Here is a 144,179-nt window from a genome sequence, read left to right on the forward strand (position 1 = left end):
GTTGTTTGGCTCAAGCCAAGAATCTGGGAATGGGGATTTTCTTGCCTTAGTCCTGAAAGGCAACATTCTTTCTGGGAGGCCCATGCAATTACCAGTGAGTGCAGTTCAATTAGCCAAACACACTGATCAAAGTTAATTAGGAAAACAGTAATAAGCAGCAACAGGCTTCAGAGCATACTAAGCCCTGTGTGTTAGAGGCATGGTCCCAGGCAGGCCTGGCACACATGGGTGCCTCTTTCTGAGAAGGAGGAAAGGGGCACCTGGTGGCTCTTGTGAACACATATACACACTAGAGACATGGCAAAAATTCCCCTCCAATAATTCGTATTATCTATAACCCATAGAAGTCTATAACCCATTGTGTGTGTGTGTGTGTGTGTGTGTGTGTGTGTGTGTGTGTGTGTGTGTGTGTGTGTGTGTGTGTGTGTGTGTGTGTGTGTGTGTTGGGAGAGGTGAATGTGCAGGATACACATATACACACATATTTAACAAAGAGAACGAGAGAATTACCCCAGTCCGCAGGATGGATATGTAAACATAACACTGAAAAGTCAAGGAAAAATCTAAACAATTTAGTTTTATTCATTAGTCATGGCTCTTCCTTTACAAGTCTATTAGACAAAGCAACTAACTAGCAGTCACATCTCCCCGACTGTGAGTAAAGAGAAGTGAAATATCCAGCCGTAATGGGGAAAAAGAAATGTAGCACAGGTGAACAGATCCCATCAACCCATCCTCTGCTTTTCTGAGCACCCCGTCCCTCAGGGCGCCACCTCCCTGGTTCTTACTGTATATGGTTTACTTCTCCAGACAGACACCAGGGTCCTTGAAGGCAGGTTAAGCCTTCTTCTCTTGGGCACGCTTGAGCTACTGGCATGGGGCTGGGCACCTGGTAGTGGCTTACTGGTTGATTGATGTCATGGGGCAGGAGGGATGGGCCTGAAGGGAGGGCGACTGATTCCAGCTGAGGAACGAGGGAGGCAGGCGCAGGCCGAGGGCAGTGAATGCCGGGAAGGTGGGGGCAGGAGGGTCAGTAGCTCCAAAGGAGTCTGCCCCCCCCCACCCCCGCCCTAGTGGCTCTGACCTAGGAGCTTGGGCTAAAAAGAACAGTTTACAGAAGTAATCCCTTAGAGGGATAAACTCTTAGAGGAAAACATAGGAAGAACACTCTTTGACATAAATCACAGCAAGATCTTTTTTGGCCCACCTCCTAGAGTAATGGAAATAAAAACAAAAATAAAAAAATGGGACCTAACGAAACTTAAAAGCTTTTGCAAAGCAAAGGAAACCATAAACAAGACGAAAAGACAATGCTCAGAATGGGAGAAAATATTTGCAAACGAAGCAACTGACAAAGGATTAACCTCCAAAATATATAAACAGCTCATGCAGCTCAATATTAAAAAAACAAACAACCCAATCCAAAAATGGGCAGAAGACCTAAATAGGCATTTCTCCAAAGAAGACATACAGATGGCCAAGAAGCACATGAAAAGCAGCTCAACATCACTAATTATTAGAGAAATGCAAATCAAAACTACAATGAGGTATCACCTCACACCAGTTAGAATGGGCATCATCAGAAAATATACAAACAACAAATGCTGGAGAAGGTGTGGAGAAAAGGGAACCCCCTTGCACTGTTGGTGGGAATGTAAACTGATACAGCCACTATGGAGAACAGTATGGAGGTTCCTTAAAAAACGAAATATAGAACTACCATATGACCCAGCGATCCCACTACTGGGCATATACCCAGAGAAAACCATAATTCAAAAAGACACATGCACCCCAATGTTCACTGCAGCACTATTTACAATAGCCAGGTCATGGAAGCAACCTAAATGCCCAACGACAGACGAATGGATAAAGAAGATGTGGTACATATATACAATGGAATATTACTCAGCCATAAAAAGGAACGAAATTGGGTCATTTGTTGAGACGTGGATGGATCTAGAGACTGTCATACAGAGTAAGACAGAAAGAGAAAAACAAATATCGTATATTAACGTATATATGTGGAACCTAGAAAAATGGTACAGATGAACCGGTTTGCAGGGTAGAAATAGAGACACAGATGTAGAGAACAAACGTATGGACACCAAGGGGGGAAAGTGGCAGGGGGTGGTGGTGGTGGTGTGATGAATTGGGCGATTGGGATTGACATGTATACACTGATGTGTATAAAATGGATGACTAACAAGAACCTGCTGTATAAAAAAATAAAATAAAATTCAAAAATTCAAAAAAAAATAGTTTACAGAAGTAATTGCTCTGAGAGTGATTAAATAAATTACCATAACTCCTGAGACGAAATATGACATCCATTAAGATGAAAAATTAGAAGATAAAGAAGATTAGTAGATAAAGATGAAAATTATGGGGATAGGGCTTCCCTGGTGGCGCAGTGGTCGAGAGTTCGCCTGCCGATGCAGGGGACACGGGTTCGTGCCCTGGTCCGGGAAGATCCCACATGCTGCGGAGCGGCTGGGCCCGTGAGCCATGGCCGCTGAGCCTGCGCGTCCGGAGCCTGTGCTCCGCAGCAGGAGAGGCCACAACAGTGAGAGGCCTGCGTACCGCAAAAAACAAACAAACAAAAAACGAAAATTATGGGGATAATTGTTCAGTTTCAGAGCCCAATTTTCCCTTCCACAGAAGGTGCTAATCATTTTGATTGCCACCCTACCATTTCATTTTACCCATGTCTTTGTGGTCTTGTAAACACATGCTTGGAAGGAAACAAATTTCAACCAATTTTATTATTTAGTGCTTTCTTTCAACTGTAATGAACTAGAACCTGCAATAGAATAAAACAGGTCTTGTGCCTGATTTGAAATCCAATATAATGGCAACGATCTTTTCCCCTTGATATTAAACTTAAATCTAGAATTGAGACTTTTCGGCCCAGAAATTTTCTAGCCTTAATATGTAATTATAAATGCGGTGGGCTGTCAGCAGCGCAATTATCTATTAAAATTTGTGGAAGTTTCTATATTGGAAAGAAGACAAGTATTGAGTCACGGAATTCATAACAAATGAATGGCTAAGCAAGGATATAATTTCTAATACACCTTATTTATTCTGAATGTTGATGCTTTACAGGAGGTGCTTGAAATAATTGTGCCAGAAGATCAATAAGATTTCAGCCCTTTTAATTGGGAAGGGTGCCAGGATAAACAAAATTACACTAATGGACAGTGAGTGGTGGACTTAGATACATATAATTAGGAGGACGATACACCTTATATTTTTACTATGAAATATTTCAAGCATACAGAAAAGTAGAGAATATAGTAAATACATCCGTACCCCACCACTCAGTCAAATCTTAAGATTTTGCTATATTTGCTTTAGCTTTTAACTTTTTAAGAAACACAACTTTTCAGGTTCCAGTGAAGTCTCTTGCCCTGATTCCATGCTCTGCCTTCCAGAAGTAATCACCATCCTAAACTTGGCATCTATCATCCCTATGCAAGTTTCATACTTCTAGTTCAACTGTATGTGTCCATACACATGATACGTTGTATTGTTGTGCAGGTTAAAATTTTTATGTAAAGTTTATGAACATTCAAGATCTATGAAAATACCACCTTAAAGTTTGGGGAAAAAATAAATGATTTTCTACTATTCTTTGTAACCTCTTATCTTCTAATTTTTCTAAGAGCAGTATTACTCTGATTTCCAAACAAACAATTTGATCAAAAGAATTAAATGGACAGGAATGCTCATTTTACAAAGCGCTCCCTCGGCTGTTGAGAAACCAGTGATGTAGAGTGTGAACTTGTAAACATTCACTGCCATTTGAATTAGATTTACAATTATTTGAAGAGGTGGATGACAAACAGACCTATTGTTTCCTCCTATAAACAGTAGTAAAGAAAAAGATGTGGTGGTAAATTAATGAAAGGTTGAAGGTTTAAAATAAGTTTGAGGAGAAAGAAGATGATAAACAGATGAGGCTAAACTTTCAAGAAAATTAGGAAACAGCATAGTTTCGTAACTAGAAGTCAAGTTACTGGTAATTATAGTGATATGATTTGCTTAATACGTTCAGAAGACTGCCTCCTCATTTACCAAGTCTTTGGGGAAAACGAGTTAGCTGCGTCCTTTTTATCACTATATTCTATTGGACAGACCATGAAAACGCCTGGGAAACTGAATGGGAGCCCAGATCTTCTACTTCATCATAATCTTTTATGTATCAGTGACTAAAGCATTTTTCTTATTTCCAGTATTAGATACTTAAAAAATAGTTAATGAAAGTGAAATAAAAAGGAGATAAATTTATTAACCTCCATTTTTCAAGGAGCAAATAAAATTTATTTCCTTCAGAGGGCTCATTTCAGGGCCTACAAGTTCACATGCCATCGGGGACTGGTCATGTATATTTATTTTACGTAAATGCAAATTAAAGTTACATTTTTATTGAAATATAATTCATATACCATAAATGCACTCCTTTAAAGTGTATAATTCAGTTTTTAGTATAGTCACAAAGTTGTGCAATCATCACCCCAAAAGAAACCCTGTCCATTAGCAATCACGTCCCCTTTCCCCTCCCCCCAGACCCTGGCAGCCACTAAGCCACTTTCTGTCTCTATGGATTTGTCTATTCTGGACATTTCATACAACTGGAATCATACAATATGTGGCTTTTTGTACATGACTTTTTTCACTTTGTGCAGTTTTCAAGGTTCATTTATGTTGTAGCATGTATCTGGTACTTTATTCATTTTTATACCTGAATAATATTCCATTGTGTGGATATACCAACTTTCACTTATCCATTCATCAGCTGATAGACATGTGGGTTATTTCCTTTTTGGCTGTTATGAATAATGCTGTCATGAACATTCATGTACAATGGCCTCTGAATTTAAGTTCAAAAATTTAAAATTAGTTTTGCAAACAGTTAATATATTAACATGGTTCAATATTACACATACTAGCAATTAACACGGTTCAAATATATAACTTTTATGTTTTTCCCTACTCCTGTGTCCCACATGCCTGATCACTGCATTCTGTTCCAGTACTATTTAACAGCTTCTTTTTTTTCCCCCCACATCTTTATTGGAGTATAAATGCTTTACAATGGTGTGTTAGTTGCTGCTGCATAGCAAAGTGAATCAGCTGTACGTATACATATATCCCCATATCCCCTCCCTCTTGCCTCTCCCTTCCACCCTCCCTATCCCACCCCTCTAGGTGGTCACAAAGCACCGAGCTGATCTACCTGTGCTATGCAGCAGCTTCCCAATTTCCTTATGTGTCCTTCTGGCACAGGCAAACATCCTAGATTTTTCTTTTTCTTTTTTTTTTTAAATGGAAAGGTAGCACACTTACGCACTCCTCTGCACCTTGCTTTTTCACTTATCTTGGATGTCTCCATGTTTCTAGACAGCATCCTCATGCTTTTCTAAAGCTACATGTTCTATATTGTGTGGCTGTAGCACAGTTAATTTAACCAGTCTCCTTTTGATGAATGTTTTGGAGATGATTTAAGTGATCTGATATTTATGAAATCCACTTGTAAACTAGTCATATCATAATAAGCAATCAATGAGATAAATAATATCAGGTTTAATAATGGGGAATAAAAGAAGCTACTTAATTTTAATACTACACAGAAAAACTGAAAAATATTGTTATCCTCAACTATTATGTTGTCAGGTAGAACTAGTTACCTGAAATAGGATGAAAACTGGTAAATAGAGATATTGGTCTAGTTGAGCAACTTGTTTTTAAACTATCTTCTGCTTCTCAGAATATTTATCTTTATAGTCCCCAAATTTAATTTAATAGGTCATTTTCACTAAATCTGATGACAGGGAAATGTTTGGAAATACTTGCGAGAGTTTTTTGTCTATGATACTTAACACAATTTATACTTTATCATAAGACCAGAACTAAGATATATACCTATAAAGTATAGACCAAGTAGCAACCAAGTTGGTTTTAAAAAAGCCACTCAGTTTTCCAATAATTGCCTGTTATGTGACCTTACAAATTGTTAGGTTGCTAGAACGGATCAAGTAAACTTCATTACTTAAATATTATTAGCTAAAACAAGTTATTACAAAGTTCTAGTTAAAAAATAATTTTTGGAACACTTGTAACATTGTTGGTGGGAATGTAAAATGGTACAGCCACTGTGGAAAACAGTATGAGGATTCCTCAAAAAAATTAAAAATAGAACTACCATATAATCCCGCAATCCCACTTTTGAGTATATATCCAAAAGCACTGAAATCAGGATCTTGAAGAGATATCTACACTCCCATGTTCACTGCAGCATTATTCACAATAGCCAAGATATAGAAACGACCCAAATGTCCATTGACAGATGAATGGTTAAAGAAAATGTGGTATATGCATGCAGTGGAATCTTGATCAGCCTTAAAACAAGAAGGAAATTCTACTATTTGTGACAACATCGATGGACCTGGAAGATATTATGCTAAGTGAAATAAACCAGACACAGAAAGAAATACTGCATGATCTTACTTCATGTGTGGAATCTTAAAAAGTCAAACTCATAGAAACAGAAAAGAGATTGGTGCCTAGCAGGGTCTGGGGTGAGGGGGAAATGGGGAGTTGTTCAGTGGATATGAAGTTAATTACACAAGATGAATAAGTTCTAGATATCTGTTGTACAACATAGTGCCTACAGTTAACAATATGGTATTGTGCACTTAAAAATTTAAGAGGGTAGGGCTTCCCTGGTGGCACAGTAGTTAAGAATCCGCCTGCCAATGCAGGAGACATGGCTTCGAGCCCTGGCCCAGGAAGATCCCACATGCTGCGGAGCAACTAAGCCCGTGCGCCACAACTACTGAGTCTGAGCTCTAGAGCCCAAGAGACACAACTACTGAGCCTGTGTGCCGCAACTACTGAAGCCTGCGCGCCTAGAGCCCGTGCTCCACAACAAGAGAAGCCACCGCAATAAGAAGCCCGCGCACTGCAACGAAGAGTAGCCCCCACTCACCACAACTAGAGAAAGCCCACACGCAGCAACAAAGACCCAATGCAGCCAAAAATAAATAAATAAATAATTTAAAATGTAAGAGGGTAGATCTCATGTTAAGCATTCTTAACACACAAACACAACAAGCAAAGGGACATAAGAAAAATTTTGGAGGTGACAGATATGTTTATAACCTTGATTGTGGTAATGGGATAATGGGTGTATGCATATGTCTGAACTCATCAAAGTATATACATTAAATATGTACAGTTTTCTGTATATCAATTATAACTCATTAAAGCTATAAAAATAATAATTTTTGAACTTCTATTTGCGATTAGGTAGACACTGTGAGGTAAATACTACCGACTAGAATGCCCATACTGTTACAGTTTCTGTGCTATGACATATTTTGATTGGTGGTCCCTCCTAAATAGCTATCATTCTTCATTCCCACATGATACAAAATACCCATAAGCCAAAGAGCTGACCTTTAGGCATTTCAAAAGAAACACACTAAAAAATTCTAAGATATTATTACAGAAGCAAAAATGCATTACTTATGTTATTGATTACCTGGAGAAAAAAAAGGTTGAGGTGTTGACTATTGTGTTCAGAGAACAGTGGTGTACTTCACTCCACCAAATCACCCAGGTAGAGAGAAACTGAAGCAGAGAGTGGAACCAGTAGGTCATGGTTAGCCATGGCCACAAGACCCTATTGATAAAGGCTGCTGACCTCAGCAGGGTATTTTCTGGATGCTGAGATGGGACACTGTAGTCTTTTCTAACAGAACGAGTAAGGTGCTCATCATTCCAGAAACTACTTCTTCGGCTGTCGGTTAATTCTTCAGAGTGTGCCTGATCAAGTGCTAACAGCTGAGCTTCACATGTCCTGCAATTTCTTTCTCAATTTAACTTTGATCTAAGTTCTAGTCTGTAAATGAGAAATGCAAGTAAGAATGAAGGTTGATTTATTTTAAGTAAATTTATCATTAAATATCAATGTGTATAATTTCAAACATTTATAAATATTGCAATTTATAGAAAATTAATGTAATCTTAAAATTATTTGAACAATGATTTTCACAACTATTTACATTAACTCAACCTACCTTTGTAGAAACATAATTATGTTTAAAAGTATCCTTGCCACAAAGTAATAATTTCATAGTACCTTTCTATAATATTTACGTCACTAAAGTGGCAGCTGCGTCAATAAAACCCAGCAGATTCAATAATTTAGAAACAGCATAATCAGAACTGCAAATGAAAGCTACATTAATTCCAAACAAAACAAAACCTTTTATATTAATATATAAATATTTTCCCATTTTCATCACTGATTGAAGAAAATAATTAGAAGGCAGTATCTTCTTGTTTGTAGTAAACACAAATTAATTTTAAGATATTTTTAAATTGACATTAAGAAGCTAGATTAGGTTACGTTTTTACAACACATAACATTAAATTTTTTGAGAAATTCTTGGTTGTCGGTGGGGGGCAGAAAGAAATTCTTGGTTTTGCTAGAAGCCATTTCTATCAATAAAACCTTTTTTTTTCAGTTGTAATATGACAATAAGCAGAGATAGCTATCTGTTATCTCAAATAGAAATTTTAATCGCTTATCAGCAATTGATAACATACTTGGAGAGAAAGAGATTCTTGGCTTTTTTTTCTACTTAAGTATTTTAACATTTTTTGACATCCCCTCAAAATATACTAAATATGTGTAAAATTACGTCAAAGGAAAAATAACTTTATATGAACTAGTGCTTGTATTTGAAAACAATGTTTGCTGTAGTATTCCACAGTTTTTTCTCTTTTCTTTTTTAGCATATAAAAGTATGGTATAAGAAATTATAGTCACAATAAAGTATATTTTCTTTTATTGACATAGAACATATACTTAAATTTTAAATGTTGGCTCTTTAAGAAAAAGTTTCTCCTGGTAAATAATATGCATAACCATTGCCCAAAAATGTATACAGCTGTTTTCTCCAAAATATTTATACACATAGAGGTCCACTTAAGACCAGCCCCGTTATAACCTACAGAATACAGTGTGCTCTTAATTTATAAATGGGCTACCCTCAGTATATAAAATATAAAGGCATGTATGTTACACATACAAAGTAAGAAATATAAAAAGGAGAGACAAAAAGAAAAAAAAGAAAGTGTTCTTCCCTATAAGATCCAGACAGAAATTCAGTGTAATTAGTGAGAACACGTACTCTTTTTATAAATGGGCTACCCTCGGTATATAAAATATATAGGCATGTATGTTAGACATACAAAGTAAAAAAATATATAAAAAGGAGAGATGAAAGAAAAAAAAAGGAAAGTGTCCTTCCCTATAAGATCCAGATAGCAATTCAGTGTAATTAGTGAGACCACGTTAAATACAATATATGAAGAATTTTCAGTTTTGGCAAATACTTTTCAGCGAAATACCTAAGCAATGAGGGTACTAAATTTCCATTTTAAGAATTTAGTAGAGGCTTCCATTTAAACATTCAGTGAAGATGCTGTGGTCTCCCTAATATGCAGAAAAGAGGACTTTGGGTAGGGGGGTCTGTTAAAAAGAAGCAAACAAAAGGTCACAAATTTTTAGCCCATTAGTAACAGCCCCTTAATCAAGCATGTGTAGTTCAGGAATCAAATCCTGGCCCATCAGAGTTTGAATATATGTGATAAAAGATTCCAATGGACAGGATCTGAATTATTCCTAGATCTTAGAGGGAATGAGGCAGGAAATGATGGCAAAGGAGCGGGTCAGCCCCAAAGGTAGCTGGTCCAATCTTAACTACCGATGTTAAAAAACACACCAAATGTTTCTATAGCATTCTTTCTGCTGCATTTACTTTATTTCAAGCCACAGGTCTACTTGGAGGGTCATGCAGCTAGTGGCTTATAAATAAAATCAGAGTCTATGAGTAGTGTCATCACATTAAGAGACAGAATCACTGGATTCTCTCGGTAGGTAAAGAGCTCGCATCTTTGGAATCCATGAGTTGGTAGTATTTATGGCATACCTAAAATGGGGGACAAAAATCATATATGTCAGTAATAAAATACATGCAATTCAGGAGTTAAAACAATGAAGACAATTCAATAATTTATTGAGCTAGAAATTCCATATGATTCTTAAATATTGCTTCACAGGTAAAAATGCAACAAATATAACTGATCCAATTCCAAAATTAGCAAATAAACACTATTGCTAACTGTTTACCAAGGCAAGCCATCCCAATTCTTCTCAAATCTCAGCATATGTTACCAAGAGAGATCCTAAAGATGGCAATCATATCTATTTTGGAAGCCTAGGAATTTGGACACTTACTGTATCCTTTAGCTTAGAGATATGTTACATATCCTAATTTTCATAGACCAAGCCTTTTCATTCTGGTACTGGTATCAAAGGGGAAACAGAAGGTGAAAAAAAAAATCAATGAAAACATTCAGCTGCAATGTTATTTTCTTTCCTTTTCCAGACCATCATTATGCAGCCAAAAAAACTCACAGTAAAGAAAAAAAATAGAACTTTTCCTCAAACAGCATTTTTTTAAAAAATTAATTTAAACTACAGTTCTTCTGGGGAATATTTGGACTGTTCCACCAAACATTCCCAAGAAGCAGAAAGAAAATAAGCATCTGCTAATTCTGTATAGATTTATGTATACAGAAGCCCTTTGTAAGGTATAAAGCACTAATACCAACATAAGGTATGATTATTATGGAAGTAGAAGATTTGAACAAATTTATCGGGAACATGAAGAATACAGAAAAAGGCAATCTAATTTTAAATTCTCATGCAAGTAACCCAAGTTTTATCATTAATTAAAAGATAATTTAATGTTCTGCTAATGTAAATAATTTTCATCCCATTTCTGCTGATGTAAATAACTTTTCATTCCATATTTATATATAGCACTTCGGTGATGATGTCAAGCTGATTAACGCTTGTCAGATTTCTATAAACAGATATTCTCCCATATTAATAAAAAATTTTATATTTTACACCCAGGAAATCTTCTAATTAATTAAGAAAAATAATTTAACTCTTTCCTTAATTAGGAAGATTGTTAAAATGTTTCACTTTCTTGGCAACATATGAAATACGTCATTTCCATTTAGGCCATTAATTTGAAGAAAAACTGAGAGCTATCATCAGCAACATCTTCCAAAAATGATTATTATATTTAAATTAATACAGGTTATGCAATGTGTTTTATAAAATACTGAGCAATTTTACTCTTATAAGAATATTCAGAAGTTAATATGCAAAATAATAATTCAGTTTGAATTTTTTTTTTTCAGTTTGAATTTCAACCCCAATTTATTTCAATAATAACTTTTTAAAAAACTTCATTTCACCAAATGTATTCTCTTAACTAAAATAAAAGTGATGATAAATTTTCCCTAGCTGCAGAGTTTCACAGAAACTCTGCTAACATACTCTGGCTGAAATTCTTACCAGAATTGAAAATATTAAGACTTGTGTAGCAGATTTTCATTAAGTATGAAAAACAACTTATGTACATTTGAAAGCCAATTTAATTGATTTCAAATACTATAAATTTCATCTATCACTCTGAATGTCCTTTCATTTAAACACTGACAGTAGTACTTTCACTTGTGCTTATTGTTGCAGCTGACAGCAGAATGTAGCCCCTCAGAGAAAATCATCATCTACTAAAAAGAGAATAAAAGCAGAGTCACAGTCCTTAATTCTGACTGCCCCCAAAGATCAATTGGTCTAACTAATTAGACCTTTAATAGATTTTCCAGGTTCCTAAGAATAGGAAGAAGGAAAAACACCAAAAACTTTCTGCTGAGTCATACACAAATACATTAATGCTAACTAATACAATTGTCTAATGTAAAGAGGAACTGACCTGAGAGGTACCTTGCTCCGATTAACATTACCATGCTACTCACTATAAAAAAGCCCAAGGGTAGACTACAGAAGATACTAGGGTCACCTGTGGTCATCCAAGTAGGAGGGAATTCCAGTCAAGCAAACCAAAAGAGAGACACATAATTACAATATTTGTGTTAAGAATCACATGATAGCAAAAAAAGTTATAAAAATAGCATATTCATAAAAGCTAGCAAAGAGTTCTTACTTCAAATCAAAACCAGAATCAATATTCAAGGCTTATGACAGTCAACAAACAATACAGATAGCATGCCACAAGTAGCCAAGAACATAGAACATACAGACCAACATAAACCTTCCACTGGCAAAGCCAAAGCTGATGGAGAACTTTTTGGGAGGCTGTTGATTTTAGCTTTCTTGATTCTTCCCCAAAAGATACTAAATGAGCAATCCAATTCCCCTCAAATTCAAATTATAGATCCTTTGGCTATCAGAGAAGAGTTATATTCGTCTACTAAAAATGAATTTCAAACCCTACTGGTTTCATTTTCTTTTTTAAATAGACTTGGTGTATAAGGAAATGTACCTGAATATTCATGTTAGTATAATTAAAAAACCAAACTGTATTAATCTACATTTTAAAATATTGCCTGAGAACACGATTGTTTTGATATTTTCCAACCTGAATTCTCTTGGAAACCCTTCCTTTTAAGAATAGATAGATAGATAGATACTTTTCTTGAATATAAAAATTATATATCTAGAATATTTAACACTCTTTGAAAAAATATTTTGGTGGGTTTGGAGTACAGAGCCAAGAAGTCATCATTTATGATAAGCTCTCTCCAAAAAATATCAAACCCCCAATCACTTCTACAACATTTTAAACATATTGAATGTATGTTAAAAATCCTTTACACTTCATTCAAATATAGTTACAAACAAGAAAATAAATATTAATGCTTCAAAACTGGCAAAACGCTTTGGAAATTAAGCTAACATAATATTCTTCCCATAAATTAAACCTATTTAAAGAGGATCAGAGACCAGGTAGCAATTCCAATATCCTTTCAAGATCATCAAAATAAGAGTCTGTCTGTACTGCTATTATCAGATAGCTTATTGATAAATCATACCGTTATATAGCTTATACTGCTTAAGGAATACAATCAGCATTTCACTAACTGAATATTATTAGCCTGTTTATTATACAGTTTAGAGACTCTCAAATATTATACATGAGTGCTTTTCATAAATCTACTCAAAAAGTTTTTCAAACTTTGCCTTAAATCCACTGCAGCCTAACTGAAACAAAAACAAAGTTTGAAAAATCAAAAGCTCTCAAAAAATCAAATTACTTTATCATCAATGCTGATGGCAGAAACAATAGAATCATGTAATTTTCTTTTATCAACTTTTTCTTGGCATTTTAAATTCACTGACAGGTAAGGTAAGCAAACAGAGAGAAAACGATCAATTGGTTTTGTAAGAGCTTTGCAATTAAAATTATGTCTTCAACTGCGAGTAAGGAGAAGAATGTGTGGCATTGATGTGGAGGCAGCTGGGGCAGTGGAGTGCGGGAACATAGGTAGGATTGTGCCATCTTATTTTATTTGGCCATGCCGCGTGGCATACGGGATCTTAGTTCCCCGACCAGGGATTGAAACCGGGCCCCTTGCATTGGAAGTACGTAGTCTTAACCACTGGACCATCAGGGAATTCCCTGTGCCGTTAAAAAAAAATCTAACTTGTCAAAGAAAACATATAACTCATTTTCATTAGCCATTAATTAAGGGCAACCAGAAAATAAATCGAGTGCATGTCTGTTATATCTTTCAAAGCAACTAGCACTGTGCTACAAAAATACCTATGATTGAGAAGTTTAGCTATAAAGGGTCTCAAAACTGCAAACAGTCTTAGCAAGAAAGGCTCTGCCACTATCTTAGAAAGAAAGGTGAGTCTCAGAACAAAAGATTTAAAGAAAATGGATATTAAGCTTAAAGCTTATTTAGAAGAATAAACAAAAGCTTCAAGTAGGAACATCCAGGACTGAAAATACAGATCACAGTAATCTGTGGTACTAGATGATCCCAGAAGCTTCTCCTAAAAGCCAGATACATTAAAAGTGGTTCTATACTCGCTTTGGGGTTGGAAGGCAGGCCATATTTCATTTATATTCTCTTCTCCATTAAAATATACGTTTCAATATATTATTGGCCATTGTTTCATTCACTATGTTTGAAATCTTGCATTTAGCAAAGAATTAAAATATTATGCCATATTAAAGGCATGTTTAAGGCTGTTTCTACATTAAAGGCAGCTCAGGGCTGTTTATAATTAAATAGTTTACTTAAGGCAATACCTTCCCACCTAAGAGGTTGAAAAAAATAGTCCTCTATTTTCTGCCAAGAGCATTTGCCAATTATGACATTTCTAATTTACTATGTTTGGTACTTTTCTTCCTCTGATTCAAATGAGTTCTCATAACATACACTCACTAAGGGCTTGGAAGCAGTCTAGGAAGTAGTGAAATATATTCTGAAATTAATACAGCTTTCGGTTGGTTCAGGTCATGAAGACAGCCCCCCAGAAAGGCAAAGTCAGACACTAAGAAGAAGAAGAAAAAAAAAAGTCTAGTTGATTTTTTTTTTTCATTAAGAAGAAACTAGAAATAATTTTACTTTTAGAAAACTAAGTTATCAATTGAAGTACCAGGAATAAACTAATAAGGAAAGATATGGCAGGACAGAGTTAAGTATGTATATCAACATGATAATTTACATGTTATGTTTAGAACTTTAAAGTGTTTTCAAAACATTAGAAACTATAACTTACAATAACGCTCTTCTTCAGAGCAGCCTTGCTACGTATAAATGGCCAGATACTTAAAGAAGCGATTTAACATACTAGGGCAAAGTGGCAATAATAATAAAAACATTTTTACCACTTTCTGAAGACTGAGTTGTAACCCAACCCATTGACTTCATCACAGCTTTCTTCCACGTAGAATAACGAATTTCACTTTCTAGACATAGAAGGTAGGAAAACCACACATAAGAAAGGCAGTTTACTGAGATGTTCTAAGTACCACACTTATGTTCACTCAGCGTTCTTTTTTTTTTTGCTGCGCTGTGCAGCATGTGGGATCCGACCAGGGATCGAACCTGTGCCCCCTGCATTTGAAGCATGGAGTCTGAACCACTGGACTGCCAGGGAAGTCCCTCACTCAGCATTCTTGACAAATTGTTACACATATTAAACTGATGTTTGTTACACTGTATTAAGCTGACATGGAGTTTTACCAGGACTCAGACTCCGGAGAGTACCATTGCTAGTGACTACCAGTGACTGGGAGAGAAGCTTGCTTGGAAGTTGGAGGGAAATTCAGCCTGGTCTGCACGATGAAGGGAGATGGGGAAACAGGCTACCTGCTAAGACCAGGCCATTCACAAGCAAGTGGTGATGAATTAGAAAGGGGAATCCTACTTGACCTACTTTTTGGGAGAGTGGAGGAGCTTGGGATATCATACAAAATCCACTTTGACGTTATTTTATACATAGGTTTTTAAAAAGGTTTAAAACCAAATTCAGTATTTAAAACCTTATTTACATACACAGGTTTTTAAAAAGGTTTAAAACCAAATTCAGTATTTAAAACCTTATTTTCATACACAAATTTAATACAGGTATTGGTCAGAGCTTGTGGCTTAGCTTTGTTTATTACGACATTAAGTCAAATATTTAATGCTCATTTATTTAAATTGTTGCTGCTTTTGTCAGGCTAGCCCTGCTGTGTTTAAAAGTTATCAGAATATCGCTTACCCCACATAATCCTGTCCTAAAACTGGCCACTGGCACCAAAGATGATCCGATGCAGACATGAGGAGTCGGTGGCCGATATATCTCCCTTGTCACTGTCAGGAAAGGCTACACTAACAAGCTAGAACTGATAGTGTGGCAGTGTTATCCTCCTACATGAAAGGACTGTAAACACTAGAAGTGAATGGTAAAAAAGTGATTATAGAAGTTTGTTTTTTTTTTAATAGGGAACCATTCCTCTCATTCACATTCACTCAGTGTATCCAAATATGCTTAGTAGCCAAACCTGAAACAGTAGCATTTGCTATCTTATTTACTTTCTCAACTTATGAATAAACAGAAAAGCAAACTCTCTCTCACTTTTCACAGTATACCAATCTTCAATCTTTACAAGTACCCTCACCAAAAAGGAACTACTGTATAGCACAGGGAACTAGGCTCAATATTTTATAATAACCTGTAAGGGAAAAGAATCTGAAAAAAAAATAGATATACATGTATGTATAACTGAATCACTTTGCTGTACATCTGAAACTAACACAACATCGTAAATCAACTATACTTCAATTAAAAAAAATTTTAAAAAACAAGTACCCTCAGCGTTGATCTGAGGTTCAAACCGCTCCATTGTGACAGCTGACAAGTCCTCAGGTTCCAGACTCCAAACGCCAACCCCTTCTGCAGCCCCTGCTGCCATGGCAGCTCCCAGAGCAGTGGTTTCGGGCATCGAGGGCTTCACTGAGGGGAGAGAGCTACATCAGTATCTTTGCAGTTACATATGCCTAAAAAAGCCAGTTCTTCCGAAGAAACATTAGTCTTGGAGTTTAAAGGAATGAAGGCTTACTAACCTACTGGGATATACAGAATATCTGCTTGTAGCTGCATCAGAATTTTGTTGTTGGTCATTCCTCCGTCTACCTGCAAATGGCTGAGAGGAATTCCACAGTCGCGGTTCATGGCATCCAAAATCTTAAATAAACCAATGCAATGAACATAATTAAAGTACTCCATAGTAACATCTCTGAAAATAGCCATCTTCTACTCAAAAACACTCAAAAGCTCCCCAAAGCCTGTAGAATAAAAATTTAGATTTCTTAGGCTGGTCTTCTAGGCCCTCCTTGATCTGGCTACAACCAACCTTTTCTCTCACCTCACCTCTGCACTCACCCCTATATCCAGTCAAGCCAAACAATTCTATTTTGCACCCTGATTTCCTGCCATGGTGCCTATGTTTGTGTAACTATCCCCTTTGTCTAATATGCACCACTCAGCATCCCCTCAACTGTAAAATGCCCAGCGCCTGGCAGCTAACAGGAACTTAGAAAGTAATGACAGCTGGGAAAAGAACCAAAACTTGCAGTTATTACATTAATGTTTAGGCAGGCTTAATTTTTGATTAAATATTTAGTAAGCTTATAAATTGTAATAAATTTCTGGCATTAATATATAATTTGTTTAGGAATAATAAAGGTGGATTAAGTACAAGAAAAGGGCTCATATTTATTACCTCTCGAGTTTGGAAACAAACAGCTTCTAATGCAGCAAAAGCAATATGGCATTTATTGGTGAACTGAGTGAGCCCACAGATGATCCTAAAAATACAAAGATTTTTAAGATTAGAGTGCAATAAATGAGTCATCAACTGGAAATGTCCTAAATATGGAAAGACTGAATTTGGTAGGTAGAAATGTACGGGGGGGGGGGGAAATGGACATTAAAAAAAACAAAACTGGACATAAACATTAAGTAGCTTGGAAAGTCCTTATAGTCTACAATGCTGCATCCACATGCGAAAAAGTTCAAGATCTATCCGGATAGATGACAATAGTATAAAACCAAATCAATATTCATCTAGATGGTGTCCCTTTGAGACATAAATTGCAGGTGCCTTGAAGATAAAAGCTAATAACACTAACATGAATACGAATATGGCAGGGGCTTATTTGTCAGATGATTTATAACTTCTTGGAGGTGTTTTTTTTTTTTTTTTTTGGCCATGCCGCATGGCATGCAGGATCTTAGCTCCGCAACCAGGGATCGAACCCGTGCTCCCTGCAGTGGAAGCTTGGAGCCATAACCACCAGACCACCAGGGAAATTCCCAACTTCTTGGAGTTTAAAGGTTCTGAAATTATACTTGCCAAGTGTAAAAGGTTTCCTCAATACTTTAAAATCGTTTGAGAATAGAAAACTTTTAACTAATAAGTTATTAGCTAATATAGTAAATAAATCAAGACCGACAAAAGCATACCTTATTTTCAATTCTTACCCTCTTGCACTGGGCTCCCAATAAGGTGCATATAGTCCTGAAAATGCTGGGACGAAATAGCAGCCATAAGAAGTACCTACTTCTTTAGCAAGTTTTTCTAACGTTAAAAACAAACAAACAAACAAAAATCACTCTACTATATGCTACTTATTTTAGTCAATAAACACACGTGTTTAAAAAATTAGGACAGAGCTTTTGGTTTCCTATTAGTTAGTACAGCAAAATGTTCCTAATTACAGCAGAATGTCAGGAGCAACAAAAGCAAATTTCTCCACATTGAATACCCCCCCAGTAAAATGTAACCCAGCCCAAGAAATAAAGGAACTGGATTAGTTTTGTTAAGGTATTTTAGCTTATTTCCACTATTTTTAAGGTTGCTGCCTAGCTGATGAAGAAGTGGCCTTCAGTGGGTCCCTAATCAGAAATGTGTTCCTGATTGTCTCACCTTCAGGCGAAATTAAAGTAGATGGTTCAAAATAATTATCCATTGTCTGAAAATAGCCATATTAATACTTAAATTACTGGTACTGGAGTTTTAATTCTCACTCTAATAAGACTTAAAGCTTTTTCTCATCAGATAAATTTAACTGCAGATTCTGGCCATCTTTGGTGTTCACTTTTACACTTGGGTGATTTTTATGCCCTACCGTGCCAGTTTATTAATAACCCCCACTAATTATGTTAAATTGTTGTTTTATAAATCTTCACAAAATAATCTTTTATGTGTAAAATCAAGCTCATAATAGGGATTCATATAGTTTAATGTCACATACGGGGCAAAGCACATGTATTAACAGATTGCAAGGGTAAAATATTTAAAATTCTTATTATTTAGACTCTAGCCCTTTGTTAGAACATACTCACCAATTTCCTCAGAGGTCTTTATAATTCCAAGATTGTCCCTTAGCCAGCGAATAACAGCACCGGCTATAGCTACGGAACCCTATGGGAATAAAGGAATCCGAGAGAGAATATATGTTATCACAATAAAAAGTTTTTATTGAGCATATTCTCTGTGTATGACACTACCAGATGGATAAAATTCAAAAATTTCAACATTGGGACTTCTACAAATATCATAAACTAGGTCTTTCACTACAAACATTATTTATCTAGGGCATTACAGAAGTTTTTAATGAGACAGAGAAGAGAGTCCGCCAGTACACCCTTGGACCTGTGCCCGTAGGTGGACATCAATGTGTTGAGCAATTTGCTTCTTATACAATTGTTCTATCTGTTGCTAAACTACTGAGGTATATTATCACCCAGAGTACATTCCCATCTTATCCACAAAGTTATTGGGAAAGGCCACCCTGAGAGTTTTTTCAAGCCCATTTCCCATAGCTAACATTATATTAAATCTAGCAACCACAAAAAAAAGTTAGCAAAGAAGCTAACTACAAAGTAATGATTCTTTCCAACAAAATCACCAAGAGATGGGGCTTGGAGTCAGATGAACTGGTTTGAGTCTGAGCTCTAGTTCTTAACTGCTATGTGATCTTAGGTAAATTAGTTAGGCTTTCTGAGACTCCATTTATTCACCTATATAATGGTGGTGACTATAACAACAGTTACCTAGAGAAATTACGATGAGGCTCAATACAGGAAGTATACAGGAGTATACAGGAATGTTCTTACTGAATGCAAATAGTAGCGTCTTTAATTCTTTAAGTGTTAAAAAAGTATCAGCCAAATTCCATTGACTGATGTATGGGTAAATAAAATGTAGTATATCCCCACAGTGGAAAATTATTTGGCCATGAAAAGACATGAAATTCTGCTACAACATGGATGAATTTTTTTTTTTTTTTTTTGCTGTACGCAGGCCTCTCACTGTTGTGGCCTCTCCTGTTGCGGAGCACAGGCTCTGGACGTGCAGGCTCAGTGGCCATGGCTCACGGGCCCAGCCGCTCCACGGCATGTGGGATCTTCCCAGACCGGGGCACGAACCCGTGTCCCCTGCATCGGCAGGCGGACTCTCAACCACTGCGCCACCAGGGAAGCCCTGGATGAATCTTGAAAACATTATGCTAAGTGAAAGACCATATATTGTATGACTCCATTTATATGAAATGTCCAGAATAAGCAAATCCAGAGAGACAAAGAGTTGTTTAGTGCTTGCTTAGGGTTGAGGTGATGCAGTTATTCTTTGGGGTGATAAAAATGTGCTAAAGTTAGACTGTGGTGATGGCTGCACAACTTTGTGAATATACTAAAGAACACTGAATTACATACCTTAAAAGAGTGAATCATGTGCTATGGGAATTACATCTCAATAAAGATGTTTATAAAAAGATTCTGGGGGCAAAAGAAGTATCAGCACAAACCATTAGGAATTCCAAAAAAAAAGTTTTTTGGTTCTGATGTTTCATTCATATAATTTTTTTCTTTCTTTTTTTCTTCATATACATTATTAATGTAAATTACTTCCACAGAGTCACCCCAAACCAAAACATCAGGTATAAGTGTAGGAAGCAGAATGTTTTTTATATGTCATCTGCCTCCCTGTCCCCAATTAAATTAATTGAATTACAAATGGTTACCCTTTCTTGCCATCAGTTTTCAGGATGCAAACAAACTAGATGCTGAATATGTTGATACATCCTATCGTTCACAGCTGCTATGAGAACAGGTCACTATACGCTACTGCATAGCTGGCAAAACATCGCAGTTGCTCTTTTTATACAGTGAATTTTCAGCTATAAAAAATTATTTGAGGAACAGATTTGACATCCCTGTGCAAATATAACCAGACTTTAAAAATGGGACAAAGACAATTCAGCAAACACCTGACAAGGGACTCTAACCCAATGTTTCTCCCGCCCCAAAAAAGAAAGTTCTTAATACACTTCCTAGTTTTGATATATTATATACTTAGGTACAGAGTGGGACCATCAAGGAGAACTAAGTAAATTGTTTGCTTTTGGAGACAATAGTTCAACTCTCACACATCCTTTGGAAGCGAACAATTCAGAGATAGTAGCTGCCAGAGGCTAGAAAATATATAAGATATTCTAGAACAGTGCTGTTTAATAGAAATATAATGTGAGCCACACATGTAATTTAAATTTTCTAGTTACCATATTTTAAAAGGTTAGATTAATCATAATATATTTTGCTTAACCCAATATATTAAAAACATTATCATTGCAACATGTAATCAATATAAAACTCGAGATCTTTTATTTGTGTATATTTCACTAAGTCTTTGGTATCAGGTATATCGTTTATGCTTACGGCACATCTCAATTTGGACTAGCCACATTTCAAGTGCTCAGTAGTCACGTGTGGCTAGTGGCTACCATATCGGACAGCACAGTTCTAGATCTAAATGGAAAAACAGATGTTCTATACTCTCAAAAAGACACTGGTCCTACATGGCATCTAACCACAAAATGTGTATATTTCCAATAGTTTTAGGTGAGTAAGTAATGAATTTTAAAAAGCCACTGAGCTAGAAGTCTAGTGGAGTGGTCTTGCAGCTACCAGCTAGTGGAACTTTATATTTTGGGAAATCAAATGCCGATGTACCTCATTTCCACTGAAAAGTGCAGGATGTTTACATGCTCAATTTTTTTTGAGAGGAAGCAATGTGGTTGCAGTAAAAGGAAAAATCAAGGTTTTCATTAAAGGTAACTGGTTGAGGACCAGAGGGCATTATTTTAGATTAAAACAATAGAAAAAAAATACAAAGCCACTGTCAAGGCTCCAGAAGAAAATTATTCTAAATTTGGTCATCAGGAGTACACAGGAGTGTTTTGTTACTGAATGAAGAAGTAGGTTCAATATAAAAAACACTTATCTGAAAGAAGTATATAATTTTGGTACAGGATATAATACTTGGTATAGCTTTTTAAAAATTAATAAAAATAAGAGAAATCTCCAAATTCACAAAAGACGTAGTCTTCTGAATCCAGAGGCAGGAGATAAAGTGGAAGATGGTATAATGCTTTGAAGATGAGCAGAAAAGAGTACAGGAATGGAAACCTAAAATGATAGATAGAAGGTGACTGTCTACTTGCTATCAAATAAGTTTCTGTCAATTATATCATAAATATAAACATTCAATACTTCAGCTCATCAACTATAAATATGAATCAACCCTTATTCTAAGTCACGATGCACTGGGAAAGCTGCACACAAACCTAATAGTGGTTCTCTAAGAAAAACACAATAGAAATGAGAGGGTAAAAAGAAGAAGTTCTATGATAACCGGACAAGAGAAATAAATTACTCAAAAACTAGACACATAGCCTGGAAAGTGAAAGGCTAAGGAACAGGCTCTGCAAAGATTAGATTAAAAATAATCAAGTAGATCTGATATAATGCCATAGCAGGCAAACATACTTTCCCTCAAAAGCTCCTTGACATGAATGCCACTGCCATGAACAGTATCTGTATAAAGTAGATATTTCAGGATGCAGGATGTATCTTACAATGCAGTTATGGTTAAAATCAGTAAGTGTGGGGCTTCCCTGGTGGCGCAGTGGTTGAGAGTCTGCCTGCCGATGCAGGGGACACAGGTTCGTGCCCCGGTCCGGGAAGATCCCACGTGCCGCGGGGCGGCTGGGCCGGTGAGCCGTGGCCGCTGAGCCTGCGCGTCCGGAGCCTGTGCTCCGCAATGGGAGAGGCCACAACAGTGAGACTCCCGCGTACCGCAAAAAAAAAAAAAAAAAAAAAAAAAAAAAAATCAGTAAGTGTGAAGAAAAATTATGTAAAATTAAGATTATCCTTAAATTCCTTAAAATCAACCACTAGGCACAGTAAACTTAGTTTTGTGTATGCTACAGTAATATGTAACACTACATATATAACTTATATTGTACTTAACTTCTGTATAATTACAAATGCAAAATCTAACTCTATAGCATTTTTATTTGCAAAGAAAAGAGAACAGGAGCACAGAGTTGAATTGGGGAAGCATTTATGAAATGTAATCTGTATCATTAATACTTTGATAACCAGTTAGGGAATTAAAATTAAAAGCACCTATTGCTCAGAAAGTACACTTTCCAAGAAACTACCTTAGAAAAGTCCATAAACAATGTTTATAGGCCCCCATGATCCTCGCCTCCTGCTGTTCATGGCCTTCCATGATCCTTTCCCTTTGAGTGAGGTGGGACTATGACTTGCTTCTAACCAACAGGACATGTCAAAGGTGATGGGACGTATGTGATGATGTGCATATGATTACGTTGCATAAGATTACCACACCTGTTTTCTGGACTCTCTCCCTCCCTTGCTGGTGTTAAGTCCTCACATGGGAAGGAACTTCAGGCGGCCTCTAGGAGCTAAGGGCAGCCTCTGGCTGACTGCTAGCAAGAAACTGAAACCCCCAGTCCTACAACCACAAGGAACCAAATCTGGCCAATAATCTGAGTGAACCTGGAAGCAGATGGAGCCTCAGATGACACTGTAGCCTCAGCCTACACCTTGACTGCAGCCTGGTGAGACCTTGAGCAGAGGATCCAGCTAAGCTTTGCCTGGACTCCTGACCCGTGGAAACTATAAGATAATAAATGGGTAAGGTTTTAAGCCGCTTACATCAGTGGTAATATTGTTATGCAGCAACAGTTAACTAATATATGAGACTTATACCTGAAATGGAATATCTGGCTGAAGAGGGATGAAAAACTCCAAAAACAAAAATTTAACACTATAATCACAAGTCATACAAACGATAGGAGAAAAAGGACATTCAAAGAAAACAATGGGGGGATATAAGGAATCCTCTTTGAAGCTCATGTTTAAATAGACAAAAATGGCATAACATAGGATTTGGTATATAAACAATATTTATTAAGTGTCTGCTATGTACCAGCCTCTGGGATAGAGTGGTGAACAAGACAGATAAATATTCTGACCTCAGGGAACTTATATCCTAGTGACAGAATACAGAACGTGGAAGTCTCAAATCCAAAGTAAGCTCACGTTCATAATCAGATTAAAGGCCCCCAAAAGAATTTTGTTTCGTGAAATAACATTTAGAAAAAGAAGATGAACAAGGAAGGGAAAAGCACAGCTTGGGGAAGACAGTGCACAGATGGCAGAGGGAAGGCAGAACTACTCGTTCTATTTTGGTAATCCTTGGTCTATTTTGCTTCAGTATCTTCCACCACTAAGAAAATTTTCCAACTATTAAGAGTGGTACAGGGCTTCCCTGGTGGCACAGTGGTTAAGAATCCGCCTGCCAATGCAGGGGACACGGGTTTGAGCCCTGGTCTGGGAAGATTCCACATGCCACGGAGCAACTAAGCCTGTGTGCCACAACTACTGAGCCTGCACTCTAGAGCCCACGAGCCACAACTACTGAGCCCGCATGCCACAACTACTGAGCCCGTGTGCCACAACTACTGAAGCCCTCCCACAGGTCTAGTGCCCATGCTCCGCAACAAGAGAAGCCACCGCAATGAGAAGCCCGTGTACCGCAACGAAGAGTAGACCCCGCTTGCCGCAACTAGAGAAAGCCCGCACGCAGCAACGAAGACCCAACGTAGCCATAAATAAATAAATGTTTATTTAAAAAAAAAAAAGAGTGGGACAAATTTTAGCAGTTTAATATGAGTTTAAAGTCTCAAAACAACTGAAGCATCAGGTGTCCCAATTCCTTTTTACTAACAATGAAATAAGGACCCAGAGATGTTAATATTCTTGGTGATAAAAAAGAAGTAAACATCCCTATCAACAGAGATGGATGAGTTTGCACTTTAAAAATCACCTGTCCTGGGGCTTCCCTGGTGGCGCAGTGGTTAAAAATCCACCTGCCAATGCAGGGGACACGGGTTTGAGGCCTGGTCCGGGAAGATCCCACATGCCTGCTGTGGAGCAACTAAGCCCGTGAGCCACAACTACTGAGCCCACGAGCCACAACTACTGAAGCCTGCACGCAGCAACAAAGGCCCAACGCAGCCATAAATAAATAAATAAATAAATAAACTACATTGTTAAAAAAAAATCACCTCTGTCCCTAACAGAGGATAACAGGCAAAACATAAAAAGAGAAAACCAAAACAACACATGCTAACTCAGACAGAGAATAGCATCAATGTGGACAGAAACAGAAATGCATGGCTAAGCAGGATTTGAGGCCACAGGCATGATGGATTGTGAGTCATTTTTCTGTGTGTGTCAGGGAGCAGGAGTGGTGGCCGGAGCTGACTCCTGCAGAGGAAAGGGATTCGAAGTGCTTGGTGTAAGATCAGGAAGACTGTCAGTGTCTGAAGCCAGGGGCTAGGTAGTGCTTTCCTGCTTGTGTAGGGGTACTGGAAAACAAGCAATTGTCTACGCGCTGACTAGGGCTATTGGCTTAATGGAAAATGAGTCTGGAAGGGAAAATTCCAAAATACATGAAGAAATCTATTATTAAAACATCAGCCATGGTGTTGGGAAAATAAAAAAGCTCCATGCAAGAGAATCAAACTGGACTACTTTCTCACACCATATATAAAAATAAACTCCAAATAGATTAAAAACTTAAATGCAAGACCTGGAACCATAAAACTCTTAGAGAAAACACAGGCAGTATGCTCTCTGACCTTGGGTCTTAGCAATATTTTTTTGGATCTGTCTCCTCAGGCAAGGGAAACGAAAGTGAAAATAAACTAAAAAGCTTTTGCACAGTGAAGGAAGGTATCAACAAAACGAAAAGGTAGCCCACTGAATGGGAGAAGATATTTGCAAATGATATATCTCATAAGGGGTTAATATACAAAATATACAAAGAACTCAAATAACTCAACATCAAATACAAACAAGCAATTTGATTAAAAAATTGACAGAGGATCTGAGTAGACATTTTTCCAAAGAAGACATATAGATAGTCAATAAACACATGAAAAGGTGCTCAATATCACTAATCAACAGGGAAATGCAAATCATAACCACAATGAGCTAGATACCTGTCATAATGGCTATTATCAAAAATACTACAAACAACAAGTGTTGGCGAGGGTGTGGAGAAAAGGGAACTCTTGGACACTGTTGGTGGGAATGTTAAGTTGGTACAGCCACTGTGGAAAACAGTGTGGAGGTTCCTCAAAAAATCAAAAGTAGAGCTACCATACGATACAGCAAATCCACTTCTGGGTATTTTTCCAAAGAAAACAAAAACGCTAGTTAGAAAAGATATATGCACCCCTACGTTCATTGCATCACTATTTACAATAGCCAAGATATGAAAGCAACCTAAGCATCTATTAATAGATGGACAAAATGGATAACTTTATAATATATATAAAATGGAATATTATGACATCTTGCCATTTGCGAAAATATGGATGGACTTGAAGGGTATTGTGCTAAGTGAAATAAATCAGACAGAGAAAGAAAATATACCATGATTTCACTTACATGTGGAATCTAAAAAATAAAACAAATGAATAAACATAATAAAACAGAAATAGACTCATAGAAACAGAGAACAAAATGCTGGTTGCCAGGGGGTAAGGGGGTAGCAGAATGAGTGAAATAGATGAGGGAGATTAAGAGGTACAAACTTCCAGTTATAAAATAAACAAGTCATGGGGATGTAATACACAGCATTGGGAATATAGTCAATAATATTGTAATAATTTTGTATGGTGACAGATGCTAACTAGACTTACTGTGGTGATCATTTTGTAATGTACAAAAATACTGAGTCACCATGTTACACACCTAAAACTAATGTAATATTGTAAGTCAATTATACTTCTATTAAAAATTGATTAAATTAAAAATATATATATACTTTGTATATATACTATATAAATTAGACATTACAGCATATCATATGCTAGCTTGCAAGCATCACTTCTAATGAAAATGTATGGAAGGGGAAAAAATGACATCAGCCAACAAAACATAACATCTGGAATAGAATTCATTCCAATCCAGTGGTTAGGACTCTGCGCTTCTACCGCAGGGAGCACGGGTTCAATCCCTAGTCGGGGAACTAAGACACTGTGTGTCCGCAGCACCGCCAAAAAGAGAAAAAAACAACAACAAAACAAAACAGTAACAACAAAAAAACACAAAGAGGTAGATTAAGGTATGATTTCCATGAAAAAAAAACCCCATGAATTACAAATCAAAAGAAAAGAGAAATAAAATCAGGTGGACATGAAAAATAACCAGTTAAAGACTGTAGAAATGAAATTACTGAGTGAGATTAAAAAATGTAATAGATGAGATAAACTGTAGAATAGACAGAGAAAATAGGCAAAGTAGTGTTCCCATATACTGCTGGTGGTATTTACACATGGTAATGAAAAAGAATGGGACAATAGTTATATTTAACAACACAGATGAATTTCCCAAATAAAGTGTTGAGTGAAAGAGGCCAGATCAAAGATTGCATACTGTATTACTCAGTCTCTCTCTTATATTTTTAATATATAAAGTATTAACAACATGCAAAACTAACTTCCGTGTTTAGGGTTACACATTTAAGCGTTAGAATTGTAAAGAAAAGTAAGAAAGTGATCATAATAAAAGTCAGGGCAGGGTTAACTTAGGGGAAAGGGAAGAGGATGTGATTGGGAGGGGCACATAGAAGGTTCCTGGTAGTTTTCTGTTTCCTGACCTGGGTGAGGTTACATGGGTCTTCTTTTTATAATAATTTGTTAAGCTGTACATTGATGTTTTATGCATTTTTTTCTATACATGTGTTACATTTCACAATTAAAACATTTTTGTTTTGTTTGTCTTAAAGAGAGAATTTGGAAATGTAAGGTAGATATTGAGAAACTCACCAGGGATGCAGCACAGAGAAACAAAGAGATTAAAAATATATAAAAGGGCAGTTAAGAGACATGGAGGGTGGGTTGGAAGGTTCCAATATCCGTACAATAGCAATTCCAGAAGAGGATGGAGGTAATGGTAGAGAAGCAATATTTGAAGAGATAATTGTTGAGAATGTTCCAGAACTGAAGACAGACTTGTATCCAAGTACCTAACAGAATAAGTAAAAATAAATCCAAACTCAGGCACATCATAGTAAAACTATGGGACATCAATGATAAGGATATAACGTTTAAAACTTCCAGATTACCTGTCTACAAAGGAACCACTTTTAAATCAGAACAGCGAAGGTCTCATCAGCATCAAAAAATGGCCAGAAGGGATGCAGATAAAGCAACTGAGTTTTATATCCACTCCAGAGAGAGAGCAAAATAAAGACAAACCTAAAAAAGAATAGGCTCACCGCACCAGACTCTATGAACTGTGAAAGGCTATCCCTCAGCAAGAAAAAACTGGGGGTGGGGGACGATGTAAAAGGTATGGGACCAAGGAAACGATACTGGACACGGAAATTGACAAAATATGTCAATTGATATGATTTATGATTGACTGAAAAGAAAACAGTATGAATTATTGAGTGTTTAAGAAAAAGGGGAAATGAAAATTTTAAACTCAATAACATGATTATGGATGGAGGTGGCAAGGGTAAAGCATTCAAGGTCCTCATCATGGTTGGGTGGTTATTAAAAATACTAAACAATTATAAGCACTCTTAGAAAAATATATAGTTATTATTTTGAAGGTACTAGCAAAAAACCCCAAAACAACAACAAAAAATGAGAAATGCGTTATGTTGCTTCCAAATCAGCAGAGGGAGAATGAAAGAAGACTAAAAACTAAGAGGGGTAGTTATAGTTTCAGTTTTCAAAAAGGGTAGAAAGTTACTTTTTGAATACCTCAGATTGCCAAGGCTAACAACAATCTGTCAAATGAAAGAAATGGGTATTAAATATCTGCTTTGTAAGCACTTTAACCCAAAAAGGAAGCAGTGTGACCAGGTGGAATTTGCATGAATTCACTGAGAAAAAGTTTTACCCACCTAACTTTATTCTCTGCACTCTTTTTTGATTCTCTTAATTTTACAAGATGTTTGTTAACTGAAGAGAATTCGGAAAAGAAAAAAGATTCTATCTATTGTTGTTAATATACTAGAGTGTGTGTGTTGTGATCAAGTTGCTAGGTTAGTAGAAGGGTGTGACATATGGGAGATGCAGTGAAAAGAACACTGGACTTGGTAGACTGGAGCCCTGAATACTCAGATTTACAAGGAAGGAGATGGCACAGTGGAGCGGCCTAGGCATCTAGACTTTGATGCCCAATAACCGGGATTTGCATCGACGATTGGCTACTTACTAGCTGTCAAGCTACCTTGGCCAAATGACTCCAATTTCACTTGTCTTCTTCATGTATAAAACAAGGGAATAGCAGGGTGTAGCAAAGCCTGTTGTCATCTAATCTATTGCCCCTCTCTACTTTAAAATTCTATGAAACTAAACAAAAAAATTACATGAATCAAAACGAAATCATATGGGGCTTCCCTGGTGGCGCAGTGGTTGAGAGTCCGCCTGCCGATGCAGGGGACACGGGTTCGTGCCCCGGTCCGGGAAGATCCCACATGCAGCGGAGCGGCTGGGCCCGTGAGCCATGGCCGCTGAGCCTGCGCGTCCGGAGCCTGTGCTCCGCAATGGGAGAGGCCACAACAGTGAGAGGCCCGCATACCACACACACACAAAAAAACCCAAAAAAACAAAAAAACGATATCATAAAGCTTATGTGTTAAGTCTCCAGATGAGACAAAACTGGAAGAGGAACAGTGGGAAGAATGAAAAAGCATTCAGACAGTGTCAGAACAGGCTGAAATTACTATCCTGAAATTTAACAGGAAGAAACAAAGACCTCAATTTAGATTAACAAAAGATCGTCTGTGCAAATACAAAATGGCATCGACTTGGCTTGATAATAATTCATTTGAAAAAGAGCGAGATATTTTAATATATGCTCCTGGAGCCAGTGATATGATGGGGTTATTAGACTAAATTAATGAACACTCAGGCTAGAGTAGCAGAAACAGTGTTTATGGTCACGGAGGCACAAATCCCACAGTGGGGATACCTCATTTTATTGTGCTTCACAGGTACTGTGTTTTTTACAAATTGAAGGTTTGTGGTAACCCTGCACAGAGCAAGTCTATTGGTGCCATTTTTCTAACAGCATTTGCTTACTTTGTGTTCCTGTGGCACATTTTGGTAATTCTCCCATTTTTTCAAACTTTTATTATTATAGTTGTTTAAGGTGATCTGAGACCAGTGATTTTTGGTGTTGCTATTGTAATTGTTTTGGGTTGCCATAAACTGTGCCTATATAAGACGGCGAACTTAATGATAAATGTGTGTGTTCTGGGTTTCGATGGTGGCGCAGTGGTTGAGAGTCTGCCTGCCGATGCAGGGGACACGGGTTCGTGCCCTGGTCCGGGAAGATCCCACATGCCGCGGAGCGGCTGGGCCTGTGAGCCATGGCCGCTGAGCCTGCGCGTCCGGAGCCCGTGCTCCGCAACGGGAGAGGCCATAGCAGTGAGAGCCCCGCGTACCGCAAAAAAAAAAAAAAAAAAAAAATTCCCTGAGACAGAACAATAACGAAATTAGGCCAATTAATAACCCTGCAATGGCCTCTAAGTGTTCAAGTGAAAGGAAAAGTCACATGTCTCTCACTTTAACTCAAAAGCTAGATAGAAATAATTAAACTTAGTGAGGAAGGAACATCTAAAGCTGAGATAGGCTGAAAGCTAGGCTTCTTGCCCCAAATGCTTAGCGAAGTTGTGAATGCAAAGGAAAAGTTCCTGAAGTAAATTAAAAGTACTCCAGTGGACACACAAATGATAAAGAAGTGAAATAGCCTTGTTGCTGATATGGAGAAAGTTTGAATGGTCTGGATAGAAGATCAAACCAGCTACAACATTCCCTTAAGCCAAAGCCTAATCCAGAGCAAGGCCCTAACTCTCTTTAATTCTATGAAGGCTGAGAGACGTTAGGAAGCTTCAGAAAAAAATGTTTGGAACTAACAGAGGTTGGTTCATGAAGTTTAAGGAAAGAAACTGTCTCTGTAACATAAAAGTACAAGGTAAAGCAGCAAGTGCTGATGTAGAGGCCACAGGAAGTAATTCAGAAGATCTAGCTAAGACACCTTCATTAATGAAGGGGGCCACACTAAACAACAGATTTTCAGTGTAGATGAAACAGCCTTATACTGGAAGAAGATATATCTGAAACTTTCAGAGCTAGAGAAGATAAGTCAATGCCTGGCTTCAGAGCTTCAGAGGACAGGCTGACTCTCTTGTTAGGGGCTAACGCAACTGGTGACTTTAAGTTGAAGCCAATGCTCATTTACCATTCTGAAAATCCTAGGGTCCTTAAGAATTATGCTAAATCTACTCTGCCTGTGCTCTATAAATGGAACAAGAAAGCCTGGATGACAGCACATCTGTTCACAACATGATTTACTGAATATTTAAAACCCTCTGTGGAGACCTAATGCTCAGAAGAGGATTCCCTCCAAAATATGACCACTCACTGACAATGCACCTGGTCACACAAGAGCTCTGATGGAGACATACAATGAGACTCGTGTTGTTTTCCTGCCTGCTAATGCAACATACATTCTGTAGCCCATAGATCAAGGAGTAATTTTGAATTTCAAGTCTTATTGTTTAAGAAATACATCTTGTATGGCTACAGCTGCCATAGATAGTGATTCCTTTGATGGGTCTATTCTGGGCAAAGTACACTGAAAACCTAGTAGAAAGGATTCACCACTCTAGATGCCATTAAGAACATTTGTGATTCATGGGAAGAGGTCAAAATTACAACATTAACCGGAGTTTAGAAGAAGTTCATTCCAACCCTCATGGATGACTTTGAGCGGTTCAACACTATTTCTAGGAAGTAACTAGAAATAGCAAGAGAATTAGAATTGGAAGTGGAGCCTAAAGATGTGACTGGGGACTTCCCTGGTGGCACAGTGGCTGAGAATTTACCTGCCAGTGAGGGGGACACGGGTTTGATCTCTGGTCCGGGAAGATCCCACATGCCACAGAGCAGCTAAGCCCATGCACCACAACTACTGAGCCCATGCGCCACAACTACTAAGCCCGTGCGCCACAACTATTGAGCCTGTGTGCCACGACTACTGAAGCCCGCACGCCTAGAGCCTGTGCTCCGCAACAAGAGAAGCCACCGCAATGAGAAGCCCACGCACCAGAACAAAGAGTAGCCCCCTACTCGCTGCAACCAGAGAAAGCCTGCGTGCAGCAACGAGGACCCGAGGCAGCCAAAAATAAATAAATAAATAATAAAAATAAAGATGTGACTGAATTGTTGCAATGTCATTATAAAATTGTAACAGATGAGGAGTTGCTTCTCATTCTTACAGACAACACTGTGGTTTTCATTAGCTTTGAATGTTTGTCACATTATCTATACTGAATGAAATGTACTTACTTCTAACGCATAATACACTGGTTTGTCTCTGCCCAGTTTGTAAGCCACTGTGGTCAGAAGGCCATGTTCAGAAAATACACACTGTAGCAAAGAGAAAAAGATTTCATTAGTCAGGAAAACAAAAAGATAGCATTAGAATATTTCTAAAGCAAAAATGATCTAGTTACAACATAATTCAATAAATATAACAATTTAGAAAATAGATCTTAAAAGTCAAAATTACCAGTATTAAGAACAGTACACTTAAACAGTATAAAAAGTTTATCCCTCGTTCCAAATTAGATTTGCATTAAGAATCTGACAAAGTCCTAGTATAGATATCCCACTAACACAATTAAACACACACATGTAAAATTCAAAGAACCTAAAATGGTTCTTACAAGAACCATTCACATGTAGTGATTTTCATCATTTTTACTGAGCTCTAAATTAAACCCTGATAGAAATTAAATAAAAGCTCCTGACTCAAAAGTAACTTAATAGCAAATTATGCTCAAGTGTTATTTATATGAAGTTAAAGAAGACTTTCACTAATCTTTTAATTTGAAAAAAACCAACCTTACGGCCTGTATTACATAGTAAGAAACAGCCTGTTCCATACCTATAGTTGGGGGGAAGAATGAACAGTAGGACAATTTTATTAAAAGTAAATGATGAAACATTAATACTACAAAACTAACATTTAACTTAGAACAATAAAAGTAATTTATATTAAAGTTTTAGAAAAGTTCTAAAAGCTAACAAACATCACAAACTCTTTGGAATAATGTTTTAAAGAACAGTCTAGAAGAAAATGTACTTAGTGCAATCCTAATGGAAAAATGCAAGTATAGTATTTGGCACTTAGTCATAGCCCAGGGCCATGTTCATAAAATAGCACTGAGGTACAATAAATCCTAAATTCTGTCACACTTACATTGCTATTAATCCCCATGAAGTGAAGCATCATGACTAACAGGCATTCAGCAATGGAGCGGGCCAGCCTAGCTCCATCATTAGCACAGTCATAAACTTCTGGCATGGAGAGGGGGTAGGTCCAGGGTACAGGAAAGTGTAGGTGGACTTTGGGAAAATGAGGGGCCCAGAGGGAAAAGCTATTGCTGGTCTACTTTCCCTGTTCTCTGCGCAGGACAGGGCATTCTACTAACACTGGTGGGAGAGTCATAGCCAGCACGTAACACAGCTGCCGTGGAAGAACTGAATTTATTTTGTGACAGCCTTATCAGCAAAACCTTCGGACTCTGCAACAAATCTGGTGCTTGGACATGAGTGAGTGGTTTTGACTTGTGCCAGGCAGATAAGCAGCCCAAACTGATATCAGTAAGGGTCACATGGCGACAGTTTTCAAATCAGTTGGCTGTGACTATCACCCTTGGCTCTCCACAGCTGTCCTGCCCTGTTTGGGATTCCCTCCCCACGGGCCTTGTGGGGCAAATAGAAAGCCAGGGCAATTTTTTCTGATAAACATTTTTCCAGGCACCACTGTTGTGAATGAGAATTAGCCCAAGACCGTCTATCTCTTCTGCTTGATTGTCGGCCTGCATGGGATTCATGAATATCTAAGTTTTCAAAGACACCAGTCAAATGACACCAGGTACGGGTAATAATATATATACGAATTCAAACACATAAATCGCTACGCCTTTTTACTTCTGTGACGCTGAAAAAGCTATATATTTTAAGTCAATCTCCTTTAATAAATATTCGTAAAAATGGAAGTGAATTTTCTGTTCCACACTATTTAAAGGAGAAATCTGTACTGATTTAGTCCCCATATAAACACTCTGTATACTGAATGGTAGTGTACAAGTCTTAAAGTATGAAATTGACGCAGAGGCTCAAGGTACTTAATAAAAGTGAATTCTTAAGTTTGTATATACTTGATAAGTAATTACTGAGTATTGTCAATATATGAAGAGACCTCCTTGCTACATTTAGGCCACAGCTTTCAAAACAGTGTACAGGCAATTACTTTCCTCTTAAATTTTATTATTTTTTTCTTCCCAGTCATCAAACCTATATGGGGTTTTCAGCATTTATATGGCCTACCAGTCCTTCCTCAAACATCCCAGAAAGACGTCTGACGTTTCTGAGCTCTGGAAAGTTAAAGGTTGTTTGCTATTCTCCACGGAGAAGTGGGCCAAACAAAGATGGTACACAGTGGGAGCGTGAGTGGCCCTGGCCGAAGCTGTGAAACAGGCAGAAGGACTCCTCTATTACACTTAGGGCCTCTGGGGAGAGGAGGCACTTAAAACACAAACTTAACTTAAAAACACAAACAAAATTCCCCAAACTTGGCCATGATCCTGTTAACCTAACGAACTACGTACTTCACTTCCCGTTCCTGAATAGTTGCCTTTTTGCAAAGCACATTCTGTCTTGCTGTCTCTATTCTCTACCTACTCGCATCTCTTTTGACCACTTGCAACCTGGCTTCCATCTTGAGCATTGTACTAAAACTTCATTCTTTGAGGTCACCGCTGAAGACCTGACTTCTATGTACAACGGTCTGTTCTCATTCTCAGCCTCCATGACCTATTTGTACTATTTTGCACTGCTGACCAAGCCCCTCTCTTCAACAGTTCTACACTGGATCTCCACTTTAATGACTAACTACATTCTATTTGTCTGACTTCTACATCCCTTCACCTCTTCCTTCTTCTAAATATCTCCTCTACCTGTATACTTTTTCTTGGTAATTTTATCTATTCTTATCGCTTCAAAAATCACCTCTAAATATGGGCAATTCAAAATCCCTTACTTTTATACTGAGTTCATTCCCCATTACCGTATGTGTGTAATGTACAGTCTACCAGTACTGCCAACGTGTCCCAAACAGAAATTCTTCTACTTGGACCCATTCCCTACTTTGGCTAAATCTAACCACTGGGCCCAGGGGACTAGTCTCCATACCTGCTTCCTGTCTCTTGTCCCTCTGTAGCGCCATGGATATCCACCCACGCCTCCCTCAGCCCTCATCCTTCTTAGTTCTTGTCTTTGTTACTGAGATGCCATGGTGGCCTCCGCCACGTCCTCTTTGCTTCTAATCTCTCCCCACTTTAACACAGGACTGCCATATCATTAATGAACAGCTCCAGTCATCTCGGAACAGCAGCCCACAAACCTTCAGAAGTGTCCCACCGCCTTCAAGAAAAAAAATCCTCAGTCTGAAGTTTAGGGTTTCACACCATCACCCTAGCCTTATTTTCCCACAACCACTTTCCCACCCAAATGTTCTCCACATTCTCTAAATAAAGTCTTCCATTTCCCTGTCTGCATCTTGGTTCAGTGTTCCATGCGTTCACCAATATTGCTAAGTCTTCAAAACATCTCATTACTAACAATCTTTTGTGATTGGTCTCCCCTCCCTTTGAAACCCAACAGCAGTACTTCCAAGTTTTTTATGGCACATAAGTTCTGATTTATAATATGATGAACTGTATATTTGTGTTCTTTCCCCTCAGGAAGCGAAACATGAGCCCAAAGATCTTACAATTTGCTATTATTCCCCTCTGCCAACCTGCAATGGCTGCAGAGGTACTCAGCAAGCCCTCCCTAACTTAAATTCATCATTTCGGGATTTGGCTGATAATGCTTAAGGGGGAGGGGAGGATAAAGAGAGGGAAAATCTGGCAACTCTATTGGGTGCCTCCCATGTGCTCTGTAGTGTTAGGTACTTGACACAGAGAGAGCATCTGATTTACTAGCTAGCATTAGGGTGTCTGGCAGAGGACGAAAGAAGGGGGCGGAGGGGACAGCTTACTTTTCTACCATTTCTATCGTTTCTCTGACTCCTGACTCAGCTACCTGGGACCCAGAATTCAAAGAATATGTTTCCAGACGCACGCTGACTCAAACACTCCTTGATGGTAACCTCAGGATATCATGACCTGCAAAGAATTTTTCCACCTTCCCTCCAAAAAAAACCTCTCACACAAATAATGTCACACTTTTGCATGAGGACTTCTGGCCCTACTAGAGTACAAGAACACTTAATCTAAAACGTAAAGACATTCCATTACTGACAAAAGTAGAACGTAAACACTGAAGTTAACATTAATGAGAGAATTAGAAATTCCTCAAGAAAAAAACACTTAAACGTAGATAGTCTCCTGCCAGGTCTATGGAACTCTTTTCCACACAGAGGACAGTAAAGTACAGAGGTAAAGTACCCCGGCTAAATTGAATCAGCTGCATCTGGGTGCAAAGACTGCTGCTCTCACTTACTAGCTTAACCTCTCTGAGAATCTTTCCCAGCCTAAAGTGGGAGTAATCTTATCATTATTAAATATGGGGCTTGTTACAGACTGCACGTATGAGCAGTAAGAAGATGAGATTAGGAGAAAAATGCACCAAATCTCTGCTTCCGTCATTCCTTCTGCTTCTTGTCGAAGGAGAAACTCCACATGACGGGGAGAAAGCACAGTGCCAGGGAAATAACACTGAAAATCCCACAAAAATATGACTTTATAATTAGTGAGAAAGTCTAGGGCAGGAACACCATGTTGAAAATTGGAAGTGGAAGCTCAGAGTCTTAACCGCTGGACCGCCAGGGAAGTCCCGAGGCAAGAATACTTTAAACCAACATCTAGTTTCTGGATGGAAAAGGTACTGAATTTTACAAATTAAGGTTTTCACAAGCCTCATCAGTTTGTTTACATATGATATAGTGAATTCTATGTGAAGGAGATGAAGAAAAACAAATGGCGAAAAGTATATATATCTGTACTGGAACTCTTAAGCTATTAATTTTCAGCCTGGATGAACTTCAAAAGCATTTCCTCATTCAAAACACCAAAGGGAAAAACAAACAAAACACCATTGGTTTTCAGGTCTGTTTCTTAAAACTCACGTGTTTTTGGCTTGTCCATCCTGGAAGCACATTTGTCCCACCAATGCAGCAGATTGGTCCCCCAAACACTGAAAGTATACATGACAATAAAGAACACTGACTAAGACAATATTGTTCATTTCCTTTCTAGGACAGCCATAAGATTTATTTTCCCCTCTTTATTTATGAAGGAACGAATTGTCTTATGTTCTTTGCATCGCCTCCATTTGGCCATTTTCCCATGTGTTAACACTGCAAACAGGTACAGGAAGGGAGAGGTAGAATTAATTTATTCAGAAAAAATTCTCAATAGCCTACACTGTGTCACAGTGAAACAAGAATTAGCCAATTCTGCTGCTCTTACTTATTTTCCATAGTTAAGGAAGGAGGAAGATTGATTAAGGGAAGCCATAACATGGAAGGGGGCGGGTAGCAGGGAGATGTTTGGTGATGAAACTTACCCCAGATATTGGTACACCTTCCAAGGCCCCAGCTTTCTAATAAAATTTTAAAAAAGGATTATGAATAATCACAAATTTGGCTCTACTAACATAACTGCAACAGGAATGAACACAAATAGCAACATGCCAGAGCATGTGGGCAGACAAGACAAAGCAAGTGTTTCAACTACATGAGTGGTTCAGAGAGAGAGATACTAGAAATATTCCTAGAATGACAAGAAGAGACATGGACGTGAAACACTGGACTGAGAGTCAGGAGACGCGGGTTCTACTCCTGGTTAGTTAGTTAGTTAGTCACTGAGCAGGCCGCTGAAACCTTTCTATGCCTCAATTTATTTATCTACAAAATGGGCCTGGGCTTATATGCATGCCAAAGGCCATTAGCTCTTTGCTATTATTGTTGTTACTAAGAAAAGACTAACACATCCTTTAAAATGAACATATAAATAGCTATTAAACCAGCATGGAACATGTTTGTTTTGGGAGGCTGTATTTTACCAACTGTTCTTCCTACCCAAACTGCTCTGAAGATAAGTAAGAAACAAGAGAGGGTTCAGGTATTGGGTATTATTTGTTCATAGCCAACATCATTCTTCAAGTTTTGATAAGCAAGAGTTAATTTATGCCATGAATAGTGCTTTTGACTTTGATCAAGTATTGCCAGCATTCTAGCGGAAAAAAAATGAGATTTAAGTGACTGTCTGTGGACTTTACCAAACTTAATTGTGAAAAAAAAACAAACAACTTACACTAATACAAAGCAATTTGTACTGATATTAAGGAATTAGGGTAAAGGAATATGATCCCTGATGTACCTGTGATGTATTAGAAGAGCACCAAACTAAAGCTTTTGCCTGACCCCTCAGTCTGCCATTTGTAAGCCCGTCTCCTGGCCTCTGGGAGCTTCGGGTTCCCTATCTGTGACAGTGAGGGTAAGAACAGAAGCCACCTCACATGGCTATGATAAGGAAATAATAGCATATGTGTGGAAACCCTTTACAAAATAAAAAATGCCCTCTATCTAGTGGATGACATTTTATTTCTTTCATGCTTTTGGGTTAATCCAAGACCTATCTTTTATTTACTGTATAAATTCTTAGAAAAGCTGAACCTGGATAATAAGTGAAGGGCTGAAAGTGAATCAGGAAACCTATAGACTAGATATCTTAATGTATTTAAATACTGAAAGAAGTCTTTGCTTATACTACTGAAGTTATTATCAAACTACCAGCAGAATCTACTATGTGCAGTCAGGCACGGAAAGCGCTCTTTTTTCTTCACAGGGAGGGGGGTCTCTGGAGGATTCCTGGGAATATCCTCTGGTGAAGCATGCAGAAAAAGTGACAGTGCATTTCCAACTAACTGGTCTGAAAGGTTGGGCAAGATATCATTTAAGATAGATGTTTAGGACATCTAAAAACTACACCTGATTTCCCTATTGTGCTAAAGCCCAAAGCACATCACAACTGTACTTTGTAATAGGGACCATCAGAATTTCTCATTCCAGAAAACTACCTTAGTCTTCCTCAGCCTTATGGAAGACTTAAAAATAAATAAGGTTACATTTTAAAAACACCTAAAGCTTGACTAGAGCTTATAATAATTTGGAGGGTCATGGAAGGCTCTAGATTAATCTACTTAGTAAATGGACTTCTGCTTATCTAAAACTAAACGGAAATGCACTGTATCTTTTCCAAATGAATGGGTAGCATAATTGGTGGGCAACCTACTCACCAGACTATGAGAGATTTTCTATAGTCAGCAAGGGGAGAGAGGGGGACAGAAGCATAATATTTTAAATGCAAGAGAAAACTAGGCCAGTTAAATGTTTTTTTAACCATCCTCTGAAACTGTTTCTCAAGAATAGTTTTTTTTTCTCTGACCCAAGTCAGTTTATAGGTAGCTATGAAATTATCAAAGCACTTTTAAATTGTAGATAAGCAATGACTATGCTTCCTTTACAAAATTCCATTTTGCCTTAAAGGGCTTTATTATAAATAAAACATTTAAGAATTCTTGCTTAAGCTTTATCCAGAACACTTAGTGTTCTACTCTATTATTATTATTAAAGTCTATAAGTAGAGTTTCTAATGTTTTTCATGAAATATCAAAACATTATTTTTTGGCAATTAATCTAAGACTTTTCTTAATCTTTACCATAAATTCTAGTTTTTTGACCTTAAACACCAGTTCAAATGGTCCTAAAGGTTTTCATCCCTGATGTGTAATCAGAGATACTCAGTAATGCTAAGTGTACTTTTTGCTTAGACTACTTTTTCTGTGGGTTTCAATGAAAGCAACAGTAAAAATGTCCATGATGAAAACCAGTTTAATCAGGAATCACAAATCAGAACAGACTGTTTGCTTTCAGTTTCTTTGCTAAAGTTTTGCTCAGGCTGACAAAGAATCTACCAGGAGACATGGTTTGGCCATTAAAGGAGATTCAACAGGAAAAAGAACACCACTAAAATGTGAAGAGACCTTCCCATAAATTAAGAGCAGGCACCACAACTACCGAACAGTTATTTGGATTAAAGGCATAACCTGGCCCAAACATTCCCTTACCACCCTCTGTAGTTAGATTATCTCAATAATACTTTAAAATACTCAAAGAAAAGCCAATAAAGTTTATAATAGATAAAGTTTTTATATACAGTTTTATATAAAGTTTATATAAAATATAAACTGGTAAGTAGGACTCAAGAATTTTAAGTTATAAAACTATTTAAACAATACTAAATTCTTAGTTTACATACTGTCAACATTCACAAAATGTACAGGTCTCAAAATATAAAACGTAACACAATTGACTTTTGAATTCTGAATAGTAAAGCCTTTTTTAAGATAAAAATTATTATTATTATTTTTTACCATTAGGCCATAGATCTCAGAAGAACTCCGGACATTTGGAAGAATTTTCATTGGAATTTCAAAAAATCTAAAAAACAATCAGATTGGGTATATAAAACTATTTTAAATAAACATCTAGAAACATATATATGAATTTAAAGTCATGTAAACAACAATTAAAAATGAACTTATTTTAGTGTACAATTAAATAGTAACAAATAAATAAGCCAGCAGTATGCTTGGGTATTTAACACTCTAACTTTATACAAACAAATCAATACAAAATAAAAAGCACACAAAAACCAAAGTACTTTTATAGAGGAATCTAATTTTCCTTGAAAAATAATCAAGACAATTACTTAATTTGGCCTATTCATTATATATGCAATAAAGTGGATTAAAGACCTAAATGTAAGTCCACAAACTATCAAACTCTTAGAGGAAAACACAGGCAGAACACTCTATGACATAAATCACAGCAAAATCCTTTTTGACTCACCTCCTAGAGAAATGGAAATAAAAACAAAACTAAACAAATGGGACCTAATGAAACTTAAAAGCTTTTGTACAGCAAAGGCAACCATAAACAAGACCAAAAGACAACCCTCAGAATGGGAGAAAATATTTGCAAATGAAACAACTGACAAAGGATTAATCTCCAAAATTTACAAGCAGCTCATGCAGCTCAATAACAAAAAAACAAACAACCCAATCCAAAAATGGGCAGAAGACCTAAACAGACACTTCTCCAAAGAAGATATACAGATTGCCAACAAACACATGAAAGGATGCTCAACATCATTAATCATTAGAAAAACGCAAATCAAAACTACAATGAGATATCATCTCACACAGGTCAGAATGGCCATCATCAAAAAATCTAGAAACAATAAATGCTGGAGAGGGTGTGGAGAAAAGGAAACACTCTTGCACTGCTGGTGGGAATGTGAATTGATATAGCCACTATGGAGAACAGTATGGAGGTTCCTTAAAAAAATACAAATAGAACTACCATAGGACCCAGCAATCCCACTACTGGGCATATACCCTGAGAAAACCATAATTCAAAAAGAGTCATGTACCAAAATGTTCATTGCAGCTCTATTTACAATAGCCAGGACATGGAAGCAACCTAAGTGTCCATCATCGGATGAATGGATAAAGAAGATGTGGCACATATATACAATGGAATATTACTCAGCCATAAAAAGAAACGAAATTGAGTTATTTGTAGTGAGGTGGAGAGACCTAGAGCCTGTCATACAGAGTGAAGTAAGTCAGAAAGAGAAAGACAAATACCATATGCTAACACATATATATGGAATCTAAGAAAACAAACAAACTAAAAAAAACGGTCATGGGAACATATGTATATGCATAATTGATTCACTTTGTTATAAAGCAGAAACTAACACACCATTGTAAAGCAATTATACTCCAATAAAGACGTTACAAAAGAAATAATAGTCTGGGGCTTCCCTGGTGGCACAGTGGTTGAGAGTCTGCCTGCCGATGCAGGGGACACGGGTTCGTGCCCTGGTCCGGGAAGATCCCACATGCCACGGAGCGGCTGGGCCCGTGAGCCATGGCCGCTGAGCCTGCGTATCCGGAGCCTGTGCTCCGCAACGGGAGAGGCCACAACAGTAAGAGGCCCGCGTACCCCCCCTCCCAACAAAAAAAAGTCTGTCTTAAAAGAATATACAACACAGACTTGTATATTGTAGTTGAAATATCAACAGTTAAAGTTTGGTGCCCCACTAACATCTGAAAATAGTAAGATTTAGGTTATAAATAGGCAACACACTTGGAAATCTATTCTTAGGGCAAAATACAACTCACTCGCAGAGCTCTTTATCCCATTCCAAAGAATGGATGTTGAAAAGCATCGTCCTGCTTGCATTTGTTACATCTGTACAATGGACACCTCCACTGGCTCCTCCTGTCAAGCTCTGGACAGAGTGAAAAGGACATGTTAAATCTGTACTTATTTGCAATTTAATTTACACTTTGTCAAGACCCATAATCAGTTGCAGAGCACATAAGGCAGGAGAATGGAACATTTCAATTACTTAATTTTTTAGTTTTCAGCAGTGTCCAACAGAAATATAATGTAATTGAACCACACTGAGCCACATATGTACTTGAATATTTTCTAGTAGCTACATTTAAAAATATAAAGAAGCAGGTGAAATTAATAATACTACATATTTTATTTAATCCAATGTATCCAAAATATCCTTTCAATATAAAAAATTATTACGGAGACATTTTACCTTCTATTCTGTGTACTAACTCTTTGAAATACAGTGTATATTTTACACTCATGCACATCTCAATTCACACCCGCCACATTTCAAGTGCTCAATAGTCATACGTGGCGAAGTGGCTACCCTACTGGACAGCAGTTCTAGCTAACTGATGGTTAAAGAAAAAATTCAGCTTTTGTTTTCCTCCTCTTATCTTTGGAAGATGCAGAGTCTCATTAAATTTGGCAAAGTAAAATACATTGAAATGCCTGCCTCTTAGGATCTCACTGAACCCTGTGTTGCTGTTGTTGCTCTTGTTGCATTTGTCTGTGTGTGTATGTGTGTGCGCGCGTCCATGTTTTGGAATAACAATTCTCATTGGGCTGTGCCTGCGGTGACCCAAGCACATATCCTGAAAGCAGTTTTAAACTCTCTAATGTTAATACCCTTGTACCTGAACTGCAAGGACTGCTGCTTCCTTTCATGTAGAATCAGTGAGAAGTAAGAAAGGAACAAAAGTGGAGAAATGGCAGCTCACAGTTCCACATCTTGTCTTAGTCTGGCTCCAGGCAATTGTGAGAATTACTGTCAGAATTATTTCAACTGTGACCGACACGTATGAAAACTGCTGTCCATGAACACAATGCACAGCATGCCCTGGCCAAGCACAGGGAGGGCTGGAGAAGGCGCTACTTCCTGATAGGGGGTTCGAAAGATCTGCTCTGTGCATCTGGCAAGTGAGAATAGGGGCAGTGTTCCCTTGAAGCTCCCCTGAATGTTGGAAAAGATAATCACATACTTAGAGAAGTGTTTACAAATGAAATTATATGTCTGGCATTTGCTTTAAATTATCCATGGGGAGAAAGAGTGAGTACAGTTGAAACAAGTTTGGCCACAGCTGATTACTGTAGCTGACTCATTGTTCTAGAGGTTCATGACACTATTCCCTCCGCTTTTTGGGTGTATTTGAAAATGCCCTTAATAAAAATAACAGAGAAAGAGAGAGAGAGACAGAGAGAGAGAGAGAGAGGAGAGAGAACAAAGAGAATGAACATGTACTTTTAAGATATACAGATATCTGGGAAATGTTTGTTTCTACTCATCCATGTTCAGCTTAGGCAAAAAGATTATACATCAGAAATTTCCACTATGATTTTTCATATTGTGAATTAAGTAAAAGTCAGCTGTGTGATGTTGAAAGCAAATGTTCAAACGTAGCCTAGGTGTTTTATCATGTTAAATAGTAGAAAATAGAAGAAATAAATACATTTCTTCTAGGAAATGACTAGTGGAAAAGAAGTACAGTTGACCCTTGAGCAACACAGGTTTGAATTGTGCAGGTGCACTTATACGTGGATTTTAAAAATAAATAATACAGTACTACATGATCCGCAGATACAGACAGCTAACTATCCACGGCGGGTCCTAGAACCAAGCGCCTGCACATAGCAAGGGATTGTATGATAGGCAGCAGATAAAGGCTACTTAAATTTACTAATTGCTAATTACCTAAATTAGTTAGTCTAAAGGTAATAGACATGAGATGTGGTTTTGGTAATCATCCTCCATTTTTGCTGAAATAAGACAAGAAAAAATCAAGAAGAAGCAGGCAAAAATGCCTCTCAAATGGAGGCTGAACTGTTCTGCTGTTTCTTGAATGGCTTTTCTTAATGATGCTGCCAACTAAAAAGTTTGAAACTCTTTGTAGAAGAAAGATAGGCAGTTTAAAAGTTTTCTCCACACACACATGATATTTAAACGTACCCAAATAAGCCATGAATCAACGGTCCCAAAAAGAGCTCTATCTTCTTCAACTGCCTTTTGAACTTTTCTCACATTGTCAAGGAGCCAACGAAGTTTCACTGCACTGAAATAAGTGCTAAGTGGAAGGCCTGTCTTGGACTAAAAACAGTTATGAAATTCAGCCAGGAAATTAAATTCATAACAGCTTAAAATAAAACACCAAATCAAAAAACTCAATAAATCACAAAATATTCAATGGCCCTAAAGGCAATCCTACAGTATTATGGATAAAAATACTTTTCCTATCTTATGGCACAGGAAAGCATGTTCATGAAAAAAGATCAGAGTGGTATGTTTGCAGTTCAAAGAGCATCCACATAGCAAGGTAAAGAGAAAATTAAATGACACATGCCCTGCAATCTAGATAGTTAAGACGCAGATGTTAACTTTTGTGATGAGTTAGGATTACATACAGAAGCTAGCCCAAAACTCTGCTTTTTATTTTATATTCCATGAAAGTGATATTTAAACTATTGAAAATCAGAGAGAATATCAATTCATAAACTAATGACCACAAGCAGAAGATTGTTTTAAAACATATAAGCCTTAACAATATATTTATGTGTGTAAAAAATCAAATACATATTCAATACACATATTCAAACAACATAAAATTGGTGGAGAATGAAGTAGAGCTCAAAGACACGCCAGATTAAAGCAACACAAGGTTGTTCTATTTAAGAAAGTAGTTGCCAGTCGAAATATAATGTTGTATACATGAAACTTATATGATGTTACAAACCAATGTTACCTCAATAAACTAAAAAAAATAGTATATATATATAAAAGAAAGTAGTTGCCTGAATTCAGCAAATAGATTGAACAAAGGGAAGGTGAACTGAATAAAGCTTAAAGGGTAAAAATGAAACATGGGCTTATCAATCTTCCTTGAGAATGGATCAGGTCCAATTCATTTTTGTTAGTATATTAAACGCTATATTTATAAGGGCTGGTGAAAGTGGTTAAGAAAATACATACATCAAAATAATGCAACTATCTTCCCCTTCTTGATCCCTATTCTCATTTATCACCCAACTACAGAAAGTGATCCCTTTTCCTTCTCATCTCCCATGGATATGTTTAGTAAAAAAAGCTCAAACCAAAGGATATAACACTTGAATGCAAGCTTGTAAGTTAAGAATCTTAACTCATAGTTTTCTAGCTTTCCTAGAAAAAAAAGATCAATGCTCAAAAATAATAAAAGGAAATAACATATGGGAATATGCTTCTTTGATTTGAAGGACCAAGGGTCATCCCACAAACCAAATAGTGAGGTAGCATATAAATATCTCATTTTCATGATTTAAGTAGAAGGTGTAAAAGTTGCCGAAAATGGCTTTGGAGAGAAAAACATGCACCCCTTGAAGCAAAGTGCAGCTGGAGGTTAGGCGTGAAGGCTGGGCAGGTTGACCAAGAGAACAGGATAGGAAATGGGTGAGGGCATACTCAGGACAAGACTGAGGTTATTTGGGTGGGTAATGGTAGGGGATGGTTTGTTAGACTGCTGCAATTAATGGGATTTGAGCACTAGCTTCAGAACCAAGAACCACAAGAAACTGCCATTCAACAGTCCCACTGACAAATATAAAGGGAATAAACCAAAAACAAAAAAGAAAGAAAAAAAATGGAATTTCTTTTTGGACAGCAGGAGAAATTGGCCTTGACCTTGCTAAGAAAAGTACCTCGCCTGTTTCAAAAATTTTCTCTCCCTTCATTTATCTGAAGAGAGACCTATATAAGGACTGAAAATTAGGCATTTTTTATTGGCTTCTTCATACGAAGAAAGTGGAAGAGGAGTTCAAGTAAAGGCTGGAGCGTCTTCTAGTTTCTCTCCCTGAATCCAGATGCCTAAAAACTCAAAAGCACGCAGAACTTTCTTTGATGGACAGTAAAAAAAAAAAGAGAAGGATTTGGAAAGCACGGTTGAATTATAGGAAGCACTCCGTGAGGAGTATGGTTTAAGCCACTGGGACACCTTATTTTCCCCTCCAGCCTATTTACCTTGGAATATTATTCCTCCAATCTACCACAGGGCAAGAAAGATAGAAAGGTAATTATCTGTGGAGAAATATTCTATCAATTGTATCAAATAACTACTGTGCAATAAGATGTAAGGCCTGGTGAAATCTCCAAACTTTTTTTGTTAAACAGGCATTTTTATAGTATACTTTTGAAGAGATCTCTTACCTTGACAAAGTTATTATTTCCTGGAATTCGTTTACTAAGACTCTCAACGGTAGACTGGGTTCTTAGGTCAAGCCACACTATAGACCAAAATACAATAATATATATGAAAAACTTCATTTAAAAAAATCAGATCTTTATGAAATCACTGTCAAGGATAGGAGACAGATTAGTTTCCATAAGCAATTAAAATGCTACGGCTTTCGAAAGACAGAAATTAGAAAATTAGAAATGAATGGGCATATTGTTAGAAGAGAGAATAAATTTATGAGGGAGAATTTGAAGCTTTTATGCAAAATTATAGGCCAAGTTAGGAGAACAATACATACCTGAGGGTGCTGATTTTGTATCCTTTTTTATAGAAAAAAATGAAAAAATTTTTTGGATATGGATTTTCTATGCATACATGAGTGCAGAGAAAATCTAAACGCTAGGCAGGCTAGTTTCCAGGGCAAAATGCACAGCCCAGGATCACTGTACCATGTCTAAAGCATGTACCTTAGAAAACCTTGGTAGCAGTTTGTGACAAAGTAGAGAACCTGATACTATTATAGAGGGGGAAAAAAATAAGATTCAGTCGCTTATGTACAAAATGCTTATTTACATTAAACTCTTTCAAAGTAGGCTAGAATCCAGAATCGCTACAAGAATTATTTAAAGCTCACCATTCTTTCTCCATGCTAGATTGTAAAAAAACTCCCATTTTAACAGATCAATGTTGTTTTCACTAAATAACTATCATCCACTTTCTGATCCCCCAGTAGAAAGTTCTGTTCTGCTTTACGGCAGAAGGCTTGCGAAAGAGAATGCATTAAATAGTATACAGAGCAATTGCAAAAGGTAAACAATAGGATCAGCTGAGCTTTATTTGTCAGATTTCAGGTTTGTACTTAACTTTTAATCTGTGAGTGGTCACTCGATATTTTTAGGCACTGACTGTGCTCAGATGCCTCCTAAAAACACAGTTTATTTAAAGGGCACCAGGAAGATTATGCATACTTGCCCACTACACGTGTGAGTGCCGGCAGTTACTGTCTGGTCTGGCTCATCCTTAACTGTACTATTCCTTTCTCTTCATTCAAAAATCAGTTGTTTCCTGTCCTGAATTTTAACCAATTCTTTTAAATTACTTAAAGCATCATTTCCCTTGAGGGCTTGCCTGTGCTTGATTTTGACAGTGGCTACTTTGCAAAAGAATTAAATCAGGGGCTTCAGGACACTATGCTGCTTCCCAAAGGTGGGGAAAACTTTAAGAAAACAGGCTCATCATAACCAAGGAAACAGGACACAAAGAGGAAGACCATGGAAATACATAGCCTAGCAATGACACCTGCATTTGCTGCCCGGCATCCATTCCTCTTGCTGCTGGGAGCTGTATCTTTAATTCTCTTTAGGAAGTTAACTCTCCCTCATCCTCAGCCTGAGATTCAACCCTACCCCCAGGTCCAGTATCGTGTCCCCAGTGAGCGGTTCAGGAGAGGAGCAAATCAGCCTCTGATGTGCTCTGATGTGGTCAAATCAGCCCAACTGAGATTTGTGCTCAGTCTGAAAGAGTCCCTGTTCTCAGCTCAGCTTGGGAGTGTGTAGCTGGGCCTGCTGCCCTCTTGAATAGAGAGCTGAATCGGCCACATCTGGAGCCAACCCAGAAGAGACAGACTTGCGGGGGATCCAGGCGATACTGTCTGACTTGAGAATCAAACAGCACCTGAACTAAGCTACTTGTAGAATTCCTTTTTTTCCCCTTATAACTTCACTTACTTGGGGTTCAGTTTTCTATTACTTGCCCTGTGATTGATACAGCCATTAGCAGCAGCGCTGTGGAGTTGGCAAGGTCTCCCATGTCCAGGGAACAAGGGAAATCTGCTTTGTACACAGTGGCAGTGTTGTGCGACTGTGACAAAGGTGGGCCTTCCTCATAGGCAAGCAACCCTAGCAGGTGTTAAAGGCTTAACCAGAGGAGTTGGGAAAAGTAGAGGAGGTCGAGAGAAAAGTTTTAAACCTATGACAGGTAGAATTAACAGCACATCTCAATCCTCAAGTGTTTGAAACTATAGTGGCCTAGGGGTTTAAAAATCAGTGTATTAATAGTTTCCATTACCTACTTTACAAAAATGAAATAAGATGCATTAGGATGGAAAATGCCAGCATTCACTGGACTCTGTAGGATAAATATTGACCTGTGAAACGCTGTTTTAGTTATGCTGGCTTGTTGAATCATGAGGTAAAATCTATTTCTTACCAAGGGACATGAAAACCACTGCTCTAGGCTTTTTGTTTACTGACTCAAAACCTTCCAGATCAGCATTTTTCGATATTTAAATGGACATAAAAATCACTAGGGAGATTAAAGATAAACCCCACTCCCAGAAATTCTTGGCTAGTAGGTCTGGGGAGGGGGGCCCAGAAATATACCTTTTAAACAGATGCCCCTCCCCTTTAAGAAACACTGCAGTGGTTTAAGACTCAACATCAGTGGTTCTGATCCAGGAAGCACACCAGAACCAACTGGAAAACTTTGAAATCACACATCCCGGTCCCTACATTGTAGGATTCTGGTTGCAAGTCCAGGCAAGGAAGGCCTGAGTCCTTCTACCTATGCTATTCAGTGTTATACTACAGCTTGACAACCTCTTTTTTAGGGAATGTTCTTTAGGATACTGAATTTGTTCCAATCATTAATTTAAAAACAAAACTAAAGACAAACTGATGATCAAGTGGCTCTCTGAGTTCCAGGGGCTCTGTGATTCTACTGCTCCTTGACAAGGACTACTTAAGAAATTGGGCACTACACTCCTCACTTGAAAGCTTCCAAGTAGCCACAGTGGTATGTGCAGAATGAACCCCTCACCAAAAGGAGTCAAAACAGTGGAGGTGAAATCTACATCTTCTGGCTTTGCCACCAACAAGCTATGTGACCCGAGCAAGTCACGTTACCCTTCGTGGCCTGGGTTTCCAGAATATAAAATAAGGCAGTTTGGACTAGATGGTCTCAAAAGTCCCTCTCCTTCCATTATTCCATGATCACAGAAGGCTGGCATAATTTTTACTTTGTTTTTATAACCCAAGGGTTTAAAGCAATTAGAATACATGGAATGAATTAGTAAAACTGCCAAAGAGAAAAATGTCAGTGGTCGGTATACTACTAAGCAATTCACAAATGCTCAAAATTAACTGAATTAAGAACAAAAAAAATTAGACAACTCATTAAAGAAGCTAAGATGGCAGAATTACGTTTGCAGAATAAGAGACCAAAAGCCAAAGAGAAGACCCCAAGCTGGAGGACTAAGCCCCTCGTGGAGATAATTTCTGAGAAAAATCAAAAGAAGGGCCAGATCCAGATCCAGCAGCAGCAGTCAATTTCCCCCAATGTGTCCGAGTTGGAAGGCCGGGAAGTGAGCAAGGGCCAGAGCACCAATACCTGAGGCAGCGCCAGCAGCTGGAACTGAAGAGCCAGAGGGAACAACGGCAACTGGATCTGAAGGGCCAGGAGAAACTGGAGCAGCTGGAGCATTAGGAGAAATAATGGCAATTCATGCTAGAGATGGCCAGGTTCAAGGTTTGCATTTTCTTGCTGACCATTTAGGAAATGGTAGATCACATGGGCAAGTTCATCAGGATGAACATTTTCCTACACATTTAAGCGTAGAAAAAGAGAAGGAAGAGACATGGAGTGGAAGGGGAACAGAGGCAGTCCAGTCAAAGTCTCTGGTTCAATAGCATTTCCGTTTGGACAAGGACCAGGTAAATATCTGCTTCTTGTTCAGGATGACTCTTCCCTACCTTGTCACAAATCTACGTCCTAGTTAGGAAAGTGGCTCAGTTGACTTTCACCCAACCACTGAATTGAAAGGCTATGTGATGCAGTGAGAGAGTGCATCCCTAAGGGACTTCTGAAAGGAATGCTAAGGAGCATTAGCATTGTAGCATTGCTACAATCTCTGCTGGGGTCACCTGCAGAAAGACATAAATGGGTGGCTTTGGGAAGGCACAGCTCCAGGAAAGCACTTCCCTGGTAGGGTGGCAGGAGATGAAGTTCATCTCCACAAAAAGCAACAGCATATCTAAAGGGAACAGGGAATTGCTAAGTTCCAAAGTGATTCGGAAAAACATCAGAAAAAGGAAAATAGAGTCCAGAATACCATACAGCCTGTTTCTAGCACACATGTCCCTTACTTAGACCAAATAAACTGGATTTAAATGGTTCAGACCACCAAGTGAATACGTTAAAAAAAACCCAACTTGGGTGATCTGAAATTTTTATTTGTACTAAATAAAGTCACATCCAATATACGTCTGGTGGATTTAGTTTGTTCTGAAAACAAAGTTTTAAGAATGAAGAAAAATGCAGTTGCCTCAAAGCCCACGGACCAAGGTTAGTTTAGTGACGTAGTGACAGCATAGAGGAAGAAATCATTTTTAGAATATTTAGAAGTTTGCATCAGTTTTGGTCAGTCATAACAATAGAAGGGAAATATACCTAAGGAAAAAAGAATAAGCAAACACACTAAAGATAAACTAAATTATTTTCAGTTGACTAGAAGCAAAGGCAAATAATACATCTCCTCTGGATGGTTTGCTATGAGGCGCTACTGGCCTGACAGAAAGGGAGATGAAGGTAAGGCTCCAGGTTTTGGAACACACCCTAAGCAAGGACTGCTGACAGTTATACAAAGTGTTATCGGGTCGTTTTGCCCACAGTAGACATTACACCTAGTAAACTAGATTTAATTGCTATGTGTTACCACTAGCCAAAAGTTAAGCTATTAATTAAGCTGGGTAAGAGGTCATTTGCAAAGGGAAAGAGGCTGTCCCTCACCTGATGACATTTCCAGAAATCAGGTGGGGCCGAAAGAAACATGGAGAGTTGGGGAGGGGGGTGAATTAAAACATGCATGTCAAACGTTGGGGGCTGAAACCTATTTCAGCTCTTAGGTGTATAAATGCCAAAATGCCAATGGCTGACATGAGTGTGTGTGGCCCCAGGTAAGCTCTGCATTTTCCCTAAGAACACCTGTTGTATATAAATCAGCCATTTCATCTGGCATTCCTGGACTGAAAAGGCTATCATCTAATTCAGAACAGTGGCCATGTTCTGAACACTTACTGAAGGCTTAGAGTCTGCTAGGCACTGTTTTAAGTGTCCTACATGTATTAACTCATTAATCTTCACCGCAAGCTTTTGAGATCCATACTTTTACTTTCTCCAGCTTAACTGTTGAGGCAACAGGCACAGAACGGTAGTAAATGGAAAAGGCAGAGTCTGAATCCAGAATGAAATCTCTACGATATAGGTACAGTCAGGATGAAGTCATAGTCTTAAATAGAACATGAAAAAATACCTCACACTTGAACTCTAATTTAGTTTCTTTTTATTTAAACTAGCCAGAGTTGAGGAATTCAATCACTGCAAAATATAGCAGTATTTCTTTATCCAGGATTGAAGGAGATGTAAGGCATTCAAAGAACCATGTAATAAGAGACTTGACAAAATGAAAAATAAGTGGATCGTGATAGGGCTGAATACTCTAGATTTTACAGAAGTAAAAAATCTGCTCCCTTCCATAGCAAAACAATAAAAAACAAAACCACACCTTTGTTGTTTAAGGCCAAGCATGCTTAGGAGTTTTAGGTGGTTTGCCATCTATGGTTTTCTTTCATGCTGATACTCTGAAACAGAACCCAGTTCCAGGAGAGGGAGAAGAATTGAGCTCAATGTTCCTTCAGATCTCAACAGATGACTAACCAGGTTGAATCACTGGCCCAGGGTTAACTAGCATGTAAAAATAACAAAAGGCAAAGAGGATAACCAATGTTTAAAACTGCCATACTCTGCATAAAGAGTTATGTGTCATAGGGAACTTTAAATCCAATATCTTAAAAAAAATGTTTGCAATCCCATCTAAATAAGGAATAATGACTCAGAGACACATGATTTTGTTGGTGGTTTTCTTTAGTGTAGTAAAGTATACTGTACTAAAGTATACTAAGTATACCATAGCCACTCAAAATTAGTGACTCTTGCCTTCCTGGATATTAGTCCCTACTACGAATAATATTTTTATATTAAATCATGAATTGTGCTCTACAGAAAGCTACCGATATGAGGGTCATATTGCACTAGGCTTGCCGTGTACACCAATCAACTTCAATAGTGAGTGACGAAACCTGGACAAGAAGAGGGGAAAGAGCTGGGCCATCCTAGTTAGGCCAGAATGTTTCACCGGTAACATTAGTGAAACGTGAATATGAACACACTAAATATCAATTGATTCAAGCCTTTCCCCACTCAACATCTGAACCACCTGTGTAGTTTTGTGCTTCTTTATCAATTTAGTCTATGGTGCATTTGTAAACCCAAACCTTCTTTTCAATACTACTTAGAAGACAGCAAGGCCTGTAGACCACTAAAAAAGAGTTGGTTTTGGAAGGAAAAGGCTTAGAAAAAGGTGGAGAGTGGGGTGGAGGGAATCCTTTGGAAAATAGTGATGAAGATAATGCTAAGAGGGAGAGAAAAAAGTGCCAGAGGGATGAGGAAAACTAAAGGTAGGGGAGAGAAGTCAAAGGCCTGCTTCATTCAGATCCAGGGCCACAAAGCTGCTGTAATCCACCTGTGAGGCCATCATGGTAAATGGCTGCATCATGGCACAGTGACTGGGAAGCAGGGATGCATTTTACCTATATCTCAGATACCACACCAGTGTTCACCTCGCCTATCACAGAACTAACACATGAATTCTTAAAACAATACGAAACTTCTAAAACAGGCCACCTCTACTCTCATAAGCATACCATTCTAAAATATGTCAGTAAACAAATACACCTTTATTGCGAGGAAGAACAAATAGCCTTTCTCAGTCTTCAACTTCTTCACCTAGCCTATTTCATGTCCACTAATAGGCCCCTGAAATTCTCCTCTCTGTTACTGTACTGGGGGTGCGTGGATTGCTTATCGAGGACTCCGAGCCATAAAAATGGCGACACAAAAGGCAATTAAAAAAATGTAGACTGCCCCTCTCATTTGCTTGCCTATAACAAATACTGCTCAGCAGTTATATAATTTACTAAGCAAAGAGAGAAGAATGAAGAGGAGCAGGATAGGCCTTCAGTGACAGATTTACAAGAGAGAGGGACAAGGAAGGAAGAAAACATGGGGGGGGGTAAAAGGAGAAAACCCACAGACTCTGATATAAAAAAAGACAAAGAAGCTCAAAGACAAAGATATGGAAAAATCTGATTCTGTTTCCATCAATCCCACCTTGTGTTGTTTTAAGATAAAGCTGCTAAAGATTTAATATTGTGTTGATATTCTCAACTGAAAACTTGCACGGAGATATGACACCTTAGTGTGTTCCTAGATGGAATAAAACTGGAGGTAGAATCTACCCTTGTCATTACTTAGTGGCTTCTCTTCCCAGCTAATTACTCTTCTGTCCTCCTTTTCTATGCCCCTTCCTCGTCTAGCCTCCAAATTCCTATCCCTAGCCTCTGTGTCACAAAGGTAAGCAAGGTGATTGCCTGGTTTGTCACTATATGCCTAGGGGTCATCACAGAACCTGTCTACAGAAAGGTACCTAAACTTCTGTTGAATCAATTAATTTTACCTTCATTCCTATGGTGAATTCTTCTGTAATAAACTGAGACTGACTAAGTTAGCAACTTTTAAGTCTACATTTTGAACAACCTCTTTACAACACAGCTACAAATTCTAACTGTCCAGAAATGAGCTTTGATTGCAAGTCCAATATTAACCTTGTCCAAGAAAGAAAGCCATTTTTCTCCCACGTTGGTACTCTTTCAGTATTACTTAATTTCCTTCTGTTCTCTCAGGCTAAAAATCTTGCAGCCCTATTTTATTTTACCCTCAACTTTATGCCCTATTCAATTTCCAAACATACCAGCTGCATCCTTCCTCTGAAAGGTCTGGCAAAGTTGTCTCTCCATTCTTACACTCTAATCCCATTAGCTCATTAGCAGTCTCAATTAACTCCTTTGCTAGATTTTACTGAAGAGAGTAATCTTGTCCTTTTAAATATAATTATTTACATGTCTGGATATAAATGCTTTCTATTTGTCCTTCCTTCCTGTTTCTACTCCTTTTTCTTTCCTTCTTTTTCACAGTCATTCCATTTTTCCCCTTTATAAGCCTGTGACTTATACACTATTCACTCTCTTACTGCTTACCCTAGAGATTACAACATGCATCCTTGACAATACTGGGACCACAAGACACTTTAACCTCATTTACTCCATATTCCTTTCATGTACTACTGTTGCCATGTAATACTTAAAATTTTAATATATTTTGAATATCACAATACATTATTTCCTTATACAGTCAAAATTCATTTAGATTGACCTACATATTTACTACATTTATTATCTAGATTTAAATCTATTTAAATAGATTTAAATCTATTACCTAGATTTATTATCTAGGCCTCTGCATTCCTTCCTGCATTGCCAAATTTCCACCTGAGAACATTTTTTTCCTTCTCCCAGGAAAACATTATTTATTTATTTAATTTATTTATGTTTTACATCTTTATTGGAGTATAATTGCTTTACAATGGTGTGTTAGTTTCTGCTTTACAAGAGTGAATCAGTTATACACATACATATGTTCCCAAATCTCCTCCCTCCTGCATCTCCCTCCCTCCCACCGTCCCTATCCCACCCCTCCAGGTGGTCACAAAGCACCGAGCTGATCTCCCTGTGCTATGTGGCTGCTTCCCACTAGCTAGCTACCTTACGCCTGGTAGTGTATATATGTCCATGCCACTCTCTCGCCTTGTCACAGCTTACCCTTCCCCCTCCCCCTCCCCATATCCTCAAGTCCATTCTCTAGTAGGTCTGTGTCTTTATTCCTGTCTTACCCCTAGGTTCTTCATGACATTTTTTTTTCTTAAATTCGATATATATGTGTTAGCATACAGTACCTGACTCTCTCTTTCTGACTTACTTCACTCTGTATGACAGACTCCAGGTCCATCCATCTCATTACAAATAGCTCAATTTCGTTTCTTTTTATGGCTGAGTAATATTCCATTCTATATATGTGCCACATCTTCTTTATCCATTCATCTGATGATGGACACTTAGGTTGTTTCCATCTCTGGGCTATTGTAAATAGAGCTGCAATGAACATTTTGGTACATGACTCTTTTTGAATTATGGTTTTCTCAGAGTATATGCCCAGTAGTGGTATTGCTGGGTCATATGGTAGTTCTATTTGTAGTTTTTTAAGGAACCTCCATACTGTTCTCCATAGTGGCTGTACCAATTCACATTCCCACCAGCAGTGCAAGAGGGTTCCCTTTTCTCCACACCCTCTCCAGAATTTATTGTTTCTAGATTTTTTGATGATGGCCATTCTGACTGGTGTGAGATGATATCTCATTGTAGTTTTGATTTGCATTTCTCTAATGATTAATGATGTTGAGCATTCTTTCATGTGTTTGTTGGCAGTCTGTATATCTTCCTTGGAGAAATGTCTGTTTAGGTCTTCTGCCCATTTTTGGATTGGGCTGTTTGTTTTTTTGTTATTGAGCTGCATGAGCTGCTTGTAAATTTTGGAAATTAATCCTTTGTCAGTTGCTTCATTTGCAAATATTTTCTCCCATTTTGAGGGTTGTCTTTTGGTCTTGTTTATGGTTGCCTTTGCTGTGCAAAAGCTTTGAAGTTTCATTAGGTCCCATTTGTTTATTTTTGTTTTTATTTCCATTTCTCTAGGAGGTGGGTCAAAAAGGATCTTGCTGTGATTTATGTCATAGAGTGTTCTGCCTATGTTTTCCTCTAAGAGTTTGATAGTTTCTGGCCTTACATTTAGGTCTTTAATCCATTTTGAGCTTATTTTTGTGTATGGTGTTAGGGAGTGATCTACTCTCATACTTTTACATGTACCTGTCCAGTTTTCCCAGCACCACTTAGTGAAGAGGCTGTCCTTTCTCCACTGTACATTCCTGCCTCCTTTATCAAAGATGAGGTGACCATATGTGTGTGGGTTTATCTCTGGGCTTTCTATGCTGTTCCATTGATCTATATTTCTGTTTTTGTGCCAGTACCATACTGTCTTGATTACTGTAGCTTTGTAGTATAGTCTGAAGTCAGGGAGCCTGATTCCTCCAGCTCTGTTTTTCGTTCTCAAGATTGCAATGGCTATTCGGGGTCTTTTATTTCCATACAAATTGTGAAATTTTTTGTTCTACTTCTGTGAAAAATGCCAGTGGTAGTTTGATAGGGATTGCATTGAATCTGTAGATTGCTTTGGGTGGTAGAGTCATTTTCACAATGTTGATTCTTCCAATCCAAGAACATGGAATATCTCTCCATCTATTTGTATCATCTTTAATTTCTTTCATCAGTGTTTTATAATTTTCTGCATACAGGTCTTTTATCTCCTTAGGTAGGTTTATTCCTAGATATTTTATTCTTTTTGTTGCAATGGTAAATGGGAGTGTTTTCTTGATTTCACTTTGAGATTTTTCATCATTAGTGTATAGGTATGCCAGAGATTTCTGTGCATTTATTTTGTATCCTGCTACTTTACCAAATTCATTGATTAGATCTAGTAGTTGTCTGGTAGCAACTTTAGGATTCTCTATGTATAGTATCATGTCAACTGCAAACAGTGACAGCTTTACTTCTTCTTTTCCGATTTGGATTCCTTTTATCTCCCTTTCTTCTCTGATTGCTGTGGCTAAAACTTCCAAAACTATGTTGAATAAGAGTGGTGGGCTTCCCTGGTGGTGCAGTGGTTGTGAGTCCACCTGCCAATGCACGGGATGCAGGTTCGTGCCCTGGTCCGGGAGGATCCCACATGCCGCGGAGCAGCTGGGCCCGTGGGCCGTGGCCGTTGGGCCTGCGTGTCCGGAGCCTGTGCTCCACAACGGGAGAAGCCGCAGCAGTGAGAGGCCCGCGTACCGCAAGTAAAAACGAAAACAAACAAACAAGCAAAAACATAAAAAAGAGTGGTGAGAGTGGGCAACCTTGTCGTGTTCCTGATCTTAGTGGAAATGCTTTCAGTTTTTCACCACTGAGGACGATGTTGGCTGTGGGTTTCTCATATATGGCCTTTATCATGTTGAGGAAAGTTCCCTCTATGCCTACTTTCTGCAGGGTTTTTATCATAAATGGGTGTTGAATTTTGTCAAAAGCTTTCTCTGCATCTATTGAGATGATCATATGAGTTTTCTCCTTCAATTTGTTAATATGGTGTATCACGTTGATTGATTTGCATATATTGAAGAATCCTTGCATTCCTGGAATAAACCCCACTTGATCATGGTATATGATCCTTTTAATGTGCTATTGGATTCTGTTTGCTAGTATTTTGTTGAGGATATTTGCATCTATGTTCATCAGTGATATTGGCCTGTAGTTTTCTTTTTTTGTGACATCCTTGTCTGGTTTTGGTATCAGGGTGATGGTGGTCTTGTAGAATGAGTTTGGGAGTGTTCCTCCCTCTGATATATCTTGCAAGAGCTTGAGAAGGTTAGGTGTTAGCTCTTCTCTAAATGTTTGATAGAATTTGCCTGTGAAGCCCTCTGGTCCTGGGCTTTTGTTTGTTGGAAGATTTTTAATCACAGTTTCAATTTCAGTGCTTGTGATTGGTCTGTTCATATTTTCTATTTCTTCCTGATTCAGTCTTGGCAGGTTGTGCATTTCTAAGAATTTGTCCATTTCCTCCAAATTGTCCATTTTATTGACATAGACTTGCTTGTAGTAATCTCTCATGATCTTTTGTATTTCTGCAGTGTCAGTTGTTACTTCTTCTTTGTCATTTCTAATTCTATTGATTTGAGTCTTCTCCCCTTTTTTCTTGATGAGTCTGGCTAATGGTTTATCAATTTTGTTTATCTTCTCAAAGAATCAGATTTTAGTTTTATTGATCTTTGCTATTGTTTCCTTCATTTCTTTTTCATTTATTTCTGATCTGATTTTTATGATTTCTTTCCTTCTGCTAACTTTTGGTTTTTTTAGTTCTTCTTTCTCTAATTGCTTTAGGTGCAAGGTTAGGTTGTTTATTCAAGATGTTTCCTGTTTCTTAAGGTAGGATTGTATTGCTATAAACTTCCCTCTTAGAACTGCTTTTGCTGCATCCCATAGGTTTTGGGTCGTCGTGTCTCCATTGTCATTTGTTTCTAGGTATTAAGTAGTGTATTGTTTAGCCTCCATGTGTTTCTATTTTTTACAGATCTTTTCCTGTAATTGATATCTAGTCTCATAGCATTGTGGTTGGAAAAGATACTTGATACAATTTCAATTTTCTTAAATTTACCAAGGCTTGATTTGTGACCCAAGATATGATCTATCCTGGAGAATGTTCCATGAGCACTTGAGAAAAATGTGTATTCTGTTGTTTTTGGATGGAATGTCCTATAAATATCAATTAAGTCCATCTTGTTTAATGTATCATTTAAAGCTTGTGTTTCCTTATTTATTTTCATTTTCGATGATCTGTCCATTGGTGAAAGTGGGGTGTTAAAGTCCCCTACTATGAATGTGTTACTGTCGATTTCCCCTTTTATGGCTGTTAGTATTTGCCTTATGTACTGAGGTGCTCCTATGTTGGGTTCATAAATATTTACAATTGTTATATCTTCTTCTTGGATCGATCCCTTGATCATATGTAGTGTCCTTCTTTGTCTCTTCTAATAGTCCTTATTTGAAAGTCTATTTTGTCTGATATGAGAATTGCTACTCCAGCTTTCTTTTGGTTTCCATTTGCATGGAATATCTTTTTCCATTCCCTTACTTTCAGTCTGTATGTGTCTCTAGGTCTGAAGTGGGTCTCTTGTAGGCAGCATATATATGGGTCTTGTTTTTGTATCCATTCAGCCAATCTGTGTCTTTTGCTGGGAGCATTTAGTCCATTTACATTTAAGGTAATTATCAATATATATGTTCCTATTCCCATTTTCTTAATTGTTTTGGGTTCGTTATTGTAGGTCTTTTCCTTCTCTTGTGTTTCTTGCCTAGAGAAGTTCCTTTAGCATTTGTTGTAAAGCTGGTTTGGTGGTGCTGAACTCTCTCAGCTTTTGCTTGTTTGTAAACGTTTTAATTTCTCAATCAAATCTGAATGAGATCCTTGCTGGGTAGAGTAATCTTGATTGTAGGTTTTTCTCCTTCATCACTTTAAATATGTCCTGCCAGTCCCTTCTGGCTTGCAGAGTTTCTGCTGAAAGATCAGCTGTTAACCTTCTGGGGATTCCCTTGTGTGTTATTTGTTGTTTTTCCCTTGCTGTTTGTTTTTGTCTTTTTTTTTTTTTGCAATACGCGGGCCTCTCACTGTTGCGGCCTCTCCCGTTGCGGAGCACAGGCTGTGGATGCGCAGGCTCAGTGGCCATGGCTCATGGGCCTAGCTGCTCTGCGGCATGTGGGATCCTCCCGGACCGGGGCACAAACCCGTGTCCCCTGCATCGGCAGGTGGACTCTCAACCACTGCGCCAGCAGGGAAGCCCTCCCTTGCTGCTTTTAATATGTTTTCTTTGTATTTAATTTTTGACAGTTTGATTAATATATGTCTTGGTGTATTTCTCCTTGGATTTACCCTGTATGGGATTCTCTGTGCTTCCTGGACTTGATTAACTATTTCTTTTCCCATATTAGGGAAGTTTTCAACTATAATCTCTTCAAATATTTTCTCAGTCCCTTTCTTTTTCTCTTCTTCTTCTGGGACCCCTATAATTCGAATGTTGGTGCGTTTAATGTTGTTCCAGAGGTCTCTGAGACTGTCCTCAGTTCGTTTCATTCTTTTTCCTTTCTTCTGCTCTGCAGTAGTTATTTCCACTATTTTATCTTCCAGGTCACTTATCCGTTCTTCTGTCTCAGTTATTCTGCTATTGATCCCATCAGAGTATTTTTCATTTCATTTATTGTGTTGTTCATCATTGCTTGTTTCACCTTTAGTTCTTCTAGGTCCTTGTTAAATGTTTCTTGCACTTTGTCTATTCTATTTCCAAGATTTTGGATCATCTTTACTATCATCATTCTGAATTCTTTTTCAGGTAGACTGCCTATTTCCTATTCATTTGTTAGGTCTGGTGGGTTTTTATCTTGCTCCTTCATCTGCTGTGTGTTTTTCTGTCTTCTCATTTTGCTTATCTTGCTGTGTTTGGGGTCTCCTTTTTGCAGGCTGCAGGTTCGTAGTTCCCGTAGTTTTTGGTGTCTGTCCCCAGTGGCTAAGGTTGGTTCAGGGGGTTGTGTAGGCTTCCTGGTGGAGGGGACTAGTGCCTGTGTTCTGGTGGATCAGGCTGGGTCTTGTCTTTCTGGTGGGCAGGTCCATGTCTGGTGGTGTGTTTTGGGGTGTCTGAGGACTTATTATGATTTTAGGCAGCCTCTCTGCTAATGGGTGGGGTTGTGTTTCTGTCTTGCTAGTTGTTTGGCATAGGGTGTCCAGCACTGTAGCTTGCTGGTCAGTGAGTGAAGCTGGGTGCTGGTGTTGAGATGGAGATCTCTGGGAGATTTTCACCATTTGATATTATGTGGAGCTCAGAGGGCTCTTGTGGACCAGTGTCCTGAAGTTGGCTCTCCCACCTCAGAGGCACAGCACTGACTCCTGGCCACAGCACTGAGGGCCTTTCATCCACACGGCTCAGAATAAAAGGGAGAGGAAGGAAGGAAGGGAGGGAGGGAGGGAGGGAGGGAGGGTGGGAGGGAGGGAGGGAGGAAGGAAGGAAGGAAGGAAGGAAGGAAGGAAGGAAGGAAGGAAGGAAGGAAGAGAAGGAAGGAAGGAAGGAAGGAAGGAAGGAAGAAAAGAAAGAAAGAAAGAAAGAAGAACGAAAGAAAGAAAGGAGGGTGGGAGGGAGGGAGGGAGGGAGGAAGGAGGGAAAGAAGGAAAGAAAGAAATAAGGAAGAAAAAATAAAGTAAGATAAAATAAAATAAAGTTGTGAAAACAAAAAATAATTATTAAGAAAAAAAATTTTTAAAGAAAAAAAACAGACAGATAAAACCCTAGGGCACATGGTGGAAGCACAGCTATACAGACAAAATCTCACACAGAAGCATACACATACACACTCACAAAAAGAGGAAAAGAGGAAAAAATCATAAATCTTGCTCTCAAAGTCCACCTCCTCAATTTGGGATGATTCGTTGTCTATTCAGGTATTCCACAGATGCAGGGTACATCAAGTTGACTGTGGAGCTTTAATCCGCTGCTTCTGAGACTGCTAAGAGAGATTTCCCTTTCTCTTCTTCTCACAGCTCCCGGAGCTCAGCTTTGGATTTGGCCCCGCCTCTCCGTGTAGGTCGTGGGAGGGTCGCTCAGACGGGACGGGGTTAAAGGAGCAGCTGCTTCGGGAACTCTGGTTCACTCAGGCCGGGGGGAGGGAGGGGTACTGAGTGCGGGGCGAGCCTGCGGCGGCAGAGGCCGGCATGACGTTGCACCAGCCTGAGGCACGCCGTGCGTTCTCCCGGGGAAGTTGTCCCTGGATCCCGGGACACTGGCAGTGGCGGGCTGCACAGGCTCCTTGGAAGGGGGTGTGGATAGTGACCTGTGCTCGCACACAGGCTTCTTGGTGGCAGCAGCAGCAGCCTTAGCGTCTCATGTTCGTCTCTGGGGTCTGCGCTGTTAGTCGCGGCTTGCACCCATCTCTGGAGCTCCTTTAAGCGGCGCTCTTAATCCCCTCTCCTCGCGCACCAGGAAACAAAGAGGGAAGAAAAAGTCTCTTGCCTCTTCGGCAGGTCCAGACTTTTCCCCGGACTCCCTGCCGGCTAGCCGTGGTGCACTAACCCCCTGCAGGCTGTGTTCATGCCGCCAACCCCAGTCCTCTCCCTGCCCTCCGACCGAAGCCCGAGCCTCAGCTCCCAGCCCCGCCCGCCCCGGCAGGTGAGCAGACAACCGTCTCGGGCTGGTGAGTGCCGGTCGGCACCGATCCTCTGTGCGGGGATCTCTCCCCGCTTTGCCCTCCGCACCCCTGTTGCTGTCCTCTCCTCCGCGGCTCTGAAGCTTCCCCCTCCGCCACCTGCAGTCTCCACCCGTGAAGGGGCTTCCCAGTGGGTGGAAACCTTTCCTCCTTCACAGCTCCCTCCCACTGGTGCAGGTCCCGTCCCTATCCTTTTGTCTCTGTTTATTCTTTTTTCTTTTGCCCTACCCAGGTACATGGGGACTTTCTTGCCTTTTGGGAGGTCTGAGGTCTTCTGCCAGCGTTCAGTAGGTGTTCTGTAGGAGTTGTTCCACGTGTAGATGTAGTTCTGGTGTATCTGTGGGGAGGAAGTTGATCTCCGTGTCTTATTCTTCCACCATCTTCTCTTCGTAACTCCAGAAAAACATTATTTAGTTTTTCTTTTAGTCGGGGTTTGCTTGTAATGATTCCTATAAGTCCCTGTTTGTCTTTGCCTTTATATTTCACCTTCATTTCTTAAGGATATTTTCACTAAATATAGAATTCTAGGTTCACGTTATTGTCTTTTAGCACTTTAAAGATTTCGTTCCATTGTACTCTGTTTCTTTGAGAAATCAGCTGAAAGTTTTAGTGTTGGTCTCTTGAAGGTCATATCCTCTGGCTACTTTAAAATCCTTCTTTTTATCTTCAGGTCTCAGCATATGTATGTATACGGCTTTATGTGTATTTATCTTGCCTGGGGAATCATAGCGCTTCTTGAATTTGTGGCGTGATATCTTTCAACAGTTTTGAAAAACTTTTATCATCTATCTCTCTTTCCTTTTCGTTTGGGTCTCCAATTACAAATATGTTGGACCTTCTTACCTTACCCCATATTTCTCTTAGATTCTTTTCTGTATTTTCTAAACCTTTGTCTCTCTGTGCTTTAGTCTAGATATTTACTTCTGATCTCTCTTCCAGTTCAGTAACTCAGCTGTGTCTAATACGATGTAAAACTCATCAACTGAGTTTAATACAGTCCTAGAATTTCGATCTTTAAATTTCCATTTCTTTGCTAAGATTATCACTCATCTCAATGAATTCCTTGAACATGTAGATGATGGTTATTTTAAAGTCTGATAACTCTAATATCAGGATTTCTTATTGGTCTGCTTCTAATGTCAGTTGTTTCTTTTGGTTTTCAGTCATTCTGTTTTGAATACCTGATATTTTTTAAATAGAAAACTAAAAAGTGTAGAAGAAAAAGGAATGAGTAAATAAGCACATCTCAAAAAGTGTTTCTAGTAAAATATTTACTGACATCTTTCACTTATGCATAACTTCAGCTAACCTAGTTGCATTATTTTAAAATGATAACTCAAAGTCCAAAGCTGCATTTTTACAATTCCAAGTTTAGAGTTTAACAGAAACTTTCTGGTTCCTGTGAGTAGGCCCTTCCTTTCATGAGGGGGAAAACAAAAAGTAAAACCTTAACAAGTATAAGAAGTTGGCTAACATTGGTCTGTGAAAGAATACTCTCCTAGATACTAGCCATTAAAATTGTAATACCCTGCTTATATTCAAAATGCGCTGCTCATGAGAATGAGAACAAAATAAAGCTTTAAAAGAGGTACTTTTGTGTAAGAGAACCTTTGGTTGCAATTCTTTGACCTTTTTTGCATCTTGAATTTTTTATCACAGATACAGAAGACATACTAAATGCTTTCTTATAACACAATAACATTAAAGACCTTCATTTTTTATAAAGATTATTTCCAAAGGAATTCACACTACTCTTACAAGGCACCTTGTTAGTATATTTTCTGCTTGAATATCACTTTTTTCCAATCAATACTAAAGTAACTAAATATATTACTAAAGTAACTGTAAAGTAAAAAGAGCTCACTCTATAAATCATCCCATCTCTGACAACTTCTGCCTCCACTGTCCAACCCACAACCTGTTACTTTATTGACTAAAAAATTGTGCTTTGCTATTTGCGACAGAATAACGCCTTTTAGCGACTGTATATTTAGAACAAAACTTTCCTTTTAGCAAGTGACAGTGTCATTCAGTGCTCAACTGTCATGTGCTACTAAGAGTGAGGCTAAAATATACCCATGGTTATTTACATTTAATAAGATGTGATACCTAACGGTGGTATATTTGAGATTGAGCTTTTGAACCCCTGCTGAAATCGCCAAGTTTGTAGCAGAAGGAGCTAAAATTTTGACATTTTATTTTCATAAGCTCAAAAGAGTCGATTCAAATTTCTAGATGGGAAGAACAAGTATACAAGTACTTTATGGAAAGGTAGAGAAGGGAATGGGGACATCTGTAATCTTGATTTTTGAGGGGAAGAGGAGGTGAGATCCCTTTCAGGTGTCAGAAACAGCAGGGATTATAAAAAGTTCTGGTAACAATGACTCATTTGTATAATGCAAATTATCAGGAAGGGGCAAGCATGGGAAAGAGTTAATTCAAATTGGGAATAACTATCTGAAAATGGTAAATATATAACAACTCATTTCTTAGAGGACTCTTCAGCTCAACCCATGAGATTATAGGGAACATGACTACATCCTTTGTTAGCCAGATGTTTTAGTATGACAACTCCTGCAAGTGGAGAAAGGCCTTGAGTTTGACATCCATGCAAAAGAGCTTACCCACAGCATTGTAGAGAGGCTCTCCAGTTAACTTGTCCCAGACTACAGTGGTTTCCCTCTGGTTACTGACACCAATAGCTTTAAAGAGAAAGTTAAACAGAAAGGATTAAAAAAAAAAGCAGAAATCTGAGCAAAGTTCTCACTTTTTTTTTTTTTACAGGCACAACTAAACATAAAAATTTGAAGAAAAACATTTGGAACGTCTGTGGTGGTATTGAGTTGATTTTCTTTGACTGGCCCAGGAAAAGCGAACCACCAATGTCAACTACTTCTTTTTCTTTCTACAGACTTCTCCCTGCTTCACTACCAGCACACCATAACATGGACCCAGATCAATAGCCAAATAAAAGACTCGCAGGTTGCCTTATAAATAGGGAATGCAATAACTTCCCAACTTTACGATACCCAATTTATCATGCTGCGGAGACCAACAATAACCTCATTCGTTTATTTACTAACTGCCACAAGAAATTTCCCTCCGTGTGTGTGTGTGCACACATGCCTGTATTTTGAGAAAATAGTCACAGATAAAATCCTTCATGCTGGGCAAACTCATATTATGCTTAGTTAGAAATTCAGTTTTCTTCATGTATTTTAATAATATGTTACAAGACATAGAGTTTGAGGGACTCCCCTGGTGGCAGAGTGGCTAAGACTCCACGCTTCCAATGCTGGGGATCTGGGTTCGATCCCTGGTCAGGGAACTAGATCCCACATGCATGCCACAACTAAGAGTTCGCATGCCACAACTATGGAGCCCATGTGCCACAACTAAGGAGCTGGCAAGCCACAACTAAGGAGCCCGTGAGCCACAACTAAGACCCAGCGCAACCAAAAAAACAAACAAACAAAAGACATAGAGTTTGAATCAGGCATAAGTACAGTATGTGATGGCAATTACATTATACTAACCTATATACAACTCAAGGGCTATAGTTACAGTAAGTTACTATAAGTAAAATACTATTCCATACCATCTTACTCAGTTCGGCTTGATTCAGCTAAATTGGAGGTTCTCAGACTTGGTTGTACATTAGAATCAACTGCAGAGCTTTTAAAAAATACCGGTGCCCAGGCCCTGACCCAAATCTTCTGATTTAACTACCTGGGGTAGCATCTGAGCATTGGTATTTTTTCTTAATACTCCCCAGGTGATTCTCCTGTGCAGAGTTGCACACACTGGGCTAAAGGATGGAGCTTTTCCACAATTTAAGATTAGGACAGACCTTAAAGGCTATATAATCAACCCACCTTATGCTCAAATCTCTGGAATTGCCTGTTACATGACCATTCAGGCAGCACTTCTAGTGACAAGATACTCACTACCTCTCTCCAGGCAAACAAATCTCTACTGTACAGCTTTGCTATTTAAAAACAATTCGTTTCCTCATTGCTTCCACCTATAGATCTTTGTTACATTCTTTGGAGATACAAAGAATAAGGTGAATGCTTCTTCCACATGTCAGTCTTTCACACTTGAAGCAGCTATTCTGTCCCTCCAGGCTTCTCTTCCCCTGTCTAGGCTAAACAGCCCAATTTCCTTCCACTGCCCCACCTCCATAGGGCATGGTTTAAAGTCCCTTCACCACCTCTCCTAGGAACATGCAACTAACTGTCCAAATTACTCAAGCTGTACACCCAGAATAAGACATACTAGGAATGTTCTGACCAACAGAGAGCTGAAGGGGACCAGCAGCTAGCTCCCTTGTTCTAAATAATCTTTATCCAATGCAAATATACTTACTTTATTTAACACCTTTTCTAGAGGTATAAAGATGAATGAGATTCTACTACCAGGAAACCTAGAGGCATAGGGTAAAAGGAAGAGATTTGAGGGTGTTTTTTAAAAAATAGAAGGCCAAAAGGTCTGTAGGAATAAAGGAAGAGAAAGGAGAACGTGGGGGGAAAGGGGTCTGGAAATGAATGGGACACGGTCCTGATTGTTGTAGTGACAGGAGGGGATGGGATTAATACACAGGTGGAGGGAGGAGCCTCAGTAGGGCGGAAGGCTATTGCTTCCCTTGTAATGGAGGGAAGGGGGCAAGAGATCCAGACATTAAGTACTGGGACAGGAAGTTGAGGAATTTAGACCCCAGAGCCTCAATTTTCTCTGTGAAGTAGAGCGCAAGGTTATCTGTGAAAGCAGGGACTGTGAAGCTTGGGTGCTATTCAGTAGAGCTCAGGCTCTGAAGCCAGACTGCTGGGGTTCAAATTCCAACTCTTCTGCTTCCTAGCAGCATGATCCTGGGTCTCAGTTTTATCTTCTGTAAAATGGAGATGATAAAAGTTCCCATCTTACAGGGTTACAAAAAGGAAAACCTAAGTTAATGCATATTAAAACAGTGCCTGGGACATAGTAACCACTCCATAAATGTCACTTATTGCTGCCATTCATTGTCATCATTGTTACACAGAGGCTGGAGTACCAGTTGCAAAGAATGGGACTGAGCTAAGTGGGACACATAAAGGAATTCCGCAGCAGCACTGTGGGCACAGCAGAGGCCAGAGACCTCGGCGGGACCTTGGCAATGGTTGTTAAGGTGGAGTATTGTGAACGTGATATGTGACAACTTTACAATGAGGGCTCACAATGAATTCATGGTCTACTAAACTCTCCTATTCTTCCCCACTGCATTAATTTCCCATTAACTAGCTGGCTGCTTCCTTAGTTGCCATCCTGGAGTTTCTTTTTTTTATATATAAATTTATTTATTTTATTTATTTATTTTTGGCTGCGTTGGGTCTTCGCTGCTGCCCGCAGGCTTTCTCTAGTTGCGGCGAGCGGGGGTTACTCTTCGTTGCGGTGTGCGGGATTCTCATTGCGGTGGCTTCTCTTGTTGTGGAGCACGGGCTCTAGGCGCACGGGCTTCAGTAGTTGTGGCATGTGGGCTCAGTAGTTGTGGCTCGCGGGCTTAGTTGCTCCGCGGCATGTGGGATCTTCCCAGACCAGGGCTCGAACCCATGTCCCCTGCATTGGCAGGCGGATTCTTAACCCCTGCGCCACCAGGGAAGTCCCAAGCCTGGAGTTTCTATTCTATGCCCTTCACGCTACCTTTCTTTATTGGCTCATTCTAACTGGTATTCAGAACATTATCTAGAGCTATTTCGATCTGATTCATTAGTCACGGGTTTCATTCTAACCGCTTCTTCTTTCCCCTCTATCTTAATTTGGTTCCTTCATGCCAAGCAAAATTGCTTTTCTTGCAAACAATCGAAGTCCAGTGAACCAGCTTCTCAGGATTCTCTTCCAGCCACAAACAAGTCTAGTACCAGTTTCTCCCGACACAGACCTTATGCATTGCCTCTGAACTTCTAATTGTGCTAATTTCTTGGCATTTTTACCCTAAAATCCTCTATATATTTCTGTTTCTTAAAGAAAACTTTTCTGACTGCTAATCCCAGCACATGTGCTTCTCTTAATAGTTCCTAATTTTAATTCCTTCTTTTTCAGAATAACATGTTTAGGTTTTATAATCCTCCACCCTAGTTCACCTACCATAAGAGCAAATGAATGTGACGTGCAAGTCTTTTAGAAAGAGATACTAAAATCACTGGACAATATAAAACCTAACACATTACTCTCGTATCTAGCAGGTCCATGCTTCATCCATATATTCTTATTCAGGGGATTTTTTTTCCCTCAAAACTGAGTGTCACTAGTACAATTAACTAGTTAAATGCTATGTTCAAAATCTGGTTAAATTTTGCTTAATATTGCCTGTGAAAAGTTATAATCGCAGTTAAGAAAATTTACTTCGAAAAAAGCCTTTGGAAATACTCCAGAATGTTATCATTGTTGTCTTGGTGGAATTATAGATGACATGCACCCTTATTTAAAAATAAAATTATAATTTCTAATTGGAACACATTTCTGGAGAAAACAACAACAACAACCCAATAAACGCACATAGCAAAACAATGTAAGCCCCAGAGGAAGGCTCTGGGGCTACTAAAAGCGCCATTGGGAAGAGGTAGAAAGCTTCCATGTCTGGCAGACGTGTGCCTGTGGCAAGTTATACCACTTGCAAGGGAGATATGGCCATTGCTGGGAAGCCCTTTAGGACAAAGAGTGCCTTTCTGAGAGGCCAAGTCTCAGAGGCGAAGGAAAGGTGGGTGGATGTGTTGGCTAGGGCGAGGCACTGGGTGTGCGGGCTTCCCTGTCCTCTAAGGGTGTGAGAACTACTATCTAACCTAATCACTGAGGACTTGATGTTCTCAACTTTGTAACAGTGTATGTTGTATTTTGCTTGGATCTCATGAGGGAGGACGAATGAGACTATGTGGTATTGTAACTCTTTATAGTTTGTATTTCCTTCAGTCCAGGGACAGGCAAACAGAGCGGCCCAGCTCTCTAAGCCAAGATGGAAAGAAGCAGCCTATTTACTTGTCTTGGGCTCAAGTGAGCTGTTAAACTGGAAAGTGAACTTTAATTATGGAGACATTGTTTATAGGGACCTGAAATCAACAAACTTTGGCAGATGAGGACAACTAAAACCAATGAAACTGGAGTTTGCCAAAGAAATACAACCAGCTATGATGAACTCAATGATTACCAGGTAAGATGATAAATGAATCACCCTTTAGCTGGAAAAAACTCATTTCTTTGCCACTTTGGAACCAAAAACTCAAGTGGTTTTTGAGGTTATTATCAGTGTGGCTCAGGAAAGAAAGCACTGGACCAGGAGACAGGGCAGTTGTGCTTTCATGTTATACCACCACTAAATAGCTACACGACCTGCAAAGGGTCCCTGTTCTCTCATTTGCAGCTAGGTCTAAGTGATGGAAGATCCTTTACAGCATTAGGGTTCTGTGACCTAGAGCTCTATATAGGCAAGCAAAAGCTTGGCCCTTGACAGTGCCAATTCAATAAATTACCTGGGAAAAAAATTTTTTAACACAACTGGCCCGGTATGGAGGGGCTTGTGGAACGTTCTCTTCCTTGGCCATAGGCTGGTAGTTGTTGAGAAGGAAGTGCTGGGTCACTTTGGTTCAGGTATGGGTTTCACACTGGCTAGACACAGAGGAGCGTAGAGCAGAGAGCTGTGTGCTCAGTATTCTTACAGACAGTGCAAGTGGAAGACAAGTGACCTGGACTGGGGTTATGTGTCATCTTCACGAACACCACAAAAACAAGAGAAAAAAGAATGCCACCTGAGTGGGTCTAGAAGGCCAACATGCCGCAGCCTACCTCACCTGAAAGGGAGGTAGAATGAGGTCAAAATCATGGCCAATGGCTCTGGAATCTACATCGTGAACATGGCATTCCGCCACCTAGATTATTTACATCACTGGTAATGGATATTTCGACAACAGAGTGTGCTACTGAATGCCTTTTACACGTTTACACTGTTTAGACCATGAAAGCTGTGAGGACAGTTCAAGGAAATTGACCAACAATCACTTTGACAGAGGACTCATCTAAAACTTGGTGAATGCAACTGTAAAAGAAGTTTGAAGTACTTCACTTAGATGTAGGGATAAAATGAAGGTAGGATATTAAAAAACTGTTAACAAAATATCAAATCGTACATGGGTATTTCTTGTAAAAATCTGCAGTAACAGAAATATCACTGTTACATTTTTCCATTAATCTGTGATTGGATTAACATGTTTCCCCCATTGGACAGCGGCACGACCCTATTTGTGCTCCACTGTTTCCCTAGCACACTTAGCACATCGTAGGCACTCTGAGTTTGCTGAATGACTGGTTTTGATTATACTTAGCCTTTTTTAAAGTGAGTTTTATTTATACAAATAAGGGAAAGTCTGAAAAAAAATCAATGTTTCAACTCAGGAGTGCTGGTAAATTTCAGAGCCAAGATGACATGAATTAAGGAAACACCAGCACCAACTGATGGTTCCCCGTATCTAGAGTCAAACTACCTAAGAAAGAAAAAAAAAGTAGCCCTTGAATGGTGAGCTTGAAAAATTTAAACTCTAAGGAGATGGCAATTACCGTATTATGCTTCCACCCTTTACACTAGTAGCATATCAATTTTAGATGACTGGGTTATTTTTTTTCTCCCTTATGAATGATGCAAAGCCAAACTCAGGTAGATATTCTATTAAAACTACTAGGAATTAAAGGGAGATACTTGTAATAACCTAACACTCTCAGACAATTATTTAAGGGAGATTTCAAAAGTGAAGTGCTTTGATTTCAAACAACCTCCCCCCTCCCCAAGCTGTTCCCTATTCTAGTCTTTCTCTCCCCAGTAAAGGGTATCCCTGTCCATCCAGGAGCTCCAGCAAAAACCCCAAGCCTCATCTGTGACCCATCTCTTTCCCCCACTCCACTACTCTCTCTGCTACCCTGACATCCAATCCATCAGCAAGCTCTGGCCCTTTCTCCCCACCTCCACTGCTACCACTGTCAATCAAGTCATCGTCCTCTCTCTCAGGACTTCCACGGCGGCCTCCACACTGGTCTCCTTGTGTCCACACTTACGCCTTTACTGTTCACTCTCCACAGTGTTCCGTACAGCAGTCAGGAAGTTGTTTTTAAACTGCAAGTCAGATCCTGTCATCCCCTATGGCCTTGCTTAAAGTCTTCTCATGGCTCCGTGTGATACTAAGAATAACATCCAAACTCCTAACTGTGGCCGACAAGGCCCCGTCCACTTCTCAGATTTCAGTTTCTTCTGAAACCCCTTACCCACCCAACCTCACCTGTCACCCTTCTTCCACTGTATTTTTGACATGCTGGCCTTCTTTCTGATCCAGGAATGGGCCAAAATTATTCCCACCTCAGGCCCTTTGCATGTGTTGCTTTCTTTTCCTCTAACATTTTCCCCCCAGATATTTGCATGGCTGGCCCCTTTTGGCCTTTGACACCGCAGCAAAAGTGTCACCTCCTCAGAGAGGACTTCTCTGGCCTTCCAATCTAAAGGAAGCCTCTCTGTGCACACTCTAGCATATCACTGGGTTTTACTTTCTGTATGGAACTTATCTGCATCTGAAATTAGCTGGTACTTATCTACTCTTACTGTTGGTCTCACTCCCACCAAAATAAAAGCTTCATGAGAACAGGGACCTAATCTTCCTGTTTATTGTTGTATCCTCAGTTCTCAAAGAAATGCTTGCCACTGCATGGGCACTCAAGTATGTGCTGGATGAATGAATTTAATTGAGATAATCATATATAGAGTAAAATATGAAAAATACCTTTTATGTTGGAAATATCAATATTGAGCTGTCCAAGTTTCTCACACGTTTTCTCTATACACTCATAGACAGAATGCAGAATTTCCTTAGGGTCCTGCTCCACCCATCTTCAAACAAAAGAATGTATTTGGTTAGTCCACAAGAGAGCAAGACACATATAATTTATTTCTCTAGAGATGTTCACTTATGAGGGAGTGGCTGCACAAATCGAAGAAAATCAGATAAGCAAAGCATATCCAATATTCTAAAGAAATGATTTAAAGAAGAGCCTATTTACTTTACATTTTTATTATTCTTCATATAGTAATTAATTATTTGAAAGGAGGTAAGTAATACCAGGCCACAAATAGCAAATATTCTACCTATTTTTAAATTATTTTTCAAATCCAGTAAGAAACTGGTTCCCCAATTCTTTATATTCTGTGGGTGTGATGAATTCTGATATACTATCTTTATGTTTCACTAGTCATTAGTCAGTTTTAAACAGACTAGATATAGATATTATTCTTTTGATACACTGACTTACTTACTTATATATCTGTGTATTTATTTATTTATGAAGCAAAACAAATTCTAGGAAGTCAAATAAGTATACTAATCTCTTTTGTCATTTTATTTCCTAAAATGTTTTGTTAGAATTTAGGGGAAAAATGTACATTCCTTCCAATAACTATTTCATGTAGACAAGTGACTGGTCCCAGTTTTCAGACCCAATCCCAGTGCAATTATGGTTAAGGTACAAGGACCTCAGAAGGATGAATGGCTCATAATAAATGAAAAGGAAGAATACCTGGGAGAAACAAATGGCATACTTTTTCTATGCAAAAGTAGAAATGACACAAGTTAAAAGAATCCTACGCTAGAATCTGGAAGTAGCAAGGAAATTCCAAATGCCTTTCTTCTCTGCCTTCCTCAGGTCTGCCTGGCTTTCCTGAGCTTTGAGTTCTGTCTCTAAATTCTCTTTTTCCAAAACCCAATCTCCTTCCACATATTTCTAATTTTTGTCCCTCCAAGTCTAGCTATTCTCTCTCTAAATTGCACTGGGATCAGGCCTGTGGACGGTCATTCTAATGCTGCTAACATATCAATAGCTTTTATTATTAAACAAAGGAATTCTCTAAAACATAGGAGAAAATTTTTAACGGAAAATTTGGTAACACACTGTTTTCCCTCTCTTTCTTAAACTGAAGTAAATTTTATGATGAAATGAACAGATTGAAAGTGCACAGTTTGTTGAGTTTTAACAAATGTATATACTAATCTAACCAACACCCCAGTCAAGATACAGAATATTTCCATTGCTCCAGAAAAGTTCTTTCATGCCTCTTTCAAGTCAATCACACACTCCACAGGCAACTACTTTTCACATTTCCATCATCCTAATTAGTTTAGCCTCTTCTTGAATTTCAGATAGAGCCATGCAGGATGTATTCTTTTGTGGCCAGTTTTTTTCACTCTCCAGGATATCAAAGAGATTCAACCATGTCATTGCATGTATCAGGTCACTTTTGAAAAACTGTCAAACAGTATTTCATTGCTATCGTTCTACTGATGGCAGACATTTGAGGGGTTTCCAGTTTGGGCTAGTATGAACAAAGCTACTATAAACATTCATGTAGATAAGTCTTCCTATAGGCATATGCTTTCATTTCTCTTGGATAAATTCCTAAGAGTGGAATGTTGCAGATGTATGATTAATTTTATAAGAAACTGCCACACAGTTTTTCAAACTGGCTGTATTATGAATATCAAATTTTAAATAAAATACTGTATAATATATGTATATGTACTATATAATACATATATATAAGTAGTAATATCACAATTGCTATATATGAACATTATTCCCCAAAAGGATGATTTTAGTATTAGATGATAAGATATATGAATGTTTTTTAAAAACATATCTTTATTTAAGGAAAAAACCCTTACATGCAAATCAGCAAAGCAGCAGTTTGGCAATGATGGACACATAGGACTAAATGATTTCAAAGTCAACGTGGAATTTCTGATATCTAATACTCCTTTGCTTTATTACTTTATTATCGCTTCCGTTTGTCACTGAATTCCTAAGCCGTCAATCATCCACATGTTTTTGCTGAGCTACCAAGTTACTGCTTCTTTTTTTGACTAATACCTATCCCTCACGTTCTCAGGAGGGTGTTTGGTTAAGTTTACTTTACAAAAGCACAGGGCAGGTGGGGTGAGATGGACTAATAAACATGATGTACATTTACATATTAAATTAGGAAACATACCCTTCTCTTGGAAACTCTTGTTTTATTTCCACTTGATGATGACTAAGTAGTTCGGCTGTTTTTGAATTGAAAACCTGAAAAATATATTGCAATATTAGGGTAAAAATGCAGGTAGAGAGCAAAGATGTTTAAAAGTTATTCAGTGGGCTTCCCTGGTGGCACAGTGGTTGAGAGTCCGCCTGCTGATGCAGGGGACACGGGTTCGTGCCCTGGTCCGGGAAGATCCCACATGCCGCGGAGTGGCTGGACCCGTGAGCCATGGCTGCTGAGCCTGCGCGTCTGGAGCCTGTGCTCCACAACGGGAGAGGCCACAACAGTGAGAGGCCCGCGTACCACCAAAAAAAAAAAAAAAAAAAAAAAAAGTTATTCAGCAACTGAAGTTCTTATTCACTGATAGAAAAATCATTTCAGATGAAATGCCTTACAAGATGTTCTACTTTCTCTTCAGATAGAATCATGTAAGTTATAAGGTAGCTTAAGAAATAATAACTTCTCTTTAGATAAATGAAAATCTATTAAAGATAAAGCTAAAGAGGCAATTCCTCATTCTTTAAAACAAATGGTTCCAGGTGTAGGAAACTTAATACATCAACCAATTAATAGTATGGATTTCTTTTAGAGAATAGGAAAACCAAAAATAAAAGAGAGCTGGCCAAATGCTGATAGTGATAGTATATGGTTCCATTCTGCATCTACCTTGGATGTGGAGACAGGAGTCAATAGATGCCCAGGCAGGAAAGTATACTGTGTAAATTCCTTTGAAGGGAAGTGTAACAATGCATCTAGCTCTTAGGAGAGGTAAGTAGAGCCATATCAGCAGGGGGAGAAGAGTGCCGTGGCATCGAGCTGAGTGCTCTCTGTGACATGCTTGTCAGGAATTGCTGACCCTTGATGATAAAACATTAAAACCAATGAATGAAAGCTACCAGAGAAGTGCAGTACAAGCCTCCACAAATTTAAAACCACTAAAACAACACTTCTTAAAAACTTAGCAACCTTTTTTTCAGATATATTTATTTCTCACCTGGGTGTACCTATATTTAAGTATCAAATTACTTAGTCTTTCAGAGTAAGGATTCATATTTTAATTAAAACTAACTTCCAAAATCACTATAATTGCAGCAGTAAAGTCACATCCAATTAAGAAAGTGTTTCCAGGCCTAGGTTTCCTGTGGGAGAAAATTACTTGCTGAATGCAGACTAAGGAAGAAAGTAATAAGGGAAAACACACAGTGGGTCGGGTTGCTGCTCCCCTCCCTCCCCACCACACACATCATTTTTGGGAGAGGAAGTAATAAACATAATGAAAGCAAGAAGGCAAATTCTCAAGTCCTTTGAGGAGATAAAATATCTTACACGGCAAAGGTTAACTTGATACATCATAAATAAAAGGCACTTGGCTGAAGCCCATGTAATAGCCCAGTAATTTACAACTTAGCATTGGGTAGGTCTCTAGGATGTCCACTCCAACTGTCCCATTTTATCTGCTGAAGCATCTCTAGGGCCTAGAATAGTGCCTGGCATAGGGTTTGATAATCAGTAAATATTTGCTGAATATCTAAAGAACTGTGGTCTATCAGGTACTTATTAGGAAAAAAATATTAAATAAAATGGGAAATGGGGACTTCCCTGGTGGTGCAGTGGTTAAGAATCCGCCTGCCAATGCAGGAGACATGGGTTTGAGCCCTGGTCCTGGAAGATCCCACATGCCACGGAGCAACTAAGCCCGTGCGCCACAACTACTGAGCCTGTGCTCTAGAGCCTGCAAGCCACCACTGAGTCCGCAAGCCACCACTGAGTCCGCGTGCCGCAACTACTGAAGCCTGTGCACCTAGAGCCCATGAGCCACAACTACTGAAGCTCATGTGCCTAGAGTCCGTGCTCCACAAGAGAAGCCACTGTAATGAGAAGCCCACGCACTGCAACAGAGTAGCCCCCGCTTACTGCAACTAGAGAAAGCCCACGCGCAGCAACGAAGACCCAATGAAGCCAAAAAAAAAACACACAAAAAAAGGTGAAAGTAATTTTAATAACAGTTTATTTAAACCAATATATCTAAAATTATTTCAACAGGTGATCAATATAAAATTAATTAGATCTTTCACTCTTTTAGTATAAGTCTTTGAGATCTGGTATAGATGTTATACTTATGGTCCACCTCAATTCAGACTAACCACATTTAAAGTGATCAATAGCCGCCTGCAGCTAGTGGCTGTCATACTGGACAGTGAAGTTGTGGAGTACTGCTTTTCTCATAAATCTAGGTTCATGTGAGGAACTGTAGTGAAGCCTCCTGATTATCCATTTGTCTGCAGACGGACAAGTACACAAAGCAGGCTAATGATGTTTCCATAAGACTCTATGGCTGAAGAGTATGAGACACTCCATATGAGAACACATTGCCGAGTAGCGAGAGTGCTAGTCGGTTCTTTTCAAGTAGATTTCAAAAGCCCTTGTCTATAAAAGATGGCAGGGGCTATAGAGTTTGCTTTATAAAAGGTCTAGCACAGTCATTTGTCTAAAAATCATTAGATGGCAAGGAAGAAACACCCCAGAATTACAGATGCTCATGTTTTTCTCCCTTTTCAAGTTTGAAATTCACCTAATTTAAAAATTAGTTAAAACTTCAGACTCACAATGGCACAGAACAGAAAACTCTCTTTAAGAAAATTAATTTAAAGAAATACTTTAAGACACAAGAGTCTATGGGATCTAGAAGAGATCCTAGAGTTCCTCTGGGCTAGTGTTTTCAAAGTGTGCTGCCCGCATCTCTAGGACCCTTCAGAAGCTGAGAAGGAAGGACAGGGAGCTCTGGACCACGCCCTCCCTTAGATTTCACATTTTATTGACTTCAGCTTCCAGAAGAGAGCTTAACAATGGAGTTCCAAGGCAAAAAACAAAATGACAACACACACTGAAATGGCCCTAATGGAATGCTCTCTTGTTTGCAAAGGGAGCTCCAAGAGATCGGATAATACTGACAAAACAGGGCTAAACTCTAGGTTTTCTAAATACCAATGCAGAGCTTTTCCAGTACAAAATCAGACTGATACTAATTAGGACTTTTTCATTCATTAAGTGGCAGTGAATACAAAGGAGTTTTCTAACACAGGGCTGCCTATGCTACAACGAGGAGGTAGGACATCCAACCCAGACTGGTGGGCTCAGAGAAGGGCTCTCAGAAGAGGTAACTTCCAGGCTAAGACTTAAGGTTGAATATAAGGGAGTCCGAGTGGGACTGGGAACGGTGGGGAAGCTAGGCTGAGGCAGGGAGAGCAGCTGCAGATGTGTCTGCAGTGACCCAGGTAAGACACCTAGAGGGCTCCACTTGGAGGCCAGCAGCAGTGGGGACTGAATGAAGTGCATTGCTGAGAGAGATTCAGTTTAGGAGGTATAAGCAAATAGATGCGTCAAGGGCTTGGATGGGGAGGAGTGACAAAAAAGGAGGAATACTCAAGGATGACAGGTTACAAGTTAGAGTAGGCAGTGTTTACAAGACAAAGGTAGGGCAAGGAGAAGTAGTTAGGGTACAGAAGGGGGTAAGGAGATTGCAAATTTCATTTTAGATAACGTGTGTTTGAGGTGTAACTCGGCACAGAAGTGGAGATACCCAGTAGTCAATTGCTTATGTTTTAGGTCATAAGCTTAAAGAAAGAGATCCATTAAGGGTACAAACTTGGAACTAGCAGATAAATAAGTCCTGGAGAGCTAATGCACAGCAGAGTGATTATAGTCAATGGTAATGTATCATAAACTTCAAAGTTGCTAAGGGAGTAGATCTTAATTATTTCCACCACAAAAATAAATGATAATTATGTGACATGGTAGAGCTACGTGGATAATGCTATGGTGGTAACCGTACTGCAATATACAAACGTATCACACAACATGGTGGACACCTTAAACTTATACCACGTTATATGTCAACTATATGTCAATTAAAAAACAAGAGATCCAGTCTTAGAATTTCATGTGGGCCGGAAAAGGCAGTTGAGAACGTTATGCTTGGTGTAACATGGAGGCAAAGAGCATGGGCCTGGGAGAGCTGGGGCTGGGGGTCAAGCCCAGCCCTGCCCATGTCAGCTGTTTGACTTTAACTTCTCTAAGCCTGGACTTTTCCATCTGTGAAAGGATTAAATAAAATAATGTATGCTAATATTGTCAGGAACCAAGATTTTTCGGTGCAAGAGGAAATAAATATAAAATGAAAGAACTTAAGTGAACTGTAAAGTTAATTAGAACTGGAAATATCAATATGAACTGAGGCTTTTAAAATCTGTCCCCTGAAAGAGCCTAGAAACAGTGACATCTCTGCGACAGTGACCAACACTAGAACTCAGAATTTCATCTCTAAATATGGTTAATCACTAAAGGAAAACTTGGAGAAATATTTGGAAAAATAGCTGACTCCAGGTTTAAATTCACCAAAAAAGTACATTAAGGAAATATGACAAGTATGAATAATTGTTAAATCTGGGTGATGGATTCACAGCCATTCATTACGTTTGTCTTTTTACTTTTCAGTGTGTTTTAAATTTTTTCGTTTAAAACATCGAAAATATATAGAATATAATAAAAAAATAATGTATGAAAAGTATTTCGTAGAGGGCAGGCACACAGCATGTATCCAAAAGATGTTACCATTACTGTTGTGGCTACAACTGGTACTATTTTTATTACTGTTCCTATTATTACTACTACCACCAGCACAGCAGATAGGTGATAAGAGTTAGGATTCAAAAAGTCACCAGTGGGCTTCCCTGGTGGCGCAGTGGTTAAGAATCCACCTGCCAATGCAGGGGACACGGGTTCGAGCCCTGGTCCGGGAAGATCCCACATGCCGCGGAGCAACTAAGCCCGTATGTCACAACTACTGAGCCTGCGCTCTAGAGCCCACGAGCCACAACTACTGAGGCCGCGTGCCACAATTACTGAAGCCTACACACCTAGAGCCTGTGCTCCGCAACAGGAGAAGCCACCGCAATGAGAAGCCCGTGCACCACAACGAAGAGTAGCCCCTGCTCGCCGCAACTAGAGAAAGCCCGTGCAGCAATGAAGACCCAACACAGCCAAAAATAAAATAAATTAAATAAATTAATTTTAAAAAATCACCAGTTCTGTATTCATCTCTAAGCCCAAATCCTGTCTCAGCTCCAGATTTTGTTTTTGGTGGGGGAGGGCAATTAAAAACTGAAGAAACAACTTCACATAGGAAAGAAATTCAGCACAGTGCAGGCGCATAGCATAAACCCAAAACCCAAAGATAGCATAGCATAAGCCCAAAAGATGTTACCACTACTGCTGCTACTACTACTACTGCTACTACTGCTACTTATTATGATTATTACTACTACTGCTACTCTTACTACTTCTATTATAAGAGGAGAATTAGAATTAGAAGTCATTAGCTCTATATTTACCATTGTGCCTAAATCATGGTCAATTCCAGATTTAGAGGAGGGGGACAGTTAAAAAGCTGAAGAAACAAGGAAAATTACTTCTATAAAAATTGTTTTAAAAGGACTTTCTGAAACAACGCATGCCTTCTGTCTCAGCAGAAGGGGAGTAGTGGAGAGATGAAGACGAAATGCAGTCCTTACTAAGTAACTGTCTTTCACGCTTGCCTCACTCACCCTATGACTAACTCAGCCATCCCATCATAAACATGCATTCACTTCCCTCCCCACGTGGTTTCCCCACTAGCCTACTCATGCCACACTCAGCTTTACTGTGTGATAAGTAAGACATTTTTCAGGAATATAAACTCCATCTCTAAAACACTATGTAAATTTGCAGGACCTAAAATAAAAATACTAGCTACAATCATGTTACATTGCAAACTTGACCACAGAAGGCATAATGGCATCTTCCAACAAGCCACAGAAGTAAACACAGCAAATGGCATTGTATTTTTCTTAAAAAAGGAAATTATATTAAATAGCATATTCATACATCTAACATAGCTATAGTTGCCAAATTCAACTTTTTCCAAGACCCCGCAAGTTCTCCCTTTCTAGTCTTTCGGTCCAAGAGTTCTAGTCAACACATCAAGCCCTGGAGGCCTCTCTCTGCTGTTGTCTATTCACGTAATGAGCACCGACCAGACGCCAGATGCTGTATTAGGCTTTGGAGAGGGGGAAAAAAGACACCATTCTGCCCCTCAAGGAACTCAAAACTGAAGGCTCTAAACATTTATGCTTATGAGACAAGAGGACAAGAGAGGGTGGCAGCTCTCTGATGAGAACATGTTCTTGCCATGTCTGTAATGTTATGGGCAAGAAAACTAACCAACTTAGTGCGGGGGGGACACAAAAGAATCACATTTACATTTATTATAAGAGGGGCCTCATTCGAGCTATGAGCCAAATTAGTTTTACCAAATTTACTGTTCATTAGTTCCTGGCCCTTAATGGGTGCCTAATACTTATGTGTTGGATACATAAATGAAAAAAGAAAGCGGAAATCTATCCCTTAACCTTGAGATCTCTAAGTATGATGAGACAACCGGGGTCAAGGCAATGTTTCCTGCCAAAATAAGCACGGAGCTACAATTCAGATCATTCTTCATAGATGCTGGCTATTGGAACAAAATGGTTACGCAACCATTATCCATGGTGACTACACCTAAGCCCTGCCCAGGCCCCGCTTAATCTGAGTCACAAGATGATCCAAACCAGCAGGACTTTTTCAAAGGCAACATTTTTTTACATATTGTGAAACCTGTGTGTGAGTACGTTTTGCTTGGTGAAGATTCGTCTGTGACCATAATCAGAACTGGTAAATGGCCTTCCCCAGCCTCCCATCTTCCCTTCACAGTGCAGTCAGCCCTCCATATCCACGGTTCCGTTTCTGTAGATTCGACCAGCCACAGATCAAAAATATTTTTTAAAAAATTCCAGAAAGTTCCAAAAAGCCAAACTTGAATTTGCCCTGGGCCTAGCAACTATTTACATAGCATCTACATTGTATTCACAACTACTTACATAGCATTTACATTGTGTTAGGTTTAAGTAATCTAGAGATGATTTGAAGTATATAGAAGGATGTGCATAGGTTTTATGCAAATAATGCACCATTTTATTATATAAGGGACATGAGCATCCTAGGATTTTAGTATCCACGGGGGTCCTGGAACCAGTCTCCTAGATACCCAGGTTTGACTGTACTCAGGTAGCTTGGGAGCCTAAGGCAGGAGGTGTTAGGAGGATAGGTTTCTGACTGTGACAGACCTGGACTTGAATCCCAGTTCCACGTTACTCTGTAACCTTGGGCACACTCTTCAGCACAGTCTAATCATCTGGGTAAAGGAGCTTAATAATACTACCTACATCATATTTGTTATGAGGATTAAATGAGATAATGCTGGAAAAGTCCTCAATGCAGTGCCTGACACATTGCAAGTCACAACACATTCTAATCCTTTGTTTTTTGGGGTTTTTTTAGCAGTCAACTTAATGGGGAAAAAATAAAGTTACCAAATTAAAGAAGGAAGTTGACTGTTTAAGCTGAAGCTTTTGTCTTACGAAGAAATGGCTCCTCCTTGAAACCTGTTACACTAATTCTCTTTCCAAGAAGTTCCTACTCTGCAATCTGGGTAAACACATGCCAAGCCCAGTTCACTTTCCTATCAGACAAGTTGGAAATTTTCCTTTGGTACAAAACATATGCATAGGATCCCAAGATTTAAGTCTTTGACAACTAGAGGAAGAAACGAACATGTTCTAAAATTGCAGGTCTACTACTAAAAGAGAAGAAATTAAGTAATCAAACATACCTAAGTCAGAGTTTTAACATTTTTTTGACAAGATAAAAAAGAAAACCAGATTTAAAATTCAGTTCACCTATAAAAATCTATTCAACAAATATGTACAAAGTGCTCCTGTAGATAAAACAGATGTTCATTTGTCATGTTGACCAAGATATTTTAAGGAATGCAAAGATGAACAAGTCTTAAAAAGGAGGTTCCTGCTTTCAAGTACAGCAGATATACAATGACACGAAGTAGGTGCTAAGAGCTATTAACAAATAAAAAAGAATGCTATAGAAAGGGGGAGAAATTCTGACTAAGGGTTTGAGGAAGACTTCTACCAAGAGATGGCAGTTGAGTACAATTTGGAGGTAAAATTTGGAGTAAAATTTGGAGGTAGAGCACAATTTCAAGAAGCAGATATGGGAAATTTTCACAGGGAGGAAGCATTTCCCTTGGATGAAGGAACATGAATAAAGAAATCTTGTGTCCCTTATGGGAGAAAGCCAATATAGCTGGCATAGAAAAAGGGAAAAGAAAACTTAGCAAGGTTATTGGTCTTGTGAATGTTGAATGAGATATGACAATTCAAGGAATAATGGTCAGGAAATTATTTTACTACCTTTCACTCTATAAGCTTCCTTATGACAGTCCTTACCTGCTGTATTCTTTCCTGAGAAGGTAAGCAAATATTTTTGAGTCATAATTACAATGTGGAACAATATGACTAGAACAACTCCTGGGAATCACCTTGTGACTGAAGCACTTATTCAGCAACTCTATTATCTGTATTTTGTAGGGAGTGCTTTAGCAAACCTCTTTCCTTATAACCAAGGGAAAAAAAAACCCTTTCTAAACCATTTCCAAGTTTTTCTCTACTTCACACAGGATCCCTTCACACAGGTAGTCTTATTTACCTCTGAAGCTTTCTTGCATAGTTGTTTCTCAAGCAGCAGGAAACTTTATTGATCAACTTCTAAACATCATTCTATAAGCAGGACAGGAACCTTCTGAACGTGCACCTTAGCTTACTCACTGAGATCAAGCCACAGTAAACAGCACCCAACTTTTTAAAGGCTCATGACACTGAACAACTGATTGTGATGATACTAAGTTTTCATTCCTTCCCCACCAATGCAGAAAGATGCCTCTTGGGCAACAAAATCTGAGGGACCAGGAACAACCTGCAGTAGATAAAGAAGATTGCTGGGCTATATGGAGAGCAACAGTGAAAAGTCAAAAGGAAGAAAGGCACAGTCAGGCTGGTAACTAAAAAGGCAGCCTACAGAGTTATGAAATATTTTACCCACTTTCATAGAGGGCAAAGGCTGCATAAACTTGAGAACAACTGCCATGTTTGGTTTGGCCCCTACAACCCATTAGGAACTAGTTGCCAACATTTAAGAACAGGAAGATTTCACTGAAAACTCTAGACTACCAGCTTTTCTTAAAGAATTTGAAGATTTGGCAGCACGGGGCTAGTGTTCCTGCCTGGCAGCTACAGGTTTCCCCTTAGCCTGAGTCTGCTCTCCAGTCTGCCCTCCTCCCTCTACCTGCCTGGCCCCTGGAGGCATTTGTGTGGGCAATTCTTGAATACGGCTTCAAAACTCAACGAACAGCGCACTGTCTTGATGGTCTTTCTTAATTTGGGAAGATGGTAGTGATGATTGTGTATTTTATTAATCAAATCCAGGTAGGCTAAGTTTCTTACTTATGATTCTGGATTACTTTATAGACACTTACATGAAAATAAGACATAGTGAAACCTGCCCTGGGTGATCAGAAGGTAAACAGTGTAAGAGACGGTAGAATTATGTCTTGGCAGCTCAAACCAAGGTAAGTCATTAAATAAGAACCAAGCTAAAACTGGACTGAAGGCTTTTGACTTTAGACAAGAGAGATGAGTATCAAAATGAAGGTACAGGGGCTTCCCTGGTGGCACAGTGGTTGAGAGTCTGCCTGCCAATGCAGGGGACACGGGTTCGAGCCCTGGTCTGGGAGGATCCCACATGCCACGGAGCAACTGGGCCCGTGAGCCACAACTACTGAGCCTGCGTGTCTGGAGCCTGTGCTCCTCAACAAGAGAGGTCGCGATAGTGAGAGGCCCGCGCACTGCGATGAAGAGTGGCCCCCACTCACTGCAACTAGAGAAAGCCCTCGCACAGAAACGAAGACCCAACACAGCCAAAAATAAATTAATCAATTAATTTTTTAAAAACACAAAAATACTCACTAAAAAAAAAAATGAAGGTGCAAATGCAGGTTTTGGTCAACTAAACAGAGCTCTGAAAAAAATATATATACTGTATGTACAATGTATACATACAGTATATATACATACTAAATAATGCATGAAAACATGATTTGAGACAAAGAAGTGAAGAGGGAGCTAAGTAGTCATTAAATATTTACATCAACTTGCCAGATTAGTCAAATGTCCACTGAAAGCATGGGCTCTTAAACAACAATAGTTTTTTAAAATTACTTTTAAATTATCTTACTGAAGTCAGTGCTAGGTCACTTTAAGAGCAAGTTTCCTAATTGCCCAAAACAAATTAATCAGCAGAAAGTCACTTAAATAGCACTCCATTATGGCAAAACTCTGCTGTCAGACATGGTAAATAAAACGAGAAATAGAATTTCCCTGCCGCTTTACGCTGTGAAGCGCAGAGAGGACAGTCATCTTTGTAATGGGCAAAGTATCAGAAATGAAATTTACGAATCTTCGAAATTAAATAAAGACTCTGGTAAAAGCAGTGTAGTGTGACTTTTTCCTAATGTGCTCTGCCACTCGCCGGCCCCCGCCCCCCGCCTTAGCGTTCTACCTTCTGCAATGTCTGTGGGAGAGAATGACAAGGCATCATCACGCTAATACTATATTCGTTCCACTGCTCCAAAGGACGCTGTTAGGCTACCACAGCCGTGACACAGCTTCCCCCATCCAAGGACGTCCTGCCCCCGGCAGGCCAAATGCTTCTGGGGAAGACTGCAGCAGCGGTCAATGTGGCCACCTGTCCCTGGCTGCAGGCGGGCTGCTCTGCACGGACGCTCGACGAGTCCTAGCTCCCTTCGGGGGAGGAGTCCCCCCATTAGAAGGCGGCCCGGTTCCTCCTTCAAGGCCACGGCTGCTCAGCTCAGCCGCGGGGGTCGCGAGAGGCCGCGTTCCCCCAGGCCCGGGCGGGGCAGCTCCAGCGTGGCAAGTCCCGCTCCGGGGCTCTTGGCCTCCTTCTCTTGCCTGGCGGCCGGGGCCCCGGGCCGTGGGAAGAACGGGATGGGGACGCGACACCCAGCCCCGGCGTTCCAAGGCTCCCGCCCCGGTTCATCACCTACTCAGGGGCACCCCGGGCTCACCAAAAAGCGCGTCGAGCTGGTGCCCTGGTCCACTGCTCCCACCAACGGCCCCAAAACTGCTTTCTTCGCGGCTGCCATGAAACCAGCTTGGGGTCGGCGGGCGGTCGCAGCCCGTTTCCCTGAGTGACGGCGGCGGGCGGCGAAGGGGCGGGCGGCGAGTCGGAGGGGCCGAGGGACCGGCAGCAGTAGATGGCTCGGACCGCGCTCGGGCGACCCCTTTACCGGCGCGGAGCCTTCTCACCCCGCCCCTCCAGCCCAGGCCCCGCCCCCACCAGCGTTCCCCACGACTCCGGGGGCGGGGCGGAGGGGGGGGCGCTGTCTGCCTGGCCGACCAATTACCGAAAGCGGAAAGAGAAGGAACATTCAGACAATCTGAGGTAGCTAGACGTCACGGGGGCGGGGCCTGGGCGCGGCGGAGGCGGTGGCCGGCGCGACAGGTCACGTGGGCCCGGCGACCAGGCGGCCAAGTCGGCCTGCCGCAGGGCCGGGGCTGGGACAGGTGGTGCCCACGGTCAGGGAGCGTCTCTGGCCCGCGGAAAGGCCACAACCCTACCAGCGCCCTGGGGCTTCCGCTCGCGGATAGGTCCCAAAGGGCAGAACTGCTTGTTCCTCTGGTGGGCTGTGCAAAGCAAGACGTGAGTCACTCTTTGGACCGACCCTACCGGGCCTTCCCGCGCTTCCCACGCCCCGCCCACTTCCCGGTTCCTCGTCCAAGGAAAGAATAATCCCCTCTACTGGGACTGACCCTATGTAGTGTCACCTTCAGGAGCAGCGCGAATCCTTCGCCTTTGGAGGCTTTTCAGGGATAATGAACGAGTTAGTTCTTTCGGTTTAGCGTTTAAGTGAAGCGCTCAAAATCAACCTCCTGGGGTCATCCGTAGACTATCCGGAAAGAAGTCGCCGGGGTCCTCCCTGTCCTGATGCGCCCTTGCCCCTCGTTTGGCCTCAGTCTGATGTCCCCTCCCTCACAGGCCCTTTTCTTCTCCCTCCGGTAAATGATGTGGACAGCAAAAGGAGAAAAGAGTCCTGCTTATTTGACCTTGAATTTACCTTGCTGGATTCTTTTAGATCCTGTGTTCCAGGAGTTTTCAAAGTCTGGACCGAGACCCAATGTGAGACATAGCTTACAAAACAACCCCAAGCCTGTGTGCCGACGTGTGTGTGTGTGTGTGTGTGTGTGTGTGTGTGTGCGCGCGCGCGCGCACAGGCGCGCATTTATTTATAATTTATATAGTTACATATATAAATACATTTTATATATTTTTACATATATTTTAAATGTTTCCAAAACCATATTTATCCTTCAATGCTATGCATTCTGTATCTTTTTTATTCTATTGCATATCATTTTTTTAAAAATGCTGGTTGAAAAATCACTAAATTGATTTTGTAAACCAGCATGCTCAATCCATTTCAAAAGCATTGTACTATTCCCACTCTCGCATATTTTTCCACTCCACTTCCCCAATCTCTCACGGTTCTGGAACATCATTTCTATTTTTCCCCCCTCTCGCCTTCCTCTACACCACCTCACTTATTCATCTCTGTGTTTATAGTTTTACAACTCTTGCTCTGGAAGCAAATTTTCCTATACTCTGTCTAGAAATCGAATTCTAGTGTTCCAGATGAGGCCTACTTGTAGAGATGCTGGACTTGGTAACTACTGATAAACTGGCTTGCTTAAGGATAGGAGTGCAGATGAATCAGTATTTCTGAATTTCCTGGAAGAGGAAGAGACACAGACAGGCATACAGGCACATGTAAAGGAACTAGGCTAACTTGCCCCTAAACACCCTGAAAAACTTAATTGACTGAAATAGATAAGGATTTCCTTGACGCTAACAGGCAGTAAAAAGAAAGCCACCAGGCTTCCCTGGTGGCGCAGTGGTTAAGAATCCTCCTGCCAATGTAGGGGACACAGGTTCAAGCCCTGGTCCGCGAAGATCCCACATGCTGTGGAACAACTAAGCCCGTGTACCACAACTACTGAGCCTGTGCTCTACAGCCCGCGAGCCACCACTACTGAGCCCGCGTACCGCAACTGCTAAAGCCCGTGCTCCTAGAGCCTGTGCTCCGCAACAAGAGAAGCCACCGCAATAAGAAGCCCATGTGCCACAACTAGAGAAAGCCCCTGCGCAGCAACAAAGACCCAATGCAGCCAAAAATTTAAAAAATAAATAAATTTATTTCTTAAAAAATTTAAAAAAAAAGCCACCAAACCTACCACTTTGATCCATTAAAAGAAAAAAAAAAATCCCTGACCATGTTTGAACTTTCACACACTTCTGACTCTCAGATTCTAACAGGACAGCAAACTATTTGTTCAGCAGCATCATGTGATCAGAATTCAGACATTTCAGTAAAAGTGGGGCTAGACGTACATGAGAGATTCTAAAACTTATTGATCCTGTGGTTCCCACAATAGTCTGTGTTCCACATCCTTATTCTTTTCACCAAAACAGAACTTAGGCCACTGAGGAAATGTGACTTATGCACATCTCATCCCAGATGGAATCTGAACTATGATCCCTTCTTGTCTTAACATAGGCATTCGAAACATCTGCCCAATGTTCCAGAAACTCAAGATACTTATCAGACCCCTACCCTAAAATAACTCATGATTCCTTAAAGACAAATATTTCCTTTCTTGTGTTGGGTCAACTGTAATTCTTGAACAACCTTATGGCTTTTGACTATATAAGCCCCTGACTCTTTATCTTCCCCAGAACAGAACCTGAATCTGTCTCCAGAATTGCAATTCCTAAGACTCCCACAAAGCTCTTTGTTTTGCAGCCTTGATACTGATTATTGATACCAAGGGAAGGGTCTTAAATGGCAGAATCCAGCTCAGCCGTATCTCAACTCCACACCCTAAATATTTACTCTGACTGTCACAAACCTATTTGCTTTTATCCTTTTGGAATCTCCCCCGTTTGCCTGCCCTCTCACATCCCTTTAAACCCCAGCTACAGTCTGTAAACTTAAATCTATATAAATGCAAAAGTCAACCAATATATCTTCTGATTCCATTTTTCATACTATGATTGAGAAAAAGTTGGAAATAACTGTTGATGACAAATTAATCAAGGGACTTCCCTGGCAGTCCAGTGGTTAAGACTCCGGGCTTCCACTGCAGGGGGCACTGGTTCAATCCCTCATCGGGGAACTAAGATCCCATGTGCTGCATGGCACCGCCAAAAACAAAACAAAAAAATAATCAATTGTCAATCTAAGAAAGAAATGGAAAATTTTATTCGATCCAACCTGAGGATTATAACCCAGGAGACAGTCTTTTAGAAAGCTCTGAGGACTGTTAGAAGACACAGCACGGTTATGTTTTTGAGACAAAGGGTGATAATGTCAAATGACATATTGACAGTTTGCACAATGCAGATCTGCATGTAGAAAGCCAGTAGTGGGTCACCCTGTCTCTTTACAAAATTAAGAAGGAATGTTAACTCCTAAGGAGCGCTGGTTAATGCAGATGCACAATACACACTAAAGGGGAGGGAGGAAGCCCCAACAGGCAGAGAATAATTTTATGTTTAAATTTTTCTTGTCTTGCCATAAAATATGAATTTAATTTCATCATAACAATGGTCCACGTGAGGCCCAGAGTGCATAAGTGGCTCATCTGAGTCCTTCTGTGGTAGAACCAAGACTAGAATTTCCATCTCCTTGACACAGGCCTAGTGCCCTTTGATAGCAACCTGAGGAAAACTAGGAAGAGAAATGGATAAAAAGGAAAAAGGTAGGATGGTCCGCCTTGATCTCCCCAAGACCCGTTGAGATTTGAAGGCAAAGCGGTAGAAGAAACACTGGATTGGAAAACTAAGGACCTTGGTCTAGTGTTGGCCCTGGCATTCAACACTTAATCTTCCTAAACTTGAGTAACTCATTGCCTCCCATGTCTTTCTTTTGCTTGTTTGTAAAACTGGGAAAATCACCGACGTGGGTGGGTTAATGTGAGACTGAAGTGACACAGTGTCTGTGAAAGCACTCTACAAGCAGCACAGTTCATCATGAAAAGCAAGATGTAGTCTCACTGGCAAGTGTGTTTCTATCAAAGAAATCCAGAGGTAAAGACCAAGGTCCTTCATGCAAATGATTTAAGTAGGTTGAGTCATCAAAAGCTCACTGTGAAATATTTCTGACTGGTAGAGCAAGAAACCAGTGTTAACTCCCCACCCACCCCTTGGAGAGTCTCTGGCTGTTTCACTTATTCCTCCTCTAGTTTTTCTTGTTCTTTAATTAACACAGAATTTACATAAGCAGAAAGGCTACATTTCCTCAGGGATTTTTTTTTTTTTGTCCAGTAGTGCTTCTTGGTCTTTCCATATTTGCCTGTCTTACTTTTTCTAGTCTAGTCTATTTGGAAAGCTAGCCTTTCCTTAATCTCTCCCTGCTATTCTAATAATTACTTGGATATGGATTGATATAGATACGAAAAAAAACCCATAACATGGAAAGTTAGTGCTGGAAAGGATGACAATAAATAGCGGCAGCACCCCTTTATTTTATGGGATGATGTAGGCAGATGTACGAAGTGCTTTGCCCAAGGTAGCAGAGGAAGTTAAAGACAGATCCAAAATTTAAATATACTTGATAAAAACAGCCAAATTGGGCGCCTTCCCCTCTCCCCATGCGAACTGGACAATCCACTCGCATGCATGTTAATAATGTAAGTATAACTACCTAATATTATGTATCACTTCATGCAATGTTACAGTTGTAACAGAGTTAGGACATGGCAATTATTCTCAAACTTTACCTACATTAGAACCACCTAGAGGACTTGTTAAAACCTGGGCCCACAACCCCAGAATTTCTGGTTTAGTAGATGAGTTCTGAAAATTTGCATTTCTAACAAGCTCCCAGGTGGTGCTGATACTGCTGGTACAAGGACCACACACTTTGAGAACCACTGTGCTATGGGTATGCTGGAATTTCTATTTTTCTAGGATTTGGCAGAACTGTGAGGTATGAGAAATTTGTGTTATGACTTGTGTAGACCTTTTTGTCCCAAATCTTAGTTTCCTGCTAACGATCAAATAATCCACTTAGAATATTGGTAGTAAAGGTTCAGGGCAGAGATTCTCAAACATTAGTCTGTGTCAGAATCACCTAGGGCACTTGTTAAGGATTCAGATTCCTGCCACCTTCTCCCTACCCCGACCCCTCAAATGCAATGTGCAAGGCTCCTTGGAGCCAGGGATTTTGTCCTGATCATTATTATATCCCTAGGGTCTGGGTGTTCTACAAGTGACGGTTGAATGAATGAATGAATGAATCAATCAATGTGATAGACTGTTACATAGGTGGTTCCTAATGAGTCATGCCTTTTGATGATAATGTCCTTGTGTTGTAACTTCCCACATTTGTGGGTGGGGATCATTTTAAAGTTTTATTATAGGCTTTGCTGCTGGATACAAAAGACAGACAACTGTCACAGGTATCATGGGCAGTACATACCAAGTCTAAGCTGTAGAAAACCATTTCAAAATATAAACTTGTTTTTGGAATACATTGTGTCAAAGGCTGTCCATATTAATGCCTTTGGTATAAAGCGGTAACATTTCCCTTGATAAGCAGACAACACCCATCCATTACCTTATACACATTTCCACGTCCTGTAACTACTCTACTCTCACTCACCCAAACAAGTCACAACTCACTTCTGTCCCTTCACAGGTGCAGAGGAGATTTGGCTTGGGCCACGTGACTTTCATGGTCAATGGGATGTTAGCAAACATGATGCAGATGGAGACTTGATAAGTACTTGTACAAGAAACATACGCCCTCTTAAAACTGAGCCATGCTGTTAAGAAAGCCAAACTAACCTACTAGCCAATGAGAAGCCACGTGGAGGAGAACTATGGCATTCTAGATGACCAACACCAACTTCCAGATATGTGAATGAAACCATCTTGGATATTTCAGCCCCAGCAGAGCTCCCAGCTGACTGCAGCTGCTAAATGAGTGGCCAAGTTGAATGAGTGACCTTAGCCAATATCACCTAAAGCAGGAAAACCAGATACGCCCAGCTGGTTCACAGAGTTATGAGAGATAATAAATGTTGCTGTTTTTAGCCACTTGGCTTTGGAGCAACAGGGAAATGACACAATGAGTACATTTTGGTGTGATCTCTATTCCTCACAGAATTTAATTCTTAGTCCTATTTGGTTACAACCAAGACACTGGCTCTTTTGGAAAAATCAAAGTATGAGCACCCAGAAGCTTTCTTGTTTTCCAAAAACTTTCAACTGATGCAAGTTGAGAAGCTTTCAATTTGAAAACCTGTTCCTGATAAGGTTCTGGGGCAGGGATGATACCTGGAATGCCTTTGAAGTCTTCGTTGGGTCTGTTAAGGGCAGTGGTGCTTAAGGTGGGACCACTGTCACTTTGGTTGTTTTTATTTCCTTCCCCCAGCATCTGTTTGGCCCTCTAGTCTCACATTCCTCTTATATCCCTCACGCTTTCTCTTTTGTGTGCTTGTTTGACTTTCCCTTTTTATATGCTCACCTCCAAGCCTCCAGTGGCTAATAGAAGACAAAGATGTAAGTTCCTTTTTACTTTCTGCCTTTTGCCACTATAAAGATGTAAAAAGTATGAATAATGACCCAAATGAAGTCAAAGTAACCACAATTATGTTCAATATTGTGTTCAATTATGTTCGTGATTAGAAATTATGCATTACATTCATAATCATGGGGCAATGACTTTTCCAGTGCTCCATTCACACATTCGTATCAAACAGAGAAAAGAAAACTGATTTAGTGCCTTTCTGACAAGTCCCATAGGAGGCACAAAATACATGTTGAATGGATGAGGGAATTCACTAATCTCAGTGAGATTACAATAATTGATTTGCTGATTCTTTGAAAAAAAATGTGTGCTCTTGAAAAGAAAAGGTAACTTTACAGTTTATTTGTTTAATCTCCCTATTTAAACTTGACTAGGAAAAAAATTGGAGGAAAATCTATCATTTATCACTCAGTAATGGCGTGTAAGGAAAGAGGAACAGTGATCTTAGTTGAAGTATATTCACTGTTCTTTTAATGGGAGACTCTATTCATTTTTGAAACATTCCACTGAAATCATCTGTGTCTTTGGGGAAACTTCTTATGTGTGAAGAAACATATGGATTTATTTTTTTAATTAAAGGATTGGAAATATTTTTTCAGATTACCTAGCTCAGCTGAACTTATTAGAGTGGGAGAAAACAAAGGCAAAAATCTAAGTCGCTTGTCCAAGGTCACTCAAATGCATGAAGTTGGTCACAAAGCGCTGAGATGCACATGTGCGTCTAATGAATTTGTTACTATTCATGGAAAAAGAACTCAGAGTATATGCCAGCCTACAATGAATCAACAGTACTATTTTCCAAAGATACTGTAAACATATAAACATTATATATATTAATTATTGAGCCATCAGTGAAAAAAAACCTGTAGCTTATTTATTTATTTATTTATTTTTGGCCACACTGTGGCTTGTGGGATCTTAGTTCCCTGACCCGGGATTGAATCCAGGCCCTTGACAGTGAAAGCACAGAGTCCTAACAACTGGACCACCAGGGAATTCCCTGTGGCCCCTTTTCAGAGTTTTTCTACCATACTTTTTGTACTCCATTCTCCCAAGGCCCCATATCTCACCACTGTACACAAAACCTAGGTCTTCATCTCTATCACCAATCTATGTTACAGAATGAGGAATTAAAAACCATAGAGAAACACCAGATGCTGGCAAGGATGTGGGGCAGCGAGAACTCTGATTCATTGCTGGTGGGAACACAAAATGGTACAGCCACTTTGGAAGACACCATGGCAGTTTCTTACAAAACTAAACAAACTCTTACCATAGGATCCAGCAATTGTTCTCTTCGGTGTTTATCCAGAGGAGCTGAAGACTTATATCTACACAAGAACCCGCAGCAGATGTTTATAGCAGCTTTATTCATAACTGCCAAAACTTGGAAGCCACCAAGATGTCCTTCAGTAGGTGAATAGATAAACTGTGGTACATGCAAACAATAGAATATTATTCAGCGCTAAAAAGAAATGAGCTATCAAGCCATGAAAACACATGAAGGGATCTTAAATGGACATTGCTAAGTGAAAGAAGGCAATATGAAAAGGCTACACACTATATACTTCCAACTATGTGACAATCTGGAAAAGGCAAAACTATGGAGACGGTAAAAAGATCAGTGCTTGCCTGGGGCTTGTGGGGTGGGGATGTGTGGGAATGAATAGGTAGAGCACAGAAGATTTTCAGGTCTGTATCGTTACTATAATGATGCATACATGTCATTACACATTTGTCTAAAACCATAGAATATAAATACTAAGAGCGAACCCTAATGTGAACTATGGACAGTCGGGGATAATGATGTGTCAGCGTAGGTTCATTAGTTGTAACAAATGTACCACTCTGGTAGGGGATGCTGATAACGGGGGAGGCTGTGGGTATGGGGGCAGTGGCCATATGGGAATTCTCTATCCTTCTCACTCAATTTTGTTGTGAACCAAAAACTGCTCTAAAAAAATCTATTAAAAAAAAACTGTAGAAACAGTTTTGATAGATATGAATGGTTCTGTCCCCTACTTATTCTCCCCAGCTGGCTGTATGTTACTGGGCATTCATTACTTTGGTTGAGAAATCACCACTCTTTCCCTCCCATTGCCATTTCGATTCTCTGGTCTTGACCTCCTTTACTTACTTACTTATTTATATATGTATTTATTTATGGCCAGCGCCTCGAGGCATGCATGATTTTAGTTCCCCGACCAGGGGTCAAACTCAAACCCATGCCTCTGCAGTGGAAACGCGGAGTCCTAACCACTGGACCACCAGGGAATTCCCTCAACCTCCTTTACTTTTTTTTTTTTTTTTTTTTTTGCGGTACGCGGGCCTCTCACTGTTGTGGCCTCTCCCGTTGCGGAGCACAGGCTCCGGACGCGCAAGCTCAGCGTCCATGGCTCACGGGCTCAGCCGCTCCGCGGCATGTGGGATCTTCCCGGACCGGGGCACGAACCCGCGTCCCCTGCATCGGCAGGCAGACTCTCAACCTCTGCGACACCAGGGAAGCCCCTCCTTTACTTTTGACCATATTGCTTGCATTGGTATATTTCCTTGCTTATGCTAAAATAAAATTTTATCAGAATTCTTTTTAGTTGTATTTTAATAAGCTTATGAATTTAATAATCTTTTAAAGCTAAGGCTATCTTAAATATTTTGTGAAAATTGGCACATCATGGAATCACTAACTTCTGGAGAACAGAGGGTTTTTTCCTGCTTTTAAGAATAGTTGGTCCCCAAATTCCTGCTATTCAGGAGAATTTCAAGAACACTTTGTACTTACATTTTCAAATGTACCTTAACTTCTCCACTCCCCTTCATGCCCTTTCCCCTAATTGCTGGTTCATGACACTACAGTCCACAAATGGAAATTTTCTCTTTGTAGTTCATGTCTGGAAATGATGGTGATGTCACAATCATTGGTTAGGCAACACAGCAAGAGGAACCTGGTTAAAGGGAAAATAATGAAGAAACCATGAGTTTGTATGACTCTCCTCTCATGATCTCCTTTTCTTTTGGATGGGGTGAGAGGACATCTCTGCCCATTAAAGAGAACTTGCTTTGATGTAGTGCCAGTGTCTAGATACTTTGAGATGCCTGCATATTCCACAGGTGACAGAGTCCATATTGCTTCATCCTTTAGAGATCTCCAGTCTGCTAGTCTCACAGATATGGACACCCACACTGGCATATGTGTTCAGAAATAGAGGACAGAGCGATGATTCACAGCTATGTGGTTATGAAGCTTAAAGGAACAAGCCCCATTTCAAGTAAGGGTTTGATGCCTTCTGTGGTACCCTCAGTGAAGTGTTTTGCAGCAGAATAGCTTTTCCCTCTATAATTACATTTATTATTTGGGAGCCTTCTCTGCTAAGAAGTACAAGAGAGCTTGTTATGTGGATTGCATTCAGGAAAGACTATTTTCAATCTTTTGATATTTTCCCCCTGTTAATTCTACTGATATTCTTTTTTTCTAAAGGAGGGAAGGCAGATTATATATTCCAATGCGAGTGCAAATACTACAGAGACTTGTATATTTGATAACATTTTTCCTTTCTTTTTTTAAAAAATTGAGGTATGATTGACATACAACATTATACTACTTTCAGGTGTACAATGTAACCATTCGACCCTGCAGACACTGTAAAATGATCACTACAATAAGCCTAGTCACCATCCATCACCATAAAAAGTCCCCCTCAAATTTTTTTTCTTGTGATAAGAACTTTCAAGATCCATTCTCCCGGCAACCTTCAAACATGCACGACAATGCCATTGACTATCATCACCATGCTGCTCACCATACCCATGACCTATACTTTTCACAACCGGAAGTCTGTACCTCCAGAACCCCTTCACCCATTTCACCCACCCCCCAACCTTTCTCGCTCCTGCAACCACCACACTGTTCTCCATATCCATGAGTTGTGTTTTGTTTGTTTTGTGTTCTAGATTCCACATGTGAGATCATACGGTATTTGTCTCTCTGTCTGACGTATTTCACTTAGGATAATGCCCTCAAGTTCCATCCATGCTGTCGCAAATGGCAAGATTTCATTCTGTTTTATAACTATTTAGACCCGTGTTTCTATGGCTTTAGAGGCGCACGAGTCTCTGAGTTAAAATCTTGATCTCTTCTAAAGGTATGTAGGACAAGTTGTAACAAACTGGAGGTTTTCTTAGACTCACTCCTTTAAAAATACCACTTCCCTGGCCTTTGGCCTTTGCTCACAGGTCCTTCTTTAGCAATATTTCCTCCTCCCTCCCTGCCCGTTGTAGTTTGTCCTATGTTGTTGCAATAATGGCTTCCAATGTGTTCACTCCTTCCTGTATCCAAGCCCTTGCTTAGTCTCCAACACCCTGGTTTACACTTGACCAGGTGACTTGCTTTGGCTAAGGGAGCAATAGTAACTATGACATGAGCAGAGACTTAAAACAAGCTTCTTCATTTGGGCCAGGGCTCCTTTGCTGCTCCTTTGGTAGTCCTCAAAGTATCACGTGGAGAAGACTGGGCTAGCCTGTTGGAGGATGAGAGACCTCATGGAGCAGAGACAAGTCATTGCTACTGAGGCCCTACTAGAAAAACCAGCTTAGCAATCACCAGGCATGTCAGTGAGGCTATCCCAGAATGTCTAGCCTCAGCCCAGCTGGCCTCGTCCAGAAGAGCCATCACAACTGTGCCAGTCATCACAGATAAGCCACAGAATTGTGAACTAAATAAAATATTTTGTTATTCTAAGCCCCTAAATTTCAAGATGGTTTGTTATGCAGCAAAAGCTACGTGATACACAGTCTCAATCAGTTTGGTTTTCTATCATGTGAGGGAATACCGATCACATAACTGGTTGCTCATCTTTCCTCTTCTTCCATTAAGGGCAATATCTTAGTCCAGTTCTTTAGTCACAAGGAACAAAACCCATTTAAGTTAGCTAAAAATAAAACTCTGTGTGTATATATGTGCATATGTGTGTGCAGGTGCACATGTGTATATGCTAAGTGAGGTAAGGGATGGTCTTTCTTTTTTCTTTGGCTGCGTTGGGTCTTTGTTGCTGCGCGCGGGCTTTCTCTGGTTGCGGCGAGCAGGGGCTACTCTTCGTTGTGGTGCACGGGCTTCTCATTGCAGTGGCTTCTCTTGTTGTGGAGCACAGGCTCTAGGTGCGCGGGCTTCAGTAGTTGTGGCTCGTGGGCTCTAGAGCGCAGGCTCAGTAGTTGTGGCGCACGGGCTTAGCTGCTCCACGGCATGTGGGATCTTCCCGGGCCAGAGCTCGAACCCGTGTCCCCTGCATTGGCAGGCGGATTCTTAACCACTGCGCCACCAGGGAAGCCCCTAAGTGATGATTCTGATGACAAAACAGACAACGTCTTACATACAAGACCTGCGGCTCAACCAGGCTTTATGTTTGCTGGTGCTGGGAAGCCTCTGAGAAATAACTCTAATCTTTTTTTTTTCTTTTTTTTTGGTCTCTCTGGGACTCTTCTCTGAAACTCTTTGAGCATCTGTTCTGTTTTCCTACTTAATTTTGAAGACTAGCTTTCTCTGTTTATTCATCAAGTTGCACAGGGCTTCAAATGACACCTCACTCTCCATGTCTAGAAGACTCCATCCCTTATTGATTACAATCTTTTCCAAATACAAACCCTCAAGAATTTAATTGACTCATTTGCCTACTGCTTATGAGTAAGCTTCCCTTTAATCAAGTGATCACCCTGATGTAGTCATCAGTGGTGACATGGGACACAGATAGGTTGGGCAAGACTCTGTGCATCTGCTGGTTGCCTTGAGTTCTGCTGATCTAGGCTGGACTTGGCTGGGTGCCACTGCTTCAAGCTGTGGCAGCTAAGGTGGCCCTTTTTCTCACTGCTAGTTGTGTATTGGATAGAGAGACTCTACTCCATGTGTATTCTTTCCTTCCTTGCTTCAGTGAGATAGCTTGTTCTTAGGCACGTTTATCTCATGGTGATGGCAAAAGTGAAAGAGAACAAATGGAAACGTGCAAGGTCTATTAAGGCCTAGGCTCGAAACTGTCACACTGGCACTTCTATCCAGATATCATTCATCACAGCAAGTTACATGGCCAAACCCAAGGTCAAGGGGCAGGGAAATCCACTCCACCCATGATGAGACCATGACAAGTGTCTGCCTGCAGGTAGGGCTGAAGAACTGGGGCCAACAACGCAATCTAATACACCTTCCCCTTTTCACATCTTTGATAGGCTCATCTTTGGACCAGCAGGGATGGTCATGGTGGTGATTAACGGTGAAGAGCAGGAAGATCCAGGGGCTAGAAGAACTAGTCTGTAGGAATGGCTTCTAAGATTGTCAGCAGCAGAAACAACACAGTTTAAAGGGACATGGTAGATATGGGCTTGCTCTGGTTCAGCATTGTTATTCTAGGAGATCCAATGTGGTACCACAGTTGCAATCTCTAGGTCATGACAAGACCCTACTGGAGAGGGCCAGCCAGGTTGTTTGGGGTGGAGCCATACTAGTACCCTGGAATGAGAAAACTGCTGTGTATATCAGAAAAGCAACATGGACATACAGTCATATATCTGGCTGACACAGAAGAGGTCGGAGTCAAGGTGGCAACATGGCTGCAAGCACTGGGCCAAGGTTAATAGCACAAGACTACTTCAGGCCCCAGAAGGTTTGCTTTGGTCAAGCTTGGCTAGGGCCAGACATTAAAAGTTATTAAAGGTCCTCAGGGTCTGGCAAAAAAAAAAACAAAACAAACGAAAAAAAAACCATGGACTAACTCTGTTAGCTCACAATGTTTTTTCTGTCTCATAAACCCACTTCCTCTAGCCCTTAACCTGCTATACTGCTTGTCTACATGATTCAGTTGGGGGCTTCCCTGGTGGCGCAGTGGTTGAGAGTCCGCCTGCTAATGCAGGGGACATGGGTTCGTGCCCGGGTCCTGGAAGATCCCACATGCCGCGTTGCGGCTGGGCCCGTGAGCCATGGCCGCTGAGCCTGCACGTCCGGAGCCTGTGCTCCGCAACGGGAGAGGCCACAACAGTGAGAGGCCCACGTACCGCAAAAAAAAAAAAAAAAAAAAAAAAAAGTAATTCATTAGTAGGGCTTTACTCTGATAGTCCCAGAAGAGGCTCCCAATACAAGCTAGTTACTAATGGTGGAAAAGAGGCTGTGCCCTGACTGTAAGCGTTAGGAGCAATGGGGGAGGAGCCTGTTCCGAGCACTTAGGGGAAGAAATGGACGTTGGCCAAGCAGCAGTGGGAACTCTTTAAACTTCCTCATCTCTGAATTCAGAGTAAGCTCCTGTTTATTTTTACAGCCTCATCCTCCACAACTTCCCCATCTGTACTCTACCCACTGCCAACGAGCGTGCTTTCTGTTTCCCAAAGACATCCTGCTCTTTTCCTGTTCTGTGCCTTTGACTGTTCTGTTCTCACCATCTAGGATGCTGTCTTTCCAATTTTTGCTTATCAAATTATTCTCATCCTGCAAGGCCTATCTCCAATTCCACTTCTTCCATCAAGTGGATCCCTCAAGCAAATATGACCTGTTCTTACTTTAACTCCCATAGAACATCTCACAGTCTGCCCTGTATTATTATTTTACTTGTTTTATCAATCCTTTCTCTCGTCTTCCCTCTGTATGACTTATCTGTTGGACATCCTATACTTTATCTGGACTTCTAAAGATGCTTGTTCTCAAAGTCTCTGCCCTCAAAAGACTCTCGTTGGTCTAGAGGGAGATGTACACACGTGAACGGGAATTGAAACGTGGTAAAGACTAAACAGAAGTAAGCATAAGTACTATGGAGCCTCTAAGAAGGGAACACTAGCCAGCCTCTAGAGCAAGAATCCGGAGGGTAAAGGGCAGAAGTCATTCAAGCGTCAGCAGCCTGTGCAAAGACCCTGGGATTATTCACAAATTGCTGTAAGGAGCAATACATTAAATATTTATGTTTAGATCTTGGTAAATTAACCAGAATGTATCAATTATATACAAACTTTCTTATTTGTCATATCTTCTGGCAACCTTCAATAAGCTATCATTCAGTGCAATTTATAAATAAGGAAACCAGGCTCAGGGTTTAAATGATTAACCTGGAGTCAATCAATTCAAAGTAGCAGAGTAAGGGTGACAACATAGGTCTTCTGATGCCACAGCCATTCTCTTTCCTCTATATTCTGCCTCTCAGATCTGGCTCCTCTTGAAAGGAGAGAACTGGGCAAAAGGTCAAGGAGAGGCTGTAGAAGAAAAGTTAGGAGCTGGAGGATAAATGACAACCTTCACAGTTTTGGCCCAAGACTAACTCTACTTAATAAAGTATACAAATTCCAGTGTTGGTAGTTGATAGACCAGAGTGCCTTAATCCCTTCCCATGGACTCCTCTGCTTTCAATTGTTGGCAGCCTTTCATATAGGTAGTAAAAAAGGTGGAGGTAAAGGGTGACTTCTAACCTACTTAAAGAACTGATGTGGACGCAGTGATGACAGCCAGCAAGAATATTATAACATTCAAGTGTAAAGAATTATTTTGGAGTTGCACAAATCACCTGACTGAAATTCTAACCTCAGTACTAAGTGACATCCCAAAGGTGAAATTTTAAAAAAAATAATAGGACATTACTATATTCTAACTCAAAACAAAAAGTTTCACTTCATCTGCACTTAACAAATACACATGTGCATATACATATACAACATTTAAGAGGGGTAATAAGGGTAAAGATCTAGAGATTGCTGTAATTCCAAAAATTCTGGTCGCTACAGAGATCAGCACTGCCACCCTCAGTAAAAGGTGGAAATTGCAATTATCTAGTAAGGACACTGTATCCTTAAATTAAATGTAAATCGCTTCCCTAATTAACAGCCTTGAATGATGGAATATTTATGTTGGGTAAAACTTTGGAGATCACGCCTCGTTTTCCACATTAAAAATTAGATTCAGAGAGGGCTTCCCTGGTGGCGCAGTGGTTGAGAGTCCGCCTGCCGATGCAGGGGACGCGGGTTCGTGCCCCGGTCCGGGAAGATCCCACATGCCGCGGAGCGGCTGGGCCCGTGGGCCATGGCCGCTGAGCCTGCGCGTCTGGAGCCTGTGCTCCGCAATGGGAGAGGCCACAGCAGTGAGAGGCCCGCATACCGCAAAAAAAAAAAAAAAAAAAAAAAAAAAAAATTAGATTCAGAGAAATTTGATGATTCTGCCGGGTAACATTTCTTTAGGATTTTCATATGTGTGATGCCATTTCATCACTGAAATCTCGCAAAGTAGACAAGTAGTATTCCAATTTTACAAGTAGGAAAACAAAGCTCAAAGAGTTTAAGCCTTGCTTATTAGCACAAGAGTAATAAATGACTGTGCCAGGATTTTTGTGCTTTTCCCTGTACCATGTGACCCTTCATGAAGTTTTATTGATCTAAAGGAAATAACAGTTAAGGAATAATAATAACAAAGAAAAAATCGGCATTTCACTGTTTTCTGATGCAATACAACAAGGAGGTGGAAAGAGTTCTAGATTGGAGTTTGAGACTTATTTCCAGCAGTTATAGCTGAGTGACCTTTGGGCTAACTTCTTACATGTGTTCATCTCTGAAGACACAAATCTGGAACTTGACCTGCCTCCCAAGGTTGGTATGAAGCTCAAATGAGATAATTGATGGGAAAATGCTGTGTAAACTAGAAAACGTTAACTGATTATATGGTGATTCCAGCAGACTACTTAACAGAATTTAATTATCTATAAACTTTTTATGGAAAAACATTCAAGCAAGCAATGTTTTTACAAAAAAAGATTAAAGTGTAGGATTTGCTCTGCTAAACTTTTAAATGACTGTCACAATTTTCTGGTACTATCTTAAGTACAGAAAATAGAATGATGAAGTAGAATAGGTATAAAAAACAGACTAAAAACATTTTAAGATGGCAATATATGGCAAGTCAAGTTACACAAAGTAATAAAAATGAATCACTAATAAATGTGCTGAAGAAAGTGGATAGGAATATGAAGAAAAATTAATTTATAGTAATATCTTATATCCTAAATATATTTCAAATTAGAGTTAAATTTTAAAAAGCCATCTATGACCAAAGCCAGAAGAAAATAGAATCATAAACCTTAAATTGGTTGTGAAAGGGAGATAATTTCTGGATAATTAAACTAATAAAAATATCTACAGTAAAATGGATAAAATAAGAAATGAAATGTTTTCCCACACAATCAATAATAAAATGGAAACAACTGAGTGAGAAAGATATTTGTACTTGATATGTAGGAATAAAAATTTTGGATCCAAAGTATGTAAGTAAGAGAGATACTGGTTTATAAAGGCAATAACTGCTTTCTAATGGTAGCAGGGTCAAAGAATATGAATGTACAGTTGCATAAGAAAAAGTATATGTAGTAATCAAATGTTTATTTATTTTTAAATTTATTTACTTTGTTTATTTTTGGCTGTGTTGGGTCTTTGTTGCTGCACGCGGGCTTTCTCTAGTTGCAGCGAGCAGCGGCGACTGTTTGTTGAGGTGCATGGGCTTCTCACTGCGGTGGCTTCTCTTGTTGTGGAGCATGGGCTCTAGGCGCATGGGCTTCAGTACTTGCAGCACATGTGTTCAGTAGTTGTGGCTTGCGAGCTCTAGAGCGCAGGCTCAGTAGTTGTGGTGCACGGGCTTAGTTGCTCTGCGGCATGTGGGATCTTCCCGGACCAGGACTTGAACCCGTTTCCCCTGCATTGGCAGGCAGATTCTTAACCACTGTGCCACCAGGGAAGCCCCAAATGTTATTTAAAAGTTAAGCTCCCAGAAGAATTTAAAATTTTGTGAATTAGAGCACTATAAGGTATCATTGTAACTATAATTAGTAAAAAATAAATCAATTTAAATAGGCCATTGCTTGACAGGGTTGTGGGGAAAAAAGATATTCTTATACAGTGCTGACAGAATGTGTACAATCTTTCCCAAAGAAATACTTCAAAAGAAAAGAAAAAGACCATCTTGTAGAAAGACGTTTACATTTGCATATCATATTCCAGGCAAAACTGGGAAGTATCTGAAATACTGTGGAGAAATTACTAGGCAAACTGTGATCTGTTTGGGCAATGGATTAATATTCCCATTAGAAATGACAAATGTTTGGACCATATAAATATATGTAAATAAATATATAACATACTGCTAAGTAAAACAAACAATGTACACATGTTGACGCCAGCCTTATAAAATTTATAGTATAAGCAGTAGGGTTGGAAGGGACCCTGTTGCTAAATAACAGATTTTATTTATTTAATGTATGTATGTATGTATGTCTGCGTTGGGTCTTCATTGCTGTGCGCGGTGAGTGGGGGCTACTCTTTGTTGTGGTGCGTGGGCTTCTCATTGCGGCGGCTTCTCTTGTTGCAGAACACGGGCTCTAGGTGCGTGGGCTTCAGTAGTTGTGGTTCGCCGGCTTAGTTAAGCTCTGCGGCCTGTGGGATCTTCCCAGACCAGGGATTGATCCCCTGTCCCCTTCATTGGCAGGTGGATTCCTAACCACTATGCCACCAGGGAAGTCCCATAACAAATAATTTTTAAATGAAGATTTCCCCTCTCATTTAATTATTTTGGTTTGACTTTATTTTATACCACGTATAGACATAAAAATATGAAAATACGTTAAAAGAGATAAAATTTTTCTTTGGGGCTGTGGATTATTATTATCTTAAAAATTTTTTTTACATCTACAAATCGTGGTTTATTTACTGCTATAGACTGAATTTTTGTGTCCTCCAAAATTGGTCTGTTGAAACCTAATCCCCAATGTGATAGTGTTTGGAAGTAGGGTCTCTGGGAGATGATAAGGTCATGAGGGCTCAGCCCTTATAAAAGTTCCCAGAGACCTCCCTTGTCCCTTCTGCTGTGTAAGGTTATAGTGAGAAGACGGCTATATAAACTAGGAGGAGGCTCTCACCAGACACCACATCTGCTGGTGCTTTGATCTTGGACTTCCCAGCCTCCAGAACTGTGAGAAATAATAAATGTTCGTTGTTTATAAGTCACTCAGTCTATGATTTTGTTATAGCAGCCCAAATGGACTAAGACATTTATTATTTATAATTGTGATACCCATTGATCCCTTTTTCTTTTATCAACTCTTTTTTTTTTTGTGGTACGCGGGTCTCTCACTGTTGTGGCCTCTCCCGTTGGGGAGCACAGGCTCCGGACGCGCAGGCTCAGTGGCCATGGCTCACGGGCCCAGCCGCTCCGCGGCATGTGGGATCTTCCTGGACCGAGGCATGAACCCACGTCCCCTGCATCGGCAGGCGGACTCTCAACCACTGCGCCACCAGGGAAGCCCTTATCAACTCTATTTGTAGACTTGGAACTAGGTATACTCTTAGAGATTATCTAGTTAAACCTTGTCATTTTGAGAATGAGGACACTGAGGCCCAGGGAGATTAAGGGATGCCTCAAAGTGACAGAGCTTGTCAGTTGCAAATTAATATTTAGACTATATACAAGTATTACTTATTTTCTTATAAACACGTTTGTCATACCTCCAAATAAGCACATTATCTATCAGAGTAACTCAATGTCAAAAGTATTAGTACCCCAACCTTGTTCATAAAGAAATGAAAATTGAAATAATAAAATGCTATGTATCTAAGATTAGTAATAAATTAAAATATATTATGATATCTAGTGATGGTGAGAGTTTAGAGAAACAGACATTCTCATATTGTGTTGGAGGGAGTGTCAATCCATAGCAGTGACTTCTAGAGGGCAATTTGGCAAGAACTACCAATCATTTAAACGCTCTTTTCATCCAGAAATCCCACTGCTAGGAATTTAACCTAGAAATACACTTGGAAAAGTTCTTCAAAGTGTTTTCAAAAGGATGTTCATTACAACATTATTGTATAGGAAAAAAAGAAATCACTAAAGCATTGATTAATTGGAAACTGGTGAAATAGACTGGGAACATCCTTCAGATGGAGTATGATATACCCACTAAAAATGAGATTTTGTGTGTCAATCTGGGAAAACTCCATAAGATAAATTATTAAGAGAAAAAAAGGTACACAATCATGAATGGTCCCTGATGTGTATGGAACATACATATACACACACACACACACACACACAAACATACACACATACACACATATGTATGAATTCTAGAAGAGAACACAAGAAACTTTGAATAGTAGTTGCCTTTGGAGAAAGGGATATAGAAGAACAGAAAAAGGAAATCTTTTACTTAACATCTTGTCCCATCTGTACAGTATGGATTTTCTACTCCTTTACATCTATTACTGATATTTTGAAATTGTCAGCAGAGTTTATGTAAGTTGTGGAGTCATGGGTCAATATTTTTTTCTTTATGTTTCTTGTTTTAACTTTATACTTTTCTGTATATTTTTCTTTATATTTCCCTGATAAAAAGAATAAATATTTTAACTTTTATATTTGAGTTACATCCATGTGAAAGTACCTGGAAAAATGTCCATGGAATTTTATATGAAAAATGCAAGTTGCAAAAGTGAAATTTCTCACTGAGAAAAACCTGGGGAAGGATAACTATTACATTATAACCTTGGATGGGCAGGATTAGTGAGGAAGAACAGGAAACTTTTTAAAAAATAAAAATCCGATAAAGCAAAAAATATTAAAATATTTTTTATATTTTATATTTATATTTTAAAAAATATTAAAAATATCACCAAGAAGCCATATGGGACCTGTATTAGTTTCCTATTGCTTCTGTAACAAATTACCATAAACTTAGTGGCTTAAAGCAACATACATTTATTATTTTACAGTTCTGAGGTCAAGAGTCCCAAATGGCTCTCACTGAGCATAAGTCAAGGTGCTGTTAAGGCTGCTCTCTTCCTGGAAGATCCAGGGGAGAATCCCTTTTCTTGCCTTTTCCAGCTTCTCGAGGTTGCTTGCATTACTTGGCTCAGGCTATCTTCAAAGTAGGCAATGGCCAGTCTAGTCTTTCTCATATTGCGTCACTCTGACAGTCCCCTTCTTCCATATTTAAGAACCCTTATGATTACATTGGGCCCACTGAATAATCTAGGAAATTTTCCCTATCATAAGGTTAGCTGATTAGCAACCTTAATTCAGTTTGCAACCATAAATCCCCTTTGCCGCGAGATTAGAACATGGGATGGCTCAAGGGATTACAACATGGACATTTTGGGGGGACCAGTATTCGGCCTACCACAAGACATGAGGACACTGGCCACTTCTGGGACTACAGAGGGATGCTCCCAACGTGAGCCAGAGGGGTTGGAATGCTAGTAAGTTATAGAGGCTGAATGTGCTTTTATAATCTCACACTGACAGTGCCTCTGTCTAGTGTAGCCTAAAGGAAAACTTGTTATGCTAGTTTGGTACTTGAGTTGAACCTGGGAAGCAAATAGGACTCCCAATTGTTTAATTCCTTTACCTTTTCTTCCTTCCTTTTATTTTGAGATGTATTTGTTGGCCCTATGTCTGCATCAGTGCTTTTGCCCTTTTGTGGAGTCCTTCACCCACCAACAAAACCATGTTTTTAGTGTGAAAATACGCTGCCACAGTACTCTGCTCTTGTCACACTTCCTGAGAAAGTTCCACCACTCACAAAAGCCCTTGCTAAAACACACTTATCATCATCACTCTTCACTGACAAAAGATATAAGTTAGCAATACTTATTTGAGGTGCACATGCGTGACACACCCACAGACACACATACACAAAATTTACTCTAGAGGTTTAGGTGGGAAAAGAAAAGGAAAATACAATTTGACTTGAAATAGAAACCCTATGCAAAGTTCAGGAGTAAAAGTTAATTTGTGGATAATAAGAGAAATTGCTTCTGTAATTAAAATCATACTGTTTAGGAACATCAATTCTTTTCTAAGGTCCCAGGTGCACATTTTCGTGAACAATTATATATAATCCTGCCCCCAATCCCCAAGTTTAATCTTCCCTTCTGATTTTGTGGCATTAGTAGTGTCCAATTGAGAATTTGAAAATGAGGTTTAAAAAAAATCACCATCTGAAATGGAGGTAATATGTATCAAAATGGGGAAGATTAATCATGAACAAGAGTGATCTACCTAGAGAGGTGATATGGGTTAGGAAGGTTATGAGGGAACTAAGCCAGAACTTAAGTGCAGTTCTTTGAACTTCCAGTTCCAAAAGTTTTACTCTTTAAAGTGGAGATAAAATGCTGACTAGTTGCATTGCAGAAGGATGGGCAAAACTTCAAGGCTGAGATGGCTGTCCAAATAGAATCCCTCATGGGTGGCAAAAGGCAGGATTAGAATCTCCTGTTTGGGAAGGCACTTCCTGAATTTGCTCTACCCGGTATTAGGTAAAGGTGTGGGGCTATAGCTGGCTCTCAGCAAATATTCACTTGTACTATTCTTTTTATCCCGGTTTAAAGGTGAGAAATATTAGAAACCAGGTGACAGCCTCCACGGTGGTTGGTTCCCAAGGAAACCATGTCAGGAGAATGGGGGCTGAGGAGGGGTTGGAGCGGGATAAGGTGTGTAAGTTATGCATGGCATTGGGCATGTGAATCCAGGGAAAGGCATCTGAGAGACACACAATTATTGTGTCATTTTCAAGGCAATACATAAAGAGCTTCTTTCATCTGCAAAGGGCTCTTTATGTAATGTGGCTGTGTGCGTTGGGTAGGGGGATGAATAGGAAGCACATGCTTGCCTTTCTTCAAGCAGGCCTACAGTAACATTCCTGCCACCCCTGCCTCTCTCTCCCATCTCCTTCCACTCTACCCACCAAGAGGAAAGACGGGAAGCAACAAAGCCCACTTCAAACTACACTTATTAAAAAGCCAAGTACCCTGTGTATTTAGCATATGTTACTTAAATACGTTGCTGCTGTTGATGACATAATCTGAAAATGTTATGTAATCTGTTTGTGAAATGCACAGCAAAGAAAGGTAATATCTTCAATGGCAATGGTCTGTAAGTTGCACATCTATCTTTTTTTCCCCTTAACTCAAAGAGTGACTGTATATCAATTTGCTCACTGAGTTTGGAATCCAGAACAAACGGCACATCAAGTAAAAGACAAAAGAGTTTTCATTTTGCTAAAATCTGAAGAAGGTCAACCACATGACTTTTATAAAGCTTTATTTCCTGAGTTAATGGAAAACATCTTTAGCACCATAAATTTAATGGTGCCATGCTTTTTTCTTCTTTTCCGAAAAAGGTTTATGTAATGGCTTATCTTTCCTGTCTGCATGTCCTTATGTTATAAATCTTAAGTTTGCACTGTGCTTATCCTGACTATAGGTCCTTTCAGCAAGGAAATACATACTGAGAAATCACAAATCATTGCTTTGTTTACATTTCTATTATAAGAGTTGAATATTTGTTTTAAATAAAATATTACTTTCAGTCACCTCTTTTAATGAAAGTCATTTAGTGAAGCCACTTCAAAGCTACGAGAACATGAAAACTGTGTCTATTTCTAATTCCATTTTATAGCAGGAATCAAAGTTTAGTCAGTGCTCTAACTTGCAAAAAAATCTAACTTAATAATGAACTAAATTTTTTGTGTATTTAGTCTTTGTTGGGCAATATTTAAGGAAGTTAATTGTTCTTTGGAAATTAAGAGGTAGTTATAGAAGACCAAGTGGGGGTGGGGAAGTCCAAAAACTTCGTTTTAAGGCCATAACTTATTAACTGAATGACCTTGAGCAGTGGATTGATCTGAATCACCTCTTTGATCTGAATTATATGAATTGCACATGAATTGAGGGAGTGGTAGCTGTAAAACCCTAGTGTGGAATAATTAGTATACTAATTAGTTCCCAAGAAAGGACTCTAAAATCCTTTTGGCCTGGGTTCAAATCCCAGCTCAGCTGTCTACTGAACTGTGACTTGGAGTAAATTACTTAACCTCTCTGTGCATCACTTTACCATCTATAAAATGTGGATGAAAATAGCACCTACCTCATAGAATTGTTATGATGATTAAATGACCTAGTATATGAAGGACACATATAAAGTACTATGTAAGAGTTAGTTATTGTGCTAAGACTAGTTTTAATGTATAAATTGGTTAATGATCAATAACAGAATAATTTGCCGCATATCATGCTCGCTCACCAAGAAGAAAAAGAGAAAAAGAAAAAACTCCTTATGGACGACAACCAAAACCATCTACCCGCACAGCTTACTGTCCACAATTATTAATGTGACTTTATTCCTCCATACTCCACTGTCTTCATCACCATAATTTACTATCTCAGCAGACTCTTGCCCAAGAAGATAATATTTACAAATAAGTATCGCTCATTCTGGGAACTTTCTGAAAGACACATTACATGCCCAGACTTTCAATTCCTTGCCCTGAAAATCCTCACCTTGCTATGTCCACCAATCCTAAAACTGTGTTATCATATACCACAATTCTTACCTAATCCTAACCAAGACTCCTCATCAAAAGGCCTTCCTTAATCCAGACTTCCAAATCTCATAAATATACTGATTTTCCCCTCCCCACCTAAGATTCTGCCAAGGTTGCTCTTTTTTACTGCAGTAAGAATACACTCAAAGCAGCCGCATGGCACAGGGAGATGAGCTCGGTGCTTTGTGACCACCTAGAGGGGTGGGATAGGGAGGGTGGGAGGGAGGGAGACGCAAGAGGGAAGAGATGTGGGGATATATGTATATGTATAACTGATTCACTTTGTTATAAAGCAGAAACTAACACACCATTGTAAAGCAATTATACTCCAATAAAGATGTTAAAAAAAAAAAAAGAATGCACTCAGCTATGTCTTGTCAGCAAGTCATCTCAGTGATATTTATGGGGAGCCAGTGTTCTACATGGATTAGTGAACTCTGGAACTGGAGTCAGAAGGTATGAGTTGAAGTCATAGCTCTGCCACATGGGCAAGTCATTAATTTTCAGATGCCTCTTCTGTAAAATGTATGTACATAAATGCACACATATACATATAATGTAATAAAAGTGCCCACTACAGTATGTGATAAAGAACACTTCATAAATGTTTCTTACGTTACCCTTCCTTTTCTTTTTGGTTGCCTGCTGGGGAATGTTAAGCTGGGGAAATGACTATACTGTTAGTCTGTTCAAGCCACCATCTCTGGGTAAATGCTCCTGGGCTCCTAGTCAACCACCTTGTAAATATAGCCAGTGAGAGTTGAAGAGCCTGGAGAATGAGGATACTTCTTCCGGCCTGAGATACCATAGTTTTCTGAAGGGAAGGCACACAGGGCCCAGAGCAAATGCTAAACTGTTCTTACCTGTAGAGAGCTAGTAGCTGACTCAAAACCTTATGGGTGGAGGGCTGAGGAGGACCAGTGCACTCGGTTCCCTGTTCCTCAGAACATGCTGTGTACGTGGGAGGTGTGCTGTGCGGACATTTCCTTAGGCCTTCATCACCTTGCTCACTGACTCCTCTGCTCCTCCTTTCTCACTTTCTGTGCCAGTTATTGATACACTGACTCTAAGGTTTAAATACACCCTTTTCCCCTGCTATGGGAAAATGGGTCTGGACTTTTTAAGATCTTCCTTTGCCAGTTACACAATGTGAAGCGTTATCAGTAGAAGGTGCTGGAGAGACACTGCGGGAGGAAAGGATTTTGGTTCATGGCCTGATGTGCTTGCTCAGCAAGCTCCTTCAGGATGCTGGGTGGCCCCAGTGCGGGTAACTTCTCCAGCGCCCAGCTCCCACAGTGCACAGAATCCAGCAGCACCTACTGTCCAGAAGCTTCCCATCTGCAGTGGTTTTATAGCAGAGTGACTCTTGTGAGACACCTCCCTGTGACCAGCTCCCCAGGAATCCAAGAAGATTCCTAGAGTGGGTTTCCAGCAAGTTCTGCTGACATGACAACACAGTGACTTCTCTGTCATCCAGTGAGTCATGGCCATGACTTCTTAGCAAGCTCTGGATTGGGTCTAGGAGTGGTGGCCGCTTCTACATCTTCTATTCCTAGATTCTGTAGAGTTCTCTTTACCTTTTACTAAGCAATCCCTTATTACCCCAACTTCCTGTGATACTTTAAAAAATTTAATTAGGCATTTTTATTTCTTTCTCTGTGAAATGCCTCTTTGTATTCTTTGCTCATTAAAAAAAACCCCACTTGATATCGGCTCGGTGCTTTCTGACCGCCTGAAGGGGTGGGATAGGGAGGGTGGGAGGGAGGGAGATGCAAGAGGCAAGAGATATGGGAACATATGTATATGTATAACTGATTCACTTTGTTATAAAGCAGAAACTAACACACCATTGCAAAGCAATTATACCCCAATAAAGATGTTTTAAAAAAAAACCCCACTTTACTGAAGTATGACTGACATATAAAAAGCTGTAAATATTTAATGTATACGACTTGATGAGTTTAGAGATAATTATAAACCCATGAAACCATCACCACAATCTATGCCAATCACTTCCAACAGTTTCCTCCTGCCCTCTTTATTTATTGACATATTATAAGAACACTAAACATAAAACCTATCTTCTTAGTATACAATGGAGTATTGTTAATAATAGGCACTATGCCGTACAATAGATGTCTAGGACTTATTATTTTGCATAACTGACAATTTGTACCCTTTGACTAATACCTCTCTATTCTCTCTCTCCCCCAACCTTTGGCAACCACCAGTATACTCTCTGCTTCTATGAGTTTACTATTTTAGATTTCTCATACAAGTGATATCATGTAGTGTTTGGCCTTCTGTGTCTGCCTTATTTCACTTACCATAATGTCCTGCAGGTTCATCCATGTTGTCACAAATGACAGATTTCCTTCTTTTTAAGGCTGGATAATATTCCATTGTCAATGCATACCATACCTTTTTTATCCGTTCATACATAAATGGACATTTAGGTTATTTCCATTTCTTGGCTCTTGTGAATAATGCTACAATGAACATGGGAGTGCAGATATATCTTTGAGATCTGATTTCCATTCTTTTGGACATATACCCAGAAGTGGGTCTGCTAGATCATATGGTAGTTCTACTTTTAAGGAACATCCATACTGTTTTCCATAGAGGCTGTACGAATCTACATTCCCACGAATAATGCACAAATGTTCCCTTTTCCCCACACCTTTGCCACTTGTTATCTTTTGTTTTTTTGATAATAGCCATCCTAACAAGTGTGAGGTAATATTTCACTGAGATTTTGATTTGAATTTCCCTGATGATTAGTGATTAAACACATTTTCATATAATTGTTGGCCATTTGTATGTGTTTTTTGAAGAAATGTCTATACAGTCCCTTTGCCTATTTAAAAAATTGTGTTTTGTTTTCTTTTGTTTTTGTTATTGGGTTATAGGAATTCCCCATATATTTTGTATATTAACCCTTTATCAAATATATGGTTTACAAATATTTTTTGCCACTCTGTAGGTTGTTCTTCCTTTTGTTGATGGTTTCCTTTGCTGTGCAGAATCTTCTTAATTTGATGTAGCCCCATTTGTCTATTTCTGTTTTTGTTGCTTGAACTTTTGGTGTCGTATCAAATAAATCGTCACCAAGACCAATGTAAAGAAGCTTTTCCTCTTTGTTTTCTTCTAGGAGTCTATGGTTTCAGGTCTTACTTTTAAGTCTTTAATCTATTTTGAGTTAATTTTTGTGTATGGTGTAAGATAAGGGTCCAACTTCATTATTTTGTACGTGGATATCCAACATCATTTATTGAAGGGGCTATCTTTTCCTCATTGTGTATTCTTGGCACCCTTGTCAAAGATTATTTGATTATATATGTGTAGGTTTATTTCCAAGCAATTTGGTTCCACTGGTCTATATGTCTATCTTTATGTTATGACCATACTGTTTCGATTAACGTAGCTTCATAACATATTTTTAAATCAGTAAGTGTTATGCCTTCAGCTTTGTTCTTTTTGTTCAAAAGGGCTTTGGCTAGTCGTGATCTTTTGTGGTTCCACATAAATTTTAGAATTGTTTTCTCTATTTCTATAAAAAGTGCCATGCAGATTTTGATAGGGATTGCACTGAATCTGTAGATCACTTTGGGTAGTATGGATATTTTAACAAAAATTCTTCCAATCAATGAACATAGCATTTCTTTTCATTTATTTGTGTCTAATATTTTTCATGAATGTCTTACAGTTTTCAGTGTACAAGTGTTCCATCTCCTTGGTTGAGTTCATCCCCAAGTGCTTTATTCTTCTTGATGCTACTGTAAATGAGATTGTTTTCTTAATTTCCTTTTTGGATAGTTTGTTGCTGGTGTTTAAAATGTTGACTTTATATCCTGTAACTTGAATGAATTTATTAGTTCTAACAGATTTTTTTGGGCATGTGGGGAGTCTTTAGGGTTTTCTACATATAAGATCATGCCATCTGCAAACAGAGGCAATTTTACTTCTTTCTCTCCTGTTTGGATCCCGTTTATTTATTGTTCTTGCCTAATTGCCCTGCCTAGGACTTCCAGTACTATCTTGAATAGAAGTGTTGAGAGTGCGCACCCTTGCCTTGTTCCAGATCTTAGAGGAAAATCTTTCATTTTTTCACCATTGAGTATGATGTTAGCTGTGAACTTTTCAAATATGGCCTTTATTGTTTTGAAGTAAATTCCTTCTTTATCTTATTTATTGAGATTATTTTTAATCACGAAAAGGGTGTGGAATTTTGTCAAATGCTTTTTCTACTTCTATTGAGATTATCATGTGATTTTTATCCTTCATTCTGTCAATGTGACATATCACATTGATTGATTTATATATGTTGAGTCACCCTTGCATCCCACTTGGTCATGGTGTATGATCCTTTTATTGTGCTGTTGAATTCAGTTTGCTAATATTTTGATGAGGATTATTGCATCTATGTTCATCAGGAAAATTGGCCTGTAGACTTCTTTTCTTGTGGTGTCTTTGTCTGGTATTGGGATGATGCTGCTCTCATAAAATGAGTTTGGAAGTATTTCCTCTTCTTTTCTTTTTTGGAAGAGTTTAAGAAATATTGGTGTTAATTCTCCTTTACATATTTTATAGAATTCACCTGTGAAACCATCTGGTCCCCGGATTTTCTTGGGAGGTATTTTATTATTGATTCAATCTCCTTATTAGTGATTGGTCTGTTCTGATTTTTATTCCTTCATGATTCAGTCTTGGTAGGTTGTATGTTTCTAGGAATTTATCCAATTCTTAAACGTTACCTATTTTGTTGGCATGTAACTGTTCATAGTAGTTTTTTATGATCCTTAGTATCTTTTTGTGTGTGTGTGGTACGCGGGCCTCTCACTGTTGTGGCCTCTCCTGTTGCAGAGCACAGGCTCCGGACGTGCAGGCTCAGCGGCCACGGCTCACGGGCCCAGCCGCTCCACGGCATGTGGGAATCTTCCTGGACCGGGGCACGAACCCGTGCCCCCTGCATCGGCAGGCAGACTCTCAACCACTGCGCCACCAGGGGAGCCCGATCCTTAGTATTTCTGTGTTATCAGTTTTAGTGTCTCCTCTTTCATTTCTGATTGTGTCTTCTCTCTCTCTTTTTTTAGTTAGTCTAGCTAAAGGTTTGTCACTTTTGTTTATTTTTTAAAAAGAAACTAGCTCGGGCTTCCCTGGTGGCGCAGTGGTTGAGAGTCCGCCTGCCGATGCAGGGGACACGGGTTCGTGCCCCGGTCCGGGAAGATTCCACATGCCGTGGAGCGGCTGGGCCCGTGAGCCGTGGCCGCTAAGCCTGCACGTCCGGAGCCCGTGCTCCGCAACGGGAGGGGCCACAACAGTGAGAGGCCCGCGTACCGCAAAAAAAAAAAAAAGAAAAAGAAACTAGCTCTTATTTTCGCTGATCTTTTCTCTTGTCTTTCTAGCCTTTTTAAAATTTCTTTCTGCTCTGATCTTTGTTATTTCCTACCTTCTACTAACTTTGGGCTTAGTTTGTTATTCTTTTTCTAGTTCCTTGAGGTGTAGATTGTTTGAGATATTCTTTTTTAATGCAGACATCTGTGCTACAAACTTCCCTCTTAGTATTGCTTTTGTTGCATCCCATAAGTTTTGATAGTTCTGTTTTCATTTTTGTTGAGATATTTTCTAATTTTCTTTTTGATTTATTCTTTGATTCAATAGTTGTCAAGAGTGTGTTGTTTAATTTCCATGTATTTGTGAGTTTTCCCATTTTCCTTTTGCGATTGATTTCTAATTTTATTCCATTGTGGTCATAAAAAAATACTTAGAAATATTTCAATCTTCTTAAATTTGTTAAGACTTATTTTGTGACCCAGCATGTGATCTCTTCTGGAGAATGTACCATATGTACTTGAGGAGAATGTGTATTCTGTTGCTGTTGGGTTGGATGTTCTATATATGTCTATTAGGTTCATTTGGTCTACAGTACCATTCAAATCTGCTGTTCCCTTAATGATTTTGTGTGGAAAATCTAACCATTTTTGAATTTGGATTAGTGAAGTTTCCTAGTATTATTATTACTGTCTATTTCCCCCTTCAGATCTGTCAATGTTTCCTTTACCTATTTAGGTGTTCTGATGTTGGGTACATATATATTTACAGTTCTTCTATCTTCCTGTTGAATTGACAGTTTTATCATTATGTAACTTTTTTTGTCTTGTGACAACTTGACTTAAAGTCTGTTTTGTCTAATATAAGTATAGTCATCTCTGCTTTCCTTTGTTTACCATCTGGGTGGAATATCTTTTTCCATCCCTTCACTTTCGGCCTATACGCATCCTAAATCTAAAGTGAGTCTCCTGTAGACAGCATAGGTTTTTTCTTTATACATTCAATCACTCTGTATCTTTTGATTAATGACTTTAATCTATTTATATTTAAAGTAATTATTGACAGGTATGACTTACTATTGCCGTTTTTTCCATTATTTTCTTTCTGCTTTGTAGTGCTTTTGTTCCTCTCTTCCTCTTTTGCTGTCTTCCTTTGTGATTTGATTTTCTTTGTAGTAATACATTTTGATTATTTTTAATCATCTTTTTTACTTCTACTGTAGTTTTTTTGTGTGGTTATTGTGAGGCTTGAATAGAACTTCTTATAGTTATACTACTCTTATTTTAAATTAATAACAACTTAACTTCAATTGCATATGACATTTCTACATATTAATTCCACCTCCTTTATGTTATTAATACCAGTATTTACTTCTTTTTATATCATGTATCTACTAATAAATTTTTGTGCTTATGTTTATTCTTAATGCCTTTGTCTTTTAACACCAGGGTTAAATTTGTTCTATGTACCACTATTACAGTATTACATTATTCTATATTTGCCTATATATTTACTTTTACCAGTGAGATTTATACATTTATATGCTTTTGTGTTGCTGTTCAGTGTCCTTTCATTTCAATTTGAAGGACTCCCTTTAGCACTTCTTGTAAAGCATGTCTAGTGGTGAAGAATTCTCTGTTTTTGTTTGTCTGGAAAGTTTTATCTTTCCTTGACTTTTAAAAAAATATTTACTTATTTACTTATTTAGGCTGTGCTGGGTCTCAGTTGTGGCATGCAGGCTCATAGCTGTGGCATGCATGTGGGATCTAGTTCCTCGACCAGGAATCAAACCTGGACCCCCTGCATTGGGAGCGCAGAGTCTTACCCACTGAACCACCAGGGAAGTTCCTCTTTCCTTGACTTTTAAAGGACAGTTTTGTCAGGCACAGTTAGTATTACTGGTTTGTAGTTATTCTCTTTGAGCACTTTGAATATATAATCCCACTCTTTCCTGGACTGCAAGGTTTCTGCTGAGAAATCTACTGCTAGTTTTATGGGAGTCCCCTTGCATGTAATGAGTCACTTTTCTCTTGCTGCTTCCAAGATCCTCTTTATCTCTAACTTTTGACAGTTTATTGGCATACCTTGGAGATACTGTGGGTTTGATTCCAGAGCACCACAATAAAGTGAATATCACAATAAAGCAAGTCACACACTTTTTACTTTCCCAGTACATACAAAAGTTACAGTTACACACAAAACCAACCAGAACTGATAAACAAATTCAGCAAGGTAGCAGGATACAAGATTAACATACAGAAATCTGTTGCATTTCTTTACACTAACAATGAGATATCAGAAAGGTAATGTAAAAAAAAAACCAATCCCTTTTAAAATCACTTCAAAAAATAATAAAATACTTAGGAATAAACCTGAACAAGGAGGTGAAAGACTTACATGCTGAGAACTATAAAATATTGATAAAGGAAACTGAAGATGATTCAAGGAAGTGGAAAGATAGCCCATGCTCTTGGATTGGAAGAATTAATATTGTTAAAATGGTCATGCTACCCAAAGCAATCTACAGATTTAATGTGATTCCTATCAAATTACCCCTGACTTTTTTCACAGAACTAGAACAAATAATCCTAAAATTTCTCTGGAACCATAAAAGACCCAGAATTGCCAAAGCAATACTGAGGAAAAAGAACAAAGTAGGAGGCATAACCCTCCCAGACTTCAGACAATACTAGAAAGCTGCAGTAATCAAAACAGTGTGGTATTAGCACAAAAACAGACATATGGATCAATGGAACAGAATAGAGAGTACAGAAATAAATCCACACACTTATGGTCAATTAATTTTTGACAAAGGAGGCAAGAATATACAATGGAGAAAAGATAGTCTCTTAAGCAAGGGGTGCTGGGAAAACTGGACAGCTACATATAAATCAATGAAATTAGAACATACCCTCACACCATACACAAAAATAAACTCAAAATGGCTTAAAGACTTAAATATAAGACATGATACCATAAAACTCTTAGAAGAGAACATAGACAAAACATTCTCCGAAAGAAATCATATCAATGTTTCCTTAGGTCAGTCTCCCAAGGCAATAGAAATAAGAGCAAAAGTAAACAAATGGGACCTAATCCAACTTCAAAGCTTTAGCACAGCGAAGGAAACCATCAACAAAATGAAAAGACAACCTATGGATGGGGAGAAAATATTTGCAAATGATGCGACTGACAAGGGCTTAATTTCCAAAATATACAAACAGCTCATATGACTCAATATCAAAAAAACAACCCAATCCAAAAATGGGCAGGAGACCTAAATAGACATTTCTCTAAAGAAGACATACAGATGGCCAAGAGGCACATGAAAAAATGCTCAACATCGCTAATTATTAGAGAAATGCAAACCAAAATTACAATGAGGTATCACCTCACACCGGTCAGAATGGCCATCATTAAAAAGTCTACAAATAACAAATGCTGGAGAGGGGGTGGAGAAAAGGGAACCCTCCTATACTGTTGGTGGGATTGTAAATAGGTATAGCCACTATGGAAAACAGTTAAGGACTTTCCTTAAAAAGCTAAAAATAGAGTTGCCAGTAATACCACTCCTGGGCAAATATCTGGAGAAAACCCTCATTCGAAAAGATATATGCACACCCCAGTGTTAGTAGCAGCACTATTTACAATAGCCAAGACATGAAGCAACCTAAATGCCCATCAACAGATGAATAAATAAAGAAAATGTGGTGTATGTGTGCACGTGCGCGTGCACGCACACACACAATGGAATACTACTCAACCGTAAAAAAGAATGAAATAATATCATTTGCAGCAATATGGATGGACCTAGAGGTTATTATACTAAATGAAGTCAGAAAGAGAAATACAAATACCATATGATATTACTTATATGTAAAATCTAAAACATGATACAAATGAACTTATTTACAAAACAGAAACAGACTCACAGACATAGAAAACAAACTTACGGTTACCAAAGGGGAAAGGGGGGGAGGGATAAATTAGGAGTTTAGGATTAGCAGATACAAGCTACTGTACATAAAATAGATAAACAACAAGGTACTACTGTATAGCACAGGGAACTCTATTCAATATCCTGTGATAAACCATAATGGAAAAGAATACACACACACACACACACACACACACACAGACATATATATCTGAATCACTTTGCTATACACCATAAATTAACACAACATTGTAAATCAACTATATGTCAATTTAAAGAAAAGTTACGGGAATTCCCTGGCGGTTCAGTGGTTACAACTCCACACATCCACTGCAGGGGGCATGGGTTCAATCCCTGGTCAGGGAACTAAGATCCCACAAGCCACATGGTGTGGCCAAAAAAAAAAAAAGTTATGTTTACACTATACTGTATCTGTTAAGTGTACAATAGCATTATGTCTAAAAAAAAGTACACACCTTAATTAAAAACACCTTATTGCTAAAACCATCATCTGAGCCTTCAGCAAGTTGTAATCTTTTTGCAATAGTAATATCAAAGAACACTGATCACAGATCACCATAACAAATAAAATAATAAAGTTTGAAATATTGTGACAATGACCAAGATGTGATACAGAGACACAAAGTGAGGAAATGCTGTTGAAAAATGGCACTGGTAGACTTGCTCTATGCAGGGTTGCCACAAAACTTCAATTTGTTAAAAAAAAAAAAAAGCAATGTCTGTGAAGCACAATAAAGCGAAGCACGATAAAATAAGGTATGCCTGTAATTATAATGTGTAGCAGTATAGACCTCTTTAGGTTCAACCTGTTCGAATCCTTTGGGTTTCATGAATCTCGATGTCCATTTTCCTCCCCAGATTTGGGAAGTTTTCAGTCATTATTTCCTTTAATAAGCTTTCTGTCCCTTTCTCTTCTTCTTCTCTTTCTGGGATTTCCATGATGCATGTATTGATATGAGGGCTGGGATCTCCTATTCTCCTATCTTACTGATGTCACTTCTCATTAATAATTCTTTATATCAAACTTCCTCTGTGTGCTTCTTCTTTCCTGATTTGACTCAGACTGTTATGTTTCCCAAACCATTTCTCTCTCTTTATTCTTCTCCTTTGGTGTAAAGCGTAGGGCAGGAGATAGGCCTTGCCCTAAGTATTTGCCAAATTCCCCAGTAGAAATAATTAAGTCACAGCACCCATTAGTCTCTTCTGGAGCTTTGCAAATCTTGTAGCTTGAGGTACCCCTAATTTCAATATGCCCTTCTTTTCCTTCTAGTTACCACTGCTCTAAGGCAGATAAGCTCAGACTCTGGTGGTCTCTATTGTTGGAAAAGGGTCATAGAGAAGGGGGACATGAAGAATGACGAGCTCTAGCTGATCTGCTAAAGAATTTAAAATCAAACACATCCTGCCTTCACAAAAATTAATTTTCTCCCAAAAATCTGTCTATAAGAGACAAAAGACAAAGGCCTATAAGAGAAATCCAGTTTTCTCTCTAATACATACTGGACTTTTATTTATTGGGAAGTAACACTTCTGTTTTATTACCTTAAAAGAACATTTGCCTTCTCTCAGCTTTAATTTATGTTACAAAGCATGCCACATTATTTGATAATAACTGGTCACAATGACTGCAATCTCTTTCCTCCTTGAAATGTTGTGTGTGTGTTTATGTATCTTTTAAATTTTAAATTAAAAAAATTTCAACTTAAGGAATAAAACAGGTTACTAACAAAATATATTTAGAAATAATTTATAAAATGAGGAATGATTACCATTTATTTCTAAAACTGCTTCCCCTTTTCGTACTAACTTTTCAGTTGGTTGAAGTTATTTTTACATTCTTTTAACCCACAAGGCAGCTGGTCTTTGACCATGTCTCTCATTCTGTTCATCACTTCTGAGTCTTTTGCATTGATGCCAAAGCACCAAATGCAACTGAACATCTTTTAGAATACAAGCTAATTTACTGCAGAAGAAAAATTTTGTTATTTTTAATAGCTTTATTGAGCTATAACTGACATATAATGAAGTTCACATACTTAAAGTGTACAATTTGATGTGTTCTGACACAGGTACACACTCATAAATTCATCACCACAATCAAGATAATGAACATTTTACTCCCAAAAGCTTCTTCATGCCCCTTTGTAATTCTTCTCTCCTGGACCCTCCATCTTATCTCTCCAGGCAATCACTGATGTATTTTTTGTTGCTATTGATTAGTTTGTATATTTTAGAGTTTTATGTAAATGGAATCATACGGTGTGTACTCATTTCTGTTTGGCTTTTTTTAAACACAGAAAAATTACTTTGAGATTCATCCAGGTTGTTGTATGTATCACTAGTGCATTCCTTTTTATTGTTTAGTAATATTCCATTGCATGATACATGACAATCTTTTAATTCATTCACTTGTCAATGGACATCTAGGATATTTCTAGTTTTTGGTTATTACCAGTATAACTGTAAAGTATGACGTCTATATACAAGTCTTTGTGTGGATATATGCTTTTATTCCTCTTTCATTGGGCAAACAACTAGAAATGGAATAGTTGAATTATATGGTTGGTGTATGTTTAACTATTTGATAAACTGTAAAAATGTCTTCTGAAGTGACTGTACCATTTTACATTTCCACCAGAAATGTGTGAAAGCTCTAGTTGCTCCACATCCTCACCAAAACTTGGTATGGTCAGTCATTTTAATTTTGGACATTCTAATAGGTGTGTAGTAGTAGCTCATTATAATTTTAACTTGCATTTCATTGAGCTAATGATGTTGATCATCTGTTTATGTGCTTGTTCGACTTCCATTTATCTTCTTTGGTGCGGTATCTATTCAAGTTTTTTGCCGATTTTTAAATTGGGTTGTTTTCATATTATTGAGATTTGAGAGTTCTTTATATATTCTGAATACTGTTTATCATATATGTAATTTGCATATATTTTCTCCCAATATGTGGCTTGTCTTTTTATTCTCTTAACACTATTTTTTTTGAAGAGCAGAAGTTCTTAATTTTGTTGAAGTCTAATTTATCATTTCTTTTATATACCATGGTTTTAGCATCATATATAAGAAATCATTGCCTAACCCAATGTCACAGAGATTTTCTTTCATGATTTTCTAGACAATTTATGGTTATCAGTTTTACATTTATGTATCTTATCCATTTTTAGTTCATTTTTGTATATGATGTGAGGTATGGATTGACGTTTACTTTTTTACACATGGATATCCAACTGTTCCAGCACAATGTGTTGAATAAACTCATCTTTCTGTGTTGAATTGTCATTGCACCTTTGTCAAAAATCAATAGACCGTGTGGGTGTGGGTCTGTTTAGGATTCCCTATTCTGATCAATTGATCTATTTATGACTCTTTACACTAATACCAACTGCAATTTTATAGTAACTCTTGAGGTCAAGTGATTATAAGTCCTCCAACTTTTCTCCTGTTTTTGAAAGTTGTTTTGGGTATTCTAGGTTATTTGCATTTCCATGTAAATTTTAGAATTATCTTGTTAAGATTTACAAATAATCATGCTGGAATTTTAATTGGGTTGCTTTGAATTGACATCTTCAGAATACTGAGTCTTCCAAGCCATGAACATGGCATATCTCTCCTTTTATTTAGGTCATCTTTAATTTCTCTCAGCAATGTTTTTGCGTTTTTGTAGTTTTCCATGGACTGGTATCAGACATTTTTTGGTCAGATTCATTCCTAGGTATTTTGTATAGTTGCCCCTATAGATATTATTTTTATAATTTCAATTTTTAATTTTTCTTTTTTTAAACATTTAAAAAACTTTTAATTTTTAATTAATTTTATTTATTTATTTATTTTTGGCTACATTGGGTCTTTGTTGCTGTGCACGGGCTTTCTCTAGTTGTGACGAGTGGGGGCTACTCTTCGTTGCAGTGCACGGGCTTCTCATTGCGATGGCTTCTCTTGTTGTGGAGCACGGGCTCTAGGTACGTGGGCTTCAGTAGTTCTGGCACGTGGGCTTCAGTAGTTGTGGCGTGCAGGCTCTGGAGTGCAGGCTCAGTAGTTGTGGTGCATGGGCTTAGTTGCTCCACGGCATGTGGGATCTTCCCAGACCAGGGCTCAAACCCGTGTCCCCTGAAATGGCAGGTGGATTCCTAACCATTGTGCTATCAGGGAAGTCCAATATTTAATTTTTCATTGCTAGTATATAGAAGTACAAGTGATTTTTGTGTATTGAGCTTGTATTATGCAACTTGCTAAACTCACTTATTAGTGTACCTTGTGATTCTATATGCTTCCTTTTTTTTTTTTTTTACAGAGAAAAGTACTTTATTTTTGAATAGACAGTTTTATTCTTCCCATCCAATGTGGATGCCTTTCATTTCTTTTTCTTTCCCTCTTGCACTGGCTACAACCTCCAATACAATTTTGAATAGAACTGGTGAGAGTGGATATCCTTGCCTTATTCCTGATCTTAGAAGAAAAGCTTTTAGTTTTTTACTGTTCACCATTAACTATGAGGTTAGCTGTAGGTTTCTCTTAGATGCATTTTATTAGGTTGTGGATATTCCCTTCTATTCCTAATTTGTTGAGAGTTTTTACTGATTAATTTTTGAATGTTAAACCAACCTTGCATTCTTGGGTGAACCCCACTTGATCATGATGTGTTATCCTTTTAATATATTGTTAGATTCAATTTTCTGCGGCAATCATAGAGGTTACCTAGTATGTTTCCTGTCTCAGGGATTATTGTTCTTCATTACCTAATGTCCAGTGTTTTGAAAATTGTTGTTTCCTAACTCTGTCCTTGTAAATCTAGACCTTGTTACTCCATCTTGGCTAGAAGCAGAAGTCCAAATGCTGCATTATTAACATAAACTTTGAAGGAATTGTGATTTAAAAAATACCTCTTTTTGATTACAAGCCAAAATAAGGTGTATTTTTCCATACTAAGAAATGACAGAAAACACTCAGGAAGAGAGTAAATGGAAATGGAAATTCAATGCTCAGGAGGAGACATCTTCAGGTTTGAGGAAGTCAAACTTTGACAGTTTTGCTAACTCTTTTATTGGAACAACAAATTAAACATATTTTATAGGGAAAGTAGAAATAACACTTCTTTCATGGATATTATTTATTTATATTTCTATTCTAAGAGAGGGTGTTGTTGGTATGTATACACACACACACACACACACACACACACACAGGAATGGGGAAACACAGTGAAAGTAAAATAAGAAAAAAAACCTTTATAACAATTGGTGTATCTCATGCTGAAATCCTTTAAATTGAACCTAGGCCCTCCAAAAATCAATGCTGGTGTCTTCTTACGGGTTAAAAAGACATTCAATATTCATAGAATTGCTCATCCACAACTTTTAAGATAGGTATACTTGTTACTGATTGTCCCACAAGTTCAGGAATACTTCAGCTTTGAGAATACATTCCAACTATTACAATTCTTACCTCTCCTTAAATTGCAAGGCAGAATTAAACCTCACTAGCAAAAGAAGTGGTTCCAGACATACTCGGTGCTTATAAACAGAAGCTTGTGGGTGAAGACCATGTCTCCTTAACTTGTCAGCAATTCGATACTGCATTTATAGACAAATTAGAGCAGCCTAAAAGCTAGAATTTAAAGAATTATATTGGCCTAATTTAGCTGTGGGGCCACTGTCCTAGAGTATTCCTTTTAGTTTCCTAGGGATTTTGTTTAACTTTTCAGTGATCTATTGATTAATTCACATAACGGTGCTTTTAAAAAGGCCTTGATATACCATATCAGGATCTGCTTGAAGACCCAGGCCCAGTAGGAACAAGCCACTACTATGATGCTTTCCTCTAGACACATCTCTTCCAATGTCTGTAGCAACTCACTTTTTACGATGTAAACGAGCTCCTTCTGAGAGGTATGTGAACTCTTTGTGCTTCAGTCATACTTGATCATTTTATTGGGTACAGATCCAGGTGTAGGCAACAATCATTGTTTTTTATTTTAAATTTCATCTCCTTTGAATGGAATGAAATCTCAGCTACCAGAGCACATTAATTAATACAGCAGTTTATATGCATGACAGTTGCCTATGTCAGTCTGAGATCTTATGACTCATATTTTCCTTCAATGGACTTCCCATTTCTTCAACACTTAATATTTGTGGAGCAGCTAAATTTCTCTGCTCAAAAGACCATTAGTAGAAAGACAACATAGTTTAAAGCGGTATTAACAGGAGAGCATACTTTGAGCTCTAGTTTCAGATTGACCTAAATTTAAATCTTGGCTTTTTTTTAAAAATAAATTAATTTATTTTATTTATTTATTTTTGGCCGCATTGGGTCTTCATTGCTGCACGCGGGTTTTTCTCTAGTTGCGGCGAGCGGGGGCTCCTCTTCATTGCAGTGCGCGGGCTTCTCATTGCGGTGGCTTCTTTTGTTGCAGAGCACGGGCTCTAGGCACGTGGGCTCAGTAGTTGTGGCACGCGGGCTCTAGAGTGCAGGCTCAGTAGTTGTGGCGCACGGGCTTAGTTGCTCCATGGCGTGTGGGATCATCCCGGACCAGGGCTCGAACCCGTGTCCCCTGCATTGGCAGGCGGATTCTTAACCACTGCGCCACCAGGGAAGTCCTAAATCTTGGCTTTATTACTTACCAGCTGTGTAATTTTGCCTCAGTTTCCTCATTTTTTATAAATGGAATATGACTAGTATCTAATTCATGGGGCCATGAAAATGAATAAAAGACATAAAAACATGTAAAGGGCTTAGTAGTGTGCCTAACACACGGCGAGGGCTTCAGAAATTATATTTTTGCCTCAGATTAAAACCAGAACACTGGGAATGTTTTCAAGGGAGTGTTTTGTGGTCATCTTTGTATTTTCAAATAGATGAAAATTTCTGATTTTCCTGAGAAAATAACAAATGGAAGTAGGTTACTGGGATTTGGTGACCTTGGTCCTCTGAGGATGATTTTGTCTTAAACCACAGTCTCCTTTGTTTCCTCTTGAGGCCCCATCCAACATGGGCTTTGTTCATTCCTCGAACACACCGTATTTCCTCTCAACTCTGAGCCTATAAACATGTAGTTATTCCTGCTCAGTTTCTTCACTCCCAAGTCTCAGCCTGGCAAATTGCATCTTATTCTAGTCTCAGTTGAAAAGTCATTTCCTGGGGAGGCCCTGCCTGATCAGGATTAGGTCAGGTTCCCTCTCATTATCCACTCCAAATCACCTGTATTTCTTCTTTTCTTACATTTGTCATAATTGTTATTACCTGTTTAGGATCTTACTTCCACATGACACCAGGAGATCCCTGACCCTAGGGACCTCCAGCTCTTTTCCCATGCCTAGCACAGGGCCTAAAGAAGAATAGATGCTGAAAAGTATTTGCTGAAATTATTGAGATGAGGCCCCATGATCAATGGTGCAACTCAGCCGGTAAATCCAGTGTGTAAGTTTTCCTGTATAACAAACCACCCTTAAAGTGGAGTATGTTCATTTAAAACCATGACCATTTTATTTCCTCACTATTTGGTGTGTCAGCAACTTGGGCTTGTGTCAGCAATCTGGATCAGCTGGATAATTCTTTTGCTGTTCTTGCTTTTGGTCGTGCATGCGGCTAGTCATCTGGGGGTTGCCTATGGCTGGATGGTCTCACACAGTCTCATTCACATTTCTAGTAGTTGACAGTGGCTGTCAACTGGGCCTTGCTTTCCCTTGGACCTCATCATCAAAGAAGTTAGCCTGGGATTCCCCACATGTCTGCTTCAGCATCCCAAGAGGTGAGAACAGAAGCTTCAAGTCTCCTGAGGGCTAGCTTGGAACTGGCGTGGCATAATTTCTGCTGTATTCTATTGCCTAAAGCAAGTCATAAGTCCATCCCAGATTCAAGGGGTGAGAAAATAAACTCCACCTCTTGATGGAAGGAACAGCTACATTGCAAAAAGTATGTCAAGAGTTACATTGCAAAAGGTATGCATTCAGGGCTAGGAGTAAATTTTGCGGTCATCTTTGCAAACATCTACCACATCCATTCACCAGTAGTGCAAAAACAGCCTAATTACCTGGCAAGTGAAGGGGGTTCAGACAAGGCACACAGGACAGAGAGAAGTGGGTTTGTATGTGACAGGAGCAAGCTAGGTAATAAGTATGTACTTGGTCCCTGAAGTGAAGGGGAGAAAACTTTGCAGACAGAGAGGGGTCTTCTCATAGAGACCAAGGGTGGAAAGGCACATTTGAGAGAGTATCCGATCGTTTTACAGAGTAGAATCCTGAAACAGAAAGGATGGAAAGGACTGCAAAGACTACATGACAAATGGAGTGCCAATCTGAACTAACTTCAGGTTGGAGAGGTGGAAAAAGGAGACTACAGAAAGCTGACAGGAGAGAGCCTCCAAACCATTATTTGAGGTTTGGTTAGTAACCCCCAAGGACATCCTTTTACAGCACAGAGTAATGACACATGATTACTATGATGATACCAATTCCTCAAAAACAATTTACATTTAAGGCTGTCTGTTAAAGGAATTAGTAATTTATTTAGAATAATTTCCATCAAACATAGCAACACCTGTGATTTTAATTCATAAGGGATTAAATTATTTGGAAATTTTTGAAATGTTTTCATATGGAAAACATTTATTCTACAAATCTGGTAAAAAATTGGAGTGTTACCATTTTTCTATATACTTATTGATCTGGTATTTCTTCTTAAGCCCAGAAATACAGGATAGAGATGACAATGTGATTTATGCCACTGGAGTTGTGTACTCAGGTTCATGCTAGTGTTGCTCAATGCACACAACCATATATGGTGTAAACCTACTTTCACGAGGCCATCACTTACCTCCACATGAGCATATGTGGAGTCCAGAAAATTCCATGATATAGACTGATGGTAATGGCTTTCCTTGAGCTGTGTAGTCTACCCAAGCACACATGAGATAAGTCTACATTCACAGGACTATCATTTATTTCTACATTGAGCATATGAGGAATCCAGAAAATTTATGGTTTAGAATGTGATGGGAATGGCACTCATTGAGTTATGCAGTGCACCTGACTGAGCATGGAATAAATCCACCTCCATGTGCCCATTAATTACCACTACACTGAGGATATAAGTAACCCAGAAAGATATATGGTCTAGACTGTGAAGTAAACTGCCTCCATCGAGTTGTGCAGTGCACCCAACAGGACACAGAATACGTCTACTTTCACGTGTCCTTCACTAACCTCCACACTGAGCATGGAGAAATCCAGAATGAACCATAGCATAGACTGGGACGTGATTGGCACTCCTAGAGTTGTGCAGTTCACTCGTCTGTATATGGATTTTTTTTCTACCTTCATGTAGTCACCACTTACTACCACACTGAATTTACTACCACACTGAATACACAAAGTATCATGAAAGATTCATGGCTAACATTAGCATGTTAGTTGCACTCCTTTAGTTGTACAGTGCCCCAAATGTACATGGAATAAATATACTTTAATATGGCAATCACCTACCTCTACACTGAGCATGTGTGGAGTCAAGAATGACGAGTAGGACTTCCCTGGTGGCGCAGTGGTTGAGAATCCACCTGCCAATGCAAGGGACAGGGGTTTGATCCCTGGTCCAGGAAGATCCCACATGCCACGGAGCAACTAAGCCCGTGCACCACAACTACTGAGCCTGCACTCTAGAGCCCACGAGCCACAACTACTGAGCCCATGTGCCACAACTACTGAAGTCCGCGCGCCTAGAGCCTGTGCTCCACAACAAGAGAAGCCACTGCCATGAGAAGCACATGCACCACAATGAAGAGTAGCCCCCATTCGCCGCAACTAGACAAAGGCCACGCGCAGCAATGAAGACCCAACACAGCCAAAAATAAATAAATAAAATTTTTTTAAAAGTGGAACTTTGCACCGTTTGACTCCCTTCACCCATTTTGCGCACCCCCATGCCTATCCCCATCTCAGACAACCACTGATCTGTTCTCTATACTCATGAGATTAATTTTTTAAATTCTACATACAAGTGAGATCATATGATGTTTATCTTTTTCTGTCTTATTTATTTTCACTTAGCCCTTGAGGTCCATCCATGCCATTTCAAGACTTCATTCTTTTTCATGGCTTAATAATATGCCACTGTATACATATATCACATTTCCTTTATCCATTTGTTCAGTGATGGGCATTCAGATGGTTTCCACATCTTGGCTATTGTTAAAAAAAATGCTGCAGTGAACACACGGGTGCATGTATTTTTTCGAATTATTACCTAGAAGTACTTTAGATAAATACCCAGAAGTGGAATTGCTGGATCATATGGTAGTTATATTTTTAATTTTCTAAGGAAATTCGTGGCTGCATCAATTTATATTCCTACCAAGTGCACAAGGGTTCCCTTTTCTCCACATCTTTGCCAATACTTATTTTTCTTGTCTTTTTGATAACAGCCATTCTAACAGATGTAAGGTGATATGTCATTGTGGTTTTGATTTGCATTTTGCATAATCCTTCTTTACTGTGGAAATCACTTACTTCTTCACTGAGCATATGAGGAGTCCAGAAAGATCTATGTCACAAATTAGGATGTGGCTGACATCTTTACGTTTTGTAGTGCACCAAAATTTACACACAATAAATCTATTTGGATGTGGCATTTACCCCCCCATTAAGCCTATGGGTTCAGAGCTCATCATGTGATTGGCACTGCTTAACTTGTGCAGTGCACTCAACAGTATATGCAAAAAGCCTAATTTCATAAGGCCATCATTAACCTCAACATTAACTACATGAACAATCCACAAAGATCTGTGACATATACTAGAATGTGGCTGTCAGTCCTTGAGTCGTACAGTATATCCAACTGTAAGTGAAATAAGTCTAAACTCACATGATCATCACTTACCTCCACATTAGCATATGAGCAGTCCAGAAATAACTATGGAATTTACCAGACAGCGAATGGCAATTCTTCAGTCATACACTGTGTCCAAATGTACAAGGATAAATTTGTTTTCATGTGGCCATGATTTACCTCCATACTGAGAGCATGTGAGGAGACTAGAAAGATCCGTGGCACAGACTAGGATATGAGTGGCACCACTTGTATTTTGCAGTGCACCCAATATACATGGCACAATCTAACTCCATATGGCCAACACTTCCACATTGAACATATGAGAAATCCAGAAAGACTCATGGCATAGACCGTAATGTGAATAGAACCCCTTAAGTTGTGGAGTGCACCCACATTTGATGAGATCATTACTAACGCCACATTGACCATATGAGGAGTCCAGAAACTTACATGATATATACTGGAATGTAAATGATACCAATTGAGTTGCGCAGTGCATCTATGAGTACTTACCTCCACTTTGAGCATACCAGGAGTCCTGAAAGAAACCTGGCGTGGACTGTGATGTGAATGGCATCCTCTGGGTGTGCAGTGCTCACACTGAATATAGGATAAGTCTTCTTTTATGTGGCCATCTCTTACCTCCACACTGAGCATATAGAGTCCAGAAAGATCTGTGGAATAGAGTAGAATATAAATGGCCCTCCTTCAGTTGTGCATCGCACCCCACCATACATGCAGTGCCTACTTTCACGTGGTCATCACTTACCTTCACACTGAGTAGAGTAGAAATTAAGAAAGACCCATGGCATACTGTGATATGACTGGTGCCCCTTGATTCGTATAGTCCTTTCAACCAAACATAGACTAAGTCTACTTTTATGTGCTACTCACTATTTCACATTCACATATGGGTAGCCCGAATAATTTATGGTGTAGACCATGATTGAAACAGCATCCCTTCAGTTGTTCAGTGTAGTAATCTGTACTTGGTAGGCCTCTTCCCAATACCTATCCATTCTTTTTCTTCCATGAAGTTCAAAGTTCTGATTCCCTGAATTTTAGCCAGATAAATAAATACCCAAATAAAAATATTTCTCAGCCTCCACTGTAACTGTGGTTATGTAACTCAATTCTAGACCATGTGTGTAATACATGTGAAACTTCCCCAAAAGTGTCTTTAAAGTGAGGTGGATGCTCTTCCCCTCCATTTCCCCCTCTTCCACAAACTTGAACGAAATTATGATAGTTGAGGCTAAAGCTTAATCTTTGGACATGAGGCAGAAGCTATGTACTGAGGATAGTGGAGCAACAAACTCTAATGGGCTTGGACCCTTAATGATTGTAGAGTCACTATATGAGCTCTGGACTGCTGCATTTGACTGCTCACTTGAAAGCTATCTTGCTTAAGTCATTGTTAATTTCAGATATGAGTCACACACAGCCATTCCAAATCCTGTGACGGTTGATTTTATGTGTCACTTTGACTAGGCTATGGTGCCCAGCTGCTTGGCCAAATACCACTTTAGATGGTGCTGTAAAGGTATTTTTCAGATGAAATAAACATTTAAATAAGTAGACTTTGAGTGAAGCAGATTACTCTCCATAATGTGGGTGGGCCTCATCCAATCAGTTGAGGACCTTAAGAGAAAAGAGTGAGGTCCACCTGAGAGGAAGGAATTCTGCCTCCAGACGGCTTTTGGACTCAAGACATTAACTTTTTGCTGGATTCTCCAGCCTGTGAGTTTTCCCTGCAGATTTAGGACTTTCTAGCCCCTGCAATCATATGAAGAAATTCCTTAAAATATGCAGAAATTCTCTCTCTCTGTCTCTATTTATTCTGTTTATCTGGAGAACCCTGACTAGCATACCAACTAATTCAGTTTCCAATATATTTCAGTTGAGTACATATGTTTTTACAGGATGATGACAAATTTAAAAATTACCAAATATAGAAACCAGCTATAAGCCAACAGTGTGACTTTTGGGTAAGCCACTTTATACCTTCAAAATTAGGTACAAATAGGTAATAATTAGCTAATAACATTCACTCTACATTTACAACAGAGAACAAACATTTGAGAACAAAACAGTTGTGTTTGTCTGGCAACCAAAGCATTTATGAAAGCACTTTTAAATATTGGAAATAAACATGTAAAAATTATAAATAAATATGAGATCATTATTTCTGACATCTAAAACAAGTTATTTATCAACTGTCAAATAAAACTTATTAAACACCTAAAAAGAACAGACTTTGCAGCTGGTAAAGAGAGATTACTTGATTTTCAAGGGATTCAAACAAAGTTTCAAATGTATATGCTTGTAAAATGCCATTCATGACTAGGATATTTTGTCTGGTTATTGGGTTGAGTAGAAAGGGAAATTGGTATCTGGGTGCTCATGCACCCAGTTGCCCACCATCAGCATTTTAAAGGGGTTTTGGAGGGCCTGTCCAGGTTGTATACCAAGAGGCATGCCTTTTCTACCTCTACCTGCGTAGCTGGATCTTAGCTTCAGGAATTCACTAGCCCATGGAGTATTTCTTGTCCTTTACCTAAAGGGGAGCCTGTTTCAGGCCTGTTCCTGTCACTTCTCTTGGTTACAAAGAAACTACTGAAAAAACAAAACAGAAAGTTCTTCTATTTTTTGATGTATCCCATATACATAATTATCAATATTTGGAGTTTTGCCTGATTATATTTGTGGCATCCTCAAACTCCTTTTGTTATGAGGATTTGATTACCTCTCTCTCATTCTCCCTAATACACACCAACTATTCTTAACCCCATTGGTTTCTGCACAGAAATATCTTCCTCGTTCCTAACAATCTTCCTCCCTATGCCACTATGCCATCCCTAAAACTGATCATGCACTCATCACACTAAAGCTCTTATTCTCTGGGGTATCTCACTCTTTGGCATCCCTCCTGGGTCTATGCATTTTTCTTACCTATACATGTTCCTAATAGCTCCTAAGCAGAATCTCTGTTGCAGGGGAAATCTGGGATTTAGCTTGCTTAATCTTAGGTATAATTGTCATTACTGTTCTTCAGGCCATTCTTGCCATCAGAAAAAGGTTAAGGGCCATCCCTTGACAAGCAATATTTGGAACAAGCCTGCAAGAATTTTTAAAATTAAGTTTTGGGGGAAGGGGAATAAGTAATATAGAGATATTGTACAAAAGCGTAAAAAGTGCCCTAGGCACCTAATTCTTTTCTCTGGAGGTAACCAAAATTCCCAGTTTCATGTGAATTCTTCCAGAGATGTTCTAGCATTCTAGCATATAAAACACACACACACACACACACACACACACACACACACACACACACACACACAGGGAAGCATACTACACACACATTATGCAAGCTCTTTTTTTCACTTAATATATCTTGAAGACTGTTTTGTATTAGAACACATACAGCAGCTTCATCCTTTTAAATAGATGCATTATGCTCTGCTATATAGATGAACCGTATTTATATATCCAATTCCTTATTGGGGAACATTTAAGCAATTTCCAGTCTCTTGCTATAATAAAAAAATGCTGCAGTGGATATCCTTATACATACATCATTTCACATACATGTGAAGATATCTGTATGATAAATATGTAAGAGTAAAACTGCCCAGTCAGAGGGTTTGTGTAATTACATTTTTTATAGATATCTGTGACCCTTTGTGTAAGGGAAAAAATGGAATCACTTTTTAGTTCCATTTTACATTTCTCTGATTACAGTGAAGTTGAACATCTCCCAGCAAATCTTATAAGGACTTCATGTCGATTGTTTCATCTGATATCCAGCTGCAGTCTGAACAAATCCTCCATTGTTCTAGAATACCCTCCTCTCTTCAATGTCTACTTAGGGAAGTTCGAAGAGGCTGGGAGCTATTTAGCTGAAGGGTCCCTTAGTAGTGAGACCCTAGATAGTACAGCATCACCACTGCTTCTGTCCTCTGTTTCTGATTTCCTCTCTTCTGATGCACTGATGAGTATCTCAGTTTTTTCTACCCGAGGGTTATGGTATTTTCAGCTCCTTGTGGAAGGAGGCCACCAGAAGTTCCTTCTACTTATCTTGGCTGGCCAGAGTTTTTAGGCTCTCTGTGTTGGTCAGTCAGAGAAGCAGAACTACTAGATTTTTTACATACACACACATACACATATGATTTATATACTATAATTTTAACATTATAATTTGCATATTATACACCATCTGTACATTATACATTATATATAGTATACATTTATTGTAAAGATTTGGCCTTATCCAATTGTGGGAGCTAATTTTAGAAATCTACATGAGGCTGTTGATGCTGTAGCCTGAAGGCTTCAGGTAGGCATTTGGGAAGGAAACAAACGCGAAGTAGGAGAAACAAGAATAAGCTGCAAGCTGTGAGGCTGAGTTAGAACCCAGGAAGGTAGACTGGAACCACTGTCAGTCCCTCACAGCCTTTAAGCTACCAATCTTGATGATGGAGTGTCCCGAAGGAGAAGCTGGTACCTCTTGCACAGTTACATACACACTTGGCCTGGGAGTCAGAGAAGCTGGAGGTGGATGTGACAGAAGCTGGAAGAGCTCTGGGCCCTCCTGCTGCCACACGCCAAGCACGTGATCCAGCAGATAGGTGACGCATGCAGGAGCTGCAACAGTACCTCACGTCCCACTCTGACCTTCTGAATTAAGGAGAAAATGACTGCTATTCTACTTCCACCTTCTGAAAGATGTGCAGGATGTCTCATGATCCCAGCTAAGGTGGAACTATGCAGTGAAGGAAGTTCTGGGAAACACAGTTTCAGCTTCGCTGAGTTGACACAATACAAATCCTCCACCATCCTTCCAAAGGAGCCTTGTCATTCAGGTTTATGCTTCCCACATTTGGAGACTTGGACCAAGCTGTCAACCATACTTAAGCAGCCTTCCCACCAATTCTCATCTTGGGACCTTATCAGTCAGTTTTTACTGTGTACCAAACCACATCAACACTTAGTAGTTTAAAGCAACAAACATTTATTATTTCTGATCTGTTGTGATTCTGTGCACCAGGTGGGCAGTTGCTCTTCTCTGGTCAGGATCTGCTGGAGGCTGAGTGGTCTAGGACATCTTCACTTATTCAGAGTGGTCAGACTGTTGCTCAGGCGGCCTCAGCTGAGATGACTTGTCTCTGCTCCACTATCCATTATCTCAGTACCTCAAATTGCACTGGCCCCATCCTTTGCAGCATAGCCAAGGCCTCTAGCATCCTTCCACAGTCTTAAACATACACCCAGGTTCTGAGTCTTGGTTGGGGGTCTCACATAAGCTCATCACTTGTCATCTCAAGCTCTTCCTCTTCAGTATTCTTGTGGATATGTTTCCCACAAAGCCACTTCAAGTTGGTGTTGACACCCTACCACAGATGGTGACGGCCACACTCCATGAGAATTATGCTGCTTCTGAGGGTCTTAATGCTACAAACCCTCAAGGTATCAATATACCATCTTGTTCCCTAGAGTCCTTAATATACCAAAGCCAGGTGCTTTTTACATGCATAAGTGGGGAGAATATCTACCTTCTCCCACTTGTATTTCATCTCCTGGGCATTGACCCAGGCCTGCTTGTGCCTCTGGGTCAACATTTCCTTTTAAAACCAGTTTCTCAGCTTCTGCCTGCATGCCATATTCCCAATGGTAAGTCACGAGTCCAGGAGCATGGAACTTGTATCTGGGACAGATATCAAGCTGTCCTTTTCATTACCCAAAGGTGTATTTGTACAAAGAGAGTCCTCCTGACCTTTCTTACTCATCAGTGTATCAGCTTAGCCTGAATGCCAGCTCAAGTGAAGGTCAGGGTCATGGCTCACAAGGCATGCTAGGTCCTTCCCAGTGGGGGTCTCTCTCCTGCTTTCCTGGCTCTTCTTCTGTTCCCTTCACATTCACCCCCAACCTCATCCTTCCCCTCTAACCTCTAGGTCTCTGTGCTCTAAGTACAGTGAATTATTCACTATTTCCTCAATGTGCATCAGCTGTTAGATCTCCTTAACTTTACTCATACTGGTCTCTCTCCTTGAAATATACTTTTACCAATTTCTATTGTACTTGGAGGTTGCTTCTTCATGACTCAGCTCCAGTGTTTATTCACCTGTTAAATCATCCTCAACGTTTCTGGCCACAACTAGTTACTCTAGTAGCATCATTTAAAATAATTTTCCTACTAAAGTATGTATGATATTCTGAGCTGAAACTATGACTCAACCTTGGCAGTCTCTAACTGGGAAAGTTGCTTGATGGTAGGAGCTATCTCCTACCCTCCAGCACTGGGGATAAGGTAAAAAACAATACTTAGAATGTGAATGATCAAATGACTGAACAGATAAAGAAAGAATGATGTAGAAGAAAAGATAGCATGTAGGAGGTAGATGACAATGCCACAGTTGAAGGCATGCAGAAATGACAAGTGTTGCCTTAGTTGTGGGAGTGACAAGTTATTTCAGAAGACTAAGAAGGGGCTCTGCTGGAATCCTTGATTTCTTGGTCAAGGTGCTTTGATCAAGGTGCATTTGAGGGGAGGAGGCACAGTTCCTAAAACTGGAACTTGTCCCACTCTGGGCAGTGGGCTGAAGATATCTGTATACTAGCGACTTGGGAAGGGATGTCCTAGGTGATGCTGAGCTGAGACTATCCTGAGGAGGGGGCTCTTACGTCTTGGATCTCTTAGAGGTTTGAGGATGTCTGGATACACACAAGCTGTGCCTTGTGGGTACGTATTTATAATAACAAATGAGGCACTCGGTATACAGTATTGAATGAATAAATAATAGAAAATAGGGCTTCCCTGGTGGCGCAGTGGTTGAGAGTCCACCTGCCGATGCAGGGGACACGGATTCGTGCCCCGGTCCGGGAAGATCCCACATGCCACAGAGCGGCTGGGCCCGTAAGCCATGGCTGCTGAGCCTGCGCGTCCGGAGCCTGTGCTCCGCAACGGGAGAGGCCACAGCAGTGAGAGGCCCGCGCACCGCAAAAAAAAAAAAAAAGAGAGAAAATAGCTTCAAACTGGGCAGCTATTAGGAAAATATACACGGAAATGTTAATGTACATTTCTGCAAATAGTTTTTCCCTGGCTTTTCCCCTGTTCCTTGAATTTCTATAATTTTTTCTTTTATATATGGCAATATTCCAGTCTTTTTAAAAAAATTTTATTTACTTTTGGCTGCATTGGGTTATTGTTGCTGCACGCAGGCTTTCTCTAGTTGCGGCGAGCAGGGCCTACTCTTCATTGCGGTGCGCGGGCTTCTCACTGCGGTGGCTTCTCTTGTTGCGGAGCACGGGCTCTAGGCATGCGGGCTTCAGTAATTGTGGCACGCGGCCTCAGTAGTTGTGGCTCGCGGGCTCTAGAGTGCAGGCTCAGTAGTTGTTGTATACGGGATTAGTGGCTCCGCGGCATGTGGGATCTTCCCAGACCACGGCTCGAACCCGTGTCCCCTGCATTGGCAGGCGGATTCTTAACCACTGCGCCACCAGGGAAGTCCTCCAGTCGTTTTTAAAAGACTGTTTTTTAGAGCGGATGTAGGTTCACAACAAAGTTAAGTGGAAAGTACCGAGATTTCCCATTCACTCCCTGCCCTCACAGGGCTCATTTTATTTTCTACTCTATTATTTTTCAAATACAGCAAAACATATCCATTGTAAGACAGAAACCTCAAATAAGTAAAAAGGGAGAGGGAGGAAAAATCTTCCCATATAATATCTTCTAAAGATAGCCACTCTTAATTTTCGGTGGCTATGCTGATGTAGATAAATATTTTTCTTAATAATCTTGCTTATAACATAATTGAGTAGAAAATAACTTTTCTTATACACTACACTTTTATTTTTTAAAGATTTACTCTCTTTTGTACAAAAGGTAATTCATGTACATAATATCAATTGCAAAAGTCACCGAAGGGTATATAGCTTCTTCCATACCTTCCCAGATATAACGTATGTATTTAGAACTGTATATATATATACATATATATTTTTCCCCCAGACAAATGGTAGCTCACCCCAAACATCATTCAGCACCTTGTTTACTTACAACAGATCTTAGAGATCTATTACATTTCAGTTCACTGCAAATTTCAATACTTTTGCTAGGTGGCAAGAACTATTAAAGTCAAAGATAACTTTTTTTGAGTAGGACCAATTAAGACAAGTAAGCAACAAAGAGAAGCTGATGCCCTTTGAATGATACTCCAAACTGCTAATACAAGGAGGCACAGAGAATGGGGGTTAGGCAGACAACAGGAACTATGGAGTGGGCAGTAGGGAACCGGCCAGAGGCCGGGGAATGGTGGGCAAGAAGTTGTCCAGTTCTAGCTTGGAAGAGAGGCTGCTGGGAGAATGGGAGTGGCTGAGGTGAGTGACTAGAGATAGGAGGGAAAGAGAAATTTATGGAGAAAAAAGAGCAAGGACTATTGAAATCTTAAAGAATCTCTGGTTTTGTTCTACTTTGCATGTGTAAAGGAGAAATTTCTGCCTAGCTGCAATCCCCAATTAATGCTTCATAGCACATCCTCGTGGCCTATCTATCCCAGTTGCTGTCCTAGCTGGTTTTGCCTCTTGCAATCCTCCTTTGCACGGCAGGGCTGCCCTGATATGATCCCTGATATAATCCCCTCGAGGGGATTCTCAAGGCCACTCTGTACCTGTTTTGTGTGGCTCTGCTTGAGGTGACTTCTTTATCAAAGCTGGGACAGATGCCAAGAAGAAAGCAACCTCCCCTCTCCTGAGACTCTTTTAATGCTCTCTCAGGGGCCCAGAACCTTCATTCAGTACCTTTCCTAGTATAGTGCTGGAGCTTCCACTTCTCACAGATCCTCTGTTCTTTGCCTAGAAGTGGGAAGTCTTGGGAACTGCTCCCTGCTTTCTGAGGGAACAGGCTTCTGCCAACCTTCTGAGGGGCCCAGGCTAGACTTGTGTTATAATTCTTGGGCTGGGGATTTCTGCTTACCCCCATTGGCAGCACTCAAGTTGGATCAAAATATTTGTCTCGTGTAAAAGTAGGGATTTTATTTTGTACAATGCTAAAATAGTTCTTAGGACAGGCTCTGTGTTAAAAAAATATATTGAGTAGCTAGAAATAATGAGTAGAAATAATGAGAAGATAGAAAGGTGGGTAGGTTCCCAGGCTACCACAGAAAAGCTTATTTAAGCGGAATGAAGGTGGAGTCTACGTTAAAAGAACTACAGATCAGAACCACTAGGTGTAGCAATACTTCTAGGGGAAATGTCCTCAGAGGTTCCTGACAGCTCTAAATAGGACAGCGGATCCTGCCAGTTCCAAGCTCTCAGTGGAGTCCTTCTGGGCAGAAAGTGGAATTCTAGGGTTGCAAAATAGAGCCTATAATGGGGAGTGGGAAGCCCTAGGAAGGAGAAACCCATACTGGGTTTGGAACTGAGTGGCTGAGGTGGGCATGGGGGAGTTAATGAGCCTGGGAAAAGGAAGGTTCCTGTGGAGAGGACAGGTTGGTTGCCTCTTCCTTTTTCATCTGTCTCACCAGGGAGCTTCTGCGTGTGATAAGCAGAGACTGAAACCCTTAGGGGGAAGAGGGCAAGTGGGAGGAGAAAAAGAAGGAGGAGAGGCAGCTAAAACGTTTGGGGTCCTTAGTTACAGAACACAACCTTCTTTTCCCTACTTTCTTGCTGGTAGATGCTACTGCCCCCTGAGGGAGGGTTTCTCCGCCCCTCAAGTCCCTTCTCTTCTTGCAGAGACCCTCCACCCTGATTTGACCTGGGAAAGGCAAGAAGGTGCAATCAGGACTTGGGGAAGGGAGACTGAGAAAAGATGGAAGTGTGGCAGGAACGTAGAGTCAGAGCCGACAGCAGTGTTCGCAGGAAGTGACGGGGAGGGGACAAGGGAGGCAGTTCCTTGAGCACACATGGAAGGACCAAGTGGGGCGCGGCCTGTTTGCATTTTTATGCTTTTTCATAGGTAAAAATGAATAACCTTTCTCTTGAGATGAGGAGTCTTCCATTGGCTGGAGAAATGGAGTTCCACTTAGGAAAAAGAGCTTTTGTCTTGGGAGTTAACATAAAAACCCAGTCTAGCGGATTGAGTAACAATACCACGGCCATTATTTTTAGAAAAAGGAAATATACCCCAAGATGACTAATTCTTGTGGTGGTACATGGTGAAGGAAATGGTTCTATTGTTACACCCAATGATTGTTCCACTGCCCTGGCCTTCTCCAGGAACAGGTGTGCTCTTCGATGGGTGTCTGTCATATGCTCAGTATGACACAGACCACATCATTTTCCCATCTGCAGACTCGGCCACCACATCCTGATCTTGAAAATCTGAAATGTAAACTGAACTATGTTCCTTTTAGGACTCTATTCTTAGTGACTTATGTGAATTAACTTCTTGCCTAAATTTCCACACACTTAAGAAGGTTCTTCCACACATGCTTTTGCCTCTCCTTCAGAAAACGAAACAAATAAACCAAGACCATTTTATCACATGATATTTTATATGCAAATAGACAAAAATATTTGTTTCATGTATTAAGTAGTTCAAAAAAACAATTACAAGTATGCTAGTCATATATATGACAATATATGTGTGTATATATATAGATAGATAGATGATTTTAGGTTTTTCTCATTAGTGTTTTTAATTAGGAGATATTTTAGCAAAATTGTTTTGAAGTCAGTCTTCTTGGGTTAAAATCCTAGCTCTGAAGTTATTAGCTCTGTGTTCTTAAAAGCTAAGTAACCTCTCTGTGTCTCTGTTTCCTTGTCTAAATAGGGCTAACATGGACTCTGATGGCAGGATTAAATGAGTCAATACATTTAAAGTTCTGAGAACAGTTTTTAGAATATATTAAGTGCTCATTGAGTCTTCGTAGCTGTTATTTAAACCTAAAATAGTTCACTAGAAGGAAAATAACTTGTTGTACTGGCAAAAGAACAAGATTAAATCAGGCAGATCTGGATTTGCATCTTTAAATCCTGGTCCTTGCTTGATCTAGAAAATTATTTAACCTTTCTGAGTTTCAATTTTCTTATTTGTAAAACAGGAATAATGATATCTACTTTGTGAATGTTACTGTGAGTCTTAAATAAGATAAGTAACACGTCATCACATGATCTTCTAGTCTCAGTAACATATATGTAAATGAATGAATTTAATTTTATTAAGTCTTGACCCTTGAGTACAGTTTAAAAAATATTCTCTGTAATGAAATATGAAGTATGCAGAAAGCACTTGGGCTACATATTGAAGTAGAACTGATGCTTCCAGGAAAAGCACTAGAGTGATTGAGTTGCGGGCTGAACTAGCAGCTTGTCTCAGGAAACACCATTTTTTCCTGAAAGAACAATGGACATACTATGGCTATACACATTTGGAATTTTAGCAGATATTTTCTTGAAAAAGAATGGAGTCTGTCACTCGAGGAAAACAATTGACAGTATATGATGACAATGACAAAATTCAAGTTTTCAAATGAAAATTAAAATTTTTGAAAACTTGATCCACTATTACGAAATGTGCCAGTATTTGGAAGGACCACATAACTTAATGGGTCAGTATTTTTTCAAATGACTGGTGCATGACGTAAGAAAATCGTGAATGAGCAAAAGATACCTTCAAAGTATGTTACCTTACACCTGTCAGAATGGCTATTATCAAAAAGACAAGAGGTAATGTGGAGATTTCTCCAAAGAAGACATACAGATGGCCAAAAAGCACATGAAAAGATGATCAACATCACTAATTATCAGAGAAATGCAAATCAAAACTACAATGAGCTATCACCTCACACGGGCCAGAATGGGCCAGAATGGCCATCATCAAGAAATCTACAAACAATAAATGTTGGAGAGGCTGTGGAGAAAAGGGAACTCTCCTACACTGTTGGTGGGAATGCAAATTGGTATGACCACTATGGAGAACAGTATGGAAGTTCCTTATAAAACTAAAAACAGAACTACCATATGGGAATGTAAGTTGATGCAGCCACTGTGGAAAACAGTATGCAGGTTCCTCAGAAAACTAAAAAGAGAATTATCATATGATCCAGCAATCCCATTACTGGGCATATATCCAGACAAAAACTCCAATTCAAAAAGATACATGCACCCCTATGCTCATAGAACCACTATTCACAATAGCCAAGACATGGAAACAACCTAAATGTCCATAGACAGATGAATGGATAAAGAAGATGTGGTACAGGACTTCCCCGGTGGCACAGCGGTTAAGAATCCGCCTGCTGACGCAAGGGACACAGGTTCGAGCCCTGGTCCCGGAAGACCCCACATGCCGCAGAGCAACTAAGCCCATGCACCACAACTACTGAAGCCCGCGTGCCTAGAGCCCGTGCTCTGCAACAAGAGAAGCCACCGCGATGAGAAGCCTGCGCACTGCAACAAAGAGTAGCTCGCCACAACTAGAGAAAGCCTGCGTGCAGCAACGAAGACCCAATACAGCCAAAAATAAAATAAAAATTTTTTAAAAATAAATAAATTTATAAAAAAAGAATGTAGGACAATTAAAAAATATGATAGCACTTATATGTGGAGTCTAAAAAATAATACAAATGAATCTATATACAAAACAGAAACAGACTCACAGGCATAGAAAACAAACTTATGGGTACTGAATGGGAAAGGGGGGAGATAAATTAGGAGCATAGAATTAACAAATACAAAATACTATACAAAAAATAGGTAAGCAACAATGATTTACTGTATAGCACAGGGAACTATATTCAGTACCTTTTTTTTTTTAAAGAAATGATGAGAGTTTCCATTATTTATTTATTTTTGGTCACACTGGGATTCTGACATGAAAAATTTGAGTACTGCTAGGGATCATGATTTCTGAACACTAGACTAGCTGAACACTAGAATCACCTGAGGAACTTTTAAAAAATACCAATGCCTGACCCCACCCCAGCTCACTTAAATCAGAATTTCTGAGTTTGGAGCCTGGACACATTAATATGCATGTATATTTTCAAACTTCCCAGGTTTTACTAATGTACATCCGGGGTTGAAAATTATTGCCCTAGTGTACTGTTTTCTAAATTTGCCCAATCCTAAGTACCATCTGAGATGGTTGTTAAATGTCCCGGGCCCTTCCCTAGATCTAATGAACCAAATCTCTGGGGAAAGTGCTGGAAAATCTGTTTAATAAGCATCTCCAATGATTCTTAACATGAGACAACTTTGGGAAACACTGCACCATTCTCTTCCCAGCCTCCTCATTTTTGATGGTAGACTAGCTAAGGTGTTAGTTGCTAACGAAGGCATTAATTACTCAACAAATTCAACCCACTGAAGTTTGGAGTACACACTTTAAAACTTCCCCTGGGAAATTACCCATTCCTGTGAGATTCTGCACGCAGAAATGACTTTTAATTTTAAAGGAATAAAGACAATATAGTTAATTCTTTGACAAGGTATTACTCTTATATGGAGGGCCTTTTCTCCCAGGCCACTCAAGTTTCAGTTTTGTAGGAAGTACTCTGTACATTTGGGTTGGGAGAGAGAATTTTACATAGGCAGCTGACTCCTCAGCCCACTTGTTTGGAGGGACCTAAGTCAGAGGACTGGCAAGAACCAGTTTTTCTTGATTTGATTGTCTTGGACCTAGGATAAAAGCTTTGTAAATACAACAATTTCACTTCCTCCTGAATTGTAAGAAGGCAAATAGATCCAAGAAGGGGTCAAATGGATTACTCTGGAGTGCTGATCAGAAAGTAGTTTATGGGAATCACAGTGGAGAAGTGAAACTTGCCTGAGAGAATACACCCTCAAATTCCTACTTTTTATCTTTGGGTAAAACAGGAAGAAAAACACTGCCAGCATTCAATAGTAATTTACTGTCTGCAGCATCACAGTCATTCTTTTTCCTGGTCAAAGAAATGTAGAAATCCCTCAACTATGAGTGAGTGAGGGCAGAGATCGAGCCTTATTTTTACGTGCTAAATGCTAAATGCCTAATGCCTGGCTCATAATAAATGCTCGGTAATAGTAGTGATCATTTGTCTCGAGTTCAATGTTAAAAAGGTACAAAAATATTAATAATTTTATACAGCACATTTCTTCAATGTAACTTATTTTCAACAAGGCTCACACTGAAAATTTGCAAAAACCTTTAAGAAAAACTTAGTTCGTCCAGAAAAGATAACCATCAAGGTGAAAACATTATGTTCGTCTGGGGAGTGGAAATGAGGGGGTTACAGGAAGAAACTTTTCCCTTTATAGCTCTCTACTATTATATTTTTAAACCATGAACAGCTAGCTTATAGACATCTTTATTTATTTATTTATTTATTTATTTATGGCTGCATCAGGTCTTCGTTGCTGCGCGCGGGCTTTCTCTAGTTGCAGCGAGTGGGGGCTACTCTTCGTTGCGGGGCATGGGCTTCTCATTGCGGTGGCTTCTCTTGTTGCAGAGCAGGGGTTCTAGGTGAGCGGGCTTCAGTAGTTGCGGCACGTGGGCTTCAGTAGTTGTGCCTTGAGGGCTCTAGAG

The 144,179-nt window shown here is 39.4% G+C and overlaps 1 protein-coding gene across 7 annotated transcripts; it reads right to left on the minus strand.

Moving 5' to 3' along the window:
- Positions 1 to 5,218: 5,218 nt before the first annotated feature.
- Positions 5,219 to 85,827, minus strand: GK (glycerol kinase). 7 transcript variants are annotated; one of them, XM_030844447.3, is made up of 22 exons: positions 85,598 to 85,812; positions 74,500 to 74,573; positions 72,242 to 72,348; positions 65,078 to 65,155; positions 50,005 to 50,088; positions 46,590 to 46,666; positions 44,364 to 44,501; positions 42,193 to 42,302; positions 40,375 to 40,441; positions 39,238 to 39,255; positions 37,504 to 37,539; positions 37,064 to 37,131; positions 32,770 to 32,812; positions 32,212 to 32,292; positions 18,803 to 18,881; positions 17,939 to 18,035; positions 17,178 to 17,262; positions 16,519 to 16,639; positions 16,265 to 16,408; positions 14,796 to 14,876; positions 11,868 to 11,954; positions 5,219 to 10,004 (listed from the first exon to the last, which is right to left on the minus strand). In XM_030844447.3, the coding sequence occupies exons 1-22, from the start codon at positions 85,673 to 85,675 to the stop codon at positions 9,994 to 9,996; spliced, it is 1,764 nt and encodes a 587-aa protein (XP_030700307.1). In that variant the 5' UTR covers positions 85,676 to 85,812; the 3' UTR covers positions 5,219 to 9,993. The 7 variants fall into 7 exon arrangements, with proteins under 7 accessions (XP_030700307.1, XP_030700310.1, XP_069900794.1 ...); XM_030844450.3 differs by lacking the exon at positions 50,005 to 50,088; XM_070044693.1 differs by lacking the exon at positions 39,238 to 39,255.
- Positions 85,828 to 144,179: the final 58,352 nt, after the last annotated feature.

This window comes from Globicephala melas, chromosome X (genome assembly GCF_963455315.2).
Source record: "Globicephala melas chromosome X, mGloMel1.2, whole genome shotgun sequence".
In the NCBI taxonomy this organism is placed as follows: Eukaryota; Metazoa; Chordata; class Mammalia; order Artiodactyla; family Delphinidae; genus Globicephala; species Globicephala melas.

Coding starts and splice junctions, on each gene's coding strand:
- GK (XM_030844447.3), bottom strand. CDS start 85,675: ATGGCAGCCGCGAAGAAAGCAGTTTTGGGGCCGTTGGTGGGAGCAGTG. Junction 42,303..44,363: donor TTGATTCATGGCTTATTTGG/GTACGTTTAAAT, acceptor CACTCTGTCCAG/AGCTTGACAGGAGGAGCCAG. Junction 32,813..37,063: donor GATGGACAAGCCAAAAACAC/GTGAGTTTTAAG, acceptor CCCCAACTATAG/GTATGGAACAGGCTGTTTCT.